We start from the raw sequence: 105,481 nt of genomic DNA on the forward strand, positions 1-105,481 counted from the left end.
TTTACTTGCAGTTCTGACAGATACATTTTTCATTATTTCATCCACAGGCTGAAAACAGCTTTGCTGTTCTCATGGTGCCTGATTTCTTCATGGTTGTAGATTTTTGTGTGCCAAAGTACTCTTAGGCTCTTCCCCGCAGTAATTTGCTCTGAAGCCTAATGAACTAACCTTCAAAGCTGATTGTTAGGATGTTTGACATGATCCCAGGGAAAGAAATATCCAACACCAAGGAGCCTTTGCAAGTTGCTGTCCTGAGTAACACAGGAATTGAAATTGAAATGTCTTTCTTGAGTCTTTCAAGCTCAAAGTTTCTGTCAAATACCTGTTTGAAAAGAAAATAGAAAGGAAGGGGCCAGAAAGTGGCTGTTTCCTTGGGCAAGGTAGTGCATTAATAACGTGCATTTCAGATAATTCTAAAATTTAGATCAGTTACTTCTGAAAAGCTTTGATTTTAATTCTTTGTGTATTTTGTGGTTGAAATACAACCCACCATGATCATTTTATTAATCTGTGGACTCCAAGAACTTGTAAGAGGGAAGTGTGGTGCCTTTGTTGGGCATCTTGGCCATGCTGTGCAGTGGGCCTTTCTCTTGGCAGTCGCCAGCCCAGAGATGGCCTGTTCCCATTTGCTCCTTCTTGTAGCAGTGCAGGATATGGATGAAACTGGGCAAGAAAAAGAATGTGAATTTTATTTTGCATCAAGTTAATTGTTAAAAGCTGGTGGGATCCTGGAAATCATTTAAGTACACCTACAAGTCAGGGAAGATGAAAAATCTTGGGTATCCTCTGCATAAAAGCCATTTGGAGGAATGTCATCTTTCTGCTTCCAAGATACATGGAAGTGAGGGAGATGCTGTGGGGTTTCTGGTGGGTCCTTTTGCTCAGGCGTTACCTGTGGGATACCAAACGACCTCGGCAGTGAATCTCTTGAAGGTGTCTCTGCTCTGTAGCGGGTCTAAATAGCTCTTGACATTTGAAACTTGCTGCATCGAGTTTCCTAATCCTTTTTCAACTCTGAGCCCACCCTTTAGTTTTTTGGTTCAGTGACATTTTTCAGATGCTGTCCAGCATGTTTTAGTGAAGCACGAAGGGGATGCAGGCTGTTAGTGCTTTAAGAAGGGTATTTCCTGCCGCTACAGCAGCTCTTTAAAGGACAAGAGACCAAAACCCCTTTGTTTGAGCAGGCTGAAGTAAGAATATGTCCCCTTAGCCCTCGTATATCCGTATTTGAAGCTAGTTTCTCTGTAGTATTCGACAATCTAATGTTGGGTTGCGAGGCTGGGTTTTTTAGTCTTTCTGTATAATGAAGTCCTACTTTCCCGTAGTGGAAAACTCTGCCAGAAAAAACCACTTGACTCTATGCAAGAGCTGGCTTGTAAAGAATGCATTTGTGTGGTGGCAGAGAAATCTGAGGAACCATGAGTGCAGATTTGGTGAGTGCTTTGCTTGTTTAAAATAAATAAAATGCTCTTGTGCGGGTATATAAAACGACTTTTGCTTCTGTATGAAGCAATATTTGACTCTTGAGCTTAAAGATCATTAAGCAATCAAATGCTTCTGAATAGCTGTTAGTGAAACTAATCTGCACTCTCAGCTGCGTTTTCCCAGGTCTAAAGTTCATTTGTTGTGCTAGATTTGGTGACAGCGAAATCTGAAAATAATCCTGGTTCAAATTGCTCATTTATGCTGCCTGGCAATGTAAAACAAAAATACCTGTTCTGAACTTAAAGCTCCCATCTTAAAAAAACCCCAAATCTCCAAACAAATACATCTTGCTGGTCTGTACACAACAGATTATTGCACCAGGAGCGTGAAGAAATATTTTTCTTACAAAAATAACATGGTGTGGTTTAGGTGAAATGTGCATTAGTGGTTGCTGTTTGCATTTCCCTCCTCCTGTGACCTATTTCCAAACAGGACTGCTGTTCAGTCTTACAATAAGTAGGAGACTGATTAGGGCTGGGTTGGGGTTTTTTCCCTCGTCACTATAGTGGACCTTGAATCAAGCTCCTTTGTGGTAGCCTGGTAATCAGTAACTAGGAAAAGACATTCTCAGTCAGAAAAATCAATGGCTAACCCAACAGCAGGTAGAAGTCTTCCATGTTTCAATCCATGTTTATTTTTCCTTTTCAAAATCTTTCCCAGTATATGGCAAGAATAACTTATAAAATAATGTACTTTATTTCTATAAGATTGTTTTCATCCCGAAGTGTCTTACTAACCTGATGTTATGATATCAACTTTTATCCATCAAGATAATGTCATAAAGCGTAATTGCTGACAATTTCAGGTATGTCTAACCTGCAGTGTGTGCCACCTACTGAATTGCTTCTGTGCAGTGTCTAAGCCACCAACTCCAGCTACAAAATGGAGTTTGAAATCTTCTGTTTTATAATCTTTTTTTGTATGCGGACAGGAGCACCTTCAGGTAGTGGTAATTACCCAGAGAATCCCACTAATCTAAGGGCAGAACTGAGAAAACTGAAATTTGTGGCAAAAAAAGGTTGGCACAATGTTAGTAGGGTGAAAAGCCAAGGGGGTAAGGGCAGTACTGGCTCCGAGAAGGAGGTTGCCCTGGCCCCTTGTGCGCGGGGGCAGCTCTGGCTCAGGCAGAGACCGCACTGCCCTGGACCTGCTCTCCTGCACCAAGGGCTTTGAAACAAGTCAGCGCTTCTCAGCTCCTCAGAACAAAGTGACGTGAGGGTCTGTCAGAAGCAGAACAAACTTCTTGGAGGGTACAGGCAAATACTGTTGGAATCTGGAAGCTGAGGCATTAATGTGAAAAGGAAGGAATCCAACCTTTGCAGTTACAGAGAGCATTGGCTTGGTAACTTTGCCTTGCATGGACAGCCTGATTTTTAAAAAACAAACTAAAACAACACCTAAATACTCAAACGCATCACTTCGCTTTATTTCTATTGAATAAAGTGATATTTTATGTTACAATTTTAGAGGAGTATTTTTAAAGTAAACGTTATAGAAAACAATAAAGTCGTGACATAGTGCAGTTCTATCGTTTATGTATTATGTAGTTATTTTTTATCATTATCACACTTAGACCTAAAAACCTGTCCACAAAAAACAGTGGTTGTGAACTGTAACTACTGTATTGGTACATTTGTGAGAGTCTCAGTGTTCTGGTGCTGCTTATTGAGGAGCTGGTGAAACACTAAAAGGACATAAATAAGGACTGATGATTATTTCTCAGATGTCATTATTGGAAACTTACTTGTTTTCCTTTCTTCTGTAGCGTCTTCATCAGTGTCTCAGTTTTTACAGGCCTTTCCTGCCATTGTGCCTCATCTGGCCTGCATAGCACATCACAGCTGTCCTGAACCCAAACTGGCTGCTGGCCTCACTGTAAGTAAATTTTATGAGCTGGATGGATAATTTTTAAAGAACAGAGAGTATCCATTTTGGATACAGTCCTGTTAGGAGCTAGCCAGGTTTTTTCTCAGTTCAGTAGTCTATCCACATTGAAAAAAATTTATTGTAATGCCAGTACACCCAACTGTCATGTGGCCAAGCTAAAGCACCAGACAATCCTTGCCTCATGAGATTAATCACTGCCCAGCTGATTTCAGCTAATAATGTGTTGTACAGAAAACAAATGTAGTGAATATGCAGCATGAACATAATTTCAGTGTTACTATATCAATAAATTCTAAGATTTTATTGTGAAGGAGAGAAACCTTTGCTCTTGGAAATTTGAGGTTACTCTTTTGCCTTACTCTGAAAATTACCACAGCCTGGTTTTGTTGAATTTAAGGGGAGTTCCACTGATTTCACTGATACCAAGTAGGACTCTGCGATTTCAGGATAGTAAGATAGTATTTTCCACCTTAGTCCCTCTCAGGTTTGTAGCAGTTATTATATTAGTTTATTTGGAATTACCAGCTACTTGGAGGAAAACACACTCCGTCTCTCAGGATAAAGGAAAATAAAGGGAGGGTTATGTTTTTGCTTTGTATTCTCTCTTTTAAAATCCCATTGTGATCTAAACAAACTGATCTTCAAGAAGTAAGCTACTTCCATAAGCTCAGTGAGGTAATATGAAAGGCTATATCCTCAGATAACAACTAATTTTTACTTTATTGGTTTTACTATAATAGGGCTACAATGATTTAATCAGATGAAGTTTGTTCACACACTTTTAAAAGTGATTTGTAACAGGGTTGGGTGGGTTTTGGTTTTTTGTGGGTTTTTTTGTGGTTTTTTTTTTTTTGTTTTGTTTTTGTTTTTCCAGTAAATCCATGTTTGCTAGTGGATTTTTTTAGAGCTCTGTGCTCTACAATTGTATTCCAATTTACATAACAGCATTTTCTCCTAATAATATGCATGGTCCATTTGTTCCTTACTGATTTTTCCAAGGTATTCTTATTTTCTTTCTGGTATAGAAGTTATACTAATGCAGGTTACTAATGCAGAGATACTGAAAGTGCAAATTGAAAACAGTTAGCTAAATAGTTTCATCATTTACTGTGAACATAAAACGATCTGTTCTTTTCTGTGTTCTTTCAATCAATAACATCTTCCATTTTGTGACAAACTCCACCTGCAGCGTTAGGGCACGTAATAGGGAAATGGCCTTCTTTTCATTTATCTTCCTTTCTTGTGTAACTTACCAATTAATAAAAAGAGTGACTCCTCAATAAAGACCATCTAACAGTTTTCTAGGAAGCCAAAGACCAGATCATCTGTCACTGTTGAGAGTAATTAAATTTCTAGAAAAAAAAATTCCATTTTATTACAGGTCAACTTGAATATAAAGAATTAAAGCCCTGGCTGATCTACAGCCCTGCGTTCAGTACAAATCACACCTGTTAGTACAGGTAAAAAGGTTTAAGCAATTAACCAGGCACTGATTTGTCAAGGAATAATGCATTTTCTTCTTCTGGAGATAGAATCTGAAGCACTAACACGAGAGGAGATGCAGGTGGTTTTTTGGTTGTTAATCCACAAATTCAAACAAAACATCCTAGCCCAGGTTCTGGAGCTGCAAGTGGTGGGACTTGTATTCCTAAGTCCTTCAGTTCCTCCAGGAAACTCTGCATAAGCTCCTCAATCGTACACTTTTTGCACTCTTCGTAACTTCCCTAATTATCCTTTCCCAGTCCTGTGAGCTCAAAGTTTCCTTTGGAAATTTTTTTGTTGTCCCACTAACTTTAATGAAGTCTGGAATGCTAGAAAGCAGGATTATCTTTATAACAAATAACAAATAGGACAAGAGACCTGAAGAGCTTTTCATGTCCCTAAAGAAACATGTATGACATCTATTGCTCTGTTTACAGAAAGCAGCAAATTATCCCCCAGAGTTTGTTCAATTGATCCAAGAGCCAAAAATGCAAACCAGGTAACAGCAGTGAAACTCTGCCTTCTCTTTGGCCAGGCTGATGCAGTGAGATGCTCCTGCATTTGGCAGCATAAACCTAATGGTCTTCAGCAATTGATTCTAATACTGCCCTGTAAATGAGGATGACAGCAATGTAGCAGCTCAAAATAATGTCTTACTACATCCTTCCTAAGCATGTCGTGCCTAGCACGTTGGGATTGTTCTATTATTAGATATCTTTACGGGAAATAGCAAATAATTTACTCAAGTTGTTTGTCTCATTCTCTAAATTGATCAGTGGCCAAAGAGAGTGGAGTGTGTGCGGATGCACACTGGTAAATAGATGCTAAATCTCATCCAAAACAAACAAACAAACAAACAAACAAACTTCTAATAACTACTTCCTACTGTTGAGTTCATTAAAAACAACATTTTATTTCTGTCTTTCTGAATCAGAATCATGAAACTAGTGACGAAAAGCAGAAATTATGGTTGTCTTGGTCACTGTTTCTGGGTATTTGAGGAACTACAAAAAGGCACCATGGTTAAAGCATGCTACCCTATGTGCTGTGGTGTTGCAGGATGTCAAAGGAATGTTTTAAAGGAGTGAATATATTAAAAGTCTACCTGCTAACTTTACAAGTACAACTTCACATATTGTGATACTTTATATAATCACAAAAGAGTCTGCTCTATGTTAATTTTCAAGTTTTTCCTAAAGGTTTAAAAGAATATTTTCTGAGGTGATAAATATATTTCTGACTTGCTTTTGTCACATATTTATTTGGTCAGCAACCACTCTGTGAATCCTAACTGACTCATTTATGGGAGCCACTGAAAATCTGAGTGTTTAAATATTTTGCAGATAAAATTATTTAGAACCAAATGCTGTCATGCCTTTACTGCTATGAATAGTACAAGCACGCACAAACTGAAGGCAGGTTCAACCCACGGTGACTTACTTAGAGAAAAAAAAACCCTCACATGAGAATTATACTTGAAGTTTACTATGTTTTTCTGTCTCTGCTTCTTTTAAAAATAGTGATCTTTCTCTGTCTCATAATGATTCATGGTCCTGGGTACTGCGGCAATTTACATTGAAGCACACATCTGAATTTTACAAAACAGACTCCTGTAAAACTCTGTAATTCACTTTGCAACTACATTTGTTTTAAACATCCTATCTACAAATAACTTACGCAGAAAACTATAAATTTTATTTTATTAGATTTTTATCAGCAACTGTGTTGCATTTTAACAAAATCTCTAAAACTATTTATGATATCCAGTTTAATCTTGAGGAAAAATAGGCTTATGTGTTTAATACTCTGACTTTATACACTCAATATCATACCATTGTAGGGCTGTTGGATATTTTTCTATGTAAGAGCTTGAAAATAATAATGGTTGCTTGTCTGTGAAGAAAACTTTCACAGAAGCAAACACAACCCTAGGGATTGCTGTATTCAAATTCAGACATTTCAGATAGACCTCCAATGAAGGGCTACATTTCCACAGCATCTGACAATTGCAGCTACCACATTTGCATAGGAAATTTATTTTGGATTCATTTGCAGGGGCAAAAAGAGAAGCCAGTAAAGCACAGGTGGGATGCTGTGACTTTGCTCGCCCAGGAGAGAACCTCGTGCTTGGGTGGTGGCTCTGAGCAGTGCCGGCTGCTCTCCAGTAAGGGGTGGTAGCATCTCCTTGTTAGAACCAGCCCTGCCGGCGCTGAGAGAAACCTCAGCAGCAAAAAAAGGAACGGGGGAAGTCTGTATGCAACACATGCAGGAGGCAGTGAACTGGATATAAATTTCCATATTTTGGGCTTTTTTTTTTTTTTTTTTTAATGTGTTACAGTAATTGCCGACAGTTTAAGAGTAATCTGCACAGCAGTGAACATAAAGCACTTGGAATGCTTTGGAGGTGCTGCCACCAAAAAACCCCTACAACATCAGTCATGAGTCGTGTTGAATCATGCAGGAATTCTAGATCTTAGTCTGGGATAGCAAATAAATACTTTTTGTGGGTATACAGAAACGATGTTAAGCAATCTGTGTACTCGGAAGGTCCACAAAATTTTGATGAAGTGATAAATTGAGTCCATCTGTTCTGAAACTACTCCATTTATGATCTCAGCAGAATAAAGTCTTTTCCATTTCCTGCAGTTTTTAAAGTCTTGTTATCTAATCCGACTTCCAGTGAAGACAATTCTTTCTAACAAGCATTTTACTGGAAGATCCTTCTCTCCCCTAAGAAATGGTCTGAACAGCCTGTGCACTGCTTCCATCTGAATGCTCCTATCATTTCCAAGTGCTTTCGGACACTATGTCCAAAACAGGAACGGCAAGACCAAGGTATGATTAGGTACCTTGCCTATGACTGCACATAAAAATGTTGCAGGAAGGTTGTTCAGAGGAGTAGAGTTCAGCTCGCTGCACAGTCCTGTGCCTCAGGTACATAACCACTTCTCCAGCTGTATTCCTTAGCTATTGTCTTACATTGCTGAAACTGGATTTAAATTCCTTTCCAAGATTCACCCTGAAATCATCCTAATGGCTGGGCAGTCTCAGACAACACAGCCTTGCCTATTTCCCCATCAAAAGTGGAACAGGATCTTAGAGAGTCACAGAAAGCTGTCGTGCTTGTGATGTGTGCACTGAGCTGCTGCTCCCTCCCAGAGTCAATTGAAGCACATCACTCGGGCCTACGGAGAGGGGAAAGCACCAGCTGGCCGGCAGGACACAAACACAGATTGTATTTAGTTACTAAGGTGTTATTGCAGTAATGGTACCTCCATGGATGACTAACACGTGGCTGCAGCCGCAGGTAGCCGGGCACACACCTGCCTGCCGTGGGCCGTGTGCGGTTGCCAGTGACTAACAGCTCACCAGATAAGCTTAATCCAAAAATCCATGGAAATCAGCGTTTCCTTCTGCTGCCTCCAGTGAGCTTTGCTTTGGACTTGACGTGTGGAGGAGCCAGGCTCTGTCTGAATCAGCGGCCATATGTTGGAGGCTTGATGCTCGGAGGGATGAATCACTGCCAGCCCAGTGAAACTCGCAGGGACAGCCCCGGGCAGCCGAGCGCACGGAGCAAAGGGAGCCCGGGGCCGGGTGGCTGCGGCCACCGTCGGGTCTCATGCGCAGCCTGGTCCGCTCCCTTGTCCCTAGGTGCTCCCGACGAGGTTGGGAGGGTGTTTTTTTTTGCTGTTTTAAAAACCACCACAGCAGCGGCCAGATGTAAAAGAGCCGTAAACTTTTGTGTTTTTCAAAGTGCCGGGCAGAAATTCGTTTCCACCGCTGCGCAGCGTGAGCGCTGCTGGCGGGGGACAGACGGAGCCCCGAGCTGTGCGGGCCGGCGTGCGGCAGAGCCGGAGGGGGGCACAGCTGAGGGGGAGCCCTTCAGGAAGGGAGGGAAGCCCTCGGGCCATCCCCCGGTGCTCCCCGGGCGGCAGGAGACGCTCAGGCAGAGGCAGGAGGGGCGATGCCGCCGCGGTCCCGCCCTCACCGCGCCGGGGAGGCTCCGCGGGCCCCAGAGACACCTCGGGCGGCGGCAGCAGGAGGAGGAGGAGGAGGAGAAGAAGGAGGAGGAGCAGAGCCCGGCCCCAGCCCCGGCCCCAGCCCCGACCCGCTGCCTGCTGCTCTTCCGCCGGCTGCAGGTGAGACCGCCCGGGAGGGGCGATGCCCCCGCAGGGTGAGGGCGCGGGGGTCGCGCTGCGCGGACCGCGGCTGGAGGAGGCGAAGGCTCGATAGGTTTTCCCATGTAATGGTTATTTACTACCTCGTATGGCACCGCTTGATACACTTGGGAACAGCGGACAAATGTTGAAGGCCATGAACCTTTCCCCAAAGTTTACTTTGCTGAGAAAAGGCAGATTTGGTAAAGCTGCGACGCCTGAGTGTTGGCGCATGAATGGAGAATTTGGGGGTTGTCTTTGGCTCTCAAAAGCCAAAAGCTGGCTTGTTTTTAGTAGAGGGTATTTCAGATCTTTTTTGCATTGCAGGTTTTTTAACACGGTAGGGCTTTGAACTGCTGAAAGAGGTACTTAAATACCAGTGTGAGTTGGAAAAATGAGCAGAAGTTTGGTTTGTGTTTTGTTTTCCTGCTGAATAGGCGAGTTATTTCTAATCTCCATGGGATGCGTTATGGCATTTTTATAACAAGTGTTAATAAAGGGGTTAAAACATATAGTACAGCGTTGGATCACCATTGCTGGGATCTGATGTTTGCCAGTGGGAGGTGAGGATATCCTAGGGCAGGGGCATGGCATCACCAGTGACACAGGACTCTACTCCACTCTGTCAGGCCTGGGACATCTGTCATAAGCAGCGAGGATGTGGTCAGCACAAGTGCTGAGAACTGGGTAGAGACGCTGCGAAACCCTTATTGGACACGCAAAGTAAAGATGCAGTGCAATGTTTGAATTTGGTTCGGCATAGAAGTCTGTTTTTCTCCTGTCAGATGTGTCATGTTTTATCTGTGTTACTGAGAGCCTGACACGCTTGGTTGTGGCCCAAGACCATGCTGTGATAAGTGCTGTGCAAATACAAGGAGGAGAAAATCCACACAAGTGTACCGAAAAACTTTGGATTTGATTATGAAGTGGTTGAGATTTATTATAGAGAATAAAGCTTCTGGGCACTGCAATATGAAAATTTCTTCATAGTGGGAAATAGGCTGTAAAAGTTCCTGCATTAGTGACCTTCCTGCTTTCTGCCGGGATTAAATGATGGAGGGGTTCAAGGTGTGGTGGTTTGTTAGTTTGTTTTTTTAATAGAAAAGAGGGACCTGGGAACTTCGAGAAGGAGCTCACCTCAAGGGAAAAAAAAAAAAAAAGTAAATAATTTTCTTGTTTGTTTAGGTATCCTGATCTTTCAAATGCTTAAGTCCTGATCTGGAAGGAGTTTTATGATCCCCTCTAGGTGGAAAAAGAATGTATTGAGGTGTACGGTACACCTTGTGATACTGTGCACTCATGGTGTGTTTGTAGTGAATTAAGTATTTCTGAGAAAGGTCTTCATAGCAGTGGGTGACATTAAAAACGGCGTTTGCCAAAGTCACTACACCTTGATAGTTTCTCACTATCCAGAAGCTTGGAACAGTAACGGAGGGCTGTGTGGAATACCTCTCTGAAAACCGTAAGCCAATCCGGATTTCTAATGGCCATTATAGCTTGTTAGTTTTGCTTCCAGAAGCCATTAGTAACAACAATTAGGGTCACTGGGGGTTCTTGGAAAGCAGCCATTAAACTTCTTAAATTTTTCTTAATGAAGCTAATGTCAACACCATTAAGAGTAAACAAGGGAGAGACTTCATTCCCTAATGTATGTGGGTATTTCTGTCCTCGTGGCTTGTACTAAGTGAAAGAGCAGGTGCTGTTGAGAGCTAATTAGTTTAAGGTGTAAGCCTGGGGATGATGATCACTGTTTTCTGTTAACGTGGGTGTTTGTGTAATTGCCAGTTGCTCTTACATTAAAAAAAGAAAAGACAGTATTACCCGTGGAATTGCAACAAAATCTCTAAATTGAAATCTTAGATTTATTCTTATGTTACACCTTTGACTTGGATTTAACATTACAGAATATATCAAAGTTACTTGTTCTGATTTTAACTTACTATGAAGTCTGTAAAATATAGGGTGAAATATTTCCCCCAGTTATTGTTCCCTCAGTCTTATAGTTTGTGTTGAAGTTACGTTTTATCTTTCTGGAAAAGGATCCAGACCACCTGGATTTGTTTCGGATTAGTACAATGCGCTCAGCGTCTGCAGAGTTTCTGTACTGCAGGTGTCAATTTGGGATTCTTCCGTATAGAAATACACTTCTGTGTAAATCGAGGAGTGCTTTGTTGTCGTCGGAAGTGCGGCTGGGGGCTGAGGCGCGCAGGAGCAGCTGACAGGAATGGGATGTGCTGTGGGGGCACGGCAGGGTCGGTGGCTGCGCTGCTCCCCGCTGCTCTTGCGCTCCCTCCGACAAAGAGCTGAGCCCACCAGCAAACTGGCGCTGTCAGAGTTACGGACCTTCCTTAAACCAACAAACTTCTCAGGTGATAGCCGGGACCTGCTTGAACCAAAGATCTCTCCTTCCTTCCCTAACAAAACCCGGCCAACATTCCAATTGTGAAGTGCAGTCCCTCTAAAGCGCCGTTTGAGGAGAGAACTGGTTCTTTCAAAGGCTGAACACGGCATAAGGAGGGAGATAATCTATTAAACCGGCATCTGCAAAGTTTCAAGATGATTATTTGCTAAACTGACGGGATGTTACAGTGTGAAATAGTTTGTAAGCACTGTATAGTTAGTTCATCTTGTATTACAACAAGGAAGTGCAACTCCTTCCCCAGGCCATTACAGAGGACTAAATGAAAAGTCGGTCTTGTGTTTGGAAAAAAAAAAAAAAAAGAAAAAGAAAAAGAAAAGAAAGTTTTATATTTTATGTTTTGACAACAGTAAAGACATGAATCTTGGAGTTTCTCCTATTTTTACAAAACCAGAACATTTTCATCTGGAAAAAAACGCTATCTTAAAAAATTAGGAGTTTTACAACACTCTTATCTCATAATAAAAATCACTGTTATCTCCAGAGCCTTGGAAACCACTTTAAATAACTGTTGTTTGTCTTTCACCTCTAACACCAACCTATCCTCCTGAGGCTCCTCAAACAGGATCCAGGCTCTGTCTTGTGGTGTTGAGCAGCAGGGCTGTAGTCCATCCGTGCGGCCAGGGGGGCAAGCCCCGCATTGGATCTTTCCTTTGGAAGTGGTTTTCTTTGCTTAATATTAACATGTGATAGCATAAATATGCTGTCATGATATTTCCTGCACACCATGTGTCAGTTGCTACTGCTGAATGTTACCTCTTCAGTTAATAAAATGAAGGTGTGTGAGAGTTGGAATGATCGTGTCTAGGTTACTCAAAGATAAACAGCAGATTTTAAGTAGAACCTGAGGCTGCTGTTCCTTTTCTAACCAAAGCATTGCTTTACCTCAGTACCTTGGAATTATGACACGTGTCAAAATGTGCCCTTCAAACTGCTTTGTTTTGTGTCGTGTCTTTGCAGTAGCACTTTCATTAAAAATAAACAGACCTCCTCCTCTGTAGCAGCCAAGCTGCTGGTTTGATTTCTACAGCACAAGCCCTGCAGTTCAGAGGCTTCAGCTCTGTTGGTGCTTTAAAGAGGAAACAAAGTCAAAGCTGGCTCTCCTGTGACAGGAGGGCTGTACACACCGCTTTTCCTAAGAGCTTCCTTCACATCTAATGGCCAAAACGTTCCTCTCTTAACAGCTGTTCTGTAATCCTCTTTTCAGCATTAAAGGCAGCTTCTGGTCTGTAACTGGAGAGAAGGAACCAACGGGGTGTGTTTAACTTCTGTCTCTGGGCACAAAACTGAAGTGAGTAAGCAATGATTCTAGTTAAACACAGAAGATTACCAAGGCTGCCACTGGTGTAAATTAGAGAAAGGGGACAAGTTTCTTTGAGCAGAGCTGGCTGTTTCTGGCAGCTTCTCCCTCAAGTGCTCCGTGTGTGCTGCGTTCACGGCAGTGTCTGTGTGTTTGCTCTGCTCAGGTTGCTCCCTTCTGGCAAAGTGAAGTGCAGGAGGTAATTTTCTGGCTCGTTCTCCAGTGTCCTGTATCGTTTAAGGGCAGTGACAGGGCTTTGTCCCACTTTCTGTTCCGTGCGATGCACAGACAAGTGCTGTTTGTCATGCGAGTTGCCATTCAGCCCACAACAAAGGAATGTATTTTTTTTAGGTGTTCAACAAGAATAGCAGTAAATTTATTTTTTTAAATAATGCTGCCTTGTAAATGGCTTGTTACAAAGCCACAAGCGTAGTCTCAGAATCAATACAAAAATGCTTTAAAGGGCTTTAATAAAGTTATCAGGTCTCGAGACTGGGTGCTTTATTTCAAGGAAGGAGACAACACAGTAAGTGTTTTATGGGTAGACAAATGTAGAAATAGTTTACCTGGGACTGTAAAATTTTGGGTTTATGTTGTTACTTTTCACTCCGTGAATTTTTGTAATGACAGATAATGATAAGTTGGCATTTCAATGAGTTGAATAAAATACTGCAGTAAGATGCTCTTCATTTGTAATATCGCCTGGGGTTTAGTCAATATTTACTGAAAGTTCAATTTGGGACGTTTTCTGCTTAATTTATATAAAAATATACAGTCATGCTGGGGATTCTTTGAAAGAACTAGTTGATGACCAAACCACCTAGCAGTGACTAATTCTTACTTGAATACTGTTTTCCACCCAGGTAACCAAAACGGTGAGGGAACAATGTTCTAGCAGGATGACAGAACACATGGAAGGGCTGAACAAGGAATGCAGCTGGGAAAGAGCTCACAAAGGTGGATTAGGACAGACTGAGCTCCCTGGGGTTTATTCAAACTCAGCTGAAATTAATGGAAAGGGGCGATAAAGCCCTGATCACTTAAATGCCAGATATTCTTAGCACCTGGCTCATGTCAACCTGAGCCCATCTGCTGCGGTATTTCAGGCAGGACCTGCTCGCTCAAACAAGCTCAGACTTAGGTGGGGAAAAACCCAGACTGGGTCAAGTTGAGAGAGGATGAACTTTGTACTGGAGCTTTTTTGTGTGTCTTTCTCTTTTCCCCTGTTATTGCTACTGAGCACATGAGGGAATAAATCAAAAAAAAAGAAAGTTCCGGTAGCAGAAGCGAATTTTGGTTTCAGTTTTCTCATTTGAAAGGAAGTTGGCGTACCACTGTCAGAACTTTCTCACTCCTGACGCTTTGCCTGACCTTCTGCTCCTCCTTTGCTGGCAGTTTCAGCCGGGAAGATGACAGGCACTTCAATGCCAAGGAAACAAACACTTATATATTTGTGAGATACATGTTTGTTGGAATAAACCAATATAACAAAAAATGTGTTTGATGGTGTGTAGGCATTGCTAATACATTTCGATCAGGAACTCGGTTTTGAGGTTAAAATTAACCTTCCTCTAGATTTGACATAACTACCAGTCGCTTTGTATTCTTGTGGGCAGATTGAGTTTTGGGGCTTCTGAGCCCAAGTTTGCTCCGTTATGAAGTGTCTACCTTATTCATAAATTTAATGATTTTTCTTTTTTTCCCCAGCAAGGTCTTGTGTATATACAAGAGGGCACGGCCTCTTTTGGGAACATCCTGGGAACATTACATCTCTTTCTGCTCACTTGTTATGTAACAATGACTAATGATGTTTGGGTAAAAAAGTGGGGTTTTTTCCTAGAAATATGTGACTTTGAATATGGACACAGAGGTAAGCACACTGAAGGCTGTGATTTTTATGGTGTAGCTAAGCTGGCTCAAGGAGCAGCTGTCACTACAACTAGCAGCTCTGTTCACTTCCTGCCCCTGTGCTTCCACCCCACCCTGAAGTCAGCCCTGGTGCTCATCTGACCTGCTGCAGAGATGATTCATGAACCTAAATGGACAAAAAGCAGGGTTTTTTTTTTCACAGAATAGGCTTTTTTAAAAGTATGATTTCTTTTTTCCTCTGTAGGAACAGAACAACCAGGCGAGAGGAAGTGGTCAGAACGTACTGTTGAACTTCTGTGACAGAAGAGTGACAGGCGGGGGCAATTCCCTCCTCGTCAGTGGTGGCTGTACTGTAAAATTGAGCTCCTGATTATCCAAGTAGTAAGTCATACTTCTGAAATATGCTGGGAAAGTGGCCTGAACTCTGTTTTGGCTGGAGATATTGCCAGTTGAATTGTTACCCAATTTTGGTATTTCTTAAGAGTGAGCTCTGTTGTACTCATACAGCAGGAAATGAATGTTAAAATATTTCACTGTAGTACTTTTAAACACTCATCTGTTTTTTTGTTCATGTTCCTGAGGAGTATCCAGTTTGGAATTTAGTAGTTTTTTATTTTTATGTTTACATTTCTAATTGTAACAATTACAAGCCCCCCACTCCCTCCTCCTTCAGGATGCTACCCTTTTAAAATAAGTCAGAAGATGCTTTGCAGCACTACAGCAACAGCTGAGTTGATATACATTGTGGTTTGCTTGGGACTGTGCAATGTTGTTGCGCATTAGATAATAACACAAAAATCAACATTGGAAGGTTCTCAAAGCTAGGAGTTGCCCCAAAATAGTGAGAACTTGATTTGATAACAGTACAAACATCACGTTTAGCTTTCAAAGAAATAGGAAAACCCAGTGAAGTTTCTGGTAAAAACAGTTTGGTGCAGTTTTTACAGTGCCACGATAGGTGAAATTCCACACAGGCAGTTTATTTTCCCCAGTGAGCCGATGTGTTGACTACTTGCACGTTCAGAGCTCACTTGTGGAGTTGTAGAACACGATTCAGTGGCACAGGTTGTCAGTCTGAGCAGAGCTGCATGTGGGTGTTAATTGCTTCTGGTCAGGTGCAGACCAATTATTTAACGATCTGGTTAGCTAAAGGAGATTATATTGCAATTCATGAATAGTGTATTGGGATATAAAGAGGAAAGCTTTGCTTTTCAAAATTCTGGACACATTTAAGCTTTTTTCATATATTAACTCTGTATTCCATAGCCATTTATCAAGCATGTTTACACAGGGAATTTGGATGTAGTTGTAGCTAAACTGGTTTATCAGAGTAGCATTAAACACTTGTTTTACATGTTGAATTAATTTCTGTCCTACTTTTATGCAGGCAGCTGTATTTGGAAATAGATTCTCCTGTACTTGTTTTAAGCTGGTTCATGGTTAGGCTTTTTCTGGAGTTCTCTGCTGCCAATAAAAATGTGTGTACGTAAAGATACATAAACGTCTATTGGTAAAAATAAAGAAAACTAAAGCATCAGTTCTGAAGACCACAGAATCCGAAATATAGTGCTTGTTTCTTTTTATCTTTCTGAATGGCAGCTTCATCATATTCTGTGTATCAGTATCCCAGGCATCATTATTTGGGTTTATGCATTTACAAACAGCCAATTTTTTAAGAAGCAGCAGCCAAAAAAACCCCCCTGAACAACCAAACTTACTACTTGCTGGTAAGTCTGAGGAGTGTTGGTTGTAGAAAGTATGGGAACCCTGGGAATTGGAAAGCCGTGAATCAGTTGCCGCAGTTTTTACACGCTATAAAAATGTTCTCATTAGAAACTGAAGGGTTTTCAAGAGGCAAAAAAAAGTGAGATCAGGGGGAGGAGGAAGGATTTCTTTAACTGTGCATTGCCCTCACAGAAATGGGATGGGTTGCAGGCAGAGGAGACCTAATTATATTGTACTATTATTCCATAACGATACTGCAGTGGACTTGGGAAGAACTTGCCCTGATCCAGAGTCAGGCTTGGGTTAGTGCCATTGATGGGAGGGGGGGACTCTGGAGATACCAGAAGGGAGAAGGCAGTGTATGCCTCCTGGAAACCTGGTGTGCTTTAACAGCTTGTCTGAAGGCAGCTGCCTAGCACATTGGAAATCAGGCTGTCCAGAAAAACTTTTTAATTGCTGTAACCTGAACTGTGCTGTCAGAGCAGTGGCCTGGCAGTGGGCAGGGGAAGTGTGCCAGTTCTGAGTGGGGAACAACTCCACTGCTCTTTCCAGCCTCGTGGTTGAATTTTAATAAGTTCTCTTTTTTGTATGCAGGTTAGTGATGGTATCACCCTGATTTGTGCCTTCTTTTCAAGACACTAGCCAGCTGTATTTGTGTCCATCCCATGTGCAAGTGCTTTAAGCACCTCAGGGTTCTGGCTGCAGCCTCCCTGAAACCCCTCACTGAGCCTGGACCTTGGGAACACATGCCCTAGACATTAAAATCAGTTCTGACTCTGTCTTTTTGAAGTAAACAAACTTTTCTGGAGTCCCACCAGCTGGAAATACTTAACTCTTGGAGGCATGAGGTAGCTGACAGTCACAAAGACAGAGCTATTTGTGGTGGGAATTTTAAAAGAAGTTTTCCAGGTGATGCTAGTGATCGCTGGTCAGTGCAAAACAAACTATACAGCATACTGTTCCCTGAATCTTCCTTCTCTGAAGTGTTCTTTAGGATTTGGACAGTGCTTCCCGGGGTTCCCATATCTCTGCTCCTGTACTTGACACCCCCAGCAGGGGTTTTTCTTTGCTCTGTGAGAAGGATCCAAGCAGCCTTTGATTCCTGTTCCCTGTGCTGCTGTGTGACCCTCTGCCCAGTCACAGACCCTTGGGTGGTCTGTTGCGTGGTTACCACACAAATTGAGTTCAGACCTGAAAAACTGGTTTTTAAATGCAGCAGCCACCTGTTCTGCTGGGGAACAGCCAGGTGATTGTGGATGATCTTTGTTGGTGTCTTGTTCAGCAGAGCAGGCTGAGTGCTGCTCCTTCCTCGGTGCAGCGCCGTCCAGCCAGCCCTTCCTGTCCCCTTGTCACATGAAGGACTGTTGTGCTTAAAGGGCTTTAGTAATGTCCAGGCAAACTTCAGAAGTGTGTTGGCTCCTGTGACAGCCAGGAGGAATTTGTGATTACAGAGCAGAGCTGCTTATGATGGCAGGGCTTCCTCACCTCCCCCAGCAGTGCACACAGGCTGCACAAATACCTTCTAACGCAGATGTGTATCCTTACACCAGGGGAGCAACGTGGTAATTATGGCCACACTAGTTTTTACACAATAACCTAAGAGGGTGGCTGCACAAAATGTTGTCAGGGGGCAAGTTAAAATCTCTTAGTTATTACCTGTGTGTACTGTTATCCGACGTAAGGTAAATGTGAGACAAATTATTCTGCTTTTCTTTACAGGATGCTGCGAGTTTGTACATTGGCAGCTACAGTGGGAAATTTTACACGCTGTTGATTCTCATGTTTTAATTGTTCTGCTGATAATTTGTTTGTGTAACTGGGTAGGCAGTTTTCTTTGTCATGGTAGCCTTTTAAAAAGTCTTTAAAATCTGGATAATTTGGTAATTTGGACAGACCATTTGTAGCAGGAAAACCTATTGTGTGCCTTTTATTGGAAGTAAAACCTGAGTCAGCATGATCTCAAGATTAGTTTTCTCCAGTTCCAACCTTCTTGGGATGATTGCTTGTGTTCCTATAAACTATTTATTAATTGTTAATTCCTTTATATGTTGCTATATAGCTAACAGCATGGAACATCGGCAGCAGTGAGTTTCATTCACCTGCCCTTTCTTTTTTTAATAACATGATAGTAACCTGAGGGGTCACTGCACCTTCCTTGCAGTATTGTCAGATATCGCTTTTGGTTATGAATTGTTTGCAAAATGAAAAAGTCTTTCAGAACAGTATGCTGATTTCTCTCTTCTTTTACAACTTTTTATCACCTTTTGGCCTAAGGCAAGTTTTTTCTCTGCAGTCAAATGCTGAAAGCTTTGTTTGAAATACAATTTTGTGATTTAGGGTCCGCTAAAAATGTTTGCTAACATTAATATTCTAATAAAACACTAATGCTGTGTCAGTGGGCTTAAGCATTCTTATAACTTCCTTCCTGTCTTAATGGAGAAGTCAGCAAACTTTTAAACTCTTTCTTAGGACTTTTAGTTTTTTACATGTATTTCCTAATAATTTCAAGCATACTAGTTGAAGAAATACGTGGTGAAGATTATATGCTGTCTCTGGACTGTGCCAGGGTTTTGTATTGATGCAGTAACATCGGGTTTGTACTGACTAATTTCTGGCCAGAGCTAGACATACTGCCTGCTCAAAGTCACTGACACAAATATGAGTACTGACATAAATATCTGCCTCTATTGATGAGCTTCCTGGCTGTTCTTTTGCTTGACTTCTGCCAGAATGAGAATCTGCCTTTACTTCTTTGGGATTTCTTGACCCGCAGTCTGAGTTCCTTGATGCGTCATTCGGTGAATCATCCCTGTTCCTCAGACTGACCTCCTCTTGATCCTTCCTGTAGGGTCAGAAAACCAGGGCAGACTGGGAGATTCACTCAAGGGCTCAAGGAGGAGCTGAGTGCTGCTCCCTGGCTGCAAGGGAAGAGCCCCACTTGTGTCTGGTCAGTCTCAGCTCTGGGGAGGTCATGCACACACAGCCCTGTCAGCATCCCCTGGGAAAACACAGTTTTGTGCTAACATCCAGATCCATCTCAGCCAAAGGAGGAAATGTTAAAGGAAATTAATAAAATCTAACACCACTTAGAAAAATTGATGTATTACTTATTATATTTGCTGTCACAAATATATTTTTCTGCAAAATCCTAAGTTTTGTTTATTGTGGCTGATTTGAGCTTTATTTTCACCGTACAGATTTATCTCATGCCGTGATGTTGATAAAGTGGTCGTCTAGTGCTCATAGTACATGTTAAATCTCTCTTATATGTAGGTTTTTTGATATGCAGCTTTGATTTTTCTTTACTTCTTTTGTTTGTCATCCCGTCTAGGAAATCAGGATTTCATAAGTCACTGGTTTGGGTGGAGAGTTCAGCGAATGTTGGTTTCCATGTTCATCATATTTAGACACTAGCTAGTGTCTAAATATAAAAACTTGTCTTAATGCTTTCTTAATTTGTGCTTGACGTCTGCAGCTGACAGTGTACAACGTGTTTCCCAATGGGACACTTTTTTCTTTTACCCCACTGATTTTCTTTGAACGTCACTTGAACCTTTGCACATCTCTTGCAGATCTGTTTTCTCCCCCACGCACCCTTTTCTAAACTCCACCTAAAGCTGGGAGCTTCTGTGAAAGACACAGAAAGCCTTTTTCAATGCTTGTCACTGAACACTTTCAGTGTCTTTTTGTAAAAATGCTCTGGAGCAATTAGAGTGTTTTGAGACGTAAGTTTTGACTGTTTGCTTATAATTAATTTCACCTTATTTTATCATCAGGGGTTTCTTTGGGCCGATGTGTGCTTATAGGTATATTTAGCAAATAGACAGTGATGAAATTATTGGTATAGTCCAATATATGTGTGCCTGAATGCAATAATTGCTAAGAGTCATTTTAAGGAGTGGATTTAAACGGAAATACCTATCAGGCATTTTCACTTACATTTTATCCTTTCCCTTCCTTATTCGAGGTCTGTATGCTTAGGCTTAGCATGGTGATAAAGTAGAAGTTTGGGTGTAAAGAAGTGTTTTATGATTTAAATTAATGTTACAGCATTTTTATGTCTGTGTGTAATGCATACAGTGCCTAGAAATGTAGATTTGCCTGTTTTATGCACAGGTAAGGTCACTGAAGGGTTGCACATGGCTTCTGATTTTCCTTACCCTGAGACACTTGGATGTTAGTTCCTGGATGAAGTGGATTGACTCGGTGATAAATATGAATATGGGGTTTGTCATATCGTGCATTATGTTGTATTTCAGTGGTTTCTGCTTCATATGTTTAAATTAATTTAAAACCAACAAACTGGATGAAGTGTCAGTGTGTGGGCTTTGGATTTGTAAATATTTGTGAATCGTGTTACATCAGAAGCACTCTACAAATGTAAAAGTTTGGGTTTTTCTTTCTCACTGTGAACTCATATGTCGTTTGAGACTGGCAATCAAATGCACAAACTACTGAGTTTGGAGATTAGCCTCTGGAAGGTGTGCAAGATAAAAAACATTAGAAGCTGCAAATTAGTCTCAAACGATTGATATTTTTTCAGTTTGTATGTTTAACTCCCCTCCATCTAAAAGAGTGAGCCGAACATTTCAAATAATTCTTCTTATCTGCAACGTCCCTTAATTCTTCCTTCCCTGTTTCCTGCTCTTGAATACAGATCCTTTTGGTGTATATCTTGCCATGCAAAAATTGTAAATTGAAAGGGAAGAGCACCTTTTGTTTTTTTTCTCCGTGTGAAATGTCCGGATTCTTGGGTAGCAAACTTGAAGTGCGTTTACTGGTGGAAGCATAAACCTGGCAGTCAAAGGATGTGAGTGGTGCTCCCAGGGTGATTCTAGCAAGTCTGATTTATTTCTGGCTTTTTCATTCTGTGAAATGTTGATAGAAGTAAGAGTACATAAGCTCTTATTTACTCATCCTGGAAGCTCCCAGACAAAAGTGGAAAGCGTTCTGGACATTAACAGTAATTTGGCTGCTGGAAGTTGCCCAAAGTACTGGCAGTGTGTTCTTTCTCTGAGTGAAAAATAAAGTAGCAGTTCTTCTTTCTTTCATAAGCGTATTTGTGTCTGGATCCTGCTCAGCAGCCTGTTGTGAAAGTCATCACTTCTAATAGCACGGTGCCCCAGGGACCTCCACGGGGCACTGACGGGCTCAGGACTGACTCAGAGCCGAAAGCGTTGACACTGCTCATCTAGAAAAATGATGCAATTACAACTCTCCTCCCCTCTCTGGGAAAGCATCTTGGATCTCCTCATTCAGTTTCCAGAGGTGGGGTGAGCCCGTCTGACTGGGGTGAGTCTTCCCTGCTTGCATACATTTTTCCGTCCCTGTTCTTTACAGTCTTGGGTATTTCCTGCAGGTCACAGACTGTGCATAACCAAACTGTTTGTGGCTTTTTTCTTCTGTTAGAATTTCAGACCACCCTGACTACTTGGTTAGTGCTAAAGGTGTTGAGAGGTCTGTTTTCCCCTGAAAAGCTGATCTCTTCTGTTCCTGGCTCTTGCCAAGCGTCTCTCTGGGCTGTTCCTCAGCTTGGGGCACATGTGGGAGCACAGGTCCTCCCTGTGATGGCTGCAGCAGCATTTTTAGGTGAAGCACATTCCTGCTGTCACCTCGTTGTTCTGCCTCTACTCTGCAGCCAACTGCTCTCAGCTGTGCTGGCTGAGCTGCCTTCGAAACTTCTGCGCACCATCACTGATCCTCTCTGCCTCCTGGGCAGAAAGAAACAAAACCTAGGCGAGACAAATGGGTATTTTTGAGTTGGTCCGTAGTCCTAGAAACAGTGACATGCACATACTGAAAGAATGGTGTGGCAGCTAGATAGGAGTAAGTGATGGGGAGGAAGAGGGAAGAGGAGAAGCTTGTTGAGCAAACATTGCTGGAGACACCCGTTGTGGACCCAGAGCCAGGATCAGTGGGTTTATTTCTTTAAAATGAACAGCCAAACTCCCTCTCTGTTCATTAAACTGACCCAGACTCTGCGTGTGGGGAGGATGGTGATTTATGAATAAGTGTGCACCGTCTGCTGGAGCTGTTTGCAGCTGAGCACATCCCAGACACCTCCTGTCGGCCCTCCCCTCTTGTGTCAGGTTTGCTGCTGGGCACGGACAGAGCTGTCCCTCAGCAGTGGTGGCCGCGGTGCCAGCTTCAGCTGTCCCTCAGGAACAGTGGTGGCCTTTCAGCCATGTGAAAGGAGGGAAAGGAAGCTCAGGGGTTCATCCCCTGTTCTGTCACGCCGTTGCTCAGAGGTGCCGACTCCATTTGCTACTGAAAAACGGGCGTCAAAGGATCCCCCCTCGTTTCTGTAAGTGAATCTACGGCACTGATTGCTGTGTTGTTTTTCTAACCACCAAGGCTCTCAGTGGGAGCTGAAGCACGGGCATTCTGCTATCCTTAACATCATGATTCTTATCTAATTATATATTTATTTTTGAAAATATAATGCTATTACACAATAACCGAATTATTATTTTATGTGATATTTAGGGCCCAGCATTGTGCTTCCTGCCACAGCTCAACAGGCATTCTCCTCCAGGAATTATATGTTTCTGGAAGTATGAGAATTAAGTCCAGCAAAAGATTTAAGTGCCAACAAAGATGTTTACTGTAATAAATTGCTGTAGTCCAAAATTATTTGTGTCTTATAAGCTTGGGACTACTGTACTGCTAAAATGTCTTCATTTATTTTGTTGGCACCTTTTGTGGGTGGAAATTGGTATTAGGTCAGTTCCTTTGGGAGAGAAGAAAGGGGATACCACACACTTGGAGTCTGTCAGCAGAAAATCCATAGGAGGGACAAAACAAATGGATTTGAGTTCTTTCCTTTAAACACATTTGTTGTCCTTCTCCTGCAGGGGCTAAGGGCTTCAGAAGGTTTTGAGGATTTGTACGTTCACAAGATGGAAATATGGGATTACAAGGGAGAAAAATAGCTCTGGAATTTATTGTGCTTTAACTACAGGATGTGGTTATTGAAATAATGTTCTTGGGCTTTTGGCAACAGTTGACTCTCAGGCCTGCTCTTAAACTGTGCTGAACGGCTTCAGTGGAAGTTAGAAGTAATGCAAATTTTGAACAGCTGACACTTATTAAATGGTGATTTGTGCTTTCACAGGAGCTCCCTGATCTGCCAGGGAAGAATTGCCCAGTGAACCCTCAAGTTTGGTTGCTCTTCCCAGATCTGCACCTGAGGTGCTTCACGGCATGGGTTTTGGTTGTGCGCTTTCCTCGAGTGTAACTGCTGGCTTTCGCCTTGGGGTTCTGTGCGGAATGTGAGGTCTTTGAATCATTGAGATCTTTAAGAAACTGCCAGCAGGTTGGATCTTCAGGCTATGGCTTATGTCCATCACTAGTTTGTATTTTGTTGGGGCGTAGTATTCACGACAATTTGTTGTTTCCTTCCTCAACATCTGAAGAAAAACTTGGGATGGATGAGTTGTATTGTTCAATTACATTTTCATGGCAGGGTATTGCTTTTTCTCAGTTACTTCGTAGATTGTAATTTCTCAATTTTTGTCACTTATTTTTTTAAATCTAGTTATGCCATTTGATCTGATGGTGAAGAGTTGATGTTGCATTATTAATTTGGTACGTTTTATGTCTCCCTTGGTTGAATTAAGTTTCCCTTAAATTAATCAAGGACTGTACTTGTTATATACACGACTGTTGTTGTGTACTTCTCTGTGCTCTAATACTCCAAACTTAAAACAAAGGAAACATCTGGGAAATAATAGGGGTGTTACTAAGTAACTAAGTTACTTTTTCTTAGTACTGTAAGGTTTTGGGGTTTTTTTCCCTTTTGACCCGTTTTAGCTTGATAAAGTTCAGATAGTTCAAAAAACAAACAAAAAAAATCCAAAAAACCCCAAACCACCAAAACACGATAAAGCAAATCTGTGCTGCAGGTGCAGCATTGATCCGGCGGCTCAATACCACACAAATAACAATTTGGTAGGTGTGAAAAGCAGCTGCTGCTGTAGCAGTGAGGTGCAGGGCTCATAATGTAACTGGTTAAATGTTCTTCAGTCAGAATGAGAGCGCCCCACAAGCTGTTGCTAGGGAAATGGGCGCCTGTGGTTAGTGTTGAATGCAGAGAGGCTTGTCTGTCTTGCAGATCAAAAATTGGCTCCAAGTACTTTGTGTATCACTTTACTGCCGGAAACTTGCTGCTTATCAGCAGCCTGGTCTCTGTGCCTCTGAGGAACTTCAGTTACAAACACAGAGAGAACCCTTTGCTTTTTTAGCTCTCTTCCCTTTACATTTTGATGTGAAGTATTTCTCCTCTGCACTATCTTTGTTTGTAATGTGTGTGTGGGACAGGAATATACTGTCCCCAGAACCTGATCCCAAGGAGACTTCTAGGGAGCAGCACCTCAATCCCTCTGTAACTAAGAGGAATCTTGCCTGCAGCTGTTTATCAAGAACTCTGGACAAAACTGTTTTTAGGCATTGCTTTTAAAAATAATAAAGTAAAAGTCAGTGAAGCTTTCAGCTTGCTGTAGTCATTGCATTAATTCTCTAAATCTCATTGTAATTCTCTAAGGTGTGTTATTAGTATGAATTACTACAACTAAGCACCTTCAGAAACATGGGATGATTTTTAAAAACTGTCACAGTTTATTTTTCTAAAAGGCATTATGATATTTCTGGGATGCTCTGACTATTCAGAATCCTCCTCGTGCTGCTCTCCGTGTGACACTGGTCCATTTCAAAGGAACATGAGGCATCTCTCATGTTTATCAGATACTCATCCTGAATACTGGATACATAACACAGTGAAAGTGAAGCAGCAGCTTCTTTAGGCATTCCTAATTGAACATGTAGCAGGTTTAATGAAGTCTTATTTTTATCTGCTTTCATACATGCACAGGCACAGCAGATTTATATCTGCCTTTTCAGATGAACTCTCTGAGATATCTTGTGGCTTTTCCTCTCATCTCTCTCCAGGGCTGCCAAAAGCCTTTGTCAGGGTTTTGACCTTTTTCGTAAGAACCTTTTCCAGCTTTCACCCAACTTTCATGAATGCTGATGCATGTAGGGCTGGGTGAGGTACAGTTAAGTCCTGGCCAAAATCTAATGGAAATAGCCACAGCTGTCCCAGGACTTAGGCATGAGCTGAACATTTTACCCATTGTGGCAGAGTGGAGTGCCTATTTTGAATGGTGGTTCAAGTAATTTAGCAAAAAAAAAAAAAAAAACAAAAAAAAAAAACAACCAGAAAGTGGCAATAGATTTACTTTAATTCTTTTTGTGATAAAATACTTCACTTTCACTCTGATTTTGGGCCAGATTAATTGGCATTTCCCCTTGCCTTCTACTTTCCAAAGTGGGTCCCTGGTGACAGAGCTTTGGGGTGAGCAGTGAAGGAGATGTTGATACAGTCTCTTCCCAGCAGAGCTGTTTAACTTCAGCCAGGTTCCTCAGTGCCGTCTGAATTCTGATTTCCTGCTCTGGGCCTCTCTTTGGGTCCTTGTTTCAACACTGCTGAGTAACCATGTACTCCTCATCTTGGTTTGTGCCCCTGGTGAGTGTGCGCTGGATCCTGGCAAGGAGCAGTGAGGAGCCAGGGCCTGGTACTCTGCTGAAGTGTTGTTTGGCATCTTCTGACATTTGAAGAGCTGTTCCAGAATGTCTATGGAGAGGATAAAGCAGGAAGAGAAAGGGGCAAAGCCAGGAGCTGTTATGCATGATATGAATTCTCCTACTAGATACCTGCTGCCCTGGGTTCAAGGATGATACCTGACCATGTCGTGTCATCATCTGCCTAACTGGAGACACAATTTTCTGTTCACAGCATCCTAGGAATATGCACTTCTGCCCTTCTGTACTCCAAGACAAGCAGACTTAGTGTCAGAATCTCTTCATTTCCACACTAGCAGTAGGTAAGTCTTTATCCAGAGCTACAAGGTCCAGGAAGGGAATGTTTTGTTGGTGTGCTTTTGGGGGTTTTTCTCAGGTTTTTTCCTGCCATATCGTCATATTTTCTGATCTGCAGTATTTTAAGTTGTTTCAAATTATATATTTTTTAATTTAAGTTACGCTTCTTGGAGTGGTTTTTTTTTTTTTTAAATTGCTGATATTTGGTCTTACGTGTAACAAAACTAACAGAAAAAGTAGGGCTTTCACTATCTGTAATGCTGTGAAAGCTAGTAAAACATTCTCATCCTATTTTTAGCAGAGTGCCCTTTGCTGTCGTGCAGGCCTTGCTCAGAAAGCATTGGAGTCAGTTAGCATGAAGATGATGCCTCTCATCAGTCTTGAGCCTTCTTCTCAGACATTTCCATCCGTGATAGTTTCAGTCAGGTTATATTCATGCTGCAGCATGTCACGGTACAGTTAAATACTTTTTCTTCTACTGATTGCCTGAGTAAAGGTTCATAAAATGTACGGTGGAGATTGAGTAGATTTTTCTTCCTTGAACTATGAGGGGAAGAAATAAAGCATTGTTAATGCCTACAGTGGTCCTTGGAGTAAAGATTCCCTGTCTTGTTGCAGGTTCCTGTGAGTGGTACATCAAAAGATTTAGTGTCAAGGATTTAACCCGAGTGGGCTGCACTCACTCTCCTGCAGGAATTTCAGAATGACTGAACAGACCATGGTGGAGTGCAGAAATATGGATTTTGCCAATGAATCCTGTGGCCTGTAATGGTAAGCAAGCAAGAAGCACGTGTTTCTTATCAGTGGTCCCAGGGAATAAAAGCCTGGAGCAATCTGCTGTGCGCAGCTCAGCACTGCAGTCCGGGTAAAAAGTGCTTCCTCAGTGCTGCTGTGGTGGGTGAGCCCCCAGCCCTGGGGGCTGGATGCGTGCTGAGCAGTGTCACCTTCACCGGGCTGTTAGTGCTGCCTCAGTTTGGGAGGTTCTTCTGGAAGCCTCATGTAGCTGTGGGGCAGTCACTGCAAGCTGTTTTGAGAAGTGACTTTTGCCATATCCTGAAGATTTGCTGTGTCTGTGATATTGGTACAGGTTTGGAACGAACTAGTTCTGCTTTAATACTTGTTAACTGGCCTTAGGATCAGCAAATCCAAAGGATAAAGCTGCTTCAGGAGAACTTAATTTAAGTGTCTGCTTTGTTTTAGCTGTGCCAGGTGAGATACCCACGTTTCCCCCGGTGAGTCAGTGCTTTGCATGGTGCAAGCTTCCAGTGGCCTCTTGGCATTGGGAACAGTTTGACAAGGCTGGCTGTCAAACAAAGCTTTGGAAATGGTAAGATGAAAGATAAGATGAAACAAGAAGAGGGATAGTGATTAGATCTGTGTTCAGATATTTTAGTATCTTAGCAGACAATCAAAACTTAGTGTGGAAACAAAATTCCATGAGGCACGTTGGTTATCACTGGAAAGCTCTCACTGCTTCTGCATGGCTCCCTCTTGGTGATCCAAAACAGCTTACCCAGGCCCTTGTGGATGTTTGGCTCCTGTGGCCCTTTGTCTACATCAATGAAAAATATGTGTACAACTCCTAACAATTTTTTGGTGTGTTGCTATCAAGTGAGACTGAAAACAGAAGATTTCTGAGGTTTTCAGTCCTTTAGCATTGTTTTATTTCAGAATGATTCCACAAAGGACTTTCCTGTAACCTGGTGTTACGTTTTGGAAAACTTTTAGAAAAGAGTTGTGGGGTGTTTGGCAGGTTTGTGTCCTGAGATAGGGTATGACTCTAAAAACAATGCTGTCATCAGAAATGTCTGTCTCTTTGGTGGTGTTTTTAATATTTAACCTCCAAGGGAGGGAACTTCCTAATTGAAAGTGTTAATTTTAGTGTTTTGGCTGTGAAGTACGGATGTGGTGGTGTAACAAATGTTGCATGGTTAGTTTGGGGAACTTTAAAATTTCCTTGTAATGAATAGTATAGAGAAATAACATTTTTAAAACAGGTATTTTATAGGACTTGGTCTTAAAGTACTAGTCATTAAATAAAGGGGGATTGGAATTAATCTGTCTCCTCACCCTCCCCCTTCTTGCTTAAATAGTATAAAGACTTTGCTTTCATAGGGGGCATTTTATACATTAACAAAAATATTTGTGCTGCAACACCACCCTGCAGTGCAGTGCTCCAGGGAGTGATGCACAGTCACATTCTTTCTGTGTTCATCTCTCAGCCTTGGGCTGAGTTTTACTTCCAAAGTGAGATTGCTCAGGGAAGAGTTGAGTAAGCAGAAATTCAGCTAGAAACCACCATGTCTGACAAAATCAACTAAAAAAAAAAAAAAAAAAAAAAAAAGCTTGGCCATGTAAAAATTAGTGACTAGGACAAAAAAAAAAAAATCCAGGAAACCGAAGTTGGTTTTGATATGAGTGCATTGCTTGAATTTCAGCTGCCAGTTTGTATTTCTGTTCACTTCAGTGGGGTGGGGATTTTGTAGGTAGGAGAGAGAGGGGCCTCCTTCTCTGTTTCACTGGTTTTAGATGGACTCCACTGAAATGGGAAGTGATTTCTTATCTTACTCAGGGCAGGTGTTATCTTTTTCCTGCCCTGTCCTGTGCCATATTGTCATTGCACCTGCTCTGTGCAAATACATTATTTACCCTAGAGGTGGGCAAGACTAATTTCTATGTTGAGCTGTTCATTCCCCTTAAATAACTGTGAGGCAGGAAGAAATGAGGGCAATGTGTGATGCCCATTACAATCTCATTCACAGCGATTTTTTAATTTTCTTGTAATTTATTTTACTTTTCCTACATCTGTTGTTATATCTAGTCATAGAAGAGTCCAGTTACACCCTGGTACTTCCATTCTGCTTCTTGACTGCTTTACTGAAATAGATTATCTGAGGCATATTCAAAATATTGTAATACAGGTGACAGAGAATTCATTCTAGGTGTAACTATTTATATTGAGCTTAGAAAACTTGTCAGCCTGAGCAAAGGCTCAGTATTACCTAGAGTGATGCTTTTTTTTTTTTTTTCTTAAAAAACAGATGTTCTGAAAATGTCAGGAGTTTTACTTTCTGTGAAAATCAGGGATATTCTCGTAGAAATTACTGGGGCTTAGAGACACAGAGACTCAGTCCCTATTCCTGTCTTAGCTGAAAATATTTTTCCCCGTGGTGTTGAAGTTTAATGTTCTGTGTTTCAGGTTTTTCTTCTGCAGTTTATATAGCTCAGTATTGCAGGTTTTAGTACTTTCTATAATGGCACAAGCGCTCTGCTTGTGATATAATTACACTGAAATTACTCAGTGAAAAACTATCCTGGCTTCTGAGGACACTGTGTTCGAAGACATGAATTTTAAATAGGTCTGAAAACTGAAAGTGTGAGGGGAATATTGACTTTTGCAGTGGTAAGTTCAATTTTAAATCAGCTAAAATCAGAAAATCTATCTGTAAGATATGACAGGGGGTCAGGAAGTAAAGAAATAATCACACACCTTAGTTTTGAAAGATGCAAAGCACAGCTCAATTCCCTTCTGGTGTGATGTATCTTTTTACACCCCGGAGTTTGCTGCTTATGAAAACCAGTGTTTTAAAAGGACTGCTTCCTCCCCTGCCCTGCTGAGCCAGACCCAGCACTTAATTATAAGGCTTAATAGATTTGTTGGTTGAACCATTACGTGTTTTCACAATAAAAAGTACCTTAGAACAGTAGAAAACTCCCCCGTGTAGTTCAGTTGCATCAGTCTGGTTAAATGGACTCTTTTTTTTTTTCTCTTTTACTGACTTAGCTTGTGAGCTTGTCTTAAATTACCATCCAGTTTTCTGAACCATATTCTGTCACCATTTTCTGTCCTACCTGGATCAGTGACACAGAGATTTCTTTCTGTGGCTGTAATCTTTTTCTTCAAAGCACATCCTGTAATAATAGTGGTATTTAAAAATGAGCAATAAACACCCTCCTCCTGCCCCCAGCTTTTGCAGTGGCTTTCTTGATATTCTTTTCCTTAGGCTGAGGGCCTGTGAGAAGTGATGAGTCACAGTTTAAGAGCTCACTGCTGTGCCTGCTTTCCTACTTGTGGTTTGCTTTTCCTTTCCAAACCCCGGGCCAGCTCCGGCGCTCATCCATTCCTCTGCTACCTGCTGCAATCCCCCAGCCGGGCGGGGAAGTGTCCTGCCAAAACTGGCTTTCTGTGCTGTGTGTTGTGAATGGACTGTGCAGAGAGCCCAGCAGCAGCTTGGTGCAGGTACCTGGTACAGGAGGGGGGCTCTGAATGGGTGAGACCTTCTCCTTTGGCTGGTCAAAGCCAGCTCTTGGTGCTTATGAAACCACAGCCTCTGTTCTTCCGCATCTTCCACTTGTACAAGAGACTGAAAAACTGTTTCCAAATTAAACAACACGTTACGTATTCCTACTTTAAAAAGTATTGGAGAACAAACATTTTGGGAAGAAGCAATCTACTGAAATAAGAATGTGAATTTAAAAGATCAGTTTCAATGCTTTCTTAGCACTATCATTGCTGTGGCTTTCAACATTCAAGGGCAAACCCTAAGTGATGTCGTGTCACTGATGATAGTCAAATGACAGACTACTTTTAATGTAAGTGTAGTTCTGGGTGCTGATGTGTTGAAGTAGGTATGCTCACTTTTTGTGAGAAAATAGAAGGTGAATATAAGTAAGGTTTTTTTTTTTTCTGTATTGCAGAAGGAGCCCCTCAGCAATTTAATGTAATCAAGGAACATGAAATTAAACATGAAAAACTTCAAAATATAAATTAAAAAAGGTTCACCTTTGTAAAGAAACTCACTGCTTAAAATCATTAAGATCATTAAAAACACACCTGTTCTCCACTCAATACTTTTGCATGAGTAGAAGAAGCTAAGGTGGCTGTAGGCTAGCATTTGAAAGCAAAGTCTAAAAGGAAGGAGTGTTGTCTTTAACATGAATGGTATTTCCTGTGGTGTATGTTTGGATTGCTGAAGTTCATTTCCTAGACTGAATTAGTTGTGGAGTCCACTAGACTGGAGATTATTTTTTCTTGAGATTCATAATTAATCCAGGAATCTCCTTCAATTATTCTATTGCATGGCCATAGATTCCTGATTCCCCTTTAATACCTGCTAATGGGTAATTACAGTCAGCAATCATTCTTGTCATGGAAATTGCTAAAGTAATTTCAGGGACACTGTTGTTGTTTGTGTGAAACAAAAGATGGAATGGAAATCAAAACTGTACTGTCTGTCTGGTGCTGTAGTAGTTAAAAATGAAGAAAGTGGTTCTGCTCGCTTTTAAACAGAAGTTATTGAGAGGAATAAGGCAATTTATATTGATTCATTTGGTTCTTGCTATTAGGGTTTGTTTTAATATTTCAGACACTGCTCTTTGGTAACCAGGCAGCTCTGGGTGATCAAGTCTTGAGTCCTTGGCAAATGAACAACTAAGAGAAAAAATACTTTATAAATTATCCAGGTGGTTACTGAGGGTGTGTTCACTTGTGAATATATCAGGAGCTTTGAAATTAAAACCAGAACCAGAACATACTTGGATTCTCTTTGGAAAGGCTTTAACTTGGTCAGGAGCTGCTGTGAATAATTCTCCCAAGAGAGGGGGAAGAGGATGTGACTACTGTCTGTCCCTCCTGGTGTGTGAGTGAGAGGCTGGGCAGGAGGGTGCAGGTTTTCCAGGCCCACTCCCCTGCCTGTGACTGAGCTAGCACCCGGAAACTGCTCATGCTCTGCAGATGCAGAGAGTAAAGGAGGCCTCCCCAAGAGCTGCTTTGTTGTTTCCAGTCCGACTTCTGTATCGGATAGCGCATCATTCTTTCTGTTGCTCCACCATGCATTGCTCAGGGGAGCCTGCTCTCTGTGCCAGAGCTCCAGAGAGCTCCCTGGGATGAGTGACTTTGTGCTCTGCTCTCTCCACATCTTGGATGCTCTCCCCTTTTTCCCTTCCCCATCTGCCCTCACACTGCTCCATGCAGACAGTTTCTGGGGAGGAAGGGGCTGAAATTACCCCGTGCATCAACACTGCCGGGCTGGTGTGAGTTTCTTTAAAACACTTGGCCTCCACAGGCTCTGACAGGCCGTAGCTATTCTGCAGCTGTTGAGTCCAGGCAAGGTCTTAAGAAAACGTGGTGGATTGGCAAAAGGCATGGTGGACAGTTTCAACTAGCCTGGAAGAGCAAAAGAGCTTCAGTCCAAGCCTGGTAAAGTAATTAAATATTTGCTTTCATATTTTTTGTGACAAAATTCTATTGATGTGTCAGTAGGAGACTGGAGAGTTTAGCAGAGCTTGAAAACTCTCATCTACGGGGAGGAAAGCACAGAGCAATACTCAGATTTGTGGGAGATAGGAGTGTTGTCTTTTTTGCTGGCAGGTGAAAGGTGGCTCTGCTTTTGTCAGGTCTTGCCCAGTACTGAACCTAGAAGAGGTTCTGGTGATGAACCTGAGCACACCCTTGTTCCCACTAGCTTGAAACACAGTGGGTTTGGAAGGTAATAGGTGTCTTGATTCATGTTCTGGAAGGTATTCTGTTGTCCAGGTTTTATACCTCTCACATGTCCAGTGTTCTTACATATTCACTGGATAAATTCTTCATGTTAATTAGCTTTCAAATGGCCATGAAACTCACACAGATTTGTCTAAATCATATTAGTGTGTTTGGTGGCAGTTCCCATAGGTTCTCAGTGCAGTTTCTAACCCGCACTACCGAGGTTGTTTCCTTAAATATCCTGATCTGGGTGACAATTCCTTCTCCTTTTCATCCAAACACAATGAAGGCTTTTAAGGAAATGAGGCTTTTTCTCGATAAGCTGATGATCAGAGCTCCATGGCTTTATGGCAACAGCTCAGATCCTGTCCCCACTTGGCTCAGTGTGTTTGCCCCTGGTGCTTCTGGGAGTGTTCCTTGGTTTTTGTGGCCTGTTGCTGTCTCAGGGTTACACCTCTCTTGGTGTGTCATAACAACAAACCTTCAAGAAACGATGACCAAAAAGAGTGAAAGTGGTGCTGTGGTGCACAGTGGTCACAGGATCCTTAAACATCTAAACAGGAGCATGTTGAGTTGATCCTTCTTCCAGTGTGTGGTATCATCCATGACAGAATCTTTTTCTCTCTCTCAAATCTACCTTCTGCATTTCCAGAAGGCTGTTGGAAAAAATTCAAAGGAGGAAAGACACAAAATGTGGGGACTTTTAAATTGGGAGGTGGTAGTGGCAGTGGAACATGGGATGCAAATTGAAACTAATTTGGAGTTGAATTATTCATCTCAAAGTAGCATTTATGCGATGCATTATGGTTTCTTGGTAAATCAGTAAAGCACTGTTGGGGAGATTCTTTACCTACAAGAGTTTTGAGGAGAAAATTGTATGACCCAGGGGTCATTCATAATTACTTGCGGTGCATATCTCTGAAGATCAGCCAGGAAGAAACAAATCAATGAGATAGCTATCTCTTTTTATTAAAATGGGTTAGACTATTGAAAAGACATGTCTCTTCAATTTGATGTCCTGTAAAACTCTTCGGTAATATTCAGAGAGAGTTCCAAGCTGACCCTGCACCCATTTTTTCATTTTTTGAGTATCAGATAACTGAACCACAGCCACACAGTACAATCCTGTAGAACAGACATTGTCCTTGGTACTGTTTTTTCATTGACACAGTCAGAAGAAGTTACAGAAAGCAAGCTGTGAAGTGATTTTTCTGGATTTTAATATTAAGTAGCCCAGGATAATATGAAGTATTACTATTAATATTAAGTAAACAGGATAATTTATTCCACATAATTGTGAATGTATTCTGGCTTAGCAATCAATAATTATTTTTTGAAGATGGATTCTGCTAATTGGAAAAATAAAGTTCCCCCTCAAAATACCTCTATATCATAAAAATCACCATCAAAATCATATTTCTGCAAGTATATTAAAGAAGATCTTCATCGTTTTTGTTCTGAAATACACTTTGAGAAGGAACTGGGATGGCAAGCCTGTCGTCTCTTTCACATAGTCGTTCACATCAGGCAGAGTGAGTTCCTGCACCCCAGCCCCGTGGTTAAGGAATTCCTCAGGCTGTTTCATGAGCTTCTGCCTCTCTGCTGCATCAGAGGCCAAACCTCCCCACTGTCTGGAGTGTGTTGTCTTTGTTACTGAAAGACAAATTCAGATTGAAATACTTGCCCCCGTGCACATCTTCTGAGAGTTTCTTTTTCAGGAAAAAAATGGCTTACACCCAAGTGCAGTTACCTTTGACTTCTGGAAAATGCAGTAAAACATCATGCAAATGTTTCAATTTCTTCTTCATCTCTCCTTTAAGTGTCAGCAGTTTCTGAGATTCACACTTCTTTCAAGACCTTTATTCTGCACATGAAAATGGTATGAGTACCACAGTAATTTTTGTAAGTGAAAAATGGGAGGACTTTAATTATGGTGAAAAGCTCAGTAATAACCACTACAGATGAGACATTAAGTACACCATTAACTATAAAAGGGAAAGATTCAATTCTATTTGCTCGTTATACATGAATACATATTAATATGTTAATATATATGTCAGTTTATTCTATTACTGAATAAGAGTGATGCAATATGGTCTTTTTTGTGATTAATCCAAGTTTGTGTTATACTCTGAGAAAGAAATTCTAGTTTCTCATTTTGCAAAAGTACACTTTTTGGGGGGAAAGCGGTCTCACTGTTGACATATCTATTTTTGTCTGCTTGCTCATTAATAATTGGATAGCACGTTAGTGTCTGGCTCTATTTACCAGAGATGGAATTGCTCAGTATGGTTTCTGAAACTTTTCCTTGCTCTTAGTGTGAAAGCAGTCTGAATTGTGCAGTGTGCAGTTAAGCATTTGGTGTTTGAAAGTAACTGGCTGGGGTTTGGCTTTTCTGAGGAAAAAAAAACAAGTGGGTTTTAGTGGGTTCTTTCTCCCTGGAGCAGTGGCCTTGGGCACCATGGTGACGGCAGTCAAGTGGCAGAGACGCTGTGGTCCTGTTAGCAAGTTTTAATAAGACTCATGAAATCCTGTTTTTCAGCCTTCCCTCCATCACATCCCCGTACTTCTTTTTTATGGCTCTTAGCACTGAATAAACTATATTCGTGAACCTATGTGAAAAACACTGGTCATTAGAAATTAACAATACAATTTCTTCCTTAAAGTTCATTGTTAGCAGAACACATGTATTGCCTTGGAAACAGTATTACTTAGAGTGGAATGAAACATACAGAACTAGATGCTAAGTATCTTTAAAAAAAAAAAGTTTAATGAATTTTGGCTTGGACAGCTGTATTCTTTTCTCATTTTTCTATGCCTTAAAGTGTGAAATGAATAAAAGAGGATTTCTCAATTTTTAAGATGCATGTTTTGAGAAAGAATGCAAAGTGTATTGTGATTAAAGATTATGTATACACACACACACAGATGCACACAACTTCCAAAGAGTTGTGAGCACTCAGTTACACAGCACGCTCACGGGAGCTGTGTCATTTGCTCAAAAGGAGAAAAAGCCCATGCAGTACGTTTGTACATGAAAACGTTTGAGTTGCCAGAGCAAGGTGAGCACAGCAGCCCTCGGTGAGCACCACTGCCCACACACGAGGCTCCTGGGCTCCCACCCACCAGCAGCACACAGCTTTTGCTCACTGGTCAGAGCATGCAGGTAGAAAGTTCAAGGAAAGTTTAAGGAATCAGCTGTTTTTATTCCCTCTCCCTTGGGGAACATTGTGTATGATTAACTATGAATTTACTAATCCTGTCTCTCTGCAGGATTCATCCCAGGAAGTGAGATTCGAGCTCATGGAAAGGAGTTAGAGACTTGCAAAGTAATAATTAAAAACCCCCTCATGACAAAAACACCTATCGGCACCGATGCGAGCTGATCTGGAGCTTCATGCTTAGACCTGATGATGAATTGCCTGTGGTTTTGGGGAGGCTGACTCTTGCTTTTGATTGCATTGGAAATCTGAAGTTAATGCTCATGAGAAGTAAAATCAGAGGACGTGAGTTACTCGGTGTGCCTGAAGATCACAGGGGCAGCAGCGAAACAACAAAACTTCTCTTTGAAGCGGTGGCTTCAGCTGTGTCATTGTGTGCACTGGGAACTGAGCGAAATAGCAGCCAGCCTGGGAGAAGATGCCAGCTAAAGGGAAATACTTCTTCAACGAGAGCGATGACTGCAGGATATCGGACCCGCTCTACGAGAAGTACCGCTACACCAGCCAGCAGCATCCCCTCCTGCTGCTGCTGCTCTTCATTGCAATCCTCTTCTGGACGACTCTAATTATTATCTTTTTTGTTACTGCTGTGAGTAAACTTCTTTTGTGTGTGTTCAATGCTTTCAGAGGTGATAAGGAGCCGCCCTGACGGCACACTAAACATTTTTGGCTATATAGTATTTTGAGCCGCGCGGTATCAAAGTTGCAGTGCTGAAAGATATCAAGTACCTGTGCATGTAATGCTGTGTATGTTTTTGAAAGGATGGGAAAAGAGGACACGGCTGTCAGGCACATGCACAGATACTTTAAGGATTGCTTTTCCTTTCTATATATTAGGAACAAATCCTAAGCTATACTGAATGGTAGCTATGATAGTAAGTACTAAAAGGGAAGGAACAAGAACATGAGTTAAAATGCCCTGCATTTCTCATATGTTTTTAAGAGTAATCTAAGAAATATAAAGTATTATGGTGACTTGTTGGTTTTTCATCAGGTTATTCCTGAGGTGATTTTTTTCTTAAAAGATTTGTAGATGTGAATTTCCTTTTTTTCCCCCTCTCTCTCTCTCTCTTTTTTTTTTTTAACACAACAGGAATCTCCCAGTACAATGGCTGATCAGTGGAATATTTAGTTAGCAAAGAGTGGTGATCCTATAGGCATAGAAAAGATGCAGCTGAAAGATTTTTTTTTTTTTTGTTATGCAGTGTAATTTGATTTTCTGTAATGAAATTTGGTGTTGTACAAGCCCAGCTGACAGCTGGTAAGAAGAGGAGCTGATTTAAAGGTGGTAAGGGTAGTAAAGCAAAAAGGTAGTAAAGTAGCCGTAATAATCCTTCATTGCCTTTTCACAGTGCTTTACAAACACTGTGCTTCATGATGAAGGGTCTTCAAGTCTCTCCTTAGCAGCAAATCAGATCTTAACAGTTGTACTTTTATCCCTTTTACCTTTTATTTTTTAGGAAGGGAAAAAAGCAGCAACGCTGTTTTTTAACAATTTATCTTCTGTAAAACTTAGAGCACTGTTGCACTCCTCTTTAGCAAAGTTTGAACTCTAAATATATTTCTTTGGGTACATCTGCGTTATAGATACAGTATAGTTAGAACTTAATGATTTGGGGATTGCCTTTTAAGCTAGTTTGGAAAATAATAATGGTGGAACTGGGGTAGAATGAGTATCTATAATAGTACTTATTGTATTATTTCTGTATGTGTGAATATCAGAAAGTGTTCGTGCTGCCTCAGCTAATCTACTTAAAAACCCAGGTAAACTTATTTCAAGGGTATCCAAGCTGTTTCCAGGGCAGTATGGATGCGTTTTTCATTTTTCCAGAGGGGACATTTGGGCCAGCTGTAATCTTTGTTGTGCATTTGCAGGAAGCGCATTCCCACCTTGCCTTCATCGTGGCGGTGTGCGCTGCCCTGGCCGTGTTTGCAGTCATGTACCTGCTGCTGTGCATGGAATCCCTGTTCCGCAGGTGGCTCACCTTCTTTGGAGTCATGATCTGGATCTGCTTCCTCACCGTGGGATATGTCTCCCTTTTCGAAAAAGGAAGTGATTATCAGCTGTGGGAACAGGTACGTGTGTTGCGTTCATTCGGGTGCTTGCACAGAACTGGCTGTGGATGTGTCTGTATGAATGTGTTTGTGTGCTTTAGTCTTTCAGAAGGTTGTAACTCCATAATAACTCCTCTGGGTTAACTTTTAAAAATTGGCTTTACTGATTTATTGCAGTAATTTTTAGTTGGTATTCTATGTTATAGCGAAAATACATTTCAGCGAAAAAACCAGGATAATTGCATAAACCTATGTGGGAATCGCATCTTTAAATTGTAATTGAATTGGATTTTTGTTTAGGATTCTTACCAAATTTTAATTACCGGGAATCCATGTGTGAGTAACTTTTTTGTTAATAATACTTGCTTTGTTAATTTATTTGGGTCAAAGAGGTGTTCAAGAAATGTATGAAGGACTCCAGAGCTGGGTGTGCCCTAGGGAGCAGGTTTTTAAGTCACTGGGAGAGGTGAAGTGAACAATAAGGATTAATGACACATCCTGGCATTGCTGGGTGTGGCTAAACTTCATTGCTTGCTATCTCTGATCAGAAGATGGGTGATTTCATGAAGCCAAAAATATCATAATTTGTAGGAAACTCCTCCTAAGATCTAATAATGCAAGCAGAAGAGTTTTAATTAAATAAAAATGACTTTTAATCTTGTTTTATGAACTCTGCCCCTTCCCTTCTTTATTTGAATAAAGAAAGATATAAATTATCAGTTAAACAACCAAAATCTGATTTGCCTTATGGCCTGGATCCAGCACTGTATATTTAAAGTTGCTGTTCAGTATTTTTTAACTTAAGGAAGTGCCTATTACCTTAGGAACCACCCTCCCTCCCCCCAAAAAAATTTTTTCTTAACTATAAATGCAAATATGTAACAAAGCAAGATTTGGTTTTGCTGTTTTCAGTGCTGCAAGCCAGTGTGGTGTCGTCATGTGGTCATAATTCATTCATATTGATTTTAAGTCTAAAATGTAAGGACGCCCTACTCTGAAAAGTGAATAGATTTATTTCAGATTTTCTCCTCAAGTTATGAATTTATCACTAATTAAAGCTACTGTTTAAATGCAGGTATGGCCTTTGCTTGTCCATCCTTTGCTTGTTCTTATAAAACCATCACACAGCATTCGCAACATTGTGTGACGGGGGTTGCAAATACGGAAGAAAAATATGTTTTTACTTCAGCTAAAATAGTAAGATGTACACAGAAAAATATTTTCATTGAATTAAAACTTTTATTTGCCTGTTTTTCTGATTATTGTTGTGCCGGTCAAACTATCTATTCTGGGAAAATATTTAAGGGCAGACTGGACCTTGAGACTTCCTCGAAGGAAGCTTTTTTTCTGGAATGGCACAAGTTGAGTTGCTGTGGTGAGATGGAGCTGAGCCAGGAATGCTGCAATATATTCCTCTGATCAGGGTTGTTAGTTTCCATATATATATAAGCTAACATTTGTAACAGGTCTATAAATACGGATTTAAGTTTTACAGACCTTCCCACTGATCTGGAGCAGTTTAGTTCTGCATTTTGTAAAACCTGTGGAGCTAAATATGTGGTTAGTGGTAATAAAGGTTATCCTCTTGTGGGAGGACCAGGAAGTATTGGTTGGATTTTTGGTTTTTATCAAACACGAAGCAAACGTACACACGTGACTGGGTGATGTTAAAATTAGAAAAATAGTTTCTAGCAGGTGAGAAATCTGGTTCCATTCGGTATTGCTACCCTTGCAACACACTGTCCCTGATGTGTGAGTACAAAGTGTATCCAAAGTGCATCTCCAGCTGTAAAGGATAGGTTCAGGATAAAGGGCAAGGAAAAGTGAAAAAATTATAGGTGATATGTCATGTTAACCCGTCTTGTCTATGAACCTATAGCTGTTAATCCCTCAGAACTCTTAGAACTACCACCGCCCTTATGGTTTTGACTGTGTTTTGAAATGTCAATATCCAATTGTTCAGCCTGAAACCGATCAAAGATCCTACTACTTTGCTCCTATTTCTGTAGGGATTTTGGGATTCACCCAATAACATGTATGTGTGATTCTTTTTTATTTTTCCTTTTTCTTTCCAAAGGTGCCATTCTTTCTCTTCATAATCTTCACAGTTTATACCATGCTGCCCTTTGGGATGAGAGGTGCTGTCATAATTAGTGTTGTTTCTGCTCTCTCCCATATTATTGTTCTAAGCACTGTGGTAAGTGTGACTTCTCAAGAAAACAAGGAATCCTTTCTATTTCAGGTAAGCGAATAACTTGGTTACACAATGAAATACCCTAGTCGTGTTACCCTTTGCTTTTGGCATAACTGTTCTGTTTAGAAAAGTTCCAGACTTCCACATTGATGTTTCAAGTTCGTGGATTTGGAGCTTGGGCCCAAAAACCCTTGGGCTTTTTTGTAAAACTGCAATTTTTTAAATCTATAGTGCATTTTGTTTTTCTGATGGAAGTGGAAAAAAGCAAGGTTGTTATATTCACTTTGAAACTAAGTTGTTAAAAACATGCCTAGCTTAGTCACTGTCACTCTAACCAATCTGTGCTCTTTCAGGTGGGTCTACCCACCTTCACCCGGCACTGCCCACAGGGTGGATCAAAAGGGCCACTGCTGCCCTGGGGTGTCAGCAGAGCCTGGCAGTGCCTCTCGCTGCGTTCAGGGCTCCCACCACTCCTCAGCAGGGTGTGTTCCAAGGAGCACCCCAGCTCATTCCATGCAGGCGTGGGCCAGACTCCACACAGTGTGCCGATGCAGGAGTTTGTGCACTGCTTTTCCACAACTCAAACACTGCTGCCCGCGAATCAATGTTAAATGATATCACAGGATTTTCTGTTTCATTATTCTGCCTGAGAATGTGAAAGTTAGGTTATAGCTGCCAGGTCCAACCTGGGTAATAGCAACAAGGGTTTGTTATGGGATGGGGTAAGAGGAAATGAGACATGGTCCGGGATTGATTGGTTTTCATGGTACTAATATGTGTGTTAGTGAAGTATCAATGACTGCCCTGCAGTAGGTAAATATTTTTCTTCTTGTGCAGCTCCTTGCCAATGCTGTAATTTTCCTTTGTGGCAACTTCATGGGTGCATTTCACAAACGCCAGATGCAGGTTGCTTCTTGGGATTTGTACAGATACACCTTAAAGTGCATTCAGGTCCGAATGAAACTGAAGATTGAAAAGAGGCAACAAGTGAGTGAGCTAGTTCATGTTATGGATTGCTTGTTTTCATTTCCAAAGTCTGTATAAATTCGTAAGGTTCGTGACTAATCCATGTCGGAAGGCTTGGGCCAATCTTTGAGATACCCACCTAGAGTCAAAAATAAAAGTTGTGCCATCTGTAACAAAAGAAGGAAGTTAATGGGAGGAAGCTGTTTTCTGGGGCTTGTCTACGTGAAAATCACAATATTTGTAACAGCAGTGTAATTGCCAGTCAATTTAGTTCCTTTTTTCCTAGAATAAAATGTTCCTGGGACTGGCCTAAGGTAACTTAAGAGGACATACCCTTAATGCCCTGAAATTACTTGCAAGGTAATTTTAGCAGTTAGTTTTATGCTTCCCTTGGTCACCTTTTTTGCATTGAATTCAAAAATATTATTTGTTCTTATATTTTATTGTCTCATAAACTGTCTTTCCTTCGCTAAAAGGAGAAAATTGGATGCGAAGGGAGAAAGAAAATCAAATACTAGACTAACATATTCAACTCCATAAACTCCAGTGGTATTCAAAGAATAGGCAAGGAACATGAATTTCCTACTGAGGAAGGATTGTAGAGAGATGCTGAAGCTGGGGCACCTTTCCTGGTGTCAGTAGGGTTAAGAAGCGCTCTACAAGGCTCTACCAGTTATTAGATAAAAAGAAGGGGCTGAATAGTGACTGACCTGATCAAACTGGAAAGAAGAAAAGTCCACACTGCTGGTGCGATGTGTACTCTGATGCTAATCTTGTGAGATGAGATGACAAATCTGCATGAAAGCCCTGGGAGAATTTCCCCCCGCAGCTGCCAGGGAAGCCTCTGATCACCTTACTCAGGCCGTGTGCTGTCATTTCCTGGGCAATGTGCTCACTTCCACGGGTGTTCAGGACTTTGGTTTGGGGATAGGTTTTTTTAAATGGTTGCTTGTTTGAAGTGGAGATGTGCTTAAGCCTATGGAGGGCTTTCTTTTCATCCATGTAGCAATTTGTCAGGCAATTCTGAGTATCCTTTCTGCCACCCACTTTTACTCTGCGCAAAAGATGTGAGAACTGCAGCTCAGGGTTCCTGATTGCTTCCTTGAAAACTGTTTGCTGTGTCAGCCACCCAATGGCCCTGTCGTATTCCCTGGGATTATTCGGCTGTCAGTTTAAATTCTTTCCCGGGGTTGGCTCTCCTCGTACCAAAACAGTCGCTGAGGGAAAGGAGGTGTTGCTATTTCTGGGGTCAGTCTCAAACGGAACTGCTGCCTATACCTTGTGTAGGCGAGTACTTGATGCTCAAGGAGTGTCTCTTCCACTGTGGTCCCGGGGTATTTCTTCTCGGGGGCATGCACTTGTTAAATAACCCTGGCAGCTCACTGGCTGGAAATTCTGGAAAAGGGGACAAGGACTTGGTCCCAGGGGAAAGCATTTAGCATTTTACTTGGCTGCACAATGTGTTAATCCTGCTGTTGATATTGTCTGAAAACGTTCCTGCTTGTAGCTGCTCCACACAACATTTCCTCTTCCATCTCTGCGGTGGGAGAGCCTTTCCTCACTCAAAGTATTCTCTTTTTTGTCATCTTCTTCTGCCCAGCAGCTTACCAGGGCCTTCTTTGAAGAACGGGCTTTTGAGTGAGAGCCGGTGTAAAACGGAGCCCTGAGTAGCCAAACAATGGAAGTCGGTTTGGAGGAGTTTGTTTCTCGTTCTGTTCAAAAGATTTCATTTCAGTGGCACTGCTTCAGTTTAGCTACAGCAGCACGTAGCTGATACTTCTGTATCTGTTGCTGCTTTTCCAGCATTTGAGAATTTACAAATATTTCTAATACTGAAGAGATTGTTAGGTACAAAACATAAGCTTTTACAGAAGCTTTATCAGACAATGCCAACGTAACACTGACATTAGTGGACAAAAGAAAATGTAATTTATCCAGAAAATGTACTACTAAATACTGACATTCCTGTGTGTGTGTGTTTCACGGCTACAAAGGGATGTCCCACCTAGGCAACAAGGAACAGAAGAAGAAATAAGCAACATAACTGTGAAATCAATAATTTGGAGAACAGCAACGTAAAAATATCTTCTGGAAAACCTGACATGCATCACTAAAAAGTTATTTGAATAAAGGCTGTTTTGTTTTGTTTTGTTTTGTTTTTAATACCTTCTTGCAGTCAGTAGAGATCTGCAGTTTCAAACTTGCTGTGGTAATAATTTTGCATATTTATTTCTCCCCTCCCCCCCCCCCCCCCGGCCCCGCTTTTTAGGAAAATTTGCTTTTATCCATCCTGCCTGCTCATATCTCTATGGAAATGAAGCTGGCAATCATTGAGCGACTGAAGGAAACTAATGACAACAGGCAAATGCATGACAACAACTTCCACAGCCTATATGTAAAAAGGCACCAAAATGTTAGGTAAGTGGAAACCCTAGAAATAATTGTATTACTATAAACTTCTGATTCTTATCAGTACATATGGTCCAGTGAAGTTAAAATCCGAAGGCAGACTTGCAGGCTGAAGTGAGCTGCTTTCCTGTTACGGGAAGATGATGTGTGTTGAACTGGTGTGCTGTCTTTTAAGTCAGGGGAGATACTTGAACGCTTTTTGCTGGAGTTGTTTCCCAAAGAGGAGAGAGCTGTTTTCTGTTAAATGCATTTCAAAAGTTATGCTGGCTGTGGAATTGATGTATCATCGTCTTTCACTTTTCCTGTTTTTTCCTTTTGCTCTTGTCTAGCATTCTTTATGCAGACATCGTAGGATTCACTCGCCTTGCCAGTGATTGCTCTCCTAAGGAACTCGTGGTGATGCTGAATGAACTCTTTGGAAAGTTTGATCAGATTGCAAAGGTAGGTTTACAGTTCGTGCTGCAGGATAAAGGCTTTTGGAAAAAGAAATCTTTTTGCCCAACAGGAGCCAGCTGGGTGTTAGGCCTGAAGTCAGGAAGACTGCTTTTGCTTTAAAGTTAACTGGCAAAATCACATTAAAAGAAAATGTAAAACAAAACCGGGAAACTTAACAAGTTGCTGCTGTAGTTCCAGTTCTTGGGTGTGGAGGTTGATCTGTCTGATGTAGGAAATCATCTGATGGTGATAAGTGAAATGCAGCAGGGCTCTAGGAGGGTCTGTGCAAACTCCACTGAGAGCTTTGCTGTGTTCAGCTCGAAGGTTTGTTTGACTCCACAAATGGAGAACTCCCAGACACACATTTATATTCAGAGGCATCAGGCAAAGAGTTCTTTAGCTCAGGAGTGAGATAAAGAAAGCTTCCTGTTATTAATGGATGCTTACAAAGAAGTGTAAGAATGGGGAATAGTTTAAAATGGTTCCTATTAAGACAGACCCTCAACACTGACCCTTCAGCCTGGCAGGAATTGTTACCACTTCCAGGTGCTGCTTGAGGTTAATCTTTTGCAGCTGTAATCACTAACTCAGGTTTTTATTTCTCACATTGCAGGGGCTCTATCACCTACGTGTTTGTGTGTTGCGTTCATGAAATCCTAAAAATTTGTCAGAAAAAGTTGGAAAACTCTAAAATTATTAATGTAGCAGAGGAGGGAAATTTCTATAATTAAACCCTTGTGGATATCATTGAATAAATTCTTAAATGCGCTACTGATTAAAACCTGACTAAGATGCCAGTAACATTTTTGACTAAACGACCTGGCTAATCTTTGCATTTATCTGAATATAGTTGCTGTTAAGTGTTTATGTACTGAGAAATCGAAGTTTTTCTATATCTATTGCAACTGTATTGATGTGAAGCAGCTATAAAGGCAGAGTAAGTTATGTCATCTTAGTTGCCAAATGGCAAAATTTCTTTTAATGCTGAAGTAGAAGCTGAGGTTAAACACATTTGGTCAGGTTTTAGAACTGTTTTGCAGATACAAAAATAGAAAAAATTCTAGATTTTGAGTGATGCATTTTAATTTCTCACTGCTGTCTGCAAATTGCACTCTAATGTCTGGATTTAGTGAGTCAAGGTCTTTTGCAACTCTGTGGTTGAGCTGTGAGAAGAGGTTCCTGCTTTTTGTGCTATTTCTGTTCTGCCAGAGAGTATTCTGTCATCTTTTCCATAATGTACAAATGTTGCAAGCTCCAATTTACCTAATAAAAATTGATGGGTAAGCTGGACACTGAGCTGGATGCTGAAGTGCAGCAGCTCTAAACCAGGGCCGGGTTTCCCTGCTGATCCCTCTGAGCTTGTCATTTGTGGCACTGCTCAGAACCCACTGGGATGGATAAAGATGTGGAGAATGATGGATGTTCCCTAAAGGCTTTAAGTGATGAGGGAGAACAGCTCATCTTGGGAAATTGCCACACATTTGGGCTGATTTTGGAGTTGATTTAGGAACTGTGTTCCCACAGCAGGTAGGGTCGAAGAGCTGGAGGTATTGGTTGGCCCAAATTAAGTCATCTCTGCTTGTCAAACACCACACAGCCTTGCAGAATTAGCCCTGGCTTGCTTGCAGCCTTTGTAGTTAAAATTATTCAGTAAGGTGTTAACAAAAGACAGTATCAGAGGCTTTTTTCTCTCTCCTGCCAGTCACTGGCAGCAGTATCCTCTGTTGCACAGTTAGGATATTTTTTTATTATTATTTTTTTGCTGCCATTTAGTACTGTGGGCTTTTTATTAGCAATAGCAAGCTGTAGTGTGTGCCAGCTTCCTCTTCAGTCACGTTTAAAATAACAAAAAATTCTCCATTTTGCATCTGCACAGCTATCAGGTTGGGCATCTGAATTTCTAAGTTTTCCCTCACTGCTGGAAGGTTTTATGACACCTCACACTATTATTTATGAAGCTGTCATGTAAAAATAGAGGGAAAACTGCCTATAATTCAGATGAAGATTAAAAGATAGATAAGCAGATTTCATCCTTTAGATGGTAAATTCTGTGACAGTTTCTCACCTTTTTCTCGGAACTCTGTGCAATTGAAAAAACTATAAATAAAATTAAACTAACAAGATGGTTTTATTTCAGAACTGCTTTAAGGGGTCATTTTTGTTCTCTCCAGTGAGCAATGTCCAGGCATTCAGATGTGGGGAAAAAGAAGTAAGCTTTGCTTCAACAAGGACTGAGCAAAGCCTGACTTTCTCAAACCAGAGCCTTTGGAGCTGTTACCCTACTTGCAGTCAATTTTTTCCTGTTAAAAATGTTTGATGTGATTTTGCAGGAGAACGAATGCATGAGAATAAAAATCCTGGGAGACTGTTACTACTGTGTCTCAGGCCTGCCAGTGTCTTTACCAGTTCATGCCAGGAACTGCGTTAAAATGGGGCTCGACATGTGTGAAGCAATAAAGTAAGTATTACACAGAAGGCTGCTTAAAATACAGATACTGTGCAGATATTGAATTAGGTAATCAGTTTTCCTGTCAACATTCAAAGTGTCTTTATTAGCTGTAGCTGCACAGTTTTGACCATAAGTTTGTCTCGTCTTTGCACCAAGTGTATAGTGAGACTAAATGCAGAAGAAATGCCGAGTGTCCTGCTCTAATCCCCTCCCTGCTGCCTCCCCAGGCAGGTGAGAGAAGCCACGGGCGTGGACATCAACATGAGGGTTGGGATCCACTCTGGGAACGTGCTGTGCGGGGTGATCGGCCTGAGGAAGTGGCAGTACGACGTGTGGTCGCACGACGTGTCCCTGGCCAACCGCATGGAGTCCGCCGGAGTGCCGGGGTGAGCTCTCCCTGCCACGGCACACATCCTCACCCTGGCATGCTGGAAACAGGACTGATGTGTGCTCAGCAGAGCTGTAAAACGTTCATACTTTCTGATTGCCTTTTCAATCAGCTATAAAATTCTATTCTTAGGCGAGTGACTGCTTCTGGACCTTCCCCGCGTGGGAGAAACATGTGTCTTCAGCAGTGCCTTGTGTTAGTTAATCTGGGCTGTACACAGAGATAATTCTACATTTGTGAGTTTAGCTAAAGAGCAGTTGTGCTCCTTGGGTCAACAAGGCCAAGCTGTGTCTTTACCCAGTGTTTCTGCTAATGTATTGATCGGTCCCACTTGATTTATATCAGCTCTATATTCACCACTCCCACCACTCAAACCCCACAGGCAACTCAGAAATTAAAATGCACCCTGAAGGGCAGTATCCCAGCAAGGGGAGTCTGGAGCTCTTGTCTGTTGTGCATTTGCCACGGGCAGAACGAAGGGAAGGGAGTAGTGCTGAACGGGAGGATTGAGGCAGAGCAGGAATATAATTTGCCATGTGCTGCTCAGTGATACAAGGGTTGGGTCTGAGGCTGGTCTGTTGTAGCCTTTTAAAGATGCTCATTGAACAGAACAAATATAAATGTTTTTCAAAACGACCAGCATTTGCATTTTCCTCGTTTAGGAAAGCATACTCTTTTCTTGTTTTCTAAATTAAATTTAAGGATTAGAATTCACCTAAGAGACTTTTTTTTTTTTTTTTCCCCCCTCTTCTTATTTCGGTAGTTTACACTAAAAAAAGGCCATTATAAGACTTCTCCATTTTTCATTACCACATCAGACCATGCTTTTTTGTCATGGTAGTCTGTGTAAATTGGTTTCTTTTAGGAAGTGGTTCTAACCAGTGACATTATTTCTCTACCTCAGACAGCTTTTAGGTATATGCTTGTAATTTAAAATTTAAAGTGATTTATCAAGTGATAAGGGGTTAAGAATATCAAAATACTTTGTTGCATTGGTGACTGAAACAGAAAGAAAACTACTTGGAGCTTGGTTAACAGTACTGCCAGCCAGGGTGAAGGGTTTAGTGTGTTGATTCAGCGTGACTAAACAAGAATACAGAGTTGTAAAGTTTCTTTTGTTGGTAAAGCAAACAGCATGACTCTGGATATGGCACAAAAGCATACTTTGTTAGTCACGTTTAGGACCTTTGCCTAATCCTGAAAACTGATTATTCCCTTACGGTTGTCAGGTTTATAGTTGATAAACTGGTAAAATTAAGCTGGTTTAGTTTGTCATGCTGATTCAGAAACATCCTTGTTACTTCTTCTACCTATAGCTGTGTAGTATTCACTCATCTTGTGTTTCAAAACTGGCCAGAGGAAACAACTTCCACTTGTGGAAGACTGAGCCTGACAGGGTGAAAAGCGTATTATTCACTATCTAAATGTTACATTGTATTTGTTTCCTGCTCCTCAGGGAAATTACTTGTTGGAGATTCCTCATTCCAATGTTAGCTAGTCCTGGTCCTTTGGAAGCAGTTTTTTCATTAGGAACCAGCTAGAGGTTTTTGTTTAAAATAGAAAGCATACTTATTTTGAGTTTCTAAAGACTTTTGAAAGGATGCAGGAAAACTTATTGCTTTATAAGTATTTTCCTTCCAGTGACAGAGTGCCCTTGTTCATCTTCCTTGTGATTTTAAAAATTATTTACATTCACAACAGTGTAATGCACTATTAAAGCAGAAAGGAGTAGCATAAAACCAAAACTAAAAAAAAAATTGCACTTATGACCAGTTCTCTCTAATGTGTAAGTGCCTGAAAGCTCAGCATGTGTTATTCTCCTGTCAGCATAGGAAACTGGGCGCAGTGTGCTGGGTGTCCTGTCCTGGCATAGCAAGGGCAGCAGTGCGTGCTCCAGCTTGCCTGTGGGAGCAGCTCCCAGTGATGTGCTTATCCTGGAATCCAGTAAGACTCAGTAACTGCTGACAGATCACTGGCATCTACTTTGAAAAGAAGTTTGCAGTGAAATTGGAAATGTCCTACGGCAGTGTGTGATTTGAGGGAGAGAGGAGAGGAAGCTTGGTAAAATGGAAATGGTGGGTAGTGAACAAATGCGCTGCTTTTGGAGTAAGTGGAAAAGCACAGCAAACTTTCTGCAGCACATGGCTGTGTTTTAAGGCTCAGGGCCCAGGCTTCACCCAGAATGCCCCAGCCTCTGTGGAAGAAAATGATGTTTTAGAGCAAACTTTAAAGTTTCAGATTTGAAAGCTCTCCTTAATTGCAAGTGTGTAGTCAAGGTAAAAATTTTTTTTTTGAGAAAATTACCAGTAAACAAATAAAAGCATGCACCATCTGCAATTCAGCTTTTACTCTTGGCTTAAAAAGTACTGAGGAATTTTTTATTCTTCCTTCTTAGAAGCTACAGCCAGTAGTTTTCAGGTCTTGGACACATTACCTTCCTGCAAACCTATGTTCAGCTTTAGGAAGGAGGTTGGATGGGACAGTGATTCCCTTGCTCTCTGTGGTTAGGCAGCAGTGCTGCACACTCCCAGTTTCCATTCTGGAATTGTGCTTTTCCCAGCCCTGAGCTATGGGATTGTAGGACAGTGTCTAAGCCCTCCATGCCAAAGAAGAGTGAGGAAAGCATGGGAAGATGAACAATGAGAAAGTAGAACTTAAGAAATGTTACTTTATGTACTCCCTCCAGTCTCTTGTTGAGAAATTATATGGAAAGATATTACTCATAACTTATGTGGAAATACATGATTTGGGATACTGAGTGAAACAACATTTAAGGGAAAGTGTGAATAGGTACAAAAAAATCCTGGCTGCTCTCGTCAGAAGTGCATTGTTGTTGCTGTGTTGCTTTTTTTTCTCAGATTGTTTCAGTCAGAAAAGGCAGACTTTCAGAAATCTCAGAGTTAACAAAAAACCTTCCCCAGCTTTCTTTTCCCAGACTTTGTGTGTGTCTCTCCCCACCCTCGTGCATTTCTAGCACAAAGAAATCCTTGCTTGTGTTCTGTTCGTGGGTTTTCCCCGCCGCTCTCACAACCTGTGTGTGAGCCTGCATGTCTTGTGAGTCATCAGGTCTCCTTTGATCACATTTCTTCTTGTTTCCTTTATTTCCCTGCTTATTTCAATTTAATTTTATACCAATACTATCTCGTTATGGGAAGTGTTTTTTAGCATGCTTGCTATGAATGATGTGCTGTAGTAAAAGGTTGTAAATATAATTTTAAGTATACTGGCAGGATTTTTTCAGTTGGCTGCCAAAGCAGGGGATGTCTGAAAAGCAGAAATGTCACCAGTGGCTATTGAAATGTAAATGAAATGCTTAATGTGACCTTTCTGTGAGTGTTTGGGTCTCTTGTTCTTTCTCCCGTTCTCAGCCGTGTGCACATCACTGAAGCAACATTAAATCACCTAGGCAAAGCTTATGAAGTAGAAGAAGGGAATGGACACCTGAGGGATCCTTACCTTGAATCCATGAATATCAAAACCTACTTAGTGGTCGATCCAAGGGTATGTATTTGTTTTTAAACATATATACTTATTCAAGTATATCCACACATTATAAGTACGTAGGTTTCTGTGGTGCATACAGCTTTTTCATTCAGGAACAGAATTAAAGCATGGTGTGTGAGTCACCTGAGTAGTTTGGATTTAGGAGTTCAGATCTGAAAGCACATCCTGCTTTTTTATGACATGCCTATTACATTGAAGATAATAAGTGTTATGCTGAAACCTCTTGTATGACCCACTTAGAGTAAAACCACATATTTGACTATGTATTTATGTGAAGTGTCTCAAAAAGCCGGGTCAAAAGATGAGGATGAAGGAATGAAAGAATACCTGTACTGTGTGGCCATTTTCAGATAAAATTTTCCCTGTAAAATAGCATCAGACATCTTCCTCCCTATCTGAAAAGTAAGATTCACCTTCTTTTCAGGGTGTGAAGTGAGCAACTGCGGGTTGCTCCTTCAGAGCTTGGTAACTACAAACACCTGGAGTATTCCTGTTTTGAATTGGCTTGTGGTTGATGAGTAAAATGTTTCAAATGAAAAAAGAATGCAGATGAGAAACTTCTTTCCTCCCTGGTCTCTACAGGAAGGAACAACGTAGAGCTACCTTTAATTAGCAAGAACTCAATCTTATCTTGGTTACATTTTTCAATACTGCAACCCTCCCCAGTTGCACACACCACATATTCTCAGAATGAGGATTATGTCTATGAAAATGGTCTCTGCTCCCTTGAAAATACCTGTGAAATGCTAGAGAATTATCAGTCATTGATGTCTTGGTTTATTCTGTAGTTTTAGCTTCCCTGTAGTTCTGCAAGGGTATTGCTGTACAGCCTGTACTGCCTGACTCAGCACCTGCAGCACAGGGATATAATCCAATGTGGAGTCTGTAATTTGTGGGATCTCTAACCACTGTTTTGATACACCCCAGCGCAGGAATTTGGCACCTTTTCCCCCTGCAGTAGTGCTGACTGCAAGGAAACGGTATCAGTTCATGAGATCCTTTGAGCCTTTGCATCACTGTAAATAAACCTGCTAGTTTGACTCTTGCAGTGTTGCAAGCGAAGTCTTGTAAAGGCAGATGAAGCAATTAATTGTGTGTGCTGTGATTTGCTTTCGCTCACATGAATTAAACGAGATAAAGGAATTGAGGTTGGCTGATGTGCTCGGCGCCCTTCCAAACGGCGAGATCTGTGTAAACTACTCAGTACACAGGGCTTGGGTGTTTGGTAACCTGTCGGAATTTCTGGACGTGAGCGTGTTTTTGTTTCTGTTAGTCCAAGCAGTGCCTGTCGAACAGCCACCTCCCCAAGACGCGGGTGAACGACGGGCTGAAGATGCGCGCGTCGGTGCGGATGACGCGGTACCTGGAGTCGTGGGGCGCGGCGCGGCCCTTCGCGCACCTCAGCCACCGCGACAGCGTCAGCAGCGACTGCTCCGGCTCCCAGGGCCGGCGGAGAAAGGTCGGTCTGCGGCAGCGACTGGCAGCCTTCAATGCCGCACAAACTGCTCCTGCCGCGTGAAACTCAAAAACCATTGCGCTGGATGGATGTCTGCTCTCACCCTGCGCGTTCAGCGTGCGCGCAGAACTGAGAGGGTGTCTCTGCAACACCTCTTTCTGTCAGAACTTTATCATATTCGCGCTGCCAACCCCTCTAACCGTACTTTAATCATAGTATATCTTCATAGCAAAACTATCTATTTTTTCCTGTTGTTTTTCCACCTTGAGAATCCTGCTTGGTACATATGGTTTTGTTAAAAAAAAAAAAAAAGAAAGAAAAGAAAAGATAGATGCACTCAATACGTATTTGAAACGTGTAGAAAATAAATAGTCCCTCCACATGCTCTCCCTGAAACTGGATTTTATCAGTAAAGAAATTTTAAGATCAAGAATTCTTAAGGTTTTTAAGATTTTAAAATATAAGGAAACTATTTTTTCCTTCCATCTCCCCTGCCTGAAAGCTGGAAGTAGATGTGCATGCTTTCTAGTGTCATCTGGGGCCACAGCTGTGGTAAATTTTAATTTAAGCATCCATCCATCCATTCAGGTGCGTGGAAGTGGTTTCCAGTCTGCTTGCCTCGGCTGGTGCTTGTTTACTTATTTTGGTGTGTAGAGAAAAATGATAGGGAAGGCCTGTTTAATTATTTCCTAACAATCTTTTTTTTTTTGTCAGAAAACACTCACTCATCACTTGTTAAAGCAGAAAACATTGCTGGAAAGGATTGATTTTTATGAACATTTCTGTTTGAGAATGGTTCTTGATTTCTTTTATTTCTGAATAAAAATGATTTTGGTAGTTTCTTGATGTTTGTTTCCCATATTTTTGCTTTTCAAAGAGTGTGTAACTTATTCTTAATTCCTATTTTATTTAGGAAATACCTTTGTGTTCTACTGGGCGCCAGAGAACTTCTGATAGGTTTGTTAAGTACCTTATTTTCTTTTTTTGCTGCTCCTGTGGTCCTCTTGCAGTTCAGTGTGCTGTAAGGATGTGATCATTTGGTTGATTAATCACTGTGTATATTGTAGTCCTGCCTTAGAAAGGTTAAGCCAAATCTTTGGCCTTTAGAAGATTTCTCAGCTCATGTTTGTTATTGTCAGCAGACTCTAAAAGGAGTTACTTGTCTTGCTGTCCCCCCAGTCATTCAGATTCCATTTTGCTTGCTGGGCTGCAGCAGGATGGGAGGGAATTGGGAAGGGAGAGCCCTGAAGAACAGTGGAAAGATTCGGGTTTGGTTAGTGTTGTTCATGTTTGCCATTACAATGTGGTACAGACTTGCCACGTACAATGGCACCTGTAGCACTGAGTTAAATGAGGAGCTGATTTTTCACTTGTGGAACATTCCCTGTTTGTCAAAATAGTGTCTTGAAAAATGCATGATTTGAGTAACTGGAGAAATCCTTAGTAAAGTGCCCATGGGTGTATTTTTAAAATCAGTTTGGAGCATTCTGGTTTACCTTTTCCCTGGCAGCTTGTGTGCTGAGAAAGTGTGCTCTGTACCCATGACTTGTGTCTGAGTAGTATTTGTCACACAGACTTCATTTCATCCTTAGAAATTCATCTCAGAAGGGAAGAATAGAGGAAGATATTTATGATGAAATGATGTCAACCATTGAAGGCCTCAGTTCAACTACGTATGCAGTACTTTATTTTATTCTTCATCTTTCCTTTGAGATTAACCTGCATTCCCAATTTAAACCTAGATATAAAATTTACGTATAAGGTTATCAGGATTTTTGTCTTGCCCTTTTTTTTGATCTTTGTTTTTTATTTAGTGTCTTTTTGGATTTAATTTGAATATGAGAATGTTACTGCATTATTGAGCAAGAAGCCAGTGATCAGTCTTGCTGTTCAATGTTTTCTTTATTAAAACAAGAAGTTTCATGAAATGGAGTGCTGTCCTGAACAAAAAACTACGTATAAAGTCAAAACAGTTTTGTAGGTAATAAAGTTTTTTAGTGTCTGGTCCACTGAAGGCAAGTGGTCTGTCAGGGGCAGGTAATTCCTTTGGCAGTACATTTGCATTTAAAAGCAGACAAACACAGGCAGTGGTGGCGGTTTGGGTTTTCTTTGTTTTTGTTTTGTTTTAATTCAAAATACAATGTTTAAATTCCTAACAAATTCCTAAAACAATAAATTTGAGAAGAAAAACTCTTTGATCTAAATTCTAGGAAGGCTGTACCTCAGGTATTCCTGATAGGAGTCTGATATTATTTAGGGGAAGTTTTTGGAGGCTGTGAGCCCTGTCTAACATCTGCTGTTACACTTTCCTATCCGTAAGCCTTCAGGGAGGTTTGGAGCTACATTTTTCATGTAGCTGGCAGATGTTGCTGTCTGTGAGTGTTGTGGATCTGCCTGTCAGATGAGTAAAAACATAACCACTGCTTTGTTCTGCTGTGAAGAACCTTGCAGAAGCACCAGATGTGTGTTGAGAGTGGCCGTGGGGTCTCAAGTGCAGTGATGGTTTTGTGTCCTGTCCTTGGCCTCTGTGTGCTCCTGATAACTCCTGTCTCTCTCTGGCTGCAGTCCGTGGTGTGGCAAATCAGATGACTTCTGTGGACTCTCACTGATCTTTGCAGAACCTGGTCTTGAAAAAGAGGTTGGTGAGAGCAAAATAATCCCTTTTGATCTTTGATTTGCCCTTCAGAGCAGTACAAGAATATGTTTGAAACTTTTCATTCTGAAACTGGATTCTGGAGGTGATTGCACATCCTAAGAAGTTTCTGGTAACTAATGGAAAGCAGATTTCAGGAGTCGTTTGAAGTGATCATTCTTCCTTGAGGATGCAAATTCTGACTTAAATGAGATTGTCTCCAATCTGTGGTCAAATTCTTGCCTTAAGGGAATTAGGGGGTTTGATAAATTTTCTATATAAACTGCTTCCCTCAAAAGTAATGAGATTTAAAGAAGGAAAGAAAAAAAAGGGATTTCTGCATCCCTAATGAAAACACTTAGTTTTCTGTGGCTGTTTCTTCGTAGATATGGTGCTGGTATTTGTTAGGTGCAGTGTAGTTTTTCTGTTTGAATAACTGCTGTTAAATTTACTGTGCTGTGGATGTTGCCGGCGTGGGTCTGTACATACACTTTAGGTTTATTTCTATGATTGTCCTTTCTTTATAAGGATTTTGACCACGGGCTTTTGTGGAGAGCTGATTTACATACTGCCTAGATTTCCCTCTAGGTTGGAAATTTGGAAATTGCCCTTTGGACTGGGCTCTTTTCCTCGAAAGATGTTCAAATGATTGGTTTTTTCTGGTGGTGGTCTTCTTTTGTTCCATTTTAGTCCTGGGTATATTTTTAATAATACAGTATAAACTTGTATACATGTGTCATCACAAGAATGTAATAAAATTAAGAAAAAATACCCCTGAAATTACCCTGATGGTTTATTCTCTCTGTGTTTCAGTATCGCAACATTCCTATTCTAAAACTCAAGAGTTACTTTGTGTGTGCCAGTTTCGTGTTCCTCTGTATCTTTGTGATCCAGATGTTTATCATGCCCAAGTAAGTGCTGGTATTTTAATTATTTATAATTCAAATTAGCCAACAGCTAAAGTGAACCTCATACGCGTGGAACTTTCTGGAGTTCCTGAGGGGTTAAATTTAAGAAACATATAAATGTAACCCATGATAAAGGAGTGCAGTCATGTTGTTGGCATAAGAGCCAAGATATCAGTATGGCAATAAAATAGAAATATTTTTTTAATGTTTTGTTTGCTTAACACACACAGGGAGGTGGTCAGTTAAGTAAGAAATAGTATTTTATAAGAACAGTTGGCTGTAAAGACATTGAGCAGTAGGAAAATGGGATTTAGCTGGTTGAACTGTGCTCAGTGATCCTTTTCTGTAGAGCTACAAGGAGGCAACTTTGAGCTGCTTGTCACGCCTCTGAGAAAGCAGACGATGGATAATTTGGAAGCTTATGGCACGTTTGTTTTTCGTGGCTGTTGCAGTGCAGTTTCCACGTGGTTTACGCGCAGGGCAGTGGCTCAGGCCATCAGGAGCAGAATCTCTCAAAGCAGTGATTGTGCAACAGAGCAACCATAACCTGTGTGATGTTATGGTCGTTCAGTGCTATTTGAAGAAAAATCATATTTAAACTTGTTTTTTTTTTTACTGCTTTCTTCTTCTTTTTAGAACTGCAAAACTGGGAATTTCCTTTGGAGTTGTTGCAGTCATCATTGTGCTTATTTTGTCTGTATGCTTTGCTGACAAATGTCTGGTAAGTTTACTTCTAAAAAACACTGCGTGTTTTCAAAAGTGGATAGATATATTTCAGCGACTTGGTCTGTCTTTTAGGCTGATGAAATTTTAGTAATTTCAGTAGGAGTTATAGGAGCCTTGAACCTCAGGTTACCAGAAGATTCCATTTCCTGAAATAGATTTTTTTATGTCTGAAAATTCTCACAGTAATTGAGAATTATTTGGTTGCAAGAATACATGGGTAGGAAGGAGGACTTGGGGTTGGTTTTTTTAAAATATATTTTTATATTTGTCATTAATAGTAACTTTGGTTGTAAATGCTGTTGTTCTCTATGCAGGAAACAATATTGAAATAAGTTGGAACAGAAGATCTGCTTTTCATAATAATGTATGAAGTGTAATGAAAATTACAAACATATGAATAATTTATTGGCAACAATTTCACGGCGGCTAGAATTCCAAATTCACCATTACATCAATTAGGACACTTTGCACTTGTAGTTCCTTTTTCTTTGCATTATTAAACACATGCAATTGCTGTTTAAAAATATATAGTGACAGAGAGAGGCCATAGTGACAGAGAGATCAATGATACAGAGTTAAAAAGAAAAAATCCTTCTCAGTTCAAGAAAAGCCTGGGGACAGGGTGGGGAGAGGGAAGGGATTTTAGAGAAGGGATTTTAGAATGTTCCTTGCACTCATCAAGCCTGCACTGTGGCTGAGAGGGAATCCTGAGGTGCTGCTGGGGATGTGCAGCATCATGGCCCTGCAGCAACCCAGTGAGGGGATGGAGCTCTCCAGGGAAAGAAAAGAATAAGAGAAAATTGCACTCTGGGATAGAGATTTAGGACTCATTTAATTGTATGGTTAGATTTATGGATTTTATGTATGCTTGGTATTTATATATGTATATAGATGGATTTTTGCATAGATGTCTGTAGAGAGAGAAGGGTGTCTGTATATGCATTCATGTGTTTTTTCTACATGTGGAGAAACACACGTAGAAAACAGAAAATTCCAAGACTGCTATTGCATCAGAATTGAGTTTTATGTTGGGAGTGTTTTGGTGTAGCATCGTGGAATAATGCTTGCAGTCATTAAAATTATATGCTTTACTGGATTTTTTTGTCAATAGCAACCATTGGAGGATATAGGGATGGCAGGAATGGGGACTGTCTAGGGCTGGTTTTGATTTATTAATCTGAAAATGTAGTTCCAAATATAATACTATTGCTCTATAACTAAAAAAAATACAAAATTTTTACTGCATTTTTATTAACTTTTCTCTGGAACTTTCAAACAGACCATAATTCTGTATTTTTAAAGGACAAATTCAGAAAATTTTAGCACCCAGCCCCTTCGAAGAAAGGAAGCATTGTCTCTATTTTCAGCTGGGGAAAGGTGCTAGACATTGACTCTGAATGACGAGATTGAAAATTCTAAATTAGAATTCCAGTGAAGGCTCTTGACACCGTCCTTCAGAAAAAAGGTCAACTTTATATTTAGAAATATTTCCTCCCCTGTATCAAAGTGTTACTGAAACTAATTAATTGTGTTCACAGAAGTGCTGCTCAGATCAGTGGCCTCTCCTGCGCCATCTGTGTGCTGTCTCAGAAAAGGTGGAAACAATGCCTTTACTTAGGCTGCCTTTAGCAGCCACCACTATAGCTGCCTTGCTGATTATAGCCATTTTTAATTTGGTAAGTAATCATATTAATTGATGAACTTACTGTAAAATCCAAGTAACTTCCTGTATTTTTTTCACCAAGTACCAATTTTTGCTGCTTTTTCTAATGCCTGATTTTTAACATGAGTTGATTTGCACAGGGATAGTGCATGATGGCAATTAAAAGCATTAAAAAGAAAAGCTCCTGGTTTGTGGAGCTGAAAGTACACGTGATGGACTTCGGTTCTAGTTTACACCACCTTTTCTTGTTTTCAAGATGGCACTTACAACAACTCTTGGTTGTAACTCTCATCACTAAGATGATTTCCGTTTTTTAATGTGGCTTTAAATGTTTGGCAGTGGCAGGCAGTACTTTAAGCAGTTCACTGTGCTGTTTGCACTCACTGGTAGTAATGTGGATGAGGGAGGGGAGAATTGGCTCTCTTAAAAGCAAAGGGATTGAGGATAGGTACTGCTGGATTAAGATGGAAGTGGCCTCTGACTTTTAAATTTAGTTTGAATATTATATTGCACCTGGGGTAAGTACATTTGAATATCTGTGCTGTGTTTTCTATTTAAACAAGCTCTGTGTGTTTAACAGTTCCACGTAACTGATAGTTACTACTAGAACTGATGTCCTCCTGATCCCATCTGTTTGTTTGCCTTGCCATTCTTCTGATTCCATGGGGACTTCATTCTGAAAACAATCCTGCAGAAAATGCTTAATTTTCTTGCATTGGGTGTTTTTTCTGCTGGCTTAGGTCCTTGAATTGACTCACAGTGGTGTCATGTGAACACCACCAGAGACAGACTGAAAGAAAACAGGAACAGCAGCTGTGAAACTGGGGGGTGAGACAAAACCACATGTTTGTGCCAGATAGCTGCTAAATTAACACAGCCATAATGTAAAACTTTACCCCCAATTAGAAAATAAGTAAATTTTAATCTCCTTGTAGCTTGTCTGTGCATATATGTTTAATACAACTACATGGGACGCCATTGTATTTCAACACTTTTTCAGTAGCACTGAAAAGACAACCAGATCAGCACTCTTTGTAAAATACATGGAGAAAAGAATCAGTGATTACCTACTAATAAGTTTGCATGGTGGTTTTATCGATGTGTTTTGTTTTGTGTTTTTTTTTTTCCTCCCCTCCGATAAATCGAGACTACTGAAAGGAACAAACCTGCCAACTTTACTGGATCAAATGACCTCTGTGCTACCACCTATGTGAGTAGAGTACCATCTTAATTTCTAGGATGAAATGAAATGAGTCTTGGATGGTAGATATAGAATCATAGAACATAGAACTGAATTGGAAGCGACCCACAAGGATCATCAAAGTCTAACTCCTATCGTGTAGATGGACGGCAACATTTTTATATTTTTTTTCTTTCTATTTATAATGATAGGGTTGTTTGTTTGTTTGTTTGTTTTTTCTTAATTGTTGAACATGACTTGCTCATGACACAAAGCAGTTTTAAGGGATATTCTGTATTTTTACATATAGCTTTCTTGTGCATCCTTTAGGGATTTTCAGAAGTCTGGAGTATTAATGTATAAAACGGAAGTTTTGGTTTAATTTTGGTCTCTCAGCATATTTGAAAGGTGTTCTCTAGCATTTCTGTAAGGGTAAATTCAGCACTTACTAGTGCCATAAAAGTATTATTTCTGGGAGTTTCACTTTTTATGTCTTTAATGCCAAAGTAGTGCTCTATTTTGAGTTCATCCAAAGGTTTGGGATGCTCTTTTGTTACCTGGCCACCCCTTTAGATGACGGACATATTTTTGAATTATGTGCAGTAGGTTATGTGAGGAGCCTTTCATTCAGGTGCTTATAACAAGTGATAAGTTATACGTACGAAATGCACATTGTACTCACCTGGAAATTTTTTGTTCTTGCATGTTTGTAAATCAGAATTTTGAAAACACAACCCATTCCTGTGCAGAGGAAACTGTAAGTAGTGAATGCATCTTAAGCTTGATCTTTGAATGCAGTTTTTATCTGGCATGGCTTACTTACATTGATTTCTTTGTTTAAATATTTTTGTTTACGCATAACAAATAAAAAAAGTAAACTGAAATCAATATTAAGTTCATCCTTTCAGTGCCATTAAAAATACAGCTTTAAGTGATTGTAATTTCTTTGTTTTAAATTGCAGTGACCATGAGCTCAGAGCATTTGCTGTGGTTTGAACATCTCTTAGACATAAGTTCTGAATAATGCAAAGGCTCTTTATATTCCTCTTTTACAGTATTATGCTTACTGTTGTATATTGGGGTTCATTGCCTGCTCGGTATTTCTTCAAATGAGCTTCGAACTCAAAGTCCTCCTCCTGTCCATTGCTGTGACTGTCTACCTCATCATTTTTAATACCCTTCAGCACAAAGACATCTATGGCAACAGTACCAGGTACACTGTAAATGTTTCTCATCCTTTAATGTTTAATTTAAGGAGGTGTTAGATTTTTATGCACTTACTGGAATATTGAAATACCAAAATCATGTGAGCCAGACACTGCAAACCTTTCTGTAAAGTTAACAACATGGAAATTCTATTAGACCATGTCACCTTTTTTTTTTTTTTTTTTTCTCGGTTTTTTTTGAACAAAGTGCATGTTCTCTGAAAAAATTCTGTAATGTGGCTTCTGAGATCCCTAGGAGCCTTGGATTACATTAAAGATTAAAGAGTAGAATATTAATGTCATAGTAAGGTTGATCTTATGTTATGAAGAAAAGCCTTGCTGAAAGTCTGAGGCTCAAGCTGTGCTTGTGAGACCTTGGTAGTCAATAGGATGGTGAACTCTTCATGTACTAACCTAAGTGCAGATATTTTGAAAAGTAACAATTTACCTGACCAGTTTACCTGATCTAATTGCAGAAACTGAAAATACTGAAGAGAAATCACATGCAAAGGCTTTACTGTTGGTTTTTAAGTCTTTCTCAGATTTCTCAGCATAGTCTTATAGCTGAAGATTAGAATAAATTTATTTTGCAGGGGCTGTAACCTGTCAGCACACCTTAAAGAAGCTTGAATGAACTTACTCATTCATATGATGAGAATTTGTGTTTGTAAAAAGTAATAGATGTGGTTAAGACTTATCTTACTATGAAATATGAGTGGTGATTCAGATACAGGTATGATTGAACTGCTGTTTTTGTCTTAGGAATTCAGGTTTTTAATTTGCTCTTGTCTTTCCTTCCACAAAAAAGAGATTTTCTTTTCCTATTTCAAGGTTTTGTTGGTTGTGTTTTTGTAGGGTGGTGTGGGGCGGGAGCTGGAACTCAGTCTGGTGGAAATTAAGATGGCTCCATTAAGATAAAGCCATGTTTACTTGAGCATCTCACTACAACATCTACTGAACAAGGCTTCAACACCCAGTGTGTCCTGATGTGAAATGCACCATTCCATGTGTTGGGCTGGCTGATAATTTCTATTGTTAGGACAGGACCTGTCCCCAAACAGCCACTGGCACCAATGAACAGTGACACTGTGGTGGAAGTCTGGACAGACACTCTCTTCCCCTCACCTCCCACCCCAACCCTCCATCATGCAGATTTTCTTAAAGCAAACAGATGACATTGTATTGCTTTCTTTTTTTTCAGGTTTTTCATCAAAGAGCCAAGGATAATGACTAATTTATATCTGGTTCTGTTTTACATAACCCTAGTTTTACTTGCAAAACAGGTATGTATTTAAAATGCAATCGCGTAGTTCCTTTACTTGCAGCAAGTTGATTTAAATAAAATGCAAAGGTGTCGTTCCTTGAAATTGTGCTCTAAATTAATCTATATTTTTATCTTTTTTTAATATACTGGTCTTGTGGATAACATAATTAGTTTTTGGTAATGAAAAAATTTTTACTGTGAAAGGATGGGAACATTTTTCTAGTTTTCAACAGTGTTTGCGTCACAGACGTGAGAACTTCCTGGTTCTTCCAGTTTTGATCTATCTATTTCTGTATCAGTATTCATTCTAAATCAACATAGGAATTCAAGATAAAAATAATCATAACACTAAAATGTCATTTTGGTAAATACACCTGATGGTACCAAATGATGTTTGGTCTTAGTGGCTGCTTCATATTTTTCTGACCTTTGCTCTCAAAGCACATTTTTCATAACTATATAGATTCAAAAGGCCTTGAAAAAACTATTGCTACTACACATCTGGAGAAAATTGCCTAATATTTTTTCAGTGAGTTATTTTATGGATTTAATTTATCATATTTGATCTCTTTGCAGATTGACTATTACTGTCGACTGGATTGTCTGTGGAAGAATAAGTTTAAAAAAGAACATGAACAATTTGAAACTATGGAGAATGTTAACAGGCTTTTGCTGGAAAATGTACTTCCAGCACACGTTGCTGCGTATTTCATTGGAGAAAAACGAAATGAGGTGTGTTGAGTCTCTCCTATGTGAAGGACAGCAAATTGGATTTCTGTGATATATATTACACATGATGTGAAAAAGAACAGACTGTAAACTTCTGTAATCTTTGCCTCTTGTTTGTATTCCAAGACCTCTGTAAACTTAATAACCTGTTAACCAGATGGCCTCAAAAAAAATGAAAACTTTTAGTGTCAGTCCCTGAAATCAGTTCTCAGAATTAGTGAGGACATGGTTTTAAGTTTGGCAAATATTTGAACGAGATTTACTGCTTTCCTAAGACTATTTTACCAGGGAGGACAGGTCATAGTTTTTAGAGAAATTAGTTGAGGAACAGATAGTATCTCCCAGAGAAAAGTTCCTTGATAATGATTTTTTTTTTTAAAGAAATCTCTTTCTGCCAGCATGTCTTCAGAGAGAACAATGCTGTCTCAGAAGAGTGACAATGTCCAAGTAGATGAAAATGTTCAAGATATCCTTAAGGAATCTCAGTTTTTCCTTAGGCAAATCCACCTTGTTAATGTTTCTGATACAATAAGAGATGTGGTTGACTTCATAGGAAAGCTGTAATTTGATTACTGGTTACAAACAATTATCATGAGTGTGAGTAGCTGTGGGGGAATGTGGCTGCTGACAATGTGTGGGTTTACTGCTTTCCTTTAGGACTGGTACCATCAATCCTACGACTGTGTCTGTGTCATGTTTGCATCAGTACCAGATTTTAAGGTGTTTTACACTGAATGTGATGTCAATAAAGAAGGCTTGGAATGCTTGAGGCTGTTAAACGAAATCATTGCTGATTTTGATGAGGTAATTAAGCTTCTGTCAAAAATGCACTGGATTACATGTTTACTGCAAAATAAATGCTTCACTACATCTGTGAACATTAGAGGGGGAAAAAACATTTTTATGCTGTACTAATATTCTGACTTCAGCCTTGCAGTCTTGAAAGATATTTTTCCATCTAGTTGGGATTTTCAAGTAAATCATCTAATCCACTAGAAGTATGGTTTGAAAGTCCTGAATTTAAGGACTTCATTTCAATACTTCAGTGCTTTCATTTCATTTACCCATGTGAGTGGGTGGAGCAAAACTGTGAAACTAATCCTCAAGATTTTATCTAATCTTCATGTGAGTGATGGAATTGCTAGTATTGCTAAGTTTAACGCTTATGGTAGACCGTATAAGATTGCTGGTTAAATACTACACTGAAATATGGTAATAAAGTCTAAAGTTTTTGTTTTCTTTCCATTCAAACAGCTCTTGTTAAAACCTAAATTTAGTGGTGTTGAAAAAATAAAAACCATTGGAAGCACTTACATGGCAGCAGCTGGTCTCAGTGTTACACCAGGCCAGGAGAATAACCAGGTATGTTGGCTCTGAATTTGCCTTCAGTATTCTGTGGGTGCACAGATGTGTTCAAAGTCACAAAATATAACAGGATACAAAAAAGGAAATCATGAAGGGTGGCTTCCTGTAATGTGGAAAAAGATTACAAAATATCTCCTAGTTCCATTTTATTTCTGAATTAAGGTATTCAGGCTGTAATCCCAGGACACTTTTTACATCTTTCATCTTTGATTCCAGTAGTTTAATATTCCTAGATGCGTAACAGAAGGGCTTTAATAATAGGGGAGTCAAAGAATGGGAGCCAAAGTAAAGGCCACCTCAGAACTGCACAGGAGGATTTTTGTGATACCTAAGAACTGGCACAGAAAGAGAATCCTCAAGTGCCACATTAGGTCTGAAACTGTCACCCAGAAGAATTAACACCGATTTCTCTGGCTCATTTTCAGTATAGCAGGTTTGTGTATGACATTAAGATGCATATAATATACCTAAAACATGTAAAATTAAAGCTGAAACCCTAAAGGACAGACATTAATTTGTTATAAAATTTAACTATATCACACTTGTGGCCTCATAGTCATCCCAGTTGAATTTAATGGAGTTTTAAAATTCTGCAGTTCTGCAGTTACAAGGATGAGTGATCTCGTAAACACTCCAGTCACTTCAAGCACTGCTTTGGAGTAGCAGCCTGACACAGCCTTTCATATTGTAATTTGATCATTAATACGTGTTATGACTTGCCTAGGATAGGGAAAGGCAGCACGCTCACATTGGGATTATGGTGGAGTATGGAATTGCCTTGATGAGTAAACTGGATGGCATCAACCGACATTCCTTTAACAATTTCCGCCTACGTGTTGGTAAGTGCTGTTTGTGGGGAACTCCACAGCTCAGTCAAGTGAGAAATCAGGTTGGATGATGTAGGTCCAAGTGCTGAATAGCCAAAGGCAGTATTGGCCGGTCAGTTTTTCAGACAGGCCAAGCTCATCCAGGGATGGGCTATTTCTCATAACTGGAGGGAGCAGCAGGAAGATACAGATGAAGAGTGAAGTACCCCATTAGAAAGACAGTAGTACAGCACAGTGCTCTTTTCTGTATATGAAAAGTAGAAGAGGAAAAATTTTGCTTCACTTCACATCTCCTGAGCCTGAGTATTTATAGAACAGTACTGATAATTGCTAGAAAGGTGTTGCAGAGTTAAGTTTTGTGATCCTTTGTTGCAGAGTTAAGTTTTGGGATCCTTTTTTCCCCTGAAAGTACAGCTAACAATGAAGGTGGAAGTCCTATCCCTTTCTGCCTCGGTAATGACACCTGCTTGTGTTTCTGCAGGGATCAATCACGGCCCGGTGATTGCTGGTGTCATTGGTGCCCGGAAACCTCAGTATGACATTTGGGGAAACACTGTTAATGTTGCCAGCCGAATGGAGAGCACAGGGGAACTTGGCAAGATCCAGGTAAACCTATGAGCCTTGCAATGTCCAAGGCGTTATTTCTAATTGGTTGTGGAATTTTGCTTTAATGTGAATAATCAGAAGAATTTCACAAGAGTTTCTAATTCTTTTCACGCAAAGGTCACAGAAGAAACAAGCAAAATACTACAAGAGCTGGGATACTCATGTGAATGTAGGGGACTCATTAATGTCAAAGGCAAGGGAGAACTGAGGACTTACTTTGTTTGCACTGAGACAGCCAAATTTCAAGGCATGGGACTGAACTGAGGCTACAATGAAGTTAATCAAAATAGACTTAGATCTGCCTCCCTTCTGTGAAGACGTAGAATTTCCCTCCTTATGTGAAGGACTTTATTCTAAAAACATGTATATACTGTTCCTATCTCTTCTACATCTCAAGATAAGATATTTTTTTTTTTTTAAATAAAGAAGAATTCTGAGAAGTTCCTAGAAGATACACAACCGTCAGTCTGAAAAGACTACTTCTTCCTGAAGTAATTTGAAGATTTACCTGGAATTGCCAAGAAGCATTTTCAGTTAGCCGCTTTCCTTACCCACACTGGGAGTCTTAACACCTCTGGTGACAACAGTGTGGATGTACTGTAGAACTCATTCCCATGTTAAAACATTCCATTGCCTGCTTGACACACACCTGCTTAACAGTATTGTGTTTGTCCTGACACGTGCAGTGATACTGAGGGCACTGCATACCCTGCTTTTAATGCTGAACAGACTTCACAGCAGAAGACAGCTGAAGAATGGGAAGAGGAATGCAAGGAAACTCAAGTGTATCACACGGTAACTGTGCTGAGCTCTTTTGGGAAAAATCCCTGAATTGCACAGTATGGGGTCACTTTGCCATGCTCGCCTCCTCCACAGCAGTACCTTGTGCTATGCAGACGTTTTCATGACCAAGAGCTGTTCAGAAATAGCTTCCATCTAGTTCAGCATGTTTACATTATATTACATGTTCTCCTTTGTATTTCTCTGTAATTAGTATCTGCATGTGCATTTTGTTCTGTCATGGTAAGTCTTAAATATTTAACTTTAAATTTCAAAAAGTACAAGTGATGATGAGGAGCACAGGTGACAGACTCTGACAGCAGCTGCTGTTGCTGATCCCAGCAGGAATTCTGATTCTGTGCTGTGTTCTTGAGGGCACTTACGGAAGAAAAAAATAAATCTGTTCCGAATTGCTGGGAAGCTGAAGAACAGAATTACTAAGATAGTGTTAGAAACAGTAGCAGATACTGTATAAACAGAACTGTGTCTGTAGTGGGGTTTGGTTGGTTTTTGTTTTTTTTTTTTCAGTTCATATTTCTACAATTTGTCTAGCCACTGGCTGGTTTCTATGCCTTTCAAAGGCAATGCAGTTTTTTTCATAAACTGGTTTTGAAGGTTACAAAAGGATGTATGGAAAAAAGTATTCATAATGGTAATGTTTCAGCAGAGCCCCAGTACTGGAAGTGTGAGTACAGCATTCATAAAATCATTGTGGACATGGTGTAAATTAGTTTAGTTTGTAAGGTTTTTAAGCTGTTAGTGGCCTTTGCTAATTTCTACACTGGCATTTTTTTACTTACTGAAGTCTCTTAATCTGTTTGCTGTTGGAGGAGATGATGGTAGTTTGTAAGGCTAACATCTCGTGCCCAATTATGTCCATAACTAAGGATGGCTTTCCCCTTTCCCCATATACCATGTCAGGCTGGACAGCACAGTGATTAATGAGTACAACACCTATTTGGTTGAGCCTTACCCCTCTACAAACAGCATTTTCTAAAGTTTCTGGGTTTAGTACTAGCCTATCCTGGACAAGTGTTTAAGCAGTCCTGTGCAACACTGCTGCTTTCCAATTACTGTGTAATTTCTTTAGAAGAGGAAGTGACTATGTTTCAAGACAGGAACAAACCTAAATATTGTCCAACTGTGGATTAAAAATCGTGCTTGTATTCTTTATCAATTCTGTAGATCAAATCTATGTGTGTAGTAGGTCTCCAACAGAAAACAGCATGTAAGGAAGCCTGAATTTGAGGCTGTCTAGTTCAGACATGGGCTCTGCTGAAGAAGGAAGTGTCATACTCGCTATCGTGTTAGTGCAAGTCAGGGTAGTTGTTGAATAAACCTTCAAACGGCTTTTGCTACTCTTGTATGTTGTGTATTTGTAGTTACAGTTGCTCAGCATGCATTTGTTTTGAGATATTTATTGTTTTACAGGACCATGCATGTGTCAAAGGCTCCTTTCAGCAGTCTTCGATGTCATGTTAGGTAAAGTGACCATTTGTCTAATGAATCTATTTTGAAAAGTGCATTATGCTTATAAATAGAGCTGGCTCTGAAGTGCTCCTGCTCACAGAACTAGTAGACCGTAGATGTAAGTTATCTATGAAAGAACATTTGCTGTCTGTAACAGCATTTTGAAATGCTTTTGTTTACATGATGTTGCCTGTCAGGCTGGTAACTTCTTTGGGTGTAACTTCAGCTCAACCTCATTTGCAGAAGTGGCAGAAGAGCTGCAGCTTCCAAAGGGGAAGGAGTTGGGTTTGGTTGCAGGTTTAAAAAGAATGCTGTCTTGGTGTGCTGTGCACAGCCTTCTCGGGGAAGTTAGAAACTGTGTGTAATGAAAAAGAGGATGACTAATTTCTCACCAGAACTGGAACTGTATGAGCTGTATTCAGCCACAGAAAGAATTCAATTTAACAAGCAACTGTATTGAAATAATTGTTTTCAGCAGTCGTTCTGAGTGAACTGTGAAACTTAACATTGAGGAAACAATCTTGGTGGAAAAATCTTCTTGCAGCATTATTTTTTTTCTTAAATGGAAAAAATGGCACTGTATCTAATTGGAAGAGCTAATAACATCTGGAACTAGGAATCTGTTTTAAAGAACAAACTTTTGTTTTTACTATGAAATAAAAAACTTCTTGAAACATGTCTGGTTTTGCAGTTATTTTGATGGAGATACCCATGAAAAGGAGGCATATTTTTTGTAGCACTGCAGACTTAATGGGACTGTTTTTACTCATAAACTGAAGTTGGTGTTTATCTTTTTAAAAAATGGTGCTAGTAGAAAATGCTCAGAGTGACATCCATGTGTTCAACAGCTGATGAGAAATGTCAATACTTCTGTCACTGGCAGCCACCTCTTGCACCATCTTACAGGTGAGTGATGGGCAATGAGATGCAATGGAAGGAGCCAGTAAGGATTTGGCCGGCACATTTGCCCTGAATCTTGTCTTTTTCCTGTAGCTTGAAAATAAGTGATTTATATATTAAAGGAAAAATTCATTCCCTGCAGTAAAAACTCAGGTGCTATTACCTAGAATGAAAAAATTCCAGTGGTGTATGTTAACTCTTCTGGGACAATTGAAACTACTGGAAAAAAACCCAGGCTGACAGTTAAAAATTTTGCAATGTACTTTAGTAATTGTGAAAGTTTAAAAAACAAATCTTACTGCAGCATTTTTAGAGAGGAAGGAAGGGAGGAAGGAAGCAAGGATGATGTTGGCCGTAAGGCTGAGGGGAGAGGGTGGAATTCACAATGCTGTTTGGCTTGGAAGTTACCTTTTGGTTCAATTCCTTGCCACTGCACACATCAGGGATGGCCGGAACCCTACAGCTCATTCCTCTTGATTCCAGGGTTATATTGGAATCACAGGCTAATGCAAAACAACATTTGAAAACAATTAAGGATGCCTGTGGTAGAAGCCATGCACAGCACTGTGTAATAGTGTGAAGAGTAAGGGGAGAGCACAGGGAAAAGTCTCCTTGGGAGTGCCACTGACTGTACCTGCACCCCTGCAATGTTGGAGTTCTCTGCCGGAGAGCTGTGCTGTTGGTCTGCACCTCTGGTGAAGAGGCAACTGTCTTCTAATCTGAGAAGGCTTTGAAATGTATGCTCCTGTCTGATAAAGAAGCCTAGAGATATTAGCCCGTGTCTTCTAATGCCTCAGCATAACATGAAGAACTGCCTGCCTGAGAGTCTCAGAGATGACTGTACCACATCCATGGGGTCCTTGTTCTTGCTGATAGTAGGTGGGTTTGTTAGTCTTACTCCTGCTCTTGGGTCTGAGCTTGCCCTCCAGTTTTAGGATACTGTAAGTATACAGCAAGGTTTCTCTAGGAGGAGTTTCATCCACATTCGAAGTCTCACAAAGCCGAGGTGTTGTTAATTCATCACACTGCATCAGTTTTATATTAAAAGTTTATTTCTCTTCCTCGTGTCCATGAGAGTTGCACAGTAATTTTAAAAAGGGGAAGTTGCATGTTCAGACACTAATGATGTTTGCACTAACCAGACTCAGAGACAAGTCTATACATTGCTTCTAGAAAGTTTTGGTTGAGTCCCTGCACCATATATAGGCACATTTTCATTATGCTTTGACTTTTCCACACACTTGGTAATTTAGGAAAACAAATGCAGCAGAGGAGCTTAAAAATAATAGAGAATGCAAAAAGAATAATTTAGTGCATTTATGTAGCAGAAGTAACTAATACAAACCCTTCACTTATGGTGAATGCACCTGAAGGATGTTTACCTGGTTCTTAAACAGAATCAAACAAACAGCTGTAAGCTGAGCAGAATCTTCAGCCTGTAACTGCACCACACTCATTTTCAGGGATAATGATCGTCTTTTTAGGCTCTTCAAAGTCTGAAAGTTTACAACAGATAACAGGTCACTGACCACAGAATTCTCAAGTGAAGACATGCATATACAGCAGAGCATGCCTCAGGTCATTTGATATTTATGCAGTTAGTTCTGTGTTAGCTGTTTGCTCTGCAACAGTCCCAGAAAACCCTGTTTCAGCTGTTTCTGTCACAAAGCCTCTGTGTAATGTTATGGAAAAGAAAAGGCTCAATAATTTCGAAATCAAAATTTCTTGAGCGGTTTCCTTAAAAATAGGAATGATTTCCTGAACTAATCCTACTCTTTGAGTTAAAATGTTATTTAATGGAAACTTTCATAAACCACAGATTGAGTAAATTTGTTGTGTGAATTATGTTTTGTGAGAGGAAATTCTTCCTGCCCTACCCTAACTCTGGGTACTCTTTTGCTGTGCATGTTCTAAATAGGGGAGGACAGGGTCTGGCACTGAGACTCCACTGACCAGACTCCCTAATCCAGCAAAAACAGCCACTACTTTTGGCTGGATGAGGTGAGTTGAACTCATGCTGTCAGCTTCCAAAGCATGATAGCTGGCCAAACTAAGCAAAAGGAGTGCACAGCCAAAAGCCTGGAGAAGAAGGAATCATGATGTTCTCATTTTAACAAGCGAGGAATTTTAACTCCTCTCTTGCAACTTCACATGAAATAGAAAAACTAAAATTGAATGAATTACTGAGCTTTAAGCTCTGCCAGTGCTGTAAGATGGATTGTAAAGTAATCATGTAGCTGAACCCAAGTTCCATACACACAAAAGATTCATTTTGGACCTAGACCAAAGGCAGCAACTTTCCATTTGAAACAAAATTTAAAAAGAAGAGAAGAACTGAAAATTGGAACCACACTACTGCAAGTTCTACCATAAGCCAGTCTAAGGATTTGAGGATGTGGTTTTGTTCCAGCTGAACAGATGCTACAAGATGTTGTTGCATACTCACCCTCTGTCAAATCTACCCAGCTGTCTTCTGTCTCAGGTAGAGGAACCGAGATTCCCATTGCTTTCCGGATTCCATAGGTACTGACAATGTCACCTGGAGTCACTTGCTGGGCAAGTTCTTTCAGGTTATTGGTTACTCTCTCCGCTGGAAAAGATAAGAGGATGTGTTTATATGCTATATATAGACACCAAATTGCTGAATCACCCTGCAAATGGTTTAATTACTTAGTACAAAGGAAACTATGTGAAATAATGTTTCTAGACCAGAAGAGCTGTGCTGTGCTGCATGCAGCCATGCAAGACATCCTGGGAACCAAGAGATGGTTAAGAAGAACAGGAGGAATGGAACAGCTGCTGCCCAAGGCTTGCTGCCATCAGGAAACACCAGAAGTTAAAGAGAAAGTTAATGAAACTTGGGCCACACTCACAGCAGCTGGTGCTGTGACACCCACACAGCACTGGTGTTAGTAATAGCTGGATTTTAGGATTCAGCATGAAGCTTTGGATATAAAGAGAGACTGTTCTTGTTGCTACAAATGTGGTTTTCCCTCCAGAAGGAAGCTGTAAATAGTGAAACTTAAAAAAGATACTAATCGATCTGGTTTAGACTTGGTGTGGTACCAACTTGGTTATATTTCTTCAGTAATGGGGAATTCATCTAATCGCATCAATGTGGTTTAGTTTAGACCACGAATAGTGTAGCACAAGTCAGTTTTACTTGCCAAATAGGCACTCTGCACACAGTCCTATCTTAGAGGGCTGCCATTAACACGAAGTTGGTAGTTGATCTATGAGACAAGCAGGTTTGCTCCAATAACTAAAGAATGTATGACTGGTATTTATTAGTTTAACTCAACAGACTGATAACCAGATCCATCCTGGACCAAAGCCAGCCTTGCAATAAGAACATGGTAATACTTCAGCAAACCCTGTTCAAAGACACTGTGAAACTCATGGAGTTATTGGTATTTGGCTGTTGTCTGCCCCATGGCATACAGAAGTTTCAATCAACTCCAGGGACATTTATGAATAAAGAGGAAATACTTGGAATTCCTATTCAAGATTTTCATCAGACTTTGCATGAAGTTTAAATTCTGAAGAAGTTTAAACTAATCCTCTAGGCCTAGCAGGGCACATAATCTACACTATAGCCCTTGAGATTTTTCTTTTCTTGGAGTTGATACCAGCTGGAACTTCATCAATTCTGCAAAAATGATCAGAAAAAGTATATTTACCCAAGTGCATTTCTCTGTAGGATGGACCCAGAAGACAAATCATATTAGGGGGTGGTTTTGTACTCAGTCGTTCATTTTGAGCATCCTGGAGTTCTCTGAGCAGCTTTGTTGTTTCATCAAGTTTCCTCTGGAAGATTTCAGCCTCTGTTTAAAGAGAAAGTCCTGACCAGTAAGATCTAAGTAAAATCCATTTACTTACTTTATGATTTAAAATATTGTAAGGGACTGAGAAACTAAAGGACTTACAGACATGTATCAGAACTGTGACTACCAAGACTCACCCTCAGAATCAAACTCTTCTATAGGCATGCCAAAGTTTGTAACTGCTTTTAGAGCTGTAAGTCTGTCACTATTAGCAGCATCCAACCTGGCAGCAATATCAATTTCCATAATCTGGAAAAAAAAAAAATCAGCAAGTAATAATTTATATAATACTTAGCTCAGCCTTTAAGCAACAAAATTGCCCAGGGAAGATCAGAACACAAAGGTAAGGTTAGTCTGCTCTACAAAAATAAGTGAACATACAGAGGAAAGCTGAAAAGACACCCTGCAAAACTTACTTTCCACAGTTACTGTTTACTATTCTATTTCATATGCAAATAGAAAATGGCATCTGCCAAAACCACTAGGGATTTGCACAAATGATGTAGTAACTTAAGACCAGCAATCTCAATTAAAAAACAGTTTAAAAATTCCTTCTGCCCACCTAAAGGAGATTTTATCGAAGATCTGAGGCCAAAATTCAAAAGGAATCTGGGCACTGGCTGCAGATGAAGAGATGCTTCAGAAGAGCAGCCCTGGCCCTAGAACTGCTTTCTCTAATTGAGCAAAGTTTGGGTGGAATGATTTGAGATCTGTAATGTACTGCCTCGGCACAAGTGAGAACTTCTCAAAGACTGCTACATTTCATGCAGCACCTTTCATTTACATTACAAATTCATGTTAAATGAAACCAGATCAAGACAGAAACAAAGCTATAGCTCTGAACAATCACAAAGAAAAATACACAAGCATTTTCTTCCAGTTCTTTTAACATATAGTTAACTGAATGTTTCGGAGAACCTTAGTCTCCTCATGCCTAGAAAGCGACACGGCGTTTTCACAAAACTTACAGCTTGTCACACTCTCAGTGTTGTCGTACAAGCCTGAAAGTTTTAGGCCGCTTTCTATCTGTGAGCTTGGACAGGTTGGTTGGAGAAGGTAATTAACATAGAAAAATTTTACCTTTACATCTTTCATTGCATCACTTCTTTCCTGTGGGCCTTCAGCTTCCTCCAGTGGCTGAATAAAGAAAAGATTTTTAAAGAAGGCATTAAAATTACTCTTCTAAATTCAAAGTAAAATCTTACAAGATGCAGTTATTTTTAAAGGGAGGTAAGTATGCCGTGTCATAATGTGCTTTCACTGTAAAGCAAGTTACAATGCAGCTACTTTTTAGGGCCTTTCTTGAGCTATTAATGTTTACTAAAATACATTTTTTCAGCTCAGGTTTGAATTCTCTTTGCAAAGTTCACAGTGATGTCACATAAGAGACTATTTAGTGGGGTGCAGGAAGAAGAGAAAGGGTGGTTATTAGAGGCTGAAATGTTTTCTCTTCCCATATATAATTGTATTTCTCTTAATACTGCCAAGAGTAAGTGGCCAATCCCTGACAGTCAGTGCCACTACTGGGCACAAGAAAAGAGCTAAATGTGTAATGCTCAGGAAAGGTGTGAACGGGGCCAAAAATGTCCACAAACTATTCCTGGTATTAATTTAGGTAATGTTTGACCCATTAGTAAAAGGCTACAATCAGCTTATTTCAAAAGTCGGCATTGATTTGAAACTTAAAGCAAGACTTTTTAGTTAAGAGGAACTGTTCTGAGGAGATTCTCAAATAATTATTGGATTGTCAATAAGTTAAGGTTATCAAATGAGCCCCTTTGATTCCAGTTATGTTTAGCATGGACAGGACTGGAATCTCCTAAGAATTTGAAGACTAGCTGTTCACTATTTTTAGATAGCACATGTTTGAGTTTAGAAACATGGTACCAAGTAAAGGGGAAAAACTACATATTAATTCACCTGAACTAAACAGTGGCAGCTAGGAATGTGATAAAATTTTCAGGGAAAAAAAGCCTGTCAATGATCACCTCATTTTTAAACAACTGCTTATGGGTCTTGAAACAGGAGTTAGTGGTAATGGGAATGGGATAAAGGACAAAGAATGGGTAATTATATCTATATGTACAATATGTTAATATTCACAAATTAACAGCATTCCTTTCCAGAAAATCTTGCCACCGAAGGCAAAGATCAATCTTTCCTTTCCAATTCTATCAGTTAAAAGGAAGCCCATCAATAGGATCAGCGTCATCTTTCGCTTGTGTGCTAAAACCAAAGACCAGACAGTACACAAATCCACTCTTACCATTTCTAGTTCTCTGAGAGCTCTAGAATGTCCTCCTTTAGTTAGAACATCAAGCAAACTATCAGCCATTAAGAGAGGATAATCCTGGGATTTCATAAAAACATCTTGAATACTGAAAGAATAAAGATAGTTAAGGTAACTACTTTCATATCCAACATTTAATGTAAAAAAGTTACATAAGGTCAAACCAATATGTACAGCACGAAAACCACAAAAAGTAGCATAGGATGTGATCACTATGGATTGCTTTAGTTTAATCATGCCTGTCTTCTCTAGCTGAGGAATCCATTCTGAATGGAACACCGGAAAACTTGGAAAAGTGTAGTGCCTCAGGCAGCAGCATCAACACGAATGCAAACTTCCACATGCCCTTCACGTTTACATTGTGCTTAAGTACTCCTCCCTTTCCTAAAAACTGGTATCACTGTGCCTGCTCCTTGTGAAATACTCATAAAACAAAAGAGCTTTGAAATTTTTATAATCAAGAATAATAAACCAATAGAATTCTTTTTACAAGGCTGTATCTCATTCAAGGCAGTAATTAATGTGAAAAAACCCCAGTTTGTATAAACACTTGTACAACTCAATATTTTCCTGGCTTTGAACATAAGTCTTTTAGTTACAAATACATCTAAGTTTAAACAATGTACTCCTAGGAATCAGCAGCATCAAAAATCTTCCATCTTGGCTAATTTGACTTCAGAGGCAGGTTCTTCTACTGAAGTATTTATTTCTTACACAAACAAACCCCTGTGAGCTCTAAAGACAGCAGGGCCACCACTCCACAGCAAAGCCAGCCCATCCTGCAGAGAGTTACACGTAACTGCTATCCATGGGAGCTGTACTGTGCATCCTGCTTGCTGGATTACCTGGAAGAGCCTTGATTAGAGTCTTCTCCATATGTTGAGTAGATCAAGTCAGAATCTTCTTTGCTTATGTTGGCAAACGTCGAATCATATGTTGGTGCATAGGAACTGAAGGGCCCGTAATTCAAGTATGTCACTAATGAATAACAATTGTATTATTACCCTGCTTTGAAAGCATCAGATAGAAATGAGCAGGGGCTGTAAAACAATCCCCAAGAAGAAACTTAAAAAGAATGTACTTCTTAAGGTGAAAAAAGCCTTCACAGAACACCATCTGTTCACAATGTAACAACTTTTGCTAAGATCTAAATCAAATGCATTAGTATTTGCAAATATGTCATTAACACCACTGTGTGCCTTAGCACAACACAAACAGTCTGATGCTGGAAAAAGGCTCTCCTGCTCTTTTAAAGCTACCAAAAACTTTCCTCTATCTGGTAGCTTCTCTTCTCAGTGTAGATAAAAGTAAATATCTTGCCCCTTTTGTATGTGTAACTTATGCTGGACTCTGTGATGTACCCTTTAGTTGTGTAATAGATACAAAGAATCATAGAATGTTTTGGGTTGAAAGGGACCTTAAAGATCATCTAGTTCCAACCCCCCTGCTGTGGGCAGGGACACATAATAACGTGCTTTATCTTTAGAAATCCTTAGTTCCAAATTTATGTGCTAATAACAAGATCAACACACTTCGTTTATTTAAGAAAAAGGATTTGTATTTAAAAAAAAAAAAAAAAAGTCAGCACTTACCTGGAGTAACCTTGTTTCTTTTATCTTCTTTGAACCCCTGCAATGTATTAACTCCTGACTGAAGCCTTCCTGCTGTCATTCCCAGCTTTACAGGGCAGTAACCTGGTTCTGCAATAGGACATATCAAAATACAGAAACAGAGAAGGCATAGGAAGATGACTAAACTCATTTAATACCCTGAAAACTCAAAATAAACAGGACATGGCTCTCAAAGTGGGCTTTCCTATCCAAATGCTTCATACTAATGAATGAAGCTAATGACAGTTCCCAATCCTAAAACATCTGTGACCTTCTGGGTCAGCAGACATTGCACTCTGTACATGGACCACCCATAAGAAGATCCTGGGAAATTCTCCAGCAGCAAAAGTGCTCTTCTGCAGCTTCCACACACAGCTGGCACAAACCAGTGAAGCAACAGCACTGAGGGCTCCCACCAGCTGCTCCTAACAGCCACAGCTGAGGCCCGTCTATGTGATCCCTCAGCTGCAGCTCTTCCAATCCAGATCTTTATCAGACTGGAAAGAGGCATTCAGTTCTTGGCCAGGATTTTCTCATCTGCCCCTGCAAAGATGCAGAGGGTCAGTTTTGTGCAAGTGCCTTGTTACCTGAACTGTGCCAACTTACCTCCTGCAGTGAGGTCAACTGGATTAAGAAGGCCCAAAGTCGTTGTACCATCTGGTTTTCTTCTTTCAAATTCACACTGAAATAGGATTAGACTATTTTAATTTACATAGTACTTAAAATTCCTGGTCCTTAAATTAATGAAAACATTTAATGAAACTCTCCTACCTGCAGGAACAAGAACAGAAATCAGGCACTCATAAGTGAGTGCTGCTCTAAATTTTTACTTTCACTGGGTAATTTCATTATTGGTATAGGCACAAAGAATTAAGCCATTATGATAAATATTAATGTTTCCAGAGACCAAGAGACAAAAAATGTAGAAAATGAAACAGGCATAGTATTACCAAACTGAGTTCCTTCTCCTGTAACATTAATAACCATTGATCAGGTATGTGTGTTTCAGAACTATGCGATTTTTGCAGGCCAGATTTATTCTCTTGAGCTTTCTACTATTCATCCTTTTCTATTACTTTATTGAAAATTTTAGCTCAACTGGTTCTGCTGATGAAATTCAGCTTGCATTCAAACAGCACTTTTTTTTTAACCTCATGATGTTACACAGACGATCAATGGTGTAAAATGGTGTAAGCTGCAGTAAAAGCAGATGTGAGGTCTCAAGTGGTATAAAAGGCCAAGGAAACTTGGTTTATGGAAAAGTGAAAGGAGCCACCAAATCTCCCAGTGCTTACCTGGCTGTTTGCAAGGCGCCTGGTTAACTTTCCTCCCGACTCCCTCACAATCCGATCGATCTGCTCTTGTTCCCTTTCCAAGCTATTGCTTCGTAATTTGTCTTCAAGCAGGTCTTTATCCTTCCTGTGAACATACCCACACAACTTAGGGGCTAGCTGGAACACCCACTCGCTAACAACACAACAGGACACTTTGACAATATTGTTTTAGCCAATTCTGCACCTGGTTTTGTAGACAAAACAACTAAGGACCAAAAAAAAGTGCTATTGACTATGACTGTATTTAATACAGCTGGGGAAGGCACGTGACAAAGGTTTACATCAGCAAATGCTACGTTAGTAACTGTAAAGATCTCTGTAAAGGTCTCCCACAAAGCCAAGATACTCTTAATTTTAGTATCCAGTATTTATCTACCTAAATATTTACCATCTTCATATCCGGTATTTCTAGATATGAAAAGCTATTTCAGAAAGTACACTTTCTGCAGCTAGGCAGCTGCACGTTTCAAATACAACTATTATGTAAACAAACTAACAAAAAGTAAATTTGCTATGTAGCTTTTTGTACCAAAATGCTTAAAAGCACGTTTGCAAGCTTTCTCCAAAACTACACAAGTTTGTGAAATGGACACTAAAAGAGAAAATAATTGAAGGAACGGAGCTGATGAGCAGCACAAGGTTACCTACATGCAAAAATGACTGTATCATAAATGATTCTAAACTTATTTGGTTTTACTAGATGAGGATGCTTTATGTAAGTGTTGATCCCTAGAGATGAAAACGTCTAAGCAGTACCAGAAAGACAGAAATCTTCATCCACTGGACCCTAAGTCATCTTGTTTCTGTAGCATTTAAAAGGTGTATCCTATAATGACTCAGATAATACTTCACTTTTTGTGATCTTTGCTAGGTGTTTTGAATGCTTTGGTGTCCCCATCCATAGGCTCTCCTCTGTCCTTCCCAGGACCATTTTCCTCTTCCTCAGTTTGCTGCAGCTCTGTCTTGTCCTTCTGCTTCCTTGTCTTCTGGAGGTCAGCCATGAATTCTATACTTTGTTTCAGGCTCTGAATTCTCTCCTAAATAACATCAAAATCCTTTTATTTCCTGCTTCAATTAATCTTTTTGTAACCTATCTATAGATACTTATTTTATTTCAGTTCTTTCTTTCTTACACTAGCAAATACAAACAGAGTCTAGAAGGTGAAATACTAAAGCAATTATTTCTACAATGACTGATCTGGCAGCAGTACTAAAACAATCTACTGTTTATATTCCAATACACAAGCATTTGACAAATACCGAGCAAGGTTTTATTAATTTTCAAGAGACCCCTGTAAAAGGGAATAAACAGAGATCAAAAAGAGAAGCAGTATACTTTTTTAATATTTTGATTGGTATTTTTTGTTACCTGGCTAAGTATCTTCATCCCTGAGTGCAGCAGTTTTTTTGCAGCTTTGTAGTAAATGGTGTCTGGTTTGTTGTAAATCATTGCATTATTACACATCAGTTTGAAGTTATCCTGTTCAAACATTAATAATTTTGGAATGAAAGTTAATCTTACAGTGTACTATACTGATATTCTTGTAGTAAATGTAGTGTCTTGAGCTTTAAGAAAAAAGACTTACAAAAATAGTTTTAATGAACGACTTGAAGAAATCTATTAAAAATGTAAACAGAGTAACAAAGTTACAAAGTATGTAACTTTGTTTCAAGACTTGAGTCTACCAACCCAACAAACATCCTTAAAGTACTCTGAAGGGTTCAGTATTGTTTGTAGTTTTTAAAGTTTAAAGGGAAGCCCTCTTAGCTACAATTACCCACCTCCTGGCCAATCAGCAGTCATTAAAACAAAGTGAAGCAACCAAACAAAGACAAGGAAAAGCTGCAGTTCAAAGTTAAATTATTACAAAGAATATCCCAAAGTTTTAGTTCCAATGAAGTAAAATATGCTTGTTTGAAATTCAACTGAGCTAGAAACTGCACTTCTATACTCACTGCAGCCTCTACGGGTGAATATGTTTTATCACATTCTCATCTATTTACATAGTTAAAATTAAAAACTAACCAGAAACAGCTGTTACAACAGGGAATATTCTTCTTAAGTTTTGGAGATCTAAAGAAGAATGCGCAAGAAAATAAAACCAATACTATTAACTAGCATCGGCTTAATTGTTAATTACACACAAATTATACCTCTAAGGTTCTCATCTAGCCCAGTAAAGAACTAGTGTATTTCTGATGAAAAAAATGAAACAAAACAAGGCCCCACATCTTTTAAAAGCTTTAGGAGGCTTTCAAAACAGGCCCTTGAATCCATGAGGCACAGTACAGCACCAAAACAAGGAATTACTACCAACAGGAAGAAGCTCATGGTGCCTTCAGTCGTTGATCTCCATGACCAGACTAGCCTGGAAAAAGTAACAGACCTAAAACAACAGGCTGAAGGACAAACTGACAGATTCCATGCAATCCTGCACAAGACCTGAAACTATCTGCATCTTTTTGAGATGCACATTTACAAACCAGAAGTGTTTTCTCTTTTACTGTCAGAACTTACTTGCTCACAAAAATTCAAGAAGAAATATTTCTTGAGGCAGAAGTTCTGGCTCTTTCTGGCATCTTTCTATTCCCATGAAATACTAGCCTTCAAGTCAATTGAGCATAATACATCTTTGTAGTCAAAACAAAATTCAAAGCATTACCTTTAATTCTTCTATGGACTGGTACCCATTGTTCTTGATCTTCTCTTTCATGGTACTAAAATCCATTGGGTTTTTAATGATCATGGAATAGCCAGGGGCAATAAAGTCAGTCACAGGAAATGAAAAGAAAGAACTTGGATCCTTTCTGTTAAAGAAATGAAAGACAGTTTCTTATGTTTGAACTTATAACAAAGAACATACTGAGTCTGGAATTAAATAGAAAGGAAATAACTAAGCTGAAAAGAAATCAGAACTATAAAGAGAGAAATAGCTTGTGTCAGCATAATCTTTCCCTTTCAAGTTTAAAAAGACCTCATATGCAAACCCATATACCAAAAAGGTACACAAATGTATTCAGAAATTACTTCTATATTTTGATAACTACCTGTGTTCCCAAAATGAAAAAAAACCCCAAATTTTTTTAAGGCTACAGATTTTAACAAAGGTATTTTATACGATACTAGAATTAATTTAAAAAAATATGTATATCATAAGAATATTCTTGTCATTCATCACTTACTCAGAAATTATCAGAAGAGGAAAGACAGGGCTCAAAATCAAAAGTGCTGCTTTCTGTATGCATTTTTTTAATAGTTTAAGTTTCTAGAAACTGACACCACACCTAGGTCTTGAAAATTTACAGATAAGAGAAAACTTGCAAATGAAGTTTCAAACTCAGTCTGGTGAGACAGCTAAAGGGAAAGATCTTTGAACCACTCTTGCACAAGATGCAGACAGTCTTAAGAAAGATGATCTTAAATAAGAGACAACTTGAAAGAGCTGCAGACTTGATTGTTTTAACCAAAAGACTTTTGGTTAGTGAAACAGTAAGAGAACATGGTTGAAGTTTTCAAGTGCATACTTCCTTTCTATTGCAAATAATGCTAAAATTGGAGAACTTAAGGTAAAAGAAACTTTGGCAAGTTAATTATAATCTCTTGTGCCTTCCTTTCAAAAGGTTCCCCTAAAGAAAGCATCATAGTATTGGAAAATTTTCCTGGTTTTGAAAGCTTTTTAAAATTACTGTGAACTTGAAACTGGAGGTGTTCACAAGAAACCTAAGCTGAAGTTCTAAGAACACTTTCTTACACTAGCATTTAAATTCCTAAAATAGCCCTCTCAGAAATATATTTAGCAATAATATTTTCACTCAGCTCCGTGTGTGCCCCTTCCCTTACTGGATGTTATTTTCACTTCACTACAAGCCTGTAGCACAGACATTACCTCTGCAGCTGTCTCATGAGTTGATTCAGAGCTTCCTGAAGTGGTGTCTGCTCCACCTCTAGACCAAAAACAAAGCGGGGGAAAAAGGTGTGAGGCAGAACTCACTGCACAAGGTATGAAACTTCCAAGATATTAGAAATCAACTAAACCAAACAGATGCACCTTGAGAATTCAGTATCAAGAAAAGGATGGCAAACCCCACGATACCCACAGGGGATCTACTTTTCTCATTGCCCTTACTTGACATTCTGCTCACTCTGACAGAAGCACCAGACACCATTCTGCAAAAGAAGTGTACAGCAACCTAATTCCAAACTTTTCTACGAGATGGAGAAAAACACTGAGATGGCACAGAATGCCAAGTCACTTGCTACAGAAACAAAGAACAATAAAACACGAGTCAAGTACAGAAAACATGACTTAGCAAAAGAAATTTCTTTCTTCCCCCTACCCTCCTGCTTTGATAAAGTGCTCGTCAGTGGTTTCTCTGGTGACAATTCCATTCTGACGGGGGTCTGACATTTCATTTCCTGTTCTCCCTCACTGTCTCCATGGTCTCGATCTCGTTTCTTTTTATCCTCCTGGAAAGATTGTTATGGAAATGTAAGAGCACCTGCAAACCCTGCATTATTACTGTACATAATGCTCTCTAGATTTTTCAAAACAAATTCACAGAGTTTAAAAAATAAGGATAGTTTGAGTTTAAAATTTCTGTATTCTTTATGTACTGTCTCCATCTGCTGGACACTGGAATAATTCAATCACACAATGCAATGTATCACTGAATTAGTTTTTTAGAAAATGAGACAGCTATCTGGTGTGTATCCCTTAAAAATGAGACAGGAAGGTCTCACACACCGAGTCTGAATGTATTCCAGTTTAAGGATACAAGATACAGACATATCTGCTGACCTTTTGGTGTGAAACCTAGAGAAAATCAATTTTCTTTTTTGTTGTTAAAATGCAGTAACATGAACACCTACCTTAACTTTTCTCCTTCTTTTCTCCTTTTCTTCGCCAGGAACTTGTTTTTCTCCTTTCTTTCTCTTTTTCCTCTTTCTGTCCTTGTGTTTTTCATGCTCAGATTTGTCTTCGTAGAGGCTGGAATCAAGTCCTGCATTTCCAGTGGAGAGCTCAGCAACTTCATTCCCTCCAACTTTCAGCACCAGCTTCAGCGGCTTTTCTACGTATTCTTAAACCAGCAGAGAAATAAGCTGTGTGAGTACCAAAAAAACCACACTCCCGTCCTCGGCAACCCCGCGCGATCACTCCTCTTCACCGCACCGTTTCCTCGTTTCCAGTCCCTGCAGCTGCTTCTCCCCCGCGCAGAGCCGAGCCTGCCGCCCGTGTCCCGACCCCGGGCCCCGCTCCCCGCAGCCTCCGTCCGAACCGTCCCGGCGCTGGGCCCGGCGGGTCGGGGCGGGCGCCGCCGGGCGCTCGAGGGCCCGCGACCGCTTCGGGCCGCGCTGCCCGGCGGCCTCTGCTCGCCCACCCCCGTAGGGACCCACCCTCGTAGGGATGTTTGTCCGACTTGTGTTTCTTGTGCTTCTTGCCCATGGCCCCGGCCCGGCCCGCCCGGGAGAGGCCGCGCTGTTGAGGCGGAGCCCGGCCCGGCCCCGCGCGGCCCGGCAGCAGGAGATGGCGGCCGGCAGCGCCCCCTGGCGCGCTGGAGGACGCGCGCAGGCGCAGTGGCGGGCGGGCGGGCGAGCGGCGGCGTGGCCGGGCAGCGGCTGGAGCGGGATGTGCCGTCTCTGCGCCGCGATCCCCGCGCCGCGATCCCCGAGCCACGATCCGCTCCGCGATCCGCTTTGCGATCCGCTTTGCGATCCGCTTTGCGATCCGCTTTGCGATCCACTCTGCGATCCGCTCCGCGGTCCGCTCCGCGATCCGCTCCGCGCCTCTGAGAGGCGAGCTCGGGGCATTTTCCCTTGTGAGCAGCCCACTCCGCTCCCCGGGCAGCTTTGCCTCTTCAGAACCCTCACGGCTTCTTACAGAATTATAGAATGTTCGAGGCTGGAAGAGACCTTTAAAATCACCAAGTCCCGCTGTCAAGCCAGCACTACCACTGTAACCCCTAAACCACATCACCCTGAGCCAGATCCACGCACCTCTTAAACATCTCTAGGGATGGCGACTCCACCACCTCCCTGGGCAGCCTGTTCCAGTGCCTGAGCACCCGAATAGTGAATTTCTTTTCTCTGATGTCTAATCTGAATCCCGCCTGTCCTGCGCCTGCCCGCAGCCTCCCGCGCTCTCCCCTCAGGCAGCCGCCAGCAGCTCCGGGCCGCTCTCCCGGCGGCGCCGCTCGCTCCCAGCCTGAGGCGGGCTGTGCCCGCGTCCCTGCCCCTCTAACCCTCCTTGCGAACCCGGGGCAGTGCAGCCTTTCAGAGACCTCGGCAGGATCCACGGAGTCACAGAGTCATTAGGCTGGAAAAGAGCTCTGCGGCCATCGAGTCACGGTTGTCACCGATCAGCACCGTGTCAAACAGATCCCGGCACTGAGCGCCACCTCCAGTCTGTCCGTAAACAGCCCCGGGGACGGTGACCGCACCACCCGAGTGCCCAGCCTGAGTTCCGCTGTGTTCGCAGAGCCGGGTGCCACAGAATGTCCCCTGCCACGGCTGTGTGTGCCAGGGGCGAAGGTGACAGCAGCACAGGGTGCTGTGGCAGCCTGTCCTTCTGACAGCAGTTTACTCTGCACCCGGACTGGGTGCCGAGGGCCCTGCGAGGTTAGCCGGCTTCTCGGCTGGGATGCGGCCGCGGCCTGGCTGCTCCTGCCGGCCGAGCCTGTCGGGCAAGAGCTCCAGCTCACCACAGACCCTCCAACCGGGACAAAGGCTTGCTGTTCTTCGAGTCTGAGAACCTGTGCCTAAATCTGTGCCAGTGAGAAGAGCAGAGGATGTGTCTACCCGGGGGAAGGTTGGCAGAGGTGCATCGAGTCTGTACCCATCCAAGGGACATGTCTCTCCTGTGCCCTGGCAGAAGGCAGCGATGGTTGTGCCTGTCCTGCACAGCTTGGGACAAGCTCAGCCTTGCTGAGTGCTTAACTTGGTTACTAGTTTTGAAAACAAATACTTTATAATCAGGTTAAAACTCTAAGGAAAGTATATATATTGTCCATTACAGGCCAAAAATAACTTAGAAATTCTGACCTCCTAGAAATGTTGCAAGTTGCCCATTTGCCTTGCCTGGGACTGCTCCCAAAGCAAGCAACTTTTTCTGAAAAAATAAATGCAACACTGATTGTATACTCTTTCAAAATTAATAGTATATTTGTTGCTATTGCTTAAGCTGCAGTCATTGCTGTTTCAACAGCCCTGTGTTATTGTTTTCTGCCAAGACCTCTTCAATACCGCATCTTGAAATTTCACTTCTCTGAGGTTTGAAGTGCAAAAATAAACTGTTTCTATTTCAAAAGAGAAGCTTTAATTTGTTCCCACACAATACTCCTGTAAGTATTCCTCAAGTTTGTTGAATCATATGTGATGTTTTATAGCCAATAAGAAAAAAAATGTTAATTAGAAATTTATGATCTGTATGGCTGCACAGCGATACAAGGTTTATTTTGAGAGCTTGTGAAGATCGAGAAAATCTCTTGTCTGTTGTCCATTCAGTCACTGGGAGTGTAATCAGACCTGACAGCTTTGTTTTGCATTTTGCTGGTTACATTACTGTCATTTGGTGTCCTACTCAGAGAATTGTGTGGGTGGTGCTCTGGAATAAACCACAGCTTTCCTGCTTGATCTCACTCCAGTAGTTTGAAATTCAGTTATAATGGACGCAGTTGTTTTTCTAATTCACATCTGGATCCTTTAAAACTCTTATTACATATGCAGTGAATGTTCTTAAGCATACTTTAGTGAGAGGTAGAGGGCTTTTGCTTGGGATGTGGCCACATGCAGAAAATACAAGACTAGTAAATATTTAAAGGACATGTTTTATAGAATGAAAAAAATGTTGCTATATCCTCTGTTCCCACAAGAAATTGGCAGATTTTCTAAGGTTTTTTCTTTCAGATGTCATATGGTAAGATCATTTGTTCAATTGTTATTCTGAAATTTCCTGACTAATCTTGTCCTGAATTTAATAAAATCTCAGAGAATAACACAATGGAGTAATGTGAGATCTGGCCAATACTGAGAGCTGCTCGGTGTGTCCTTCAATAGCATCTTCTGGGTGAGAGAAGGATTCTTCTGAGCAGTTAGTCCTCACACACACCTGGAATACACACTGGCTTTGCCATCCTTGTTTCTACCTCTGCTTTTCCATTAGAAGATCAGTATTTCTTCCCCCTCCAAACCCCTCACAACCTAGCTGGGCATAGGGTCTGAAACACCATTTGTAAGCCTATGAAGAGTTGTCACTGTTTCATATTAGAAAGTCAGGGTACATTCTTGTTGGTTGAATGTGCAGAATTAATAATTTCAATTAACTGCATATTTTCTGAGGGTCATATTCTTAATCTGTGCCAAGTTTCTAAATCAACTAGCATTTAAGAGTGAGAGACAATAATGTGTGTTGCTGTCACTGTGAGCCACTAACAGAGAAAATGTTTGAAAATAGATCACTGAGTCATGAATGGTTTGGGTTGGAAAGGACCTTAAAGACCACCTTAGTTCCAACCCCTTTGCCATGGTCAGGGACACCTTTCAGTAGACCAGGTTACTCAGAGGTCCATCCAGTCTAGCCTTCAACACTTCCAAGATGTCCAAGTGTTTTCACATATACCTTTTCCATCTCATAAAGAACTTTTATTGACACCCATGGAAAGCATAAGATCATATTAGTGTGTATTCATTTAGCTAGACATCAAATACTGTAATTATTTAAATTGGTAGTTTCCACCCCGTCCCCCCAAATGAACAAAGAAGGATGCCATAAGCAGTGGCATTTGTGGGTTTCAGTTTGCTCAGTGAGTGTGTAGCATAGGCATTATAATTTACTGTGTTAACAGAGGAATAAAAAACATAGTGAAGCCTTGTTGCTTTAATCACTGCTTCAGGAGGAAGATCCTGGTAACAGAGAAAGGTGCAGAGGCTGCTACAAGGTACAGGAGGAGAGTGTGCCAAAGTCTTTGGAATCAGGTTTCTGTGAATGCACAAGCATATAGAAACCTGGGATGCTAATGTCACTGGGACTTTTACATAAACAGGTTTGGTTTGCAGTCTGTGACACATGGAAACACACCTTTCTAAAAATACCTGAACACATGTGGCTGAAGTAAAGAATGTAGCCAATATTTTGATTGTTGAGTTATTAATATGACTTTTAAATCAGTTACTCATTAGCTGAAAATATGATCAATATGACTATTTTCTTGATTCTGTGAATATTAATGGGACATTGTCATTTTCCATGTCCTGACAAAATCCACTGTGACAGATCGAATTTTTCCCCTTAATTTGAATAGACAGTCTCATCATTATGATGTATTTTCTCTTTTTTTTTCAGTTTAGCACTGAAGTGTCTAATTCACTTACTCATGAAAATAGGCAATTATACATTTCTACCCCAAGATCCTTATGACTGTAATAAACTTTATAATAAGGTTGTAATTCAGTCATAGGGATGATTATCTTATTGTCCATTGTGCACTCACATGGATCATGCTCTAAGATCTGTGTGTGTGTATATTTGTACAAGTCTGTGTTTCGTAAATACCTTTCCTGTGACCTTGCCCAAATCCTGCATCTCTTTTAAAAACTCTCTTTTGAAGTAATTTTGTGCACCTGAAGAAATACCTCTGAACTAAAATAGCAAAATTTTTGCTAGACATGCATGAAATTGCATGAAATTTAAACATTTATGACCTTGGTTCTTGGCTGCTATTGCTGCACTGGTTGGGAAAATTAAACAGGATTCAGCTGGATCCTCATGAGAGGAGATTGATGGACAAATGGGATTTATCCATCATCCCTGCTTTTCCCTAGTCAAGTGGAGGATTTGGAGCAAAAGAAGGGAGAAACCTGAACAGCAAGCAAGTTGGAACTGAAGCCTGTCTTAGCAATTGCAGCAGGTAATTTCCTTGGGGAGGAAAGATGTCACTGGCAGAGACCAGTAGATTATATGTATATATATATATATATATATATATATATATATATATATATTTTTTTTTTTTTGTCAAAGTATGGAGTGGATTTCCAGATAAAACCACACCATCTCATAGCAGCATAAGACTGGCAATTGGAATTGGGGATGAAAAGTTTGAACTCTAGGTTGAACTGATGTAACCAAATTATATTTACTCATGATTGCTTGTTCAATTAAGATATTGCCAGCCAGTTCTGAACTTCCTTTATTCACATACTTAGCCAGACTTTAGTTAAAGTCCTAAACATTTGTTTTCCCTGAATATATATTTTAATTACTTTTGTTGTGTTTTAAATTGAATAAAATATCGGAAAAATGCCTGTGGTCATAGCAGGCACATCACAATGCTCCATTAGATATGTGTATTACCCAAATAATGTGGAGAGAAGCCTTTTCCTAGTAAGCTTTAAGTTGCTGTAAGAGGAAAAAAGAAGATGAAATTTGTACTTGTATTAAATTTGAGCTTGTAAGCCATAATAGGAGAAAGTTTAAACAAGTGCCTAGCTGAATCTCTTCGATGATACTCCAGTTAATTTATTTTGCTTAGGTAGCAATTCATCCTTTTTAATTAAAATTTGTTTTGTGTAGTGGTATCTCTAGGGGAAAGACATTGGACAAAGAATAAGAGCATTAGGCCACTTGGTGGTGTAATATGCAAAGGAAAAACAACTTGTCACGTTCAAGAGAAGGAAATTTACATAATAGACCATTTTTGTTTGCTTATTATCTGATTAAGCACAGTACAAGACATTACATGAATGGTTACTTTTTAAAGACCTTTAATTTCATGCAAGTAGTAAAGCAGATTTTGTAGGATGAGTTCTGGGTTTAGCTCAGCTCTTTCTGGAGGTGTTCGCATTCAAGCTATTAATGATCTGTTAGTTGGTTCAGAAATTCTGACACAGTTCCCTGTGGGAAATACATAATTTAAAAATGGAGAGGGCCACGTGGGATCTGCAGAGTCCCCCCACTGTGTAACAGTTTTGGTTTTCACCTGCTGGAGTCTAGTGTCCTTCACATTCCCAACAGGTGCAGTGGCTTCTCCCAGGTATTTGTATTTTTTACCCTGACTGAGGAGCTGGGAGGAGCCGTGGGATTGCAGTGCTTTGGGGGTGGCTTGAACCACACAAGCTGTGACCAGAAAGCAGAGGGAATGGCCACCAAGAGCCTTGTGCAAATGCAGGTGAAACACATGGCCACCGGTGCAGGGAGCACCCAAGGGGAGGGGGATGTGTGCCAGGGCACGTTGGTGGGGCCTATTTCTATTTTTCCGTGCAATAAGAAGAACTAAATGTCCACCCTTCTGTCACCTTTAGTTTAAACTTCTTTAAGGAAGGTGTTTGAGCTCAGCAGGGTGCCACAGGGTCTGCATAACAGTGTGTGCAGAGACTAAATGTTATACTGTAGGCACTGCAGTTCATGTCAAGGGAGAAAAATGAAGATAAAAGAATCAGTATAATGCTGCTGTGCAAATTCTAGCTCAAGTAAACAGTTTCTGTGCTAAATGGGGTCCACTAAGGAGTGTCAGTGTTAGTAAAACTATTGTTCCGAAGTGGTAATCAGAATTTTCTTTTCTGGGGGAAAAATGAGAGAAAAAGGAAGAAGTTTCCATTCCTGTTTGACAGAAACTTCAAACTAACAGTTAAGTGCTACTTTCAGATTGAGGAAGGAAAAAATAAAAGATGTTTTGAGTGGTACTTGGCTTGAGTTTGGTTTGGCTTTTCAGTCTACGACTTAGAAAGAAAAAAAATTAAGCACAACTTCAGCTTGGGCTGAATAAACATGAACTGAAGATCTGATGTAGCTTTCTCCTTGATGACTGTACCATATTTAGGTACTAAAAGAAGTAGCAGTTTTCATGTTAAGTAGTAGTAGTTGCTCATGTTAAGAACAAGCAACCAGTGTAGTGTCCCAGTAGATTCTAACGTACTTGGGACCTTGTCTTAGGTTTTGCTACATTTCCCTGGCAATCTAGAATGCGTAGTAGATGTGAGACCTTCACATGTTGTCTGTAAAGATGGCCTGACTTGAAATTGGTAGAGGCTGTGCCCTGGTGCTTCGGAAGACAGACAACACCAGTGATGGTTATCTGCTGCTTATAGCGCTTGTTCTTAAGGATAATGACATCCTGGATCACATTCTCCTGGAATACCTTCCGCACTCCACAAATTCTTGCATAAATTAGAGCTGGAATATTTTTAACTTTCTGACCACAAGCCAGGTGGCAGATAATTGATCTTCTTATGTTACACGTACTGTCTCCTGAAACTTCTCAGTGGTACACTGACACCCAAAGATGTAGTGTGGATGGGAACTCACAATTTGTCACGTGGTCCTATAGCTCCTGTGACATGCTCTGCAATTTTGTTCTCTGAGTGAAAGCTTGGAGGAGAGCAGCGTAAAAAGAATGTACTGTTAAGGTCACTTGACCCCTTAGATTACTGATTATATGCAACCAAAATAATATTATTTCAATATCCAGATGTTTAGGACCTGGTGCAAACCATAAATCTCTTAGAAATTACTAAGAACTTTTGGTTGAAGCTTCTGCTTTTTTTTTTTTTTTTTTTTTTTTTTTTTTTTTTTTTTTTTTTTTTCATTTGTTTCATTCTAAACCTGTGTGGTAGAATGCAGACGTTAGAAAAGGTTGGCTGAGGTCAGAAAGTGGCAGTTGCAGAGAAAATGAAATTAGATGAAAACCATGAGAAATTTGTCTGGCTGGGTCGATTTACTAAAACTCTGAAGCAATTCTAGTTCTTTCAAAGTCTTTGCAAAAAACTAGCCTGATATGAAATGAGAGGGGAGGTGAATACAGCCTGTGAGGAGGAACATGCCTTCACTGTAGCCTAATTATGTTTCTGTTTATTGTACTGCACTTCTGTTGAGAGGGCTTGCTGAATAAAGTGTATGAAATGACACGTATATGGTCAATTTTTTTCACTTTGAAAGAAAGAAACCTCATTTGCTTAAGGGAGATGGGGAAGGAGTTTAAGGGTTTAAGCATGGAACTGTTCAGATGGGGTCTGTTTGGTTAGACCAAAATTCCTTATGTCATTGCTCATTAATATTGTTGTAGCAAGTGTTTATGCATGAGTGTCCGAGAAGAACTGGGTGTGATCAATTCAAAATGGCCTTGTCAGACTGCATGAAGTATTCACTCTGAGATACATATAGAAATGCATGTTTTATAATTTATTCTGACAGGGTGTTCACGTTGCTGCTTAAAGTATTTCTCCAGATCTTTTCACAGCAGATGATCAATTAGTGCTTTACTTGTTCTTCCTATTAATTTAAAACATGGAAATGACAATATGGCCACTTCTTGTAGGACTTTTGTGTATCCTGTGAAATGAAATCAATCAGATCAGTGATCTCTCTGGTTCTGTCACCAGCAGGTTCTTAGAGAGCTGCCTCTTGTTGCAGAGTCTTCCTTCTCCCCACTCTGGTAGACGGTCAGCTGAACCACAGCCCTCTGGACGCTCCAGGACAAGAATCAGAATCTGATCCTGGGACTGGAATGAACTTTTTGTGTAGGTTTTTTGTAAACTCTTCTTTCCCTTCTGTGGTCATTGTGTCTCCAAAGTAGACTACAAATTCTAAAAAATAGCTTAACATTTCATGAAAGTTTACGTCGAGATATGTTAGACAATTTAAATGTGTAGTGGCCTGATCAGGTCCGGATGTTACATCCCAAATGTTGGGCATTTATTTCTTGAAGGACTTTGTCTTGCATGCTGAGGATGAAATGATCCACTGGTGTCTGAAATTTTAAGCTCATGTTTTGTTTTTCACCATATCTCATGTTGGGTGGTTCCACAGGCTGATTGGACAAGGTGTTTTCACATTTGTCAGTGTTTTATACTTTCTGTCCATTTCATTCATGTCCTTGTTTTTCTATACAGGAAAGCCTGAATTTCAGTCATAGTTATGCTCATGCCACATTTTCTTGGAAAACCTAAACTGATTTTGTTTAACCTTAGAACAAGCTAGCCAGTGTTTTTACCTTAAAACCAATGTATTTTTAATCATATAACTTCTTGCCTTCAAGGCTTTTTGTTTCTTTTTTTTTTTTTTTAAGGGGAAATTTTTCATCCTTGTTGATAGAGGCTATAAGGTGAAAGTGTGCATTCCAGAGAATAAATTCATAGGAAATGGAAGTATACAACTTGTTTTAAGGTAATATGATTATTCTAGTGGATAAAGTCGAACTTGTTACATTTTGAATGCTTTGTATATCTATCTTTTTATTTCTCTTAAACATCGTCTATATTGACATGTCTGAATATCAGTTATTTCTAAATGTGGTTTCTGAACCCAAGCTACTCCTAAATACTGTTGTTCATAGGAAGCAGTTTAGGAAGAAGTTCTACCCATATCTTAAATGGCACTTTCAGAATCCTTGCTGGACAAGCAATGTTGTTGTATTTTAGATAATCTGTAAATGGGAGAGAGTTTCTCTGCTTCTTATAGAACCTGTTTCTCATTTTGTAAGTGGATGGTAGGTAAAAAGGGCAATGCAACTTCAGAAAAATAATTTAATATTTTTGTTTGATTTAATTGGAGGCATAAATATAAGAGTCACAGTTATTTAACTGAAACCTTATATTTCTTGTTACCTACCAGAATTTGTACAGAGCAACACTTCACATTTGCTGAGTTCCACTGGAGATGAAGTGATAATCTCTGGCTGTAAATTGTAAATTGCATTGGGATAAAAGGTACTGCATAAATGTAAATCGTTACCTTATTAAATGCAAGTGTAGCATAACATGGTTTTCAAATTACTAATGAGTATGTCTTTGCAAGTCTGATCTCTTTTTAAAGATAAAATAGCACTAGGTTTATTTAATCATCCTAAAATGTTCTTATCTAGCACATTGTAATACTTATTTTTATGTCTATAAACAAACATTATTGAGAAGAATCACAGGATGAAATAAGATAAAGTTTACAGTGTTTTTCTTAATGTTTTGATTGCCAGTCAGGTTGCTTATTTTTTTTAAAATTCAAATCAATATTTCATATAATATTTACTGATTTTTTTTAATGGCTTGTTGCTGTTTTTAACAAAATAAAAAGTCAAAATGTCATAGAATTTATTCTGGATGTGCAAAATGATTAAAGATGTTAACATCAAAAACATCTAATGAATGTTTGGGGATATTTAACTGAAGTACTGGTGAATACCATTTAAACATATCTCTGTATAATTTGTGTTACTTCATTTCCTTCCCCCCATTTATATGTTTGGCTTTTACTAGAGTGAAAGAAGAAAAGTTAACAAGACTGCAATTCAAATGAGAGTTTTCACCAGTAGGCTGCAAGTTCATTAAATTCTTATCAGTACTAAAAATTGTAGTTTTTAGAATGTGCTAGGATCTCATCTCTAGCTGACACAATTTACCACTCATTTGAGCAACCAAAAGAAGACAAACACATGTTTGCATAGCAATGACTGGAACTTGACAGGTAATATGCTTAAAATGACCTTGTTTCACAGACTTTTTATTGAGGGAAGAAATGGATGAAAATAGAAAGGTTTCAAGAAAACATTGCTTAGGAAGAAGGCCATAACTAAGCATGTCCTGGTACATGGAGTAAATGGGGACAAAATTCACAGATAATTGGAAAATTTAGAGTTCTGTTAACAGTTGTGAGAAAACCATTGAGAAAAGCTTGATGAGGAAGGATATGACAAAATAGAAAAAAATCCAAAAGACTTAAACTATGATGCAAGAGGTGTTCCCAACAGGCAAAAGCTAATTTTTGTTGGACACTGAACCTGTAGCAGGTTGGTTTCATTTCATGCTGAACTACACTTTGTTTATAATATGTACTTACATATTTTTAAGCACACTGGATGATGTATATAAAAGGTGAGAGTTTTATGCATGTGCATTTTAGCAAGTCTAATTTCACTCTCAGAGCATGTTCACATCAGGTAAACACTGTCATTCTGTGTTTTGATTTGATTCATTATTATTCTGACATAATTTGTGATGTAAAACATGGGAAGGGAATAATGCTTGTACAGCAGCAGGTAATATGATGAAAACTAGAACATTTTCCTGAGGTGTATTGCTAAGCCAACCTCATGGCCAAGAAGGAACAGAAATCAGGAGCTTTATGCTTGATGTGAGTGCACATAGATGAGACAATGTGAAGGGTATTAAGTGTCTATAAAGATGTGTACCAAAGTGATGTTTTGATTCTTTATTGGTCCGTCTAACAGAGCAGCAGTGGAGACAGTGGCACTATTAACCCACAGTCTCTGCAGAACTTTTTCTTGGTCTCTGTTGCAGTCTCATTTTTGGTTTGCACTATTGCCACAGCAGCACTAGGAGCCACTCAAACTAAGATTTCCAAAAGCTTCTGTTTTAGCAGCTTTTTGCCTTGTCCCCTGGTGGCCAACTACAAACTGCCATGGTGCCTTGGGGATAAACAGTGGAGTACAGACAAATGTAATAATAGTTAATTTAGAAACTCTACTCTCAGCTCAAGATAGCAGTTAAGCCTGACTTTAGAGTCAGGGTTCAGAATTCAAATGCAGAATTGTATATGCAATGTTTGCTGTGATATTTGCTCTTACTTTGCTGGGGTAGGAAGAGAAAGGAGTATGTGCAATTTTGTTGTGCAATTTTTTAGATTTCTTGCATGAAATTCTTAATGGTTTTAATATACTAGAATATCCAATGGTATTTCCTACATATGGTTTAGCTATTTTAATTTGTATTTTTATATGTTGTGTAGTTAATATATGCAGTAGCCCATTAAGTCCATTAAGATGCTCCATATTTAATCAGCTTTACCAAAGAGTGGTGGAATGAGGACTTGATGACAGACCTAAGGCACAGAGGCTCACTATGAACAGGGAGCCAGGGTAGGGTGGAACATCTCCAATTATACAGGTGCCTTGTCTTAAGCACACATTGTATGCTGGGGCTGCAGGTCTGTTGAGATAAAACAATCAAAGGAGAGGTAGAGTCTGACCCCAAATCTCACCTAAACCTTTAGTTACACTGATTTTTTTCCTCCCTCTGATCTCACAAACTCTTTATTTTATAACAAGAATTACACCATGTTGCCTCTTCATTATTTTTGTTTTCTTTCATCTCTTGCTGAGTGTATAATTTATTTTAGATTGTTGCTCAGTACATGATCTTGAAAGACGTATAACACTAAATATAAACAAAAAGTAACAGACTGTTCTGTGAAGTGATAATATCTGCTAAAAACTGAAGGGTGTGAAGCAGAACAGCTTTATTCTACTTAATTTGAAATTATTTTCTTCTACTACAATTTACCATGTAGGCAAATACAGAAATAATACAGAAAAAACTGCTAGGTAGATAAACCACCATTTCTTGGTTTATCCTGTTCTTTGGGTATATAAAGATTATGTAAGGCTCTGGTCTTCAAAACTAACATGCCGATGTTCTCTAGCTGCTTGTTGATGCCTGACTCAACAATACCTGAACACCTTTTTACCTGCCTGGAGGAGTCATGGTGTATTTCACTGAAGTGATTAAAATAATCCTTATTTTGTGAAAAAACTGTAATTCATAAAGTGAGTCTAAGCATTTATTAAAGATGAAGATACCATGAAGTAAACAGCTTTCTCAAAAGGGAGACAGCATTTATTTACCTTAGGCTCTCTTGGTCCTGTCAATATCACTGCATTAAAGCATTTCACAAAAGTACAGCACTTCCTTAGCACAATGAATTGAATAATCTCCCCAGGCTAGTGCAGACTGTCAGAACTTTATCATTCTATCAAGGATGCTTATTTATACACCTCGCAAACTGCTTTAATAAACCACAGTAGTTTTTTTTTCTAGGGTAACTTTGGAATCAAAATCCAGATGACGGTCCCAGTATTTTCATCTGGTTTACAGAGGTGAATATTTGCCTTGAATATGCTTCAAGTACATTTCATTTTTTAGTAAAGAAGTTATATGGGCTTTTCTTAAATATTAACAACATTTATTTCTTAAATTCTTTGGCAGCTATTCACTGACAGAGTTCTGTCTGTCTTGCTGTATAGGCCACCAGATACCTGCTGTTTTTACAACTATAACCAAAGAAAAAAGCACCGGGCTTAATTTGGCTGAGTTAGGGAGCAAAGGTGTAAATGCGATGGCCTCTTTTAGCCAACAGACAGCTGATTAAACCTGTTCAGTTAGAGTCAGAAAGACTCTGCTAATGGGTTACAAACCTCTTTATTTTAGAAACAGCATTGACCATAGGCTTTCTGTTGTTTTCCTTATACCAAGAAAGTTTATCCCATGAATATGAGATTCCAGGTACTTTGCAGCCAGGATGAGCTTCTGTTTTTGTTACGCCACCACCTTGGCTACCGTGTAAGAGAACTGAGATCAGGTTTTACAAAGGGCAAAATTACTTGAATCCTTGTCAGTCTCAGTGGTTAGGGATTTCCCAGCCCACACCAACATGTTCTAGAGATCACAAGTTTTTAGAAATACTTGCTGATCAACAAATGAGAAGAGCAAAACAGGATAGATTGTTTCTCCTCAGGAATGCTATAGTTCAGAAACACTTAAATGCTTCCTCCTTGGAAGAGTATAGCTTAGCCCACAAGGGGAAAAAGACTATTTTACTCTTTTACAGTTAATTGTTGACACAACTCCTGGAGTCTTTTAGACAAAATTCAATCAAAACTCAATTTTGTTCTAGAAATCAAGTTACTTTAGGATTACTTCAGTGCAACAACAGAAGAATTTGAGCTCTCTGTTGGTTTTCATGATAAATAATTCTGAGTTCTGTGCTGTAGCCTTCATTTGCCACTGATGCAGAGCTTGAGCTAGTGAAAGTTCACAAGAAATAAGATGAAGATATATTTTGTATCAGCTGTGAGAATATGTTGTTAGAGTGGCACCTGTGCAATCAGTAAGTTAACAGCAGAATCGAGATTAGTGTTTATGTCACAAGGAAGGCCAAACCTGAGGCACTGCAGCCACAGTTCTGAATGATTTGTACTGTTCACTTCCAAATCCATCTGCATAAATATGCTTCCTTGCAGAATTTAGATGAATAGAAATGCCTCCTCTTTGGCTTTATTAATGTCATTTATTTTTAATAGAGGGGAAAATTGAAATAAGTTCTTTATGTGAAGTCTGTTGAGGAAAGGAATCTGGGGAAAAAACTTAAAAGTTAATTTTTTTTTAATCTTGAAATCTTGTGCTTAGTAAGTGTTTAAAAATTTCTGGCAGTCCTGTTAGTAAAAATAATTATTCACAGCCTTCTGGGTGTTGTGGATCTTTTCATTTTATATGTTCAAAAGAAAGGGGGATTCTTCCAAATCCTCAAATGTACAAAAGTACATTAATTTCATTTTCATCACATTTCTTCATTGCATTAGATTTGCATGGATTTTTAACCCAGAGATTTAGCAGTAGTGTGGGAAGACAAGTTCCTCCCCCCACTTTTTTTTTTTCCTTTTTCTTTTTTCCAAGAGGGCATTTTGGGTCATTTTAGATGAAAGAAACTTCAGTTTGTGCTATTATGTTGGTTTCCTGGTTCAGTTTTGGGTCATTCTCTAGAGGACACACAAAAGGGAAAAATGTTGGCAACTCTATTGGAGTTATTGGCTGTGTTTCTTTTCATTTTAGCACAGATTCTAGTTAATACTTTTGAATAACATCAGCTTTCCTTCTCAGGTTAGTCCTACTGATTATCCTTTTGACTGGAAAGATATTTATTATTGGGGACTGGTTATGTAGAACTCTGCTGGTCAATGTAACTGGAAGTGATGGATCTTTTTTGTTTGACCAGGGGAATGTGGTTCCCTAAGATTACAAAAGACTCACAGTTTATCTAAATGCAAGATAACACTGCAGTTTAGAAGAACAGTTCCAAGTTCTCCAAATGTTTCATGATGCAGAGGCTATACGGATGTCCATCAAACAAGGATTTTTGTCATGAGGCCCTTGCTTTAGAGCTCAATGTAATGTGAAGGCACAGGAGGGAAGATTGGGCAGTGTTTGGAGAAAAGGGAAATTCTGGTTAATTCCACTACCAGTGAGTAGCACCTAAAATATCTGACTTAGAATGAACAATTTATATATTTTGGATAAAAGAGTTTTCCTGAAGGAAAATGCTAAAGTGACCTCTCAGTGTGAATTCTGCATCACATCTACTGCAGGTGCTATGGCAAATCACATCACTCTTTTAAAAGAAATTATCTAAATATATTAGAACATGTAGGTGTTGTTGGCAATTTACATGGGTGCTTAGGAAGAACATACTCTAAACCAGAGATGTAGAAATTTCTTGTATCCACAATGAATTTGGTCATATTCCTTCTTCCCTATTTATTTTTAGCCAAATTCTTCACTGTCCTTTACTATTCACACAACCACTTGCTGGATATTTAATGATGGCTCTGTGACTCTGGGACTGACTGGCACACTGAGTATTCTTGATGACAACTGGTACTTCATAAAAGTAGACTATTAATAGCCAAAGAGCTTTATTTCTTCTTCAGAGTTTTACAGACTGTTTCTGCTAAGAGAAGAAATTTTCATATGGAAAGACACATAAAAGCTGTTCCTTATTCACGGAAAATGTCTATGGTACTGCTTATCTAAACATGGCTGGGATCAAACTACAGCAAATAATTTCTTGGCTTATAGTACCTAGTCCTTTGTTTCAGAGAGTGCACTTGCTTTCCTACTTTTTCACAGGGATGTATTACCATGCCTTTCTTCCTGTGCCCTTGACTTTCCAGACACCTACTTTTTTTTTTTTTTTTTTTTTTTTTTTCCCCTCTGGCTGCCTCAAATTGCCTTTATATACTTGGATGTGGCTGCCAAAAATCTTCAGGCTGATTTTAGCATTGAAACATGAAGGAAAACCTCAGTCCACCTGGCCCAGCTCCTAGAACTTTAGGGCTGTTGGGGGAGATGGCTGCCATCCTTGGCTGTTACCAATAATAAAGGCCATTGAGCTGCTCTCATTGTGTCACATGTCTCCAGTATCTGCCAGCCTGCAGACAGTTTAGAAGACCACCACTAGGTCAATTCCCCCTCCTAGAGAGCTGCCTGATCTTCAGTATAACAACAGTTTATCCTTGAGGCCACTGAAGAGCTCAAATGCCTGTTCATGCACCTGAGGACCTTGGGAAGATGACTGGGAGGCTTTTGTGTACAGGGAATGTCAGGACTGTGCTATCCCCTTTTTGACTCATTTTATTTGAGAATAATATTCAGCATTTGGGTCAGCATTGGTTCTCCAGCAATGCTGAGATTTGGATATGAGTGCAAGGATATCTGACATGATTTCAAATTTGATAATATAGGAACAACTGCTTCTTAGTGGGACTGAAGTTACATATTTCATTGTTTTAGTTCACAGTCAGATGCACATTTCCATAGTAATTGGGAGAATATACTTTGTGGATCTGTATTCATGCACTATCATCTAGAACTCGCAATTTCTTATTCTTTGTGATTATCATGTCAAATTAGCAGCATGTTGGATCTCATCTTTATGTGACAACTCTCAGATATTTTTGATGGATTTTGATATCCCTAGTTCTATTGTTTTGCTTCAGTTTACATTAGAATATAACAATTCAAAGGCTGTGTGTCTGATGTGTGTTCTGGTAGCTGCTTTGTCGCTATGTAAGTCAAGGGCTCGTTATGCTACGTGTTACAATTACCCACAGAGAGATGGTCCTTATCCAAAATATCCTGCCATCTAAATGCAAACCAGAGTGCAGCCACAACTTTTTTATATTTTGAGTTGTTATTGCTCAGAACATTTTCCTGTACCTTTACCTAATTTTATTTTCAGTTATTCAAAAGGTGATTTACATCAGCTTCCAGTAGAACTCTAATGCTTTTAACACTTAGATGGCTTCGTTTGTCCATAGATTTATGCTTGTGTGATCTGTCATGTGTCTGGGTTAAAAATAAATGAAATACAGAGTAAACAGAAAGTGCAGCCCTGCATGAGGTTACTGCTGTGTTTATGGGCAGAGAGACTGGTGTTTTCAGGGATCACCAGTTCCCTGAGACTGTCACTGCCCAGCAGATCCAGTATTTCTGGGGAGCAATTAATATGTTCATTTTGTGCTTACACAGATTAAAGGGTTTAGAGTGATGGGGCAGAACCTTGATGAGGTAGACTGGGATTGAGCTGTAATTCTGGTGCTGTCACAGAGTTTACCAGCCAATAATTTAGAGTCTCCTTTCTTCGATGCTTCTGGGAGAACAAAATTGTGTCAGTGTTTTATTTACATTGATTATATTCTTTTAGAGTATCGAATGTCAACCTTTTTTTGGATGTGATTCCTCTGAGGTAATTTGAACCTTTATTTTAATTATTCAATTATTTCAGACTTTTTGTTGCAATTTCTTTTCTCTCCCCAGTGCTAATTATTGATGCCTTATTCCTAGCTATTATATCCTGCACAGTGAAGTAGTCATTGAAAAATTATTTCTTGTAATGAAGAAAAGAATGAAGCTCTAGTGAGATATGAATATTTAATGAAGGGAGAGTGTTGCAATTCTGATAAACATAATGGGTGATTTAACATACATGAGATGTGAATATGGTCTCATTTATGAATTTGCTGTCATATAAGCCAGTAAAAATTACTAGCTTTAAAAAGAGTGGGTAATTTTTAACTAAATAAGTGGAAAGTGTGTGCATAGTCAGTAATTGCTATTCTCATCATAGAAGCAAAGTTAAAATATGTAGTATTACTTTGGGGATGCTGTTTTGGATGAAAGAATGCTGTATTTCAAGGCCAGTGGAAAGTATGATTAATGCTGTAGAAATGAAGTATTTTGATGTTTTTATGTGTGGAGTTACTGCCATACCACAATAAAGACTTAGTCCTGGGTTGTAAATGAGCTTGAGCTCTACAGTTCCTTGTATGAAATCCTTAAAGGTCGTGTCCCTTTTAGAAGTTTTATTTCCTAAAAGTAATGAAGCAGAATTAGCTTCCTATTTCAAATCTTTCTAGCAGAGGCAAATGCTGGATGCAGATGCAGCTGGGTTCCATGGCAGTTCTGTTTTCACTGACAGTTTCCTCTGGGGTACTTGCCGGTTTTCTTCCTGGTGCCTGCCCTGTTGAGTTGCTGGTTTACAACTGCTGCCCCAGCTACTTACAAGCAGGTGGCTGTGTACAGCTGATATGGAGAAATGACAAATGAAGTTTCAGTTTAAACAGTGGTGTTTTATGAAGTGATCTGCTGGTTTCTGGGTTTCTTCCCTTGGGGAAAAAATGATGTAATCATTGGAGATTAACCTTCTATCCAAAAGGAAGGGTCACACTTGGAGCTAGTTTGTACTGGAAGGCTTTTAGTGCAGCAAGGTTCTAATGAAGTCGGAACGAGTTGATGCAGAGATAAAAGATTTACAATCCAAAAGCCCGAGACAGAAAACAAAAGATAATGACACTGTCATTATCAGAAATGAAATGAAAGAAGTAGTTAAATTGAAGGGTTTTATGAGAGAGAGCAAGAACAGGAATGAAGTTAGGAATAGAAGACCAGTGGAGCATGGATTTTGGACTGGAAGCAAGACCAAACTTAACTACCTGAGTTGAGGTGGTACAGAAAATTGACTTGAACATTCCTTGTTCTTAGTGATTTTTTTTTTCTCTGAGAAGCTGTTGTGAATAACTATACATTTGTCAATTACACAATTTGGAGAGATTACAGTGGTATTTCATAGTGATATTTCCCCATTTTTATCAAACTTCTAAAAAACGACATTTAATGCTGAGAATGAAACGGGTAGAAATTGAAAAGAAATATTTCTTGAAAGATGCAAGACATTCAGGACACCAGATGAGAACAGTGGTGTGCAGCAATCTTTATTTTTTCCTGCGAAAGATGTTGGAAATCTTCACCACAGTGGGGTAGTTCAAAGTCCCAGTTTATAAAGCTATTGTTTGCAATGCAAATGTGCAAACCAACCTTGTCAGTTTTCACTCCAGTTCTGCTCTGCAGCGTAGAATCCAGGAGAGCTTTGGAAACCCACAGCTAACATTGTAATGGTGTATGGCTTTACCACAGTGTGAATTCCTTTTAATGTCAGTTTCTCTATGGGGGATTAGCCACCACAGATGTCACAGATCCTGGGAATATCTTCCATGATAAAAAAAGGAAAGCTGGCATCTCAACTGTCATTTAATAATCTACAGACTCGTTAATTTATGTTTTATGATATTTGATACCTACAGATACAACAAACCTGTTCTTCAAGTGCTTGCTGGTTTGATTGCAAAATGTGTGTTAATTTATGTTCTTGTAGAACAGTTAGATTATAAAATGCCATGTTGTCTTTCCTTTGAATTTTTTAACACACCAGTGGATAAATCAGGAGTGCTGATTTTCCTACACACACAGACACACATATATATATATATATATATATATGTTCTTTGACTAATAACTACTCCCCATCTTTTCTCTCTGTGTCCTGTGTTAGTTTAAAATGCTGGTTAAGGTCAAAACAAGTTTATGCCAGTTAAAAACAGCCATATGGAAAGTTCCAGCACTGAGCCCCATAAGCTATGAGGGAGGAATTTATGGCCTCGCAATGCTCCCAGTGCTCCTCTTTAATTAACTACTCTAAGCATCCTAAAATTCTCAACAGCAATCTGCCTGACAACAGGGAGCCCTCTAGATCTGTATATAGTTGTAATCACTCTGCCCAACAGTATCCTATATAGATGAGTATATCAGGTGTTCTGTGACCTCCAGCAAACTGTCACACTTCTTTGTTCTGTGCTGAAGATGTGAAAAATAAGCTGGTTCAATTGTTTTGCTGTAATTTAAGGAAAACATATCCCACATTCTACTTAACTAATTTTACTTGTAGAGGCATGCTTGTTTCTCTGTTTTTAAGAAACTGTCAAAAAGACAGAATTCCACAATCCTTTTGGGAGTGTAAACACATGTATTTCTCTTTTATGAAGTGTTTTTCTTTTCTATTGAGTTTCCATTTTTTTTGCTTCAAAAGAAGGACACTCAGATATCCTCTGGAGGAAGAGAGACAAGTGTGACACAAGACAGTATTTAATCCTGTCAAAAAGGAAGTGCTCAAGATCTGTGATTTGGCTTTCTTTATATCTGCTCTTTTATTATAAATGACTGGTTCTTGTTATGAATCAGTTCTCCATGTATTGCTACCTGCAAATTTTATCAGTATTTATGTACTTTCTTCTTTGTCAGTGTTGAAAACATGAAAAAACCACTGACCAAAGACTCATCTCAATAGCGACACAGTCTTTAATTCACTTGTGCTTGCCTGTTTAGTTCTAATTATTAATTGGAATTAAGGACAGTTATTAATCAAAAATCTTACAGCAATTGAAGTGCTTTATGTCTGTGCCTGCCACCTTCATCAACCAAGTTTTCATTTAAAAAGAGACTCAGGAAATCTCAGGTAACCTTTATGATTTCTTCCAAGCTGCCTGTGATTAGGAGATATTTATGCCCTGTAAACTTCTAAAAATTTTCTTCATTCAAATCTTTAAAATTCTGGTAAAAGCTCTTTTCTAATAATGACAAAAGTGTTATTAGGCATGAGGCAGTGTTATAGACTTGTCATTTATTTTTATAATGATTTATATGCAGGGACTTTAGTGTATTGTGGGTATGTCCAAATTGACTGTCCCGGGTCACTAATTCCCTCACAGAACTTAGGGGAAGCTGTAGCACTTGCTGAGGTTTTAGGTAGATATTTTCAGGATTAACTTGCACTGAGCTTTGTGCTAGTAGATTATGTGCTTCCAAACTAACCAATTTAGAGCAGTGTTGGGCATGATTACAGGGATTGTATTAGGAATGCGTCTAAAGGGTGTAAGGTTTTGGGGACAGTTACAAAAAGGTACAAAAAAATTAAAGCTCCTTGATAATTGAAATCCAACCACACATTGAATAAACAATGTGTGGTTGCTACAGTGGTACTAAAAATAATGACATTTACTTCCATGAAATAATGTTACTTTCTTTAGTTCCAAGTTTCAGTTTTCTCACTGTCAGAGGTAAGCACTGATCAATTCATTATTGTGGAAGAAATGCCTGGAAATAATATGGCCTTTGGAAGATTTGGGTATATTGCTTTTCATCTTATTGGGCAAGACAATGTTTTTTGTTTTAAGAAACAGGTAACAAACAGTGTCTGAGTTACAATTCACATTACTTAAAAATCTTTGTCTTGTTAGCTTGTATTTATTTCCTTCTGAAGATAAATCCCAAATCATCTGTTTATTTCTTCTTCTACCTCTATGCTGACCTTGTCACTATGCTGATGAACCCCCTGATGTATCTGTTACCTTTTTTGATACTGGCCAGAATGGGTCAGGATCTCAGGTGAGGATGGAATCACAGAATCATAAACCATCTCAACTTGAAGTGACCCAAAAGCATCCTCAAGTCCAACTCCCTGCTCCTCACAGGACTACCTAAATATGTATGAGAGAATTTCTGAAGCTACAAAGGCAGTTAGACATCTGACTGAAAATCAGTATTAACTGAATACTTCACTCCCTTTCTACCTTTGAAAATCTCACTGTATAATAATATTTCCCTCTGGAGCTGTCTGAATAAGAAAGATAACAGATGTCTATGTATTGTGATTGCTTACCCAAGACATTGCTGTGTAAATCTCGTAAGTGAGGATCAAGATACTTTGTGATATGCTGTACCATGTCAAAACAGTGGCTAAATCTTTTCACTGAAGTGGTGATTAAGAAATTTATATTTAATCCAAATAGTCCCCAAGTGCCACTACAAAGAAGTAAGACTTAATTGCATTATTGTTTGTGACATATATTGTATGCAGTACAAGTCAGAATAACATGCATTGTATAAAGATTTTCAGTATCAACTTTATTAATTGAGAGTTGAAAAAAAAATTTCTGGTGTATTAACATGCTAAATACATTTTTGCATTCTGAACTTTCATGTAGTTTGACTTAACAGTGACATTAACAAGAGTGGCATTAACAGAAGGACTATTTAACTGGTTTCCAAACTTCCAAGTATAGACAACCACTGTTTCTGCTTACTTCTAAAAAGAAGTAGGACAGGTTTAGTAAAACATGGAATGTCTAAGGAAAATTAAAAATGCAGACTGGTTATATGAACAGAAATTTGGCAAAGTGTTTACATGTCCAAGTCCCAGTGGTTTTCAATGAAGCATTTCTACCTCTGAATGCCTATATTTCTTAGGAAAGTGAGATTGAGCCACACTGACACTTCAAAATTTTGGTGTCTTTGTAGCCCATATATGTGTACTTGAGTTAGTTTTAATCTTCAGTAGCAGCAGAGGCAAGGATGTCATGTGTAGGGTTCCAGCAAGGAGCAGCAGCCAAAGTGTGTGTCCATAAAATGGATTATATCTCATTTTGTAGTCCTCAATATAGTTAGCGCCAGGTGACTTTAGCAATGTTTTTAACTGGGCCCACGAGATTAGGTCTAGCAAAAGCTCATCTAATTCTGCTGTCATCTTTACTGTGCATGCCTGCCATTTGACTCAAATCAGTGCAGTTCTTGTGAAAATGTTATTTCAGGCCTGTCAGATGTGAGACACATGCTCTGATGTGGCCATATGACTGCGGATGACATATTTGTGGCTCAAACCTGATAACAGCTAAGTTTGTGCTCACAAAATAGGTAAGAATAAACTGTGTTTTAGCCATGTGAATCATGACAAAGTATCACAAATAAGCAGAAGGATGTGCCTACCTTGTCCATAAGGTTGCTGGACTAGATTGCTGGAGGCTGGCAGTTTAGTAGACTGAAGAGTCACTGTATGAGATGAGCTCAGTTGGTCAGAGCACGGTGCTAATAATGCCGAGGTTGTGAGTTTGATCCTGCATGGATTGCTCACTTAAGACTTGGACTTGATGATCTTTGTGGGTCCCTTCAAACTCAGACTGTTCTGTGACTACTCTGTCCTTGCACAGACCCCTAGGCACCTGCTATTGACTGCTCACAGAGACCGCATGGACTGTGGTTCAGATCATTAAACTCCTTCCTTACTGTCACACACCTCAGTGCTTTGCTGGCTCTGGGTCATACTGCTATGCACTTACCCTCTAGAGCTTAGATCTTATTTTGTCTTAAACTGAGTACCCCAGTTGGGTAGAAATTTGGTAAGATTTTGAGCCTGAGATGATTAGTGTTGTCTACACAATCACAGATGTTTTACTGCAAGGTGTCATGTAGGATCAGTCTACTTTCTTGTAACGTGGTTTACAGAGCTAACATGGAGGTTGTGGAGAAAATTTGGCGTTTTTACTGACTTCACAGCTGTTTGTTCATAGAGGACAATCAGAAAAGCTCCCACGGTCTCTCCCAGGATGTGCGGTTCAGTGCTGAAGCCTGGGTACCATAAATGATGTTCTGCAACTCCAGGGCATCTCCATGAAATGGACACTGTA

At 39.9% G+C, this 105,481-nt stretch overlaps 2 protein-coding genes across 2 annotated transcripts; one reads left to right on the plus strand and one right to left on the minus strand.

Moving 5' to 3' along the window:
• Positions 1–8,829: 8,829 nt before the first annotated feature.
• On the plus strand, positions 8,830–67,820 carry ADCY7 (adenylate cyclase 7). Its single transcript, XM_066194237.1, has 30 exons — positions 8,830–8,993; positions 14,844–14,980; positions 26,118–26,205; positions 26,819–26,971; positions 35,958–36,494; positions 37,781–37,981; positions 40,038–40,202; positions 40,992–41,141; positions 43,390–43,538; positions 43,859–43,970; positions 46,295–46,422; positions 46,641–46,799; positions 50,170–50,302; positions 51,579–51,764; positions 52,675–52,718; positions 53,354–53,434; positions 54,327–54,399; positions 55,207–55,304; positions 55,938–56,022; positions 57,566–57,703; positions 58,838–58,900; positions 59,589–59,627; positions 59,926–60,083; positions 61,277–61,358; positions 61,916–62,071; positions 62,726–62,872; positions 63,323–63,430; positions 64,158–64,272; positions 64,742–64,866; positions 64,984–67,820. The coding sequence occupies exons 5-30, from the start codon at positions 36,324–36,326 to the stop codon at positions 65,128–65,130; spliced, it is 3,213 nt and encodes a 1,070-aa protein (XP_066050334.1). The 5' UTR covers positions 8,830–8,993; positions 14,844–14,980; positions 26,118–26,205; positions 26,819–26,971; positions 35,958–36,323; the 3' UTR covers positions 65,131–67,820.
• A 1,230-nt stretch (positions 67,821–69,050) lies between these two features.
• Positions 69,051–82,594, minus strand: BRD7 (bromodomain containing 7). Its single transcript, XM_066194332.1, has 17 exons — positions 82,470–82,594; positions 81,945–82,153; positions 81,413–81,542; positions 80,962–81,019; positions 79,738–79,882; positions 78,444–78,554; positions 77,927–78,111; positions 77,036–77,159; positions 76,347–76,422; positions 75,723–75,830; positions 74,976–75,108; positions 74,107–74,218; positions 72,921–72,977; positions 71,978–72,089; positions 71,697–71,840; positions 70,463–70,606; positions 69,051–69,512 (listed from the first exon to the last, which is right to left on the minus strand). The coding sequence occupies exons 1-17, from the start codon at positions 82,516–82,518 to the stop codon at positions 69,448–69,450; spliced, it is 1,962 nt and encodes a 653-aa protein (XP_066050429.1). The 5' UTR covers positions 82,519–82,594; the 3' UTR covers positions 69,051–69,447.
• Positions 82,595–105,481: the final 22,887 nt, after the last annotated feature.

The sequence above is a fragment of the Chamaea fasciata genome, unplaced genomic scaffold, assembly GCF_029207755.1.
Source record: "Chamaea fasciata isolate MVZ Bird 193981 ecotype frontalis unplaced genomic scaffold, bChaFas1.0.hap1 SCAF_12, whole genome shotgun sequence".
NCBI classification, from domain to species: domain Eukaryota; kingdom Metazoa; phylum Chordata; class Aves; order Passeriformes; family Sylviidae; genus Chamaea; species Chamaea fasciata.

Bases quoted from the DNA above. Each gene is read 5' to 3' on its own strand.
- BRD7 (XM_066194332.1), bottom strand. From the start codon at position 82,518: ATGGGCAAGAAGCACAAGAAACACAAGTCGGACAAACATCCCTACGAG. The intron at 78,555-79,737 runs GTAATGCTTTGA...ATGTTTGAACAG, and splicing joins AGTCCATAGAAGAATTAAAG to GATAACTTCAAACTGATGTG. The intron at 75,831-76,346 runs GTAAGTTGGCAC...GTCCTATTGCAG, and splicing joins AGTTGACCTCACTGCAGGAG to AACCAGGTTACTGCCCTGTA.
- ADCY7 (XM_066194237.1), top strand. From the start codon at position 36,324: ATGCCAGCTAAAGGGAAATACTTCTTCAACGAGAGCGATGACTGCAGG. The intron at 51,765-52,674 runs GTCGGTCTGCGG...TATTTTATTTAG, and splicing joins CCCAGGGCCGGCGGAGAAAG to GAAATACCTTTGTGTTCTAC. The intron at 62,873-63,322 runs GTAATTAAGCTT...CCATTCAAACAG, and splicing joins TCATTGCTGATTTTGATGAG to CTCTTGTTAAAACCTAAATT.